Consider the following 142,545-nt stretch of genomic DNA (forward strand, 5'->3'; position numbering starts at 1 on the left):
CCCTCCTCTGCCGAGTTGGTCCCTGCCCCCTCTCGCGAGACTGGCCGCCGGGTCCGCTCTCGCGCACATGGCCCGGCGAGAGGGCGCCTCCCCTGCGCGCGCGCCTGCGCGCTCTGTGCCCCCTCCCTCCCCCTTTTCGGCCCAGCGCGCCGCCTTGCCTGTTCGTGCGCCGCGCGTGTGAGGCGAGCGGGAAGGCCGCGCAGCCCCCCATGCAGGAGACCCAGGAGAGCCCGGCGGCCGCCGAGACCCCCGCCGCTCTGCCCGCCCAGGACGAGGGGCCCGGAGGAGGAGGAGGGGAGCCCGGCGGCGGCGGAGGAGGAGAAAGAGGCGGCGGCAGCAGCGGCGGCGACTCGGAGGCCGAGCTGCCGGACGGGCCTTCCGCGGAGGAGCCTGAGGGGAGGAAGGAGCCGGAGCCCGAAAAAGGCGGCGGCGAGGAGAAGGAGGAGGCGGAGGAGGAGAAGCCGCGAAGCAGCAGCAGCAGCAGCGCCGGCGAGGAAGAGAAGGCCGCTGGAGAGCGTCGGGAGCAGCCGCAACCGTCTCCCCCTCCGGCCGCTGCGCCGCCTTCGCCGCCTCAGGAGCCGCCCGAGGTTGCCGCTGTAGCCGCCGCCGCCGAGGAGCCGCCGGAGCGGGAGAAATCCCCCGAAGCCCCTGCCTCTGCCCCGGCCGAAGGGGGTTCCGAGAAGCCCGAGGGGGACCAGGAGGGATCCGAAGGCGGCGAGGCGAAGAAAGAGGAGCAGCAAGAGGAGGCCGAGGAGGAAAAGGCCGAGAAGCCCAGCAAGGAGGAGGAGGAGGAGGAGGAGGGAAGCGGCAAGGAGGAAGAGGAGGATGAGGGCATATCGTTCAGCGACCCCGAGGACTTCGTGGACGACATCGACGAGGAAGGTGGGTGGGCCGGAGGAGGAGGAGGGAGAGGCCTGGCGGCGGCCTCTTCCGCCTCTTCCTTGACACGTGTTTGTAAGCCGCCTGGAGGGTGGGGTAGAAATAAATATTGCTTTTATTGTTATATGTAATTTTGTATGCAGCCTTTTCCCCCAGAGAAGAACTCGAAGAAGCTGACAGGTAATATGTGGACATTTGTGGGGGTGGGGGAGAGAGCCTCGTGATCCTTAAAAGAAAGGGGGGGAGGGTCGGTGTGGCCATTTGGGAAGGGGTGGCAGCGCCTCTGCTTTGCTTGCAGAAGGTCCCCTGGAAGGGCCGGTTACACCCCACTACCTGAAATGGTGGAGACGGTGTCATGGGTCAGTCTAGGCCAGTATTCTTCAACCTGGGGGAGGGGATCCCCAGATGTTGGGACTAAGGCTGCCATCATCCTTGACCACAGATGTGAGTTGGCTGAGGCTGACAGCCACCAAAGCTTCAAGGGCACCTGAAGATCCTGTGTTGAAGAATACTGGTGCAGAGTAGTGCCTCTCAAGCTGTGGGATGTGGTGGTTTGGCACCACCCCCAGCGTGCCAGGGAGCAGCACCTTCACTGTAGTGAAGTTGACAAGGTCCGGGACCAGTCCATGGACTACCAGCGCTGGTGTAGACAATAGTGAGCAAGATGACTTAGTGGCCTGGCCATAAGACAAGCTTCCAGCATAGTCCTTCTGAGATAGAACAGTTAAAAGTGGGGAGGGGGTCTCACTTGGCCATCTTGTTGGCCTACTCCAGCTCCCATCAAACAAAGGGTTTAGAGAGCCAGTGTGGCATAGTGGTTATAGAGTGTTGGACTAGGGCCTGGGAGGCCATGAAGCTTTACACAGGTCTCAGGGCTTTGGGGGAATTAAATGGGGAGAACTGTGTATTCCAACTCCCATCATCCCTGACTGCTGGCCCTTCTCATTGGGGATAATGAGAGTCATAGTCCAACATCATTTGGGGAACGATTGTGGAGAAAGGCTGTTCTAGAATGTCCTGGTCTAGCAGACTGAAGAATATGCAAGGCACTTTAGTGGATTGGACAGTTTCTCAACTGTGTTGAGTCAGATGTATCTGTAAATCTCACAACAGGGCACTAGCCCTCTCCTGTGTCTTGTCTCCAGATTGTGGTGCAAAGATATATTGCCCCATTACATGCAGGGCTTTGTGTTCGGTATGTGTCAGGATAGCATGAGAAGGCCATTGTGCCCGGGTCTTGCTTGGCTTCCTGGAAGTATCTGTTTGGCATCTGTGGGAACAGAATGCTGTACTAGATGGGACTTTGGTCTGATCCAGCAGGGCACTTCTAGTATTCTTATGATTCCTAGCAACTGTAGTTTTTAGCGATGCACTATCTCTGATGCAAAACAGACAGTATCTAGCCCCTGTTTACATGGAGTACATTATCTGTTATCTCCAGGTAGGGCTGGGAGAGACATCTGCCTGTAACCCTGGAGATCTGTTGTCTGGTGATGGATAGATCTTATTTAGCTAGATTATAAGGCAGCTTCTTAGTTTATCTGCTTTAGACAGTTTGCCATATGTGTAATGTTGTCTTAACAGGTGAGTTTGCCTGTTCTAAGTCTCACTGGCATTGATAGAATCTATAAAGAGATTTCCAATCTTAAAACTCTCAAATGCTTGTGGTGTTTAAAATATGCTGTTTCTTTATTTTGAATCTCACAGAAGTACCATTTGAGATGATTTACAATGTTTAAAATTTTATAAAAACATAAAATAACCAAGCAAGGAGGTGGGATCAGCAGTTGAAATGAAGTATAGAAATATTATCTGCCGCGTACAAGAGACTGTAAATAAAATTGTCTTTAACTGACTAAAAACAGGAGACAAAGTGTTTGATTATCTACCTGCAGCTGCCGAGGAGGACTGCCTGGTTATCACAATGAAATATGCTTCTACTCTAGGGAGGACATCGAGAAGGGCATTTGTCCCTGACACTTTTTAAAAATAAAGTGAAAAGTAGGTTTCAAAAAGCCATTTTAAATTGGAAGTCTATAGCATGTAAGTGCAGAATAAAATATTTTAGTGATATCTAGTTTTAAGCCATGATTGTATAAATCATCAGTATGTTAGAATACCGTATTTACTTGAGTCTAATGTGTCAGCGAATCTAATGCACACCTCAATTTTCAGAACCTTGAAACCAAAAAAAAAATAAAAAATTTGCAAGCAAATGTAAATGTGCCATCGAATCTAATGCACACCTTGATTTTTACAACATAATTTGGCCAAAAAAGTGAGCAGTAGATTTGAGTAAATAAGGTATTTTGTTGGTTGTTTTGTGCATTCAGCAGCCCTGATAGTAAATACTGTGTTAGAGGCTAATGCTTTATAAGTGAATTTCTTTTATTGTAAAGAGAAAGATTGTGATAGGGGCATACAAATTTATAGACTAAAGGATGAAGACTTGCACTTGTCTTGATTTGCTGTGTGATTAGAGCAAAGGCTTCTTTGAACCCATGGAAAACTTGTTAAACTGCTATAATTAAAGGGTTTGTAGCATCTTTATAATTATAAATAAAGCCATGTTCGATGTTCAAAGCGTTCAGTTTGGAGAAAGACTGGATGTGCCAGGTTACTTTCTTAGATTTTTGTAGTGGTGTGGAAGGATAGCAACCATCATTTGTAATAGCATCATTCTGCCCCAGTAGATTTCCCCCCCATCAGAATATAGAGAACTGAGTCTGCAAGCTCCATAAAATGTGGATAGTGGAAGAAAAACAGCTTAGCGCTGTGGTGGCTGCTTGTCCTGGTTTAAGTGGCAGACTTCAAGGAGAGAGGCAGCCACTGGGAAGAATAGCTTGCCCCTAGATGGTCTACAGATGAGGGACTGTTCTTCTAAGCAAATCCTTGTTATACAAAAGGCAGTGAGAATGAGCTCTTGACGCAGCAAAGTAGAGAATGAATTTTAGAAAAGCATGTAACAAATTACTTTGTTTACTCAGTATGTTTTTTTTTAAAAAAAGATATTTATTGAGGTTTTACAAAGACATAGGTTTGCAAAATAAAAAAGGTCATATCAAGAGAAAAAGTTACAAAAAAGAGAACATAGAAAAATGCATAAAAAAGAAAAAAGAAGAATAAAAATACAAAAGACAAATAACTAAAAAAGAATTAAAAACAAATCAGTTCTTTTTAACTTTAGACTCATTAACTTATTTCCTTGGCCTCCTCACACCTCCCCTTTTTGTATTCCCATTTGAATAATCAAATCAGCAAATCCTTACCCTCTTTCATTTATGTTTACTCAGTATGTTTCTAGCAGCAGGATAGCTTGGTTGGTTAGAGCATGATGGTGATAATGCCAAGGTTGAAGGTTCAGTCAGCTGCATATTGCTGCATTGCAGGGAGTTGGGCTAGAAGGGTCCTCCAGGTCACTTCCAACTCTACAATTCTGTGATCCTTATGCTAAAAGGTCTATTAGTTTCTATAGTTTAAATACAGAAGACTGATTCCAATATGGAGTTTGCGCTTCTGCTTTCAGCCTTTACCAAACACATGGCTAACCAAACCTAGAATATCCCAATTAGTTTACTTTTATCCTGCAAATAAATTGTGGGCTTTGCTGTCTCTCTCATTCACATACTTATCTTTTCCACAGAATTACTTGGAGATATTCTGCAAGAACGTCCACAGGAGGCTGATGGAATTGATTCAGTGATTGTGGTGGATAATGTTCCTCAGGTTGGACCAGACCGACTCGAGAAACTGAAGAATGTTATCCACAAGATTTTCTCAAAGTTTGGAAAAATTACCAATGAGTTTTACCCAGAAGCTGATGGGCAGACTAAAGGGTGAGTGGCTGTCTTTTTTAGCTGTCATTGCTAGCCAGCCTAAAAACTAATTGACCAATCCTTCCCTCTCCAATGAGGTGCCCCCCCACCTTTCCAGCAGGAAAGGGAAGGTAGGGAGACTACTAGCTTGGCCACTACATGGTGGATGGTGCCCTGAATGCCAGCATGGCCAGATCTTGAAAAGCTGCCTCTGCCTAGCAGCAGGCAAGAAAACTTGTCACTAGCTTTTCCTGTGAGAAAAGGAAGGTATGCTTTCTTGGGTAGGTGAGTTACACCTGGTGCTGTGCTATCAAGCAGGCAAGCAGCCTTTAGCCAAGGAGCCTGTGGGGATTGCCACACAATTGTTAGGACACCCCAGCATACCTCAGCAGCTTCAAATTTGAAAGGAAGCCTGGTTGGTCACTTGTCATACTTACCAGAGGTTATTGATGCAGTCACCACAGTGAACATGGTGGCTGAAAATGAAAATGTCAGATCCTCTATGACAGGCATCTCCAACTCCCAAGAGACTGTGATCTACTCCCAGTATAAAAAAAAACTGGCAGTGATCTACCCATTGTCATTGGAGGGGGGAGGAGCGTGGGTGGGTTGCCCAGAGTTGTGGAGCTTTTTTTAGGAGGGAAGTACCCAGAGTTGTGGAGCTTTTTGGGGGGAGGATTGCGCTGAGTTTTTTAGCTTTTCCCACTTTTTGTACATGATAAGGATCCTGCAACCTACCAGGATCAGCCGGGAATCTACCGGGGTAGATCACGATCTACTGGTTGGACATCCCTGCTCTATGATTATGGGTTTTTGGTGAGATATGGGACTGAACTTGCAACTTACAAGAACTCTAGCAGAATGAATCGCAGACCCTAGCAAGTTTTGCCAACAGTGGGCACATGCTATGAATTATTTCTCAGGGGCGAAACTAGGTTTTATTACACCCGGGTCACCCAGTTTGGCACCCCCCACGCACATTTGTGTACATGCACACAAACACAGGTGCCCCCTCTGGAGGCTTCACCTAGGGCAAACAACCCAGCTAGTGCCCCCCCCCAAGCTACGGCACTGCATTACCCATGGACAGATAATACTTTTCAAAATTAAGCTATGGGGAGTTGCCTGATAAAAGTAAGTTCTCTGTTAAATTAAATGAACATTTCGTAGAATAAGTTTTGTAAATTAAGTACTGACATTATCAAGTAGAGGAGGGAGGTTAAGATTAGCCAGGGCCTGCAGGGTGGTTTCACTCCTCCAAGTGAACCACCAGCAGGTACAAAATCTGCCTGTCGCTAGTCGCCAGATCAAGAGTAACAGAGAGCTTGCTTCCTTTTTGTTCTCATATCTAGTGCATTGAAATTCCTGGCATTCAGAATCATCTACCAGCCCTTTCCCCCTCATTCATTTTCCCTTTTGTGTCTCCCCTCTTGCCAGATGGCACATTATATGCTAATGTGGCAAACATATGGAGCCATAGCTCTATTTTTCAGCTGTTGCCATTGTCTCTGAGACAATGCAAATTGGAAAAAAAATGCACCTTGATCCTGCCCTTAAAATGGTGTAGGCCACGCATGAGGGATTCTTGCACAGAGATAATTCTGAGGGCAGCAGCTGCAGGCCCAACTTTCACTCATTGCACAGTGTCACATAGCATTTGGCACAATTATATAAACAAGCCTGAAATATGACTTTGGGGAAACAGTTGGTGTTGAATTCCGTTGAGTTGAAGTGTGGCTGATGTCACTGTTGAGGTTTGCTGAATCCAGAGCATTGAACCATTCATTTCATGTATCACCTCTTTGGGCAATTTCAAATTAAGTTGTCAGCAATAACTAACTAGATGTTTTACTGCAGGTATATTTTCCTGGAATACATGTCTCCAACTCATGCTTCAGATGCCATTAAAAATGCAGATGGCTACAAGCTAGACAAGCAGCACACTTTCAGGGTCAACCTTTTCACTGACTTTGACAAGTGAGTATCGCCATTTCTTAAAAGCAGAAAAGATTGACTGTTTGAAATACAAAGAAGTATAACTGACTGAATCGCATTTTCAGATACATGACAATCAGTGATGAGTGGGAAATTCCAGAAAAGCAGCCATTTAAAGACCTGGTGAGTTTTCAGATGCATGTATCGACTTTAAAGATCACTGTGTCCATCAAGAGGCAATACTGAGTTTGTACCTGCGCAGGCTTGGAATCCCTCCAGTGTGGGTCATGAATTTCTAATACTGTAGGTTGTTAAAGAATACTCCCACAGCTCAGCTTGAAATGTGAATGATACACTGTGGCAGGCAATCAGATACTTATTAAAATCTGAGCACCCGTGTTCTTTTTAAAAAATAAGTATTTGTATATATGACTGCAAGATGCAAAATAATCTTGCCTGTAAAAATGTTAAATGTTTGCAAACTGTTGTCAATGATCCTGATATAACATTTGCCTGTGTTACAGTGAACGTCTGCAGTTTTATGTCTTTCAACAAATGCAGATGAAATATGGAAATACGATGGCTTTGGCTTTCACTGTTGTGTCTTGGAACTGTGGGAAGTTCACAAAGCCCATCTAGGTGTGTCAATTCAGATCTGGATGTTCTCCAAATTTCACAAATTCAGTATAATACTCAGGAAATGTTGTGTCCAGCAAGTTGAACTTTTATATTAGCTTTTCCATAGTTATTAACCCTGTCTCAAATAAAGACCAAATAGTATTTTTTTATAGGTCCTATCTTCTTAAACTGTTTTCCTTTTGACTTTTCCAGGGGAATTTGCGCTACTGGTTGGAGGACCCAGATTGTAGAGATCAGTACAGTGTGATCTTTGAATCTGGAGACAGAACCTCTATTTACTGGAATGATGTTAAGGATCCTGTCACAATTGAGGAGAGAGCTGTGAGTGTCCCTAGGAAGTATCTCTTTACTGAGAGCAGTTTTTTGTGCAGTGTCTGTAAAAAGAAAATAAAATATATAATGTGACTAAACATTCAGTTAGCATATGATTCAATGAACGTAATAGCTATTCAATACATTAGTGAATCACATCAGTTACATGGCTACCAGTTGACCATATTCACATATGGGATTTCTGTTTTTAGAATGCTGAGGGCCACAAATAAATTTAGAGGTCGATTGAAGTTAGATGTCATGCACCAGAGTAAGGGATTAATCCTAGATAAGTTTTTATGCATCAATATGCAAATGAAATATGCTTCAAATGGTTATGCTATGCACTTTTCCCCTTGTAGCGATGGACAGAAACCTATGTACGCTGGTCTCCAAAGGGTACCTATCTGGCTACATTCCATATGAGGGGCATTGCTTTGTGGGGTGGAGAGAAATTCAAGCAGATTCAGAAGTTCAGCCACCAGGGGGTGCAACTCATTGACTTCTCACCTTGCGAAAGGTAGTGTATGAAATTAGTTGGTGGTGTTACTGTGGGAATCGGGTGTATAAAATATATTGCCTGTTACAGTTACGCATTCTATTTATTGATTTACCTATTGGGGGCTGTTATACTACATTTCAACCATATTCCTGGCATGGTTTTCAAGATAGAATAAAACAACGTACAACTACAAACAAAACACTAAACTAAAACTTAAAGGATCATGGAAGTAGTACAAAACATTGCCTGAAATGAAAAGAGCATAAAGTACGTATCAGGCTAACCACTCTGGGAAGAACATTTCACAGTTGAAGCAACACCTCCAAGAAGACCCTCAGGTGACAGGCACAGCCAAAGGAGACTCTGTACAGGATATGTTAATGTATGAGTAGATTGCATTAGATCTGTTTGTTGTTGTTTGCACTTGTAGCTCAGTTTTCAAGAGGTCTTTTCATTCAGGACCAGTCAGGTCTGAGCAGTTTCCATAGCCCCTTGGTGGAAACATTGGCTAAATTTATTAATATGTTTCTAGACTTTAAGCAAGCAGAATTTGCAGGGTATGAAATATCAAACTGCAGCTATTTTTTCTTGTTGTGAATGTTCTCATACTCATACTTTCTTGGCATAGCTTGTGTGAAATAGTTTGGAAAAAAAGTTCTTGAGTGAGGGCCCCCTGTCTCACAGGATGCTTCCTCACTCGGCCTCCTAGCACAGAAGGGAAGGTGTTATGGCTCACCCTTGCCTTCTACCTCTTTTCTACATACATTCCTGGCTCCTGGAGAGGCAGTGACTCTTCAAGGCCTTTTGCTCCCAATTCTCTCTCTTTCTCTCTCTGTCTGTCTGTATTTGTCTGTTTTTCTTTCTAGCTAGTAACTAGGTCTTGTATATAGCATGATGCAAAACAGTTCTGCCATTTAGAGAGTGCAACTCTTGTTCTAATGAGAATGTGGTCTAGAAGCAGCTTCCTAGACCTATCATAGTTGATAGTGTAGTGCAGAGCTTTCCAAACTGTGTGTTGTGTGAATGCTCCCCACTCTCCTCCTGGGGCTGGAAAGGGGTTAGTTTAACCTCCAGTTTGCTAGGAAAAGTGAATTACTGTGTTGCAAAATGATGCATTTCCAAAAAGTATGTCGCCAACATGAAAAGTTTGGAAAGATCAGGTGTACCCCCACCCCAAACTCTCGGTTGCCTCTTCAGTTCCTTGAACTAGCTAAGACTTCCTGCCTTTTGTTGGCTTTGAGGTGAGAACATAATTGGTCACAGACATTTGTGTTGTGGTTTGTGTTGAATCTCTCACATTTGTTTGCTAAAGGGTTGAAGCTGTTGGGAATGTTATATTTGAAGCCTTTGTGCTACAAACCACTGTCATACCACATATGATTAATGCATAAACCCTAAGAGGGGGAAACAGGATGTTAGATGCTGATGTTTTTGAGGGCTCTGCCATTCACTCACTTATTTGTCTTTCTACTGCCTGCTTTTCTGCAGTCCAAGGAACTCTAAATAGTTGTTATGAAACTGACCAGTGTTTTGTTACTTTAATTCTGGAATTTGGCAAAGTTGAGTACTGCTTCAGTGACAAGGCCCTGGCAACCAGAATACAGTATCTTGGGTGCACCATGTAAAACACAAAATCTGCATTTTAATGGAAAAAACCTGCTTCATTCTTCACCATACATCAAGATGTGCTCGCTGTCTTACAAGACTTTTGCTAAGCCTTGCAGTTTTGAATGTATGCTTTCCCCCTGTGAAGTTGTATTCCTGGGAACAGAAACTAAGAAAGATAAAACATGCCCCTCTAATGAATTTCAAAGCAACTCAAATGTTTAAACTTGATATAAGATCACAGCTTTTATGTTTGTATAATTGATCTATTCTTCTTTGTGAAGGTACCTGGTCACCTTCAGCCCTCTAATGGACACCCAGGATGACCCTCAAGCGATCATTATCTGGGATACCCTAACTGGACAGAAGAAGCGCGGATTCCACTGTGAAAGCTCAGCCCACTGGCCCATTTTTAAGTAGGTTGGGCAGATGATTAACAAATTGCTTTTTAAAAAAAACCATGCTTTTGTTATGGGAAAGAGAAACATATCTGATTTCTTGAAATTCTTTGCTTAGGTGGAGTCATGATGGTAAATTCTTTGCTCGGATGACATCTGACACTCTTAGCATCTATGAAACACCTGTAAGTCTCCCTTACTTTCTGATGTAATACAGTGGTGCCCCGCAAGACGAATGCCTCGCAAGACGGAAAACCCGCTAGACGAAAGGGTTTTCCGTTTTGGAGGTGCTTCGCAAAACGAATTTCCTATGGGCTTGCTTCGCAAGATGAAAATGTCTTGCGAGTTCCTGCAGGGTTTTTTCCCTATCCCCCCCCCTTTTCCCAAGCCGCTTAACAGCTGATCGCTATGCCGCTTATCAGCTGATCCGCTAAGCCGCTTAACAGCTGAGCCGCTAAGCCGCTAATAGCGCTAAGCCGCTTATCAGCTGATCCGCTAAGCCGCTAAACCGCTTATCAGCTGAGCCGCTAAGCCGCTAATGGGCTTGCTTCACAAGACGAAAAAACCGCAAGACGAAGAGACTCGCGGAACGGATTCTTTTCGTCTTGCGAGGCACCACTGTATGATAGATTCTGTAACATGCCTATTCGCAGTCAAAATGTGCCAAAAGGTATCCTGCTAATAAGAATATAAACTTAGTGGGCAATGTGCAAGCATGCATCCCATACCCATTCTGACTGCAGTGTTTGCACGTCGCCCACTAATGCAACTTAAAAGATGTTGCTAGTTTGGCTTCAAATGTTGGACATAGATTGCATTTTCTTTCTCACACAAAACCTCCAGAAACCACCACAATTACTTGTGGGACAGCCTTCTTGTAGCTGTCCGTTAAGCTTTTTGAAATACTGTTTGTTCATAGTATTCTTTCCCCAACAAAAGTGAGGAAAAGGCGTATTGGCCCTTTTATGTCCAATAAAGTCCATTTAGGGTTTTTGTTTTTTTACATGTCTTAAGTATTAAAGTGATTCCCCATTTCTGTTTCTTGTGCTTGTGTTTATGTTAAGATGTTATTTTCTTCTTCGTTGATTGTTATGTTTATAGTTTCACAATGTTTTTATGCTTTGTTTTACATCACATTGGGGGCTCTCTTAGGCAGAGAAGTCGACTGTAAACTTTAACATAAATGTTATAAACTTAAATTGAGATAGATAGGTGTGTACTAGAATCATTTTGACTTTATGTTCTCTCTTTCTAGTCAATGGGTCTGTTGGACAAGAAAAGTTTAAAAATCAATGGGATCAAGTGAGTATTTTTCTTTAGATCTTACTCTCCTTGCTGCTACTGCTGCTATTGTTATTTTTACCTTCGATATATAATTGTCCTCCTCACAGTGGCTCCCTCTCCTTTTCCAAAGTGTGAGAAGTAGATTTCATTTGGCTCATGTGATGTATGGGTTTTTTATTAAAAAAATGTGCCTTAAACTACTAAATGGTTGCATGTTCTGTTTACCATCCCTCAGAGACTTCTCCTGGTCTCCAGGTGGCAACATAATTGCTTTTTGGGTGCCTGAAGACAAAGATATACCAGCAAGGGTGACGTTGATGCAGCTGCCCTCCAGACAGGAAATCAGAGTGCGGAATCTCTTCAATGTGGTGGACTGCAAGCTACATTGGCAAAAGAATGGGGATTATCTCTGTGTGAAAGTAGACAGGACCCCCAAAGGCACACAGGTACGTGGCTCCGAAGCTTCTTTACAGAACTGTTAAACTCGCTGATTTTGAAATCCCAACTTTTATATTATCAAAGCTAAGAGAACACTTGAAAGCCTTTTCTGTTTTTGATTGAAGCATTCTTGCTCAAAGAGTGGCTGGGGAAACCCAGCCAGATGGTCTGGGTGTAAATAATAATAATTTGTTATTGTTGTTGTTGTTATTATTATTATTATTATTATTATTATTATTATTATTATTATTCCTCCACCTGCAGCAGCTTCATGGTGCCTGATCTTCTCACATATAAGTTGCATGGTTTGTGTTTCTGTCTATTCCCTCCTTTCTGTTTGCACTCTGTGTAAGCCCCATTGCTCTTTAACTACGGACTGCCAGTTCCTGCACTGGGCGAAAGCTTTTTAATGAACTCTTAGCACACGTTTGCTGCAGAACTGCAAGGATTACCAGAGAACATATTAAAGAATCCAAGAATTTTATTCTAAATATAGGTAGTTCACATGCTGCTATAAAACCTCCTGAATAGAAAATGACTCATGTTTACAATTACAGGGGTTGAGATTAAAATGAAGCTATCCCATCAGGCATGGACCTGTTTTCCACACAGTCTCCTGTGTGTCCCCACCCCCCTCCTGAGTGCAAATAGTTCCATTCTTCAGAGTTGATGTCATGTATGCCTGGAGATGGCTGTATCTTACTCTGACTAGTTTACTCCATAATAGCCTTGTCTAATATGTACTTCAGTTGAATACTTTGCAGTTCAGCCTTGTAGAAGAGAATAAATAACAGTGTCTGGAAGCCTAGCCTTGTTTTGGTTCTTCTTTGCTGCAAGAGACTTGTGGCTCCTTAAAGACTAATTCTAAAGTGCTGCAAGACACTTCATATTAAATAACAGTAGTGCATCTTGCTCTAAGTTATGAGATTTTAGGCACCCTAAACACTCAGATCCAAACAGCAGCAGGCCAGCTACTTCTGCTTTGTATTAAATGCACATCATCTCAAGTCTCTACCTGAGTAGATGACATGCCCACATCACCTTTTTTCTCCCCCCCCCCCCTGCAGGGTGTAGTGACCAACTTCGAAATCTTCCGCATGAGAGAGAAGCAGGTTCCTGTTGATGTGGTAGAAATGAAAGGTAAAGGACACATTTCAGCTTCAGCGCTCTATGCACTACTTTTTGTCCTTCAGTGTATATCTAATTTAGAGTTTATAGCATATGAAATATAACAGAAGTGAAACACCACATAATGTGGACACATTTCAGCTTCAGCGCTCTATGCACTACTTTTTGTCCTTCAGTGTATATCTAATTTAGAGTTTATAGCATATGAAATATAACAGAAGTGAAACACCACATAATGTAGCCACCAGGGTGCTGAAATGTATTCTTCCAATGCTACTCTCTGGACTCAGTCCTGAAGCTAGGATCAGAACCACTGTTCTAGGATCAGAACCACAGTGCCTGCAGTTCCCTTTTCCTGGAGCCAGTCCAGGAGACTACCATGGCTGATGGCATCAAATGCCTACAAGAAATCAAGAAGGAGCAGCAAGGTCACACTGCCCCACCACAGCCCTCTTCACCACCTTTTCCCAAAGGGGGTATTTGCAAGTGGTTGGTAGTTGTTCCAATCCGAAGGGTCCAGAACCAGTTTCCTTACGAGCAGCCACACCACCACCTCTTTCAATGCAGCAGGGACCATCCCCTAATGCAGTGAAGCTTTAACCACACTCTGGACCTAACCAGTCAGCCCTCCTGAACTAGATTTGATAAGCAAGAGTGACTACAGTAGAGAGGAAATGGGGTGGTGCACATTGCCTCCAGCAGCTTGCCACATCAGCTGGTTGCATAAGGTGAAACTGATCCCACAAAACACCCCCGATAATGACACTATGTACTTCAAGCAGAGCTGCAACAGGTGCGGAGTCAAGATCACTCCAAAGTTGAGGCCATTCTCAAATGTGTAGCCAGTTGGTCATGATGGGTCTTAGAAAGTTCTAGAGGTCCCTCCACTCTAGGGGATGCAATGCAAGACTGCACTGCCACATGGTAGGCACAGTTATTTGTTCTTACTGGTGTAGGGTTGGCTTCAGAGCGAGATTTGCACCATCTGCGTTCCAGTCTTCCTCCGGCCTGTTTCACAGTCCAACATTCTTCAGAGTACCAAGGAGCTGTTCAGGCTCTACAACACCAGAGAGGATGCTCATGAGCAGGCATAGGCAAACTCGGCCCTCCAGAGCTTTGGGACTACAGTTCCCATCATCCCTGACCACCGGTCCTGTTAGCTAGGGATGATGGGAGTTGTAGCCCCAAAACATCTGGAGGGCCAAGTTTGCCCATGCCTGCTCATGAGTGATCATGGCAGCTTTGCATTTCATATCACCATTTTATAGGTAGGCAGGATCACCAGCTTTCTCCACTGGAAAATCCCCCAGAGCATTGAGAAACACATCTGGTTCCATCAGTCTAGAGGGTGGGCCATCCACATGGCCCTCCTGCAGTGAGGACCTGCCACCGCCAGTCAAAACTTAACCTGATAATGGTCTGACCATCACAAGGAAGTGCATTGCATTCCCCCTATTTTCAGTCCATCCCTCATATCACTTGGGGTAAAGATCACATCAAGAGTGTGCCCTGACTGGTGTGTTGGACCAAAGACCATCTGAAAAAGACCCATGGTTGTCATGGAGTCTGAATTCTCGAGCTGGCCCAAGAGCAGCCTCCACATGGATATTGAACTCACCAATGATTATCATTTTAGGGTCCTCCAAAAATATCCCAGAGACTACCTCGGCCAGCCTGATCAGGAATGCTGGGCAGCAGCATTTTGAATGTCTAGGAGACCCGCGTGAATTAGAAGCCTTTTTAGAGAGGATCTGGCTAATTTTACTAGTTTAATGTAGGTCTTTCTCTCTTGCAGAAAGCATCATAGCATTTGCTTGGGAGCCAAATGGAAGCAAGTTTGCTGTGTTGCATGGAGAGCCGCCACGAATATCCTGTTCTTTCTACCATGTGAAAAACAATGGGAAAATAGAGCTCATTAGTAAGTAGAATGCAAGAGGCTGTGCATGGGCTTGGGGTTTGAGGATCTCTGTGTGTGTTGTTACAATCTATTTTAAAATTCATCGAGAATCATTTGAACTTCTTTTTGGCCAAATACCTTTGTCTTGCAAGACCTCTTGGATTTCTCAACTATTGAAACTTGGCCAATGCAGCACTTGGTCATTTTTGTGACTGCAAATCTGCTGTAAAAGCATTGATTCTAAGTAAGGCTTCTTATATGAATGAGATTGTGTATCCTAGTTATTCCTGGTCTTGTCAACACTCAGGAGGCAGCATTAACGGGGGCATGAAGATTTTGATTACTTTGTTTTGTAATGCTAAATTCTTTATTACAAAGGCATAATATCAACCTTATAAAGCAAGGATATTCGTCTCATGTATTTAAATCTTATTTCAGAAATGTTTGACAAGCAGCAGGCAAACACGATATTCTGGAGTCCTCAAGGGCAATTTGTGGTGTTGGCTGGTCTCAGAAGGTGAGTACTGTTTCTTGGCAAGCATATCTTGAGTAACAAGCTTTTTTTAAAAAAAAATGGTTCTTGACTTAAAACAGGTTCCTTGGAAGGTGCCATCTTGGTCCACTGGAGCAAAAACCACACAGAGCTGTTTTATTTGGGATGGTTCTGTAGAGTTTTATTTCACCCTACAGAGTAAAAGTGATCAGCAGGTTAGTTTACCTTAATATAAAGGAAACTTTATATATCCCAGACAAAGGACTTTATGAAGACTGTTTCAAATCCAACTTCTCAGCTTTTAGATGATGCCGCCTGACTCATACCCAGATTTCAAAGAAATGTTTGTTTGATTGCTTCACAGGCTTAAAAGTTGCCTGCATGTAATATATAAAATATTCTAATTATTTTTCTATGCAGCATGAATGGTGCCTTAGCTTTCGTTGATACATCTGACTGCACCATGATGAACATTGCTGAGCACTACACAGCCTCAGATGTTGAATGGGACCCCACAGGCCGCTATTTGGTGACTTCTGTTTCTTGGTGGAGTCACAAGGTATTATCAATACTTCCCCACCCCTTACCCTTCTCCATCTTGAGCCTTTTAACAGTTCTATTTATTTTAGCTTGGATACCTTTGATTCATAAATATCATCATTAAGAGCATTGCTCATTATTTCTTCTTGTCATTCTCATGCCTCGGTAGGCCCAGTGCATTGGTTCTGCTCTTAACTGTAGAAGAGGCTTGGGTAAAGGGGAGGAGATAATTGTGGGGCTTCCATTGTGTACTCAACTACTTAATGTGTGCTGCTCAAACAGTGAGATACCTTAATTACTTTGGTGCCTGGCTTTCTGTGTTGGTACCTTGTTTATATGTAATTCAGATCTTTATAGTAAACATTTGCCGTATACAAGTTAAGGCATCAGTTGATGGTCCTTAGAAATCCTTTCACAACATCATGGAAGGGAATTTGAATGCTTTCAGCTTTTTAGGGCTAGAAAGTGAGTGGCTGGGTGTGAAGAATGCTGCACCATGTGACACAACTTCACTGAACTGTCTTTCTAGGTGGACAATGCCTATTGGCTGTGGACTTTCCAGGGTCGCCTCCTACAGAAGAATAATAAAGACCGATTCTGCCAGTTACTTTGGAGACCCAGGCCACCTACGTTGCTCACCCAGGATCAAATAAAGGTATGGTGTCCTTTACGGTGGGAGGTTTGGTGTAACTTTTTGGGTTGATATTAAGAGAAGGAAGCTCAGTATTAGGAAAACAGCTCTAATGCTTCAACAGACAACAGTTGAAGCTCACCACAAGCTGGGGATAAGGAAGAGACATAGGTCAGCATTAGATCAGATACTTTATGTGTGTCTAATCTCAAGTTCAATCCCTGACATCTCCAGTTAAATGTTCAGGTGGTAGGTGATGAGAAAAAATCTCTGAGATCCTGGAGAGCTGCTGCCAGTCAAAGTAGTCAGTATTGCACTACATGGATCAGTGGCTTAACCTAGCAGCTTGCCATGTCCACAAACCACTCCCCCAGTTCAATTTGCAATTGCCTCCAGCAAGCCCAGCTGAGTTATCCCTTTCCCACTGAACTCGACCTCATTCCCCTGATTACATTGGGAGGATGACATTTGTTGATCCAGCCCCATGCTGATTCCTGGTGTGCTGCCTACAGCTCTTGGGAAGTGTACTTTTCCCAATTTACCAACATTAAGTAGTCTTGGGGAAATGTATTGCTCATCTGCTGTTGTCTGGGTTGCTGCACGTTAGCTGCTGGAGAAGGGATACTTGCTCCCAGAGCAGCTTACAAGTAGGTGGCTTGGGGGAGGGGATTTGGAGGTGTTTAGGGAGCTGAATTATCCAAGCCAGAGAAAGACTTGGGGCCATAATGCTCTCTTGCTATTCATGGAAGGCTTTGCAAATCACCAAGGAGGCCAGTTTCTCCCCCATACTCTGCAGTAGTAAAATATTGGGTTGTAGTCAACTACCTTTTACTCAGACCCATTGAAAAGAATAAACTTATATTAGTTATGTTCATTAGTTTCATTGAGTAAAACTAAGTGGAATACCACTGTAGAACTAAGCATGTCTGATGGATTGCTGTAGTATCCTGTGCACAGTATTCAAAAGGCATGTATTTGACATCCTGCTTAGTCCACTTTTTCTTCTCAAAATATGCTGGGGCTATATGAAATGGCAGATTTTGCTCAATATAACATAAAATCATTTTAAAATACAATATGTAACACTTGTTTCCTGAAACAGCAAATCAAGAAAGATCTGAAGAGATACTCCAAAATATTTGAACAGAAAGATCGTCTGAGCCAGTCTAAAGCCTCAAAGGTAAGCTACCTTTTGATCTCTTGGTGCTTTGGTTTTGAGTCCAGACACCTATTTCTGGCAGGAACGTTGTACAATAAGGGAGTGCTGGGGCAGGAAGGTTGGAGCACACTGCAATATTGGAGCAGGGAAGTCAGTAAATGAGAACTCTTAATTCTTCTTCTGGAGAATATGGAAGTTTTAGCAGTATTCAGTGTGGGGAAATGTCTGTAAATGCCTTTTCCTCCTTGTGGCATCATATGGCCCAGATCTTGCTGCAATGAATTTTGCAAAGTGAAGCAGTCTGTTTGCACTAGTGAAAGGTATTTTGTCACCCCAGTCCTTCCCATATTTACATGGAAATAAGTCTCTTTGGTAATTTTAAGACAGCATGTTTGGGATCGAAGCCTTGGAAAGTCCAGCTTCTCTCCCCATCTTGATTACTCCTGGGGAGGTTTCTAGCTGCATTTTGATTGAAGGTTTAATAGCAACCTCTTGTTTTCTGTAGGAACTGGTAGATAGAAGGCGAACAATGATGGAGGAGTTCAAAAAATACCGCAAGATGGCACAAGAGCTGTACATGGAGCAAAGGAATGAGCGGTTGGAGCTCCGCGGAGGTGAGTTGGCTTTCCAAGCATTCCTTGTCTTCGGCTGCAATCCTGTGCGTGCTTACCGGAGAGTAAGCTGCAGTGAACTCAGCAGCCACATGAAGACAAGTCTCTGTTAGGGGAAAATAGTGGCAAAACTGTTACTGAAATAGTGTTGGGCTTACCTTAACAAAATAAATGATAAGCAAAGAAGTTGATATGTGGCAGAACTAGTTGGTTTGAGATGGCAGCTGTAGCTCTGTTCTAACACAGCTAAGATTCTGTTTCATTATTTAGCCAGCATAATGCTGCCTTGAAATCATCCAGGTCTAATACTTTTTCTCTCTTCACAGGAGTGGACACAGATGAGCTGGACAGCAACGTGGATGACTGGGAGGAGGAAACTGTTGAATTTTTTATCAATGAAGAAATTATTACAGTTGCAGAGCCAGAGTAGTCCGGAAGCCGTGGTAAAACCAGCCACATTGTGTACTTGGGGTGGTAGGGAGGGGAAGCTCTGTTGAAATCCTGGAGATTGAGAGTTACCACCTTCTCCTTCCTTTGCAGCACCACCATATCTCGTACTGAGGAGGGATTTGTTCATTTCCAGAAGGTCTACACAACTTTGGACTTTTTTAAAATCCATATTCTCTCTCTGGACGGTGAATGCGCAGGATTCGTTCATTCTGACACATTGTAGTGCCTTCTAGTCCCCACTGCCTACTGTGGGGTTCACTCGAAAGGCACTGCTTTTAAATTTTTATCCTTTATTGGGGGAGGGTTTAGTTTAATTTTGAAAAAATCTACCACCAGTATTTGCTGCTTGACACTCCAGCAGTGCTGCTCACAGCTGAGCAACTTGGAACTGTGGCCCTTACAACGGCAGCCTTGGCGCAACTTTCAGTGTCTTGCCACAAACTCGTGATGCTTCTGTTTGCTGAAGACTGTTCCTGTGCCCAAACCGCACAGGTGGAAGTTGGTTCCATGTTGGGGAAGATCACTGAAAAAACTGTACTTCATACTATGTGCTTTAATTTGCGGAAGCAGCACTACAGTGGGCTCTACCCTCCTCCATTCAGATTGTGACAGGAGCTCTCCCAGGTTGAACATTGGAAATAAAGCAAACCTATATGCTTAATAAAGAGGGCTGTGTTATATGAAGCTTTCTCACTTTGAAACTCATTCATGTGACGTTTGCCTGTAGCAAGTAACATCTTGCTATCTGCAAACTGAATTTACATTCATTTGATTTTATATGCTTCCTCCATGCCCGACCACCAATAAGTGAGTTACAGATACATATTCTCAAGGTACATGGTCTCTGCAGCAACAAAATCAGATGCATTGGGGGTTTTATTTGCTAACAGCTTGAGTTATAAAAAAACACCCAAAAACAAAAGTGCCGTTTGAGTGTTAGACCAATGTAGGGGGCCATTTGTTGCCTACTTTGAAGAGGAAGGCAAAGCTGTACCTAAGAGCTGCTAAGCTCAGCTCCATCTGAGCATCATTGTCGTCATTTTATTTGTATGCCGCCTTTCCACCGTTAAAACAGTGCTCAAGGCGGCTTACAATACGAAAAGATTTACATAGTTACAAACATAGCAAAGTAGTCATAAGAATAAATAAAACACATCAAAAATTACATAACCAAACTGAACAATTTCCACATAAAGATGCAAAAAATTATCAGTAGCAGCAAAAACTCCCGACAGAACTCCCAAAATACCCCAGCAGGAGCAGCAGTTCTTGTGAAGCCTGTCAGGCCCCATCCTGGGCCAGGTAGAGAGAGGCAGGAACAGGCTCTCAGACTCCCAGCAGGTCAGAGCACAGTGCATTGTAATAGTAAATGGAAAAGAGGAACTCTTGGGGGAGCATCTTCCATTGGAAACTAAAAGGTGGTTGACCTCCAATATATCAAACACATTGTGGCATTATAATAGGTAATGATTATAGAATTCCTTCTGCTGCACGAATAGCTTTGAAGTTAGTGGCAGTGCAGTAATCTTGGCACTGATCTACATATTTCAAGAAAGGTAAATGGATAGTACAGCATTCCTGTGTCTGCACTTGTCTACATCAAGATATATTTCAGGGAGCAGGGTGACATTAAAGCATGCCATTCCTTTGTCTGCACTCCAGAGAAGGTAGAACATTTTGCTTACAAATTGGGATTACTCAGAGACATTAAAAATCCGCTAGTGCAACAATGCCAAGCAGGTTTGTTAAGCTTTTGAATAGCTTTATGGAGGACTGACTTCCATGGAAGAAATAAGGTTGTAAATGACGTAAGAGGTGACCCGAAGTCATCTCTTTCCCCCACCCCACCCAAAATCTGGTTGCTTTTAATGGTACACATTGCCACCTCCTAAATGAGCTGCCTAACTTGACAAAAACATGCAGGAACTCAAGGCCCCAATTTACTCCTATGATGTGATTTGGGAGAAGTAATAACCTTAGTTTCCCATTTTGCTTTCTGAGCACCAGTTTTATATACTCAAGACTTCTGACTAAGCATATTTGTCACCAGTGGATTAGGGGGGAAATGACACATTCTGATGTAAACTTAGTGTTCCATGAAGTCGCATTCTTCTAATTGAACCTTTTTGCATAGGGTGGTTGTGACAAGGATAAAAATAGGGCCACGTACAGGTCTATCACCCTGAATTCAAATGGAAGAATGGAATGCAATTGTGAATCACAATCTCTGCCGGCTGCTGCTTCTCTCTGCGGCAGCTGTGTGCACCTTCTGTTTCTACTCCCTCCACTCCATTGATGTCACCACCTGCTACCCGTGGGGAAATGGTAGCTTTTTCACCTGGCAGCCCTAAGCTGTGCCAAGCCAGCAGAGCGACTGCCTTTGTGAGTTGCTCTGAGTGAGTCTCTTTGGTTGACGCGATGGGTATCTCATCACCCAGATCGCCCAGTCCTGCAGAGAGGAGGGTTGCCAGGGGCTCTGCTACTGCTACAAACACCCCCAGCTCAGCTACCATGAAGGATTTGAGGGCAGAGGAGCAGTTGGTGGTGAGTCTTGGCAGAAACAGCAGCTTTTGCAGCTCGTCGGCCCCTTTAGATCTCTCTCTTTTTAAAAAAAGATCGGAATTGAAGAAGTTTCCTTATACTGAGTCAGACGTAATTTGTCGTTTAGTCGTGTCCGACTCTTCGTGCCCCATGGACCAGAGCACACCAGGCACTTCTGTCTTCCACTGCCTCCTGCAGTTTGGTCAAACTTCTGCTGGTAACTTCGAGAACACTGTCCAACCATCTCATCCTCTATCATCCCCTTCTCCTTGTGCTCTCAATCTTTCCCAACATCAGGGTCTTTTCCAGGGAGTCTTCTCATGAGGTGGCCAAAGTATTGGAGCCTCAGCTTCAGGATCTGTCCTTCCAGTGAGCACTCAGGGCTGATTTCCTTAAGAATGGATGTTTGATCTTCTTGCAGTCCATGGGACTCTCAAGAGTCTCCTCCAGCACCATAATTAAAAAGCATCCATTCTTTGACCTTGATGGTCCAGCTCTCACTTCCATACATCACTACTGGGAAAACCATAGCTTTAACTATACGGACCTTCGTTGGCAAGGTGATGTCCCTGCTTTTTAAATGTATGTAAATAAGTGATGTACAATTCTTTGGGTGAAAGAGAGGGAACTGATAAATCTTCGATTGGTTCGAGAGCAGACTTCTATTTGTTGCATTTATATTCCATCTTTTCTCCATAGAAGTCAAAGTGGAGTACATGGTTCTCTTTCTCCCCATTTTATCTTCACAACAACCCTGTGAGGTAGGTTAGGCTGAGAGGCTGCGACTGACCCACATTCTTAACTAGTACACCACACTGGCTCTCTCCAGCCCGGTCGGCCTTCCAGGTGTTTTGGTCTTGTAAGAAGCTGCCTTGGTCCATCTTGCTCAGTATTCCTTACACTGTCTGGCAGCAGCTCTCTAGGGACTCAAGCAAATTCCTAGCCCCACTTGGTGATTCCAGGGACTGGACCTGGGATCATCTGCAGGTATACCAAGATTCTCTACCACTGACCAACAGCTGTTCTAGAGCTCATAGGATTGGGAGATCTGCCCTGTCCCCAAACTCAAGAGATCCGTCTGCAGAGAGGACAAGCACTTCCCTTATGCTCGGGTACAGCCACACCGCTTTACATATCCCAGGGATAGTTAATACATGTGTGATCCTGTTGTTTATTAGATGCAGGTGTATGCAAACACATTTAAATAATAAATCCATTGTAAAGTACAATTTCTTATGTTGCTGGGATAGGGATGCTTGAAAGAGTCCATCAAACTCTGTTATCATTCAAGAATATTTGTTTCATACCTGAGGTATTAAAAAGAAAAATCCGAAAGGCAGTAGGATTTCCTGGTTATGTGCCATTTCATCTGAATGCCCTGGCAGTTTGAGGTATTGCACAAAGGAGCAGGGTAAACAGCCCTCAAAGAAATTCTAGCTCTCAAGGCCTCTTCTCATGAAGCAACAGCTAATCAAGGCTTGTTGTTGTGAAAATAGTTCTGTTCCCTGTGGGAACTGCGCTTGCAGCTCCAGGGCCAATCTCTGGCATATTCCCAACTTGATGACAATCCAGCTAAGAGCTAAAGTCAATTCCCTGATCTGAACATGTCCACTGTTTTTCACATTTTGTTCCCTTCCACCCCTCTGGATTTTGAAAAGTTTTATTAGATCCAATAAGGGAGAGACAAACATAGAAGTGAAGTTAAGGCCAGTCTCTGTAGTAGTGATGAATTTCTAGTGACTTCAGACAAACTTGGGTGGGTTTGCACAGTCGTTCTCTATATCCAGACTGTTTCTCTTTCAAAAATGTGGCACCACCAACCACACATATTTACACCAGCACAAAATTAGTACAGGGGGAAATTGCGCAAGAAGAGAAGAGCAAGATGCAGACCATAAAACTGGCACTGAATGTACTGCATACCACTGAAAGTGTGTAGGGTTGCCATATTTTGCTCCAGACACTATTTTCGCTGGTTAAATCCCGGACATGTGGGAAATTCTGTATGGCAACCCTAAAAGTGTGGTGCTCAAAACAGTACAGATATGCACAAGAGTGGCTTGCCATCGTGTTATTGTTTGGATATTTGTATTGCTCAAAACGCCTTACTTTGAAAAACACTCATTTTCCTGCTCCATTTTCCTTAGTATTTTACCTTCACAGAGTTGGTAATACTGCCTGGACTGTGACCATTTCACTTTAAAGGGGCTCACATGATGGAATCCTGCGCCATACAATTAAAATCTCCTTCATGCTGACGAGTCAAGGGAAAAGTTATTAGTCTGGTCTTTGCCCTGATACACTAGTTTGCTTCATGCAGGATCTCTTTTTCTTCCCAACAAGAAACTCCACTTCTAAGTAAACAAGACTGTGCAGAATTATTTATGGCTAATGCCTTTTAACACTGTATATGTGTTAAACGTGCCTCTTCAACCAGGCCTTTGGCTGATTAGGCTTCCATGGCCTTTTAAATGTGATTGTGGGAGGGGAAGTTGTTTTGGTTTTTTTGCTCTGACTATTCATTTGTGCTTTTATCCTGTATTTTTATCTTGTGAACTGCCCTGAGATCTTTGGATGATGGGTGATGTATAAATTTAACTAGTTAATAATAATATTATTATTATATGTTGATGGTGGTGATGGTAATAATAATAATAATAATAATAATAATAATAATAATAATAATAATAATATATGGTGGTGGTGATGATGCACAGTCCTCAAATTGCGGGTTTCCTTTTACTTAGTCTGCTAGCCTGAGTAACTTGACAGTTCGTGTGTTACAGGAAACCCAATTCTTGTTACTGCCTGCAGGTAGCTCTCCGGATCCGTCCCATCAACGCAGCTGAGGTGGAGGAAGGAGCAAACATTATAGCTCACAGATTAGGTGACCAGGTGAGAGAATGGGCAGGTAGCTGCGGGTTGGATGGGAGGAACCATAGCCCAGTGGCAAAGCACCCGTTTGGCATTACTTCTCCAAATAGAGATGAAATGCCCCCTGTTTGGAACACCAATGGAAACAGAATGCTGTATGTACTAGATGGGTCTTTAGCCTGATCCACCAACCTGACTCTTACGTTATTAAATAGCCCCAGATTCAACCCCTGGCATCTCCAGGTAGGGCTGGGAAGAATATTTTGCTTATTAAATTTGTATCCCACTCTTTATCCAAGAAGATCAGGGCAGCATACACAGCCACACTCCCCTCCATTTTTTTTTACCCTGTGAAGTAGGTAAAGCTAAACAGAAGTGACTGGCCCAAGGACACAAAGGCAGCTTCTTAACTGAGTTGAGATTTGAACCTGGCCCTCCCCAGTCCCAGTCCAACACTAACCATGACACTCTCTTTTAAGAACATCACATTTAGAAATGCATGCATATTTGCAAACCCAGATTGCAATTTTCTGGTTGCAGAATTTCATATGCAGGAATTCATATGCCTCCAGTAAAATCATGTTGCGTGTGTATGTGTGTTCCTCCGTTTATTAGTTATTGCATCCTTTCTCCACCCTGCCCTTCTTCCAAGATAGCAACACAAGGTAACTCACAACCCAGAATACACAATGCAAAATACAATATTACAAGATACAATAAAAGCAGCCTGAAATCAAAGATGAATCATCAGCAATAAATGATCAGCATCGTCTGCCCCAAAATCAACACCACCTAAGTCCCAGATGGTACAAAATCCAGGGAGTGGTTGTTGCAGAGTGTTCCTGTTATGTCTGTTAAATTAATTTTGGAGGAACCAATGAAAGTTCAGTGTTAGACTTTCAAACACTATTGGTCCCTCAATGCATTCACAGAATACCCCTTGAACCTTGCACACACATGCAAACATTCATACTTTTGTCTCTTTCACTGGCTACGTTCTAGGTGCAGAACACTGATTTCAGTCCGCACTAAGACTAGCAGGCATGCATTGCTGCTGGTTGCCACCAGCCATCAAAAACCATTGAAGAAACGTCTTCTACCCACTGGTGCCCATTGAGACATACATATAGCTGTTAACTCTGCAAAGGATTAGCGACAAGACCAACATCCTAACACAGTACTGATATTCAGAGCCAGTGTGGTGTACCAGTTAGAGTGTTGCACTAGGATGTGGGAGTTCAAATCATCCACTCAGCCATGACTTAGGGCTAGTCGCTGCCTCACAGCCTAATCTTCCTCTCAGGGTTGTTTTGGGGATTAAATGAGGAGTGGGGAAACCAAGTATGCCATCTTGGCTCTTTGGAGAAAAAGTGGGATATAAATGAAATGAATAAATAATTTGGTGGCTGCTGTCTTGTTTCTTCCCATGTTTTCATCGCTGCTTGGCATCTGTGCTCTAATTTGTTTCTGTTTTAGAAGGGCATATAGTTTCTAATCTATTGCAAACAATTCCCTAATTGTGCATTTATCCAAGTTGCTGCCAAACTTTCTCTGGAGCATTGGGGCAAATGGTTCCTTGAAGCAGTCCCTTGAGGCTGAATGTGGCTTCTCCTGATGTTTTTTCAGCAGAGAGAAAGGAATATATTTTTCCTTCAGCGTTGTTCCGGCATACAAGTGGGGAAAATTTACTCCCAGAAGAATCCAGAGAAACTAGGCCCGATCTTTAACTTTCCATTTAAGAAATCAAACTTCTATTTTCAACTATGCATGGGACCAAGGTCACGTTCACACCATGCATTTTAAAGACGTCAAGAGTCATGGCTCCCTTCAAAGAATCCTGATATTATTATTATTTTATTCCTTATACCCCACCCATCTGAGTTTCCCCAGCTACTCTGAGCAGCTCACAACAAAATATTAAAAACATGATAAGACATCATACATTAAAACTTCCCTAAACAGGGCTGCCTTTAGATGTCTTCTAAAAGTCAGAGAGTTGTTTATTTCCTTGACATCTGGTGGGAGGGCATTCCACAGGGCGGGTGCCACTACCAAGAAGGCCCTCTGCCTGGTTCCCTATAACCGCACTTCTTGCAGCGAGGGACCCACCAGAAGGCCCTCGGCGCTGGACCTCAGTGTCCGAGCTGGACGATGGGGGTGGAGACGCTCCTTCAGGTGTACTGGGCCGAGGCCATTTGTAAAGGGTGTGTGGAAAGTTGTTAGGAGGTCCCTAACTGAATTATTAAGAATCTGGGAAGCGAGGGTCAGTCTGGATGATATTATGTGTCCCTTCCACACCTGTGGTCCTCTGTATGTGTGGCAGAATCCATAAGAGGAAACCCAACAAACCAGTTCCTTTGTAAATGGAATTTGGCTGGCCTGTGATTTACATGTCTAAAAATCTTGCCGCAGAGACAAATGTGTGGGCCTTTTCTTACCTGGCCGGATGCCACATCACCCATAGCCCAAGTTGGGGTTGCTGTCTGAGTGAGCGGGCTAAAAGCTGGAGAGACAAAGACATGTTTGCTCTGTCTTGGAATTCCCTGTAAACTTAATGGGATGGGGAGGCGAGATCAGTTGCAGTGTTAATGCTGTGAGCCCCCCTCCATCCTATGCTCAGGTTGTATATATATAAAACCATATATCCTAAAGGCACTGCAGTCTCCTGTGACCTTCATTCAAAGGAAACCGAATCCCTGAGAATGGGGTTGCTTGTAGTATTATAATTCCAAGCACCCTTGCTTAAAGCATTTAATCCTTCACAAATTGCATTATGAAGACACTGAGATAGGGTTCTTTGAAGCATTTTTTACATCAGGCCTTCATCTCTTGATCTTCCCCCAAAACCCCTTTTTTACTTTGTTTTCAACAGTACCCAATAGCTAAGAGTAAGCCCTGACAAGGAGCCTGTGTGTTCCACCCCCTGAAAGCTGACTAAATGTGCAGCTATATAAATTAGCATGTGCAACTTTTGTGTCATGGCTCTGCACCCCAATTCTTCTAAGCAGTGCTCTAGCTTTTGAGATTTTGCAACCATTTCTTACCTCTTTAAGACAAGGTGTCCATTCTAAAGGGGTTCACAATGCATACTTCTTTCATGGAAACATTTTGAACCCAGTACCAAGCTATTAATTCCACCCAAGCGTATTAGGCACTTAAACTGGAAACGTGGTAAATGGCTGTGATTGTTCAGGCAAGCTATTGCTTTTTGCCAGTCTTCACCAACTTGATGTCCTTGATAAGTTTTGCATAGCACCTCCTATCAGATTGGTGAAGATGGCTTTTCATAAACATTAATAGGCATATGGCAACAAAAGGGGATGGTTCTACACTGGAGACTTCTCCTGTGTCCGGCCCTATCCTGGGAGCACCAGATTCAGTGCTTGGAGTTAACAGCTGGTTTGGCTCTAAACTGGCACCATCACTATACTTGCCCAAACTCAAGGTGTGAATCCATTTCTCTATAACAGATGGTGGTTTTGATGGATCCAATGGAAGACCCAGATGACGTTTTGCGAGCTAACAGGTCCCGGGAGAAGGCATTCATCTTTGACATGGTGTTTTGCCACAGGGCAACCCAGGTAAAATTAGATTTTCCACCCGTCTCTTAAGCAACCTGGATGCCATAGGCAGGGCCGGGACAAAGGCGTTTTGCCACCGAAGGCAGAGGGCAAGGTGTAAAATCTGATTAAGACCTTTAGAGGCCCAGAGCACTGAAATGATTATGGGGGGCGGGGACCGTATGTACTGTAATTCAAAGCAAAATGCCCAACGGTCAAATGAAATTTTGTTTTTGGAAATGGCACAAAACTTACATGTGTGCTGAAACATACATGCACATATGTGATGTGCAACACATGCCAGGAATCCAATCTACATTAGTGGGACACTCCCCCCCCCCCGGTTTAAGCAGGTATAAGTAATAGAAAGGGAACAGAGAAGTTGGGGAGGAGTGTGGAGAGCAGTGTAAGGAAATCTAACAAACCTCTGATCCCTCCCAAGATGACTCCATTGATGCTTTTGTTTGAAATATCAATTGCCCAATTATTTTTAATAACAATAAAAAACCTTTGTGCATATGTGTTCCTGTTTCGCTGGTGTCCTGAGCACGTGCCTAGTCTGCCTGCTGGGTAATCCTGCACTGTGTCTATTGATCTAAAACAAATCTGTGCTACTTCAGCAGTTACCCTTTGGAACTCCCTGCCTCTTGATATCAGGCAGATTCCTTCACTGCATTATTTTTGGAGCCTGATAAAAAACATTCTTGTTTAGACAAAACAAGCCAAAGGATTAAAAATGCTGATGTGAATTTTAACCTGCTTTAGTTAAACTTTTTGTATGTTTTATAATATTTTGGTATTTTTTGCTTGATGTTATTGTTTTAAGTTTTTGTGAATGAACCTGAGGGTTGTTGTCCCCCCCCCCCGACAACCAAGCAGTGTATAAATTTTAAGAAACAATAAACAAGCAAACAAGCAAACAAACGTGTTAGCAGCATTGCAGGAAGTTGGACTAGAAGACCCTCACAATTCTATGTTTCTGTGAAATAGCTTTTTGAATTCTAATTTTGAAACAGAGAGATATTTGTGGGGAAGGATCTCTCTACCTCCATCTCCCTTGTACATTTGCTCTGAGCAGTTTCACTTAGGAAGACATGATCTGTTTGTATTCATCCTGACTCTTCTGTCTAACTCACTGGGGACGGCATTACCAAATTCTAAGCCCGAAGCAGAGTTGAGAGCTGGAGATCTCCTTGGGGAATGAATGAGGTCATATTTTCCTTGCCTGTTCATTCTACAGGTTTGTTCTACAGATGTATGTGCTGATCTGAAGCTTGCCCTGTTAGGCCAGGTTGAGTAATTTCGTATCCACGCCCCCTTCCTAGGGCTATGGGGAGCAGGTGTGAGGGCTCTGACAGGGTCCTAGAATCTTCCTCCCATCTTGCTACCCACTTGGTATTCTGGTTTTACTGGACTCCAGTTCCCAGCACACAGAATGATGGGAGTTGGAGTCCATCATCATCCTAAGATCCACAGATTCCCCACTTCTGCATGAAGCTCGATCTGAAAGTTTGATCTGCTGCTCCTTATTGTTCCTAGGAGGAGGTGTACCTGTCCACAACAAAAAATCTCGTCGAAGGAGTCATTTCTGGCTACAACACTACCATTTTTGCATATGGCCCCACAGGTAAAGTGGAGGATGAGATACGCAATGTTGGTGTCAGAGGTGGGCATGGTTGGGCAATGGCTTGAAGATTGCAAGGTATTCTTCCATTCCCCATTCAATCATAACCCTGGATGACCTCCAGCTGTTATATGGGAAGATTCTAAAGGAAGTTTGAGAGGAGAATTAATACAGAAAGCCTCTCATCTGAAAAAAAACCTAAGAACTAACCAAACAGCTGATTTAGAACAAGAGCACGGAAGAGTTTGTTCCCTCAGACTACGCAGAAAATTGGAAATGATAAGAAAACAATGACTATCATAAATTGTGCTCAGGTGGAAAGAATATTTGAAATATTAAAAACAATGATATTTCATAAAAGGCAACAAACCTGATATACTGTTAGCAGCACAAATGAGAACAACAAGAAGGTATGTGGTTAAAAACACTCAAGCCGGAGTGTGGCACAATCAGAAGTGTAACACTCAAAACTGAGCATGTTTGGCTTCCGAAAAAAGTTGGCAAACCGGAGCATTTACAGTACTTCCAGGTTTGCAGTGTTTGGGTTCCAAGTTGTTTGAGTACCAAGGTACCTCTGTACTGTAATACTGTTATGACAGGGTGCAGCAAAAGGGCAGCAAACAAAATCACCATGGAAGACGAGGTGGGAAGTCGACCAAAAAATAAAAAAAATAAAAAAATAAAAAATTAGGTATTGGAGTGTATATGTGGAAATTTTTCCTTTTTCTTGAAATTTAATAAAATATATATATTTTTAAATGTTAGGGACTCATTTTGAGGAGTTGATTGGGAGTGGATTGAGCCTCTCAGTTTCTGGGCTGCATCAAAGACTTGCAAGTTTGGGAATTAGAGTCATTTCCAAAATGTTTGACTTTCTTACACACACCCCCTTGTGTTTTTAACCAGGTGCTGGGAAAACCTACACTATGCTGGGGACTGATTCTGAACCCGGCATTTATATCCGCACTCTCAACGACCTCTTCAGAGCTATAGAAGCCACCAGTGGGGACATGGATTATTCCGTCTGCATGTCGTACCTGGAGGTGAGATGGCTGGGCTGTGAGCCATCAGAGGGGGATCTGAGGCAGAAGGGGCTCCAAGTTGACTTCTCAGGGTGGAGGCGTCTGCTGGCAAATGAGGGGCTGTGGCTCATCTGCCCCACTTGCAGAAGGTCCCAGGGTCCACCCCCAGCATCTCAAGAGATTCCTGCATGAAATCTAGGAGAAAGGCTACCAGTCAGTGTAGACCAGGCTTCCTCAACCTCGGCCCTCCAGATGTTTTGAGACTACAGTTCCCATAATCACTGACCACTGGTCCTGCTAGCTAGGGATCATGGGAGTTGTAGGCCAAAACATCTGGAGGACCGAGGTTGAGGAAGCCTGGCTTAGACAATACAGTCATACCTCGGGTTGTGAACGCTGCGGGTTGCGGGTTTTCGGGTTGCGGACTGCGCTGAGCCTGGAAGTACCGGAATGGGTTAATTCTGGGCTTCGGTGCTTGCACATGCGCAGAAGCGCAAAATGACATCATGCGTGTGCGCAGACGCGGCACTGCAGGTTGTGAATGCTGCGGGTTGCGAACGTGCCTCCCGCATGGATCACGTTCGCAACCCGAAGTATGACTGTACAGTGGTACCTCGGGTTACATATGCTTCAGGTTACATACGCTTCAGGTTACACACTCTGCTAACCCAGAAATAGTGCTTCAGGTTGAGAACTTTGCTTCAGGATAAAAACAGAAATCGGGTTCTGGTGGCGCGGTAGCAGCAGGAGGCCCCATTAGCTAAAGTGGTGCTTCAGGTTAAGAACAGTTTCAGGATAAGAATGGACCTCCGGAACGAATTAAGTACTTAACCTGAGGTACCACTGTACTGAGCTAGATGAGGCAGTGGTCTGACTCAGTATAAGCTTCCTATGTTCTAAGTGGCATCACTTATGGATGGAAAATACAAATGGTCTCCAGCCCTTCTCAGCGACACCACCAGGGGTGCATTGCAGGTCACCTCTGTGCCCACTTAGGCTGCAAGTGGGGACCCCCAGCTGCCTCGTGCAGTGAGCCCCCAAGGCTACAGGACTGGAGAGACTCCCTCCCCAGGCAGGCTGGCCATTGGAACCGGTCTCTCTGCCCTAAACCCATCTCTCTCCTTTGTTGCCCTTCCTTTCCCTTTTCAAAGATTTATAATGAAGTCATCCGAGACCTTCTGAACCCGTCTTCGGGATTTCTCGAGCTGAGAGAGGACTCCAAGGGGAGCATTCAGATTGCCGGGATAACAGAAGTCTCCACCACTAATGCACAGGAGGTAAATTTGACTGGCCTTCAGTGGGGGAGGGAAGAATGCTAGAGCTGCAATTCCCAGAGTAGTTGAAGAAGAAGAAGAGTTTGGATTTGATATCCCGCTTTATCACTACCCAAAGGAGTCTCAAAGCGGCTCACAATCTCCTTTCCCTTCCTCCCCCACAACAAACACTGTGAGGTGAGTGAGGCTGAGAGACTTCAGAGAAGTGTAACTAGCCCAAGGTCACCCAGCAGCTGCATGTGGAGGAGCGGGGAAGCGAACCCGGTTCACCAGATTATGAGTCCACCGCTCTTAACTACTACACCACACTGAACAATCAATCCCTCTCCACAGGGAATTCTGGGAATTGTAGCCCAGGGTGGGTGGCGGAATAGGAATCTCCTAAGAACTACAAGCCCCCCCACTTTCTTTCCAAATTTGGCTCACTCCAAAAAACATAGTCGCACAAGTTCCTGACCTGATCCATGGCTGATCCTGGCCCTCCGTCTCCCCGCTTGTATGACTTTTGCTAGATCATGCAGCTGTTGACGAAAGGGAACAAGGAACGGACTCAGGAGCCTACGGCAGCGAACAAGACCTCTTCGCGTTCCCACGCGGTCCTTCAAGTGCTGGTGAAGCAGACGAGTCGGGTGAAGGACATCAACGAGGAAGTGAGGGTGGGAAGGCTTTTCATGGTGGACCTGGCCGGATCAGAAAGAGCAGCTCAGGTGACCTTGACTATTCCCTCCTCTACCTTGTAATAAACAAAAACCTGCCCTTATTCCCTTATAGAGCCCTTTGCAGGTTTTCCATCAATTGGAGGCCAACCAGAGAATATTGAGAAGCAAAGCAGCTAGAAAGCCTGATCTTTATTGAACTGTTGCAACAGGGTGCCCCCTTCACACGCAGGAGAAGGAGGAGGACCCAGAACCCAGGTGTGCCCGCCCTTATATAGACATTTTAAATTGCCAGCCCTGGAATCCAAGCCCCACCCCCAGAAACATCATCCATCCATCCATCCATCCATCCATCACAGAAGGGGTATAGCTCAAGACCCCCCTCCAGACACATCATACCTACATCACAGAAAGGGCGGTCTACAACAGAAATCTGAGTGCGTTGTTTACCTCCTGTCTGGCAGGTTACCTGTTAATGCTTACTTGACTGGATACCCTGGGGAGCCTGGCCAGTCTTTTGTAATTATAAATACTTTGTTCCTGAGCCAAGTCACAGGCTCACCCTATTCATACACAGACATACCCTTCAGACAGGATTTGTGAATGAAAAGACAATGGGGAGGCTTTTCCATTTCCCTTGACCTTGCAGAGAAATCATTTGGTCAGTTTGGGAGTCAAAATGGTTTCCGGACTGTTTTCCTGTGCTGCTTCAGACATGTGGTTCATATATTTATGTACGTGTTTGCTTGGTACATTTATGAACATTTATTATATATATAAGACCTTAAATTTCTTATTTCAACCTCCCCCCCCATCTGTTCACCTCCCAGCTGCAATGACTCTGCTTCTGGCCTGGAAGTCATTGAAATATAGGGTTGGAAGGGACCCCGAGGCTCGTCTAGTCTAACTCCCCTAAAAGGCAGAACTCTTTTGCCCAACTTGGGGCTCGAACTCACTACCTTGAGATTAAGAGTCTTGTGCTCTGCCGGCTGAGCTATCTGAAAATCCCTTCTTTTCTCCATTGAAAACAATTGACCCGCTGCATCCTTCACAGACACAGAACCGGGGCAAGCGAATGAAGGAGGGGGCCCATATCAACCGGTCGCTGCTTGCCTTGGGAAACTGCGTCAATGCGCTGAGTGAAAAGGGGGCCAGTCGGAACCAGTACGTCAATTTCCGAGACAGCAAACTCACCCGTTTGCTGAAGGTACTGCCGCTTTCCTGCTTGGGGGAATTAGAAAGTCCGTTCTCAAACTTCTTTCTCTGGGCCAGGCTTTTGGAATAAAAATCTGCTTGCACCATGCCAAATTTTCTATTGGTAAAAAATACACTGGAGAACGAAAAGCAGTGCTTTATTTAGAACAAAGATCACAACTACTTTATAACATGGTAAGGGGACATCTAGAAAGTATAAAACAATGCAGCTGCATAAGAACACGAATCATTCCCCAAATATAATTATAAACAAGCCTGTTACATAGGTACCTGAAGTATGTGTACAGGCTCACCGAGAGCTTGCTTTTGCTGTGTGATCTCATTTATGTTAGGTCTGATTTGAGACAAACAAACTCTGGTCTCCTCATCAACACAAAGAAGCTTTTCTCTTTCCCGATGTTTCATATTTGTCAGAAAAGATATTTTGAATATCTCTTGAGTATTCTGCAAATAACAAAAAGAATTGGATACTGTACTGCACTTAAATGTTTCTTTGATTGTCCTTGAATCTCCCCACCACAGTCGCCATCCTCTCCTGCCACACCCTTTGAGAGCCACTGGCATAATGAATCCAGGCCACGGAGGCATCTCACAAGTCCCGCAGATCCCTAGTCTCTTGTGACAGAGCGTTCCACCAAGTCGGGGCCAGTACTGAAAAGGCCCTGGCCCTAGTTGAGACCAATCTAACCACCTTGTGACTTGGGACCTCCAAAATGTTGTCATTTGTGGACCCTAAGGTCCTCCGCAAGGCATACCAGGAATACTTCAGGAATGTAGCAGATTATTGCTTATATATGAGAGTCTTTAATAGCACTGCTTTCAGAGGGCTGAGCTTGGCCAGCCATTACTAGCCAGCTATAAATGGAAATGTCACCCATTTAGGACTCGCTGGGAGGTAACAGCAGGACGGTGATGATTGCTCACGTCAGCCCGGCCAGCACCTCCTTTGAAGAATCTCGGACCACCTTAATCTACGCTTATCGAGCAAAAAACATCAAAACTAGGGTAAGGCGCTCTGTTCTGCTTCCTGCTTTTAAAAACTTAGGAAGTTTAGGAAGCTCCTGCAGCTAATCAGAAGCCGCGCCTTGGTTTTCGAACAGTTCCAGGAGTCGAACGGACTCCCAGAACGCATTGTCAACCAAGGTACAACTGTACTTGATTTTCAGTAGAAGTGATAACTCTTCATTCGCAGCTGCTGTTTGCATCAGGTAGTATTTTAAAGACCTACATTGGTTCCCAGTACGTTTACGAGCACAAGTCAAAGTGTTGGTGTTGACCTTTAAAGCCCTAAACGGCCTCGGCCCAGTAGACCTGAAGGAGTGTCTCCACCCCCATCATCCAGCCTGGACGCTGAGTCCAGTGCCAAGGGCCTTCTGGTGGTTCCCTCGTTGTGAGAAGTGAGGCTACAGGGAACCAGGCAGAGAGCCTTCTTGGTAGTGGCGCCCGCCCTGTGGAACACCCTCCCATCAGATGTCAAAGAGATAAACAACTGTCTGACATTTAGAAGACATCTGAAGGCAGCCCTGTTCAGGGAAGTTTTTAATGTGTGACATTTTAATGTATTTTTAATCCTTGTTGGGAGCCGCCCAGAGTGGCTGGGGAGGCCCAGCCAGATGGGCAGGGTACAAATAATAAATTGTTGTTGTTGTTGTTGTTAAAACTGGATGCATCACCAGGTGTTCTCTGCCCCGGCAGGTGAAGCGCAACCTCCTCAACGTCTCATACCACATTGCACAATACACCAGCATCATTTCAGACCTGCGCCGGCAGATCGAATGCTTGAAGGCAAAGCTGGAAAATCAAGAGAGGGAGAAGCGCCTTCTCAGTCCTGCGGTCAAAGATGTCCAAGGCACAGGAGATGGAGGTGGTTGGGTGGTCCTCTTCACTGTCTTGCTCCGTCCAGTAGGGCTTGCTTCTAGGACGCCCAGAATGGCACCCTAAGCCTGGGGTGGAGAAAACTGTGGCACTCCAGATGTTATCAGACTCCACCTCCCATCAGTACCAGGCAGCAATGGTCAGGAATGATGAGAGTTGTACGTCCAACATGGATGGGTTGCGGCAAGTTCCCTCATGCCCTTGGCTCTTTCACTGGTCCTACAGATTGTTGTTGGATTTCAGCTCCCAGCAGCCCTAGACCATGTGGCCAGTGATCAAACCAAACATTTATTGTGATGTTCAATGACCAGCATTTTGTGACAATAATTTTATTAATTTTTAATTATAATCCAATAATAGCCTCATTATAACAATACCAATTTATAATGCAATCAATAATATCAATTATTCAAATACCAAATTACAGTGGTACCTCGGGTTATATACGCTTCAGGTTACATATGCTTCAGGTTACAGACTCCGCTAACCCAGAAATAGTGCTTCAGGTTAAGAACTTTGCTTCAGGATGAGAGCAGAAATCGTGCTCTGGCAGCGCAGCAGCAGCAGGAGGCCCCATTAGCTAAAGTGGTGCTTCAGGTTAAGAACAATTTCAGGTTAAGAACGGACCTCCGGAACGAATTAAGTACTTAACCCGAGGTACCACTGTATATAATTTAGATAAGGTGGGGCCCCACATACTAGAATTGATGATTTGATTATTATTTTTATTTCTGTGTTCCAAAATCTTCATGATTTCAGTTACATTCCAGTCATCATAATAATCCCTTATACAACAGCTGCAATATTTAAAACTTCTATTCGTGTTAAAACTACGGGTGAGGCAATGACCAGGATTAAGCAAAGAATAAGAAGCAGATGTGTCTATAATATGGAAAAATAATAATAAAACAAAACAACTAAATGTAGCAGTGAATCATAGAATTGTAGAATTGGAAGGAACCCAAAGGATCATCTTGTCCAAGCCCCTACAAGGCAGGAATCCCAGCTAATGAGTGAAATAAAACAGGCACCATTTTTTAAAAAAAGTTGTAGTCCTGTCAAGAAATCCAAAGAGAGAAATTCCATGATTTCGGGTCCTGGCAGATTTTGCCTGCTTCAGCACAGAACATGGCCACCCTGTGAGTGACAGAGGCTCTTTGATCTGAAAGGATTAAAAGGAACATAAGACGTTTCTGATCCTCCTGGCAGATTTAGTAAGAGGGGCTTGATAAAGGTTTAGCACAGGTGTCAGTAGAAGGAGCAGTGCAGGAGGACATGGGGTCCCCACCAACCTCTCCAGAGTCTCAGGGAGAGTCTTGAGTTTGGCCAATGGCCAAGGTCCAGGAATGACAGGAGTCGTAGGGCAGCAACATCTGGAAGGCTTGCGGCTTGCTCCTTTCTGCCCTGGGCGCTAGAAGCACCCTTAAAAAAGAAAAGGGGATGGAGGCAGAGGTGGAAAAGTGCCTGTGCTCTTGTTTTCCCACAGCGGAGGCTCCCCACGACCCTGAAGAGTACAGCCGTCAGCAGATGAACAAGTTGCGGGAACAGCTGGTCGGGGCTTTCAAGGAGCAGATGGACATGAGACGCAGTCTGATGGAGCTGGAGAAGACAGACATGGAGCTGCATGTAGACACCTCCAGGCATCTGCTAATGATTGCCGAGTGAGCTGAGGGACTGATGGGCAACTGTGCTTTTTTGGCGGGGGGGGGGGTGTCCTCTGAGGTGAAAAGAACTGGGTGGTATTAACGATGCACCTAAGAAGGGTGGCTGCTTCTGCCCAGAGAGAGAGAGAGAGAGATCTGCATAAAATTGGCTGGCGCTAATTTATATGAGGGACGCGGGTGGCGCTGTGGGTAAAAGCCTCAGCGCCTAGGGCTTGCCGCTCGAAAGGTCGGCGGTTTGAATCCCCGCGGCGGGGTGCGCTCCCGTTGCTCGGTCCCAGCGCCTGCCAACCTAGCAGTTCGAAAGCACCTCCGGGTGCAAGTAGATAAATAGGGACCGCTTACTAGCAGGAAGGTAAACGGCGTTTCCGTGTGCTGCGCTGGCTCGCCAGATGCAGCTTTGTCACGCTGGCCACATGACCCGGAAGTGTCTCCGGACAGCGCTGGCCCCCGGCCTATAGAGTGAGATGGGCACACAACCCCAGAGTCTGTCAAGACTGGCCCGTACGGGCAGGGGTACCTTTACCTTTACCTTTAATTTATATGAACAGATGTAAATATAGATTTAGGTAGGTAGCTGTGTTGGTCTGACGCAGTCGAAATAAAAAAATAAAAAAATTGTCCAGTAGCACCTTAGAGCACCAGGCAGAGGGCCTTCTCGGCAGTGGCACCTGCCCACCCAGCAGATGTCAAGGCAATAAACAACTATTTTACTTTTAAAAGACAACTGTTTAGGGAAGTTTTTAATGTCTGATGCTGTATTGTTTTTAATATTCGGTGGAAGCTGCCCAGAGTGGCTGTGGAAACCCAGACAGTTTGGCGGGGTATAAATAATAAATTATTATTATTATTATTAGAGACCAACTAAGTTTGTTCTGGGTATAAGCTTTCGTGTGCATGCACACTTCTTCAGATGCATGCACACAAAAGCTTACACCCAGAACAAACCTAGTTGGTCTCTAAGGTGCTACTGGACAATTTTTTATTTATTCAGGTGCAAATATAGAAACTGTTACGACTAGCAGGCTCATGCCTGGCGTTGTTCAGGAATTCCGAGGAACCAAAAAATAATAACAATAATCAGCGCAGGTGGTTAAATTCATTGTGGTTTTGAAAGGTGCGGTCCAACGTCTTGATTCGAAATGGCACTCTGTGGTATCCAAACATGGACAAAAAAACTTGCTCCCTCATTTCAGGAACTGTCATGCAAAATGTGGTTAAGATATCGGAAGCAATTTCCAAATGCCCAGCAAACTGGGAAACAGAAAGCTTCCCTTACTATATAAAAAGGTAAAGGTACCCCTGACTGCTAGGTCCTGTTGCAGACGACTCAGGGGTTGCGGTGCTCATCTCGCTCTATAGGTCGAGGGAGCTGGCGTACAGCTTCCGGGTCATGTGGCCAGCATGACTAAGCCGCTTCTGGTGAACCAGAGCAGCGCACAGAAACGCCGTTTCCCTTCCCACCGGAGTGGTACCTACTTATCTACTTGCACTTTGACGTGCTTTCGAACTGCTAGGTGGGCAGGAGCAGGGACCGAGCAACGGGAGCTCACCCCGTCGTGGGGATTTGAACCGTTGACTGTCTGATTGGCAAGTCCTAGGCTCTGTGGTTTAACCCACAGTGCCACCCGCATCCCATCAATACCCGTTCCTTAATACATAGAAGGTAATAATTTGATGGAAATAGTTTCAAGGTTAGTGGGCAAGGCTGGGAATTGGTGAGCGGCGTGCTTGCTCACCTTTGCTTCCCAGGTGCTCACTATGGAAGGGCAGCGTCAGGGCTCCTGCTTGAAACAGGCACTATTTTTGGCCCATCAAAGGATTCAATTAATCCGCAAGGCCCTTTCCCCTAGACCACACACATCAGCTGAAGTCACTGGCGACATCAGCTAGTGGGTAGGGGGACAGGGTTTAATCCTGCACTGGCTACGTGATCCTGTTTTCAAGCAAGGAACAAGATTACACAGTGAAGGCAGCAAGATTTAATCCCTGGCTCCCAAAGTGCAAATCCCTGCTGCTACCACCTTGTCTTTATAACAGCACTTCCAGGGGTTGTGAAAGTTCTTGGGTGACCACTAGAGGGCACTGTGGCCTCTGATAAAGGAGGCTGCCCAATTACTCGGAGTCTTGATAATAATCATGCCAGGAGAAAAATTTATTTACTTATTTAAACTTCTAATGCACTGCTTGATCTTTTTTTAAAACAACAACAACAAACAAACAAACAAACAAACAAACAAACAAACCTGAAAGCAGTTTACAAAGACAATAAAACAATAACATTATTAATAAAAGCGATTGAAAACAACTATTTTTAAACAATTTTTAAAAATTTAAATTACCAATAAGCTCAAAAATGGATTAAAACACACACCAACATGTCTGAGCTGGCTTGTCTAAAGAAAAATGTTATTTTTTTCTGGCAAGCACCAAAAAGAGTGCCTCCTGAGGTCAACAGGCAGGGAGTTCCAAAGTTACGTGCTGCTGCCACACTTAAAGATTGATTCCTTACAAATGCAGAACTGGTGTTTTGTAGCTCCCGTAACTGTGCCGGTTCCACAGATGGAAGTGTTCAGGGGGGCAGATATGGGGCAATGCGATCCCGCAGGTAAACTGGTCCCAGGTTGTTCAGAGTTTTATACACTAATAGGCCTTGCCAAGGTGTAAACGACCTTAATCTACCTGTCCTTTGTTTGTAGCTGGGAACAAGAAAAGGCCCACCAGACTGACAGGTATCCCAGCAAGCAGCAGGTGGGCTCGAAAGAGGAGGAAGCCATGGAGGAGGCGGAGCGAGAAGAAGATTCGCCAGAGCCTCACGAAGTCGTGGTAGCCAAGGAGGAGATCAGCATGTTCTTATCTGAGCAGCGGAAAACAGCTGTCTTGAAGGTAACGCACTGCATCCCTCTGTGAAAGCTGTGTTGTTGTTGTCTTGTGATGGACCAATCCTGATGTTGAAAAACAAGATTATTATATATATATATATATATATATATATATATATATATATATATATACACACACACACACACACACATACACACACACACACACACACACACACACACACACACACACACATGCATGTCTGGAAATGAGCTTTTTAATTAGGGATTCTCCTGGAACCTCACTGTGCTAGAGTCCACACTTAGACCGTGGAAGTTCTGCTTTGACAGATATGATGTCCCGCTCCTCGTTTAATTCGCACAACAACCCTGTGAGGTAAACTGAGCTGAGAGAAAGCGCATGCCTGGCCCAAGGTCACCCAGCGAGCTTCATGACCAAGTGGGGATTTGAATCCTGATTTCTCCCAGGTCCCAGTCCTGCTCTCTAGACACTACGCAGCTGAATGTTGGGAGATTCGGGACAGGTGCTTCATAACCCTTTTACATGTGTTTTGGGAGGGGGGGTGTTACTGGGTTGCTTTTGTTTTTCTTACATATTTTCTGTTTTTTGTGTGTGTGTATATATAGTGATTTTGTGTTGTGAACTGCCCTGAGATCGGCAGGTATGAGACAGGATGCAAATTTTAATAATAACAATAATAATAATAATTGTGGTAGTAATGATGATGCTGATGCTGGCTGAGGTTTCGTTTAGTTGCTAATTAGAGGGTCAGAGTATTGCTTTGCTTCTTGAGTATTCTTAATGTTGTTTGCTATTATTTATACGGCTAGTATGTTCTTTTTAATTGGGTAAAATCTCAGCGCCTAGGGCTTGCCGATCGTCAGGTCGGCGGTTCGAATCCCCGTGGCGGGGTGCGCTCCCGCTGCTCGGTCCCAGCGCCTGCCCACCTAGCAGTTCGAAAGCACCCCCGGGTGCAAGTAGATAAATAGGGACCGCTTACTAGCGGGAAGGTAAACGGCGTTTCCGTGTGCTGCGCTGGCTCGCCAGATTCAGCTTGTCACGCTGGCCACGTGACCCGGAAGTGTCTTCGGACAGCGCTGGCCCCCGGCCTCTTAAGCGAGATGGGCGCGCAACCTCAGAGTCGGACACGACTGGCCCGTACGGGCAGGGGTACCTTTACCTTTTTATGTTCTTTTTGTTTTTCCATAAATGCCATATTGTATGAAATATCAATGTATTATATGACACCCCCCCTTTTCCCCTTAGTATTATATACAGTATTGTATATTTTTCTTTGCTGTAAGTCACTTGGAGGTCTTCTGGTCACAAGTGACTAATAAGTTTAATCAAAATTACTAGTACTACTAATAAGAAAATAAATGGGTCGCTGGCCTGATCCTGCAGGCTCTTCTTATGTGGGCTTATTTAGGAGCCTGACTCATGGTGTGGGGGGGTCACCTCTCCCCTTCCTTTCTTTTTCTTTTAAAAAATATTTATTAGTTTTTTAACATAACATTTTCAACAATTTTTAAACATACTGTTATATCTTATACAATTTTTTGACTTCCAGCAATGACATCTGAAAATTTTCCAATCTTTTCCCTTAATATACATTTCTTACTTTCACTAATTACATTTAATTTTTTTTTAAAATAAATTTTTATTGATTTTCCAACACATATTAAATAACAATACAAAACAAAACAAAAACAAACACACATATAAACATGTATAGTTTCTTAACCTTCTTTTCCTTAAACCTTCTTTCAGCGACTTCCCCATACCTGCTTTTTCTGCATCCTTGTTTTAAAATTTTTCCAGCAACCTCTAATTTTATTTACTTATGACACTTCCTTTAAATCCTTATTCCCATGTCCAATTGTTTATCGCTGCAATTCTATTTTGCATTACTCAAAACATTTTAGCACTCATTAATTTTACAACAATTTTTAAGGTAAACTTTAAATTTCTTCCAGTCTTCTTCCACCGTCTCTTTCCCATGGTCTCGGATTCTGCCAGTCATCTCAGCCAATCCCATGTAGTCAATCACCTTCGTCTGCCATTCTTCCAGTGTGGGTAGTTCTTGTGTCTTCCAGTACTTTGCTAAAAGTACTCTTGCTGCTGTTGTCGCATACATAAAAAACATCCTATCTTTCTTTGACACCAATTGGCCTACCATGCCCAAGAGAAAGGCCTCTGGTTTCTTCGCAAAAGTGCATTTAAGCACCTTTTTCATTTCATTATAGATCCTTTCCCAGAAAGCCTTAATCTTTGGGCACGTCCACCAAAGGTGATAAAAAGTACCTTCAGTTTCATTACATTTCCAACATTTATTATTGGGCAAATGGTAAATTTTTGCAAGCTTGACTGGGGTCATGTACCACCTATAAATCATTTTCATAATATTCTCTCTTAAGGCATTACATGCCGTAAACTTTATACCGGTGGTCCATAACTGTTCCCAGTCTGCAAACATAATGTCATGTCCAATGTCCTGTGCCCATTTAATCATAGCTGATTTAACCATCTCATCCTGTGTATTCCATTTCAACAGCAAGTTATACATTCTTGACAAATTCTTAGTACTGGGTTCCAAAAGCTCTGTTTCTAGTTTCGACCTTTCCACCTGAAAGCCAATTTTCCTGTCCTGTTTAAAAACTTCGTTTGTCTGGTAATAATGGAGCCAATCTCTTACTTTGAACTTCAATTTCTCATAACTTTGCAATTTAACTTTTCCCTCCTCATACTCTATAATTTCCCAATATTTCGGCCATTTAGATTCCATGTTTAATTTTTTCACTTCCTTAGCTTCCATCGGTGACAACCACCTGGGTGTTTTGTTTTCCAGCAAGTCTTTATATCTAATCCATACATTATATAGGGCTTTTCTAACAATATGATTTTTGAAACCTTGGTGGATCTTAACCTTGTCATACCATATATATGCATGCCAGCCAAATCTATTATTAAACCCTTCCAAGTCCAAAATGTCTGTATTTTCAAGAAGCAGCCAGTTTTTCAGCCAGCAAAAAGCCGCTGATTCATAGTACAATTTTAAGTCCGGCAGGGCAAACCCCCCTCTTTCTTTTGCGTCAGTTAGTATCTTAAATTTTATTCTGGGCTTTTTGCCCTGCCAGACAAATCTAGATATATCTTTTTGCCACCTCTTGAAACAATCCATTTTGTCCACAATCTGCAATGTTTGAAACAAAAATAACATTCTCGGCAAAACATTCATCTTAATAACAGCAATTCGGCCTAACAAGGAAAGTCTCAAACTTGACCATATTTCTAAATCTTTTTTCACTTCTGCCCAACATTTCTCATAATTATCTTTAAATAGATTCACATTCTTAGATGTCAGATTTATCCCCAGGTATTTCACCTTCTTTGCTATCAATAAACCAGTATCATTCTGGAACTTCTCTCTTTCTGCACTTGTTAAATTTTTATCCAATACTTTCGTTTTCTGTTTGTTCAGCTTAAAGCCTGCTACTTGACCAAATACTTGTATTAACTCTAAAACTCTTCTCGTACTAGTGTCTGGCTCTTGTAAGGTTAAAACTAGATCATCTGCAAATGCTCTCAGTTTGTACTGTTTAGCTCCGACCTGAACCCCTTTAACCAGCTGGTCCCCTCTAATCATGTTTAATAAAACCTCCAGGACTGATATAAAAAGCAGTGGGGATATTGGGCATCCCTGTCGTGTCCCTTTTTCAATAGCAAATTCTTCTGTAACCACATTATTTACAATCAATTTTGCTTTTTGTTCAGAGTAAATCGCACTTATACCATTCTCAAAACCCTGGCCTACCCCCATCCCTTGGAGATTCTTTTTCATAAAACTCCAAGAAATATTGTCAAAGGCTTTCTCCGCGTCCACAAATATCAATACTGCCTTAGTGTTAATATTAACTTCCAGTAACTCCATAATGTCTATTATATTTCTCACATTCTCTGATAAATGTCTTCCTGGAAGAAAGCCCGCTTGGTCTTTATGAATCTCCCCCACCAAAACTCTTTTCAATCTTTTTGCTAAAATGTCTGCAAAAATTTTGTAATCCACATTGAGTAATGATATAGGGCGGTAGTTCTTGACCTGGTTCTTCTCAGTCTCTGACTTTGGTATAAGTGTGATATAAGCTTCTTTCCACGATTCAGGTGCCTTTTTCCCCTCTAAAATTTCATTACAAACCTCCTTCAACGGTTGTATAAGCCATTCTTTCAGAGCTTTGTAGTATCTGGAGGTTAATCCATCAGGTCCTGGAGATTTTCCCAATTGCATACTTTGAATGGCTCCCTCAATTTCTTGATCAGTGATCTTCTGGTTTAAAATCGCTTTACTTTGTTCAGAAATTTTTTGTAATCCATATTTTTTAAGAAATTCTTCTATTTCTTTTTCGTTCACTGGCCCTTGTGCATAAAGTCTCTTGAAGTAACTCTGAAAACAGTTTCTAATCTCATTTGGTTTATAAATGTTCTTTCCTTCCACTTCTAGGTTTGTAACTGTATTCTGTTTTTGTCTCTTCTTCAATTGCCATGCCAGGAGTTTCCCACATTTATCAGCCGATTCAAATGACTTTTGTCTCATTTGTTTTATTTTCCATTCTATCTCTTGGTTCATCAAGTCCATATATTGTCTCTGGTAGAACTTAATTTCTCTCAAAATTTCATGTGACTTTGGTTTAGATCTCAATTTCTTTTCCCCTTCTTTTATCTTTTCCAAGATCTTAGCCTTCTTCTCATTATGTCTCTTCCTTTTTATAGAGTTCTGTTGTATTAAAAATCCTCGCATGACGGCTTTACTTGCGTCCCAAATTACTCTTTTTTCCACTTGTGTTCTCAGATTTATTTCAAAGTAGTCCTTCAATGCCTTCTGGGCCTTTTTATACACCTCTTCATCTCTAAATAGGGAGTCATTCATCCTCCATCTAAAGGATCCAGCTGTTGTTGTGTTCATTTCCATCTTTACGGCGTTATGGTCGGAGCAAGTCTTTGGGCAGATTTCCACTTTCTTTATCTTAGATGCCATTCCACTAGTTACCCAAATTTGGTCAATTCGAGTCCAGGTCATTTTTGCCTCAGAAAAGAAAGTTCCCTCTCTCTCAAGAGGATTCCTTGTTCTCACTAATTACATTTAAATCTCATAACTAATGTCTCTCTTCTTTGCAATACTTCATATATTTCAAAACTTCTTGTAGTCCTACTAGCGTAATTTGTTGATTACAGTTGCGCTTCAAACAGTTCTTATATTTCTTCCAATCATCTGTAAGTCTCTGGTCCCGCAGGTTTCGAATCCTTCCTGTCATTTTATCCAATTCTGCGTAGTCCATTAATTTCTTCTGCCATTCTTCTTTCCTCGGCGCCTCTCCCCTTCCTAACTTAGGCAGACCTGGAGCAGCGCCTGGCAAATGCCAAAAAGAAGGTTTTGCAGATGGAGAAGCTGCTGCCTGAGCAAATCACCAGTGAGGACCAGAGGGAAGTCCTGAGGCTCCTTTGCAAAGCCCACGAGCTGGAAGTCGGGAAGACAGAGCTGCAGGCCAACGCCTTGCGCAAGGAGACCCTCCTGTGCCAGAAGGACTTGGTCATCCACAGCCACCAGCAGCACAGGCGCCTCTGCCAAGAGATAATCCAGCAGCAGCAGCAGCTGATAAGGGGTGAGTGGGCGGGGCCAGAGGCCAAAGTGGGCGGGGCCCTTACCTGTTGGACCAGATTCCAGGCACACCCAAGACAGAGGTTTCTAGGAAGGATCACACGAGGAGGAGGCACTTCCCTAGCCCTGGTCTCTGTTGTGTTTTACACAGGTTGTGGGCAATCCTGGGGTGCCATAGAACCACGGAACTGGAGAGTTGGCAGGGACCCCTAGTGGCATCTAGTCCAACCCTCTGCAGTTCAGGAATCTCAATTAAAGCATCCCTGACAGGTGGCCCTCCAACCTCTGGGTGTTTTAACAAACTTATTTGATAAAAATAATGGATTACTCAATATAATTACTGAAAATAATTACTGAATATTTACAGATAAATTGTAAACAGATAAGATCATTGGCAGGTTCATTGTAATAACCTGAAGTTTTATAAGAGTTTCAAAGTAGATAAATAAATCAGCAAATTAAGTGAATTTGGATATGCAGAAGATATTAAAAATAAATTTTAGGAATTGCAGAAAGAGGGGGAAGGAAGTCGAGTTTTGAAATGTTAAAATGATTTTAAAATTAATGAAAGCATAAGCAAAATTTTTTAAAGAAAGAAAGAAAGAAAGAAAGAAAGAAAATGTTGCCAATAGACCATTTGTGATACCTCATTTGTCTGCAGTATTAAGCCTCCACTCTGGAAGGACCCAATGGGATATTTGTTGCTATCTTACATTGATTGCCCATCTTTCTTCCACGCTGGTGCCCATGTGGTCCCCACCCAAGGGCTCTTCGCCCTCAGCAGAGGAGGACAGCTGTTTGCCACCTGAGGAACGGATCCCTTCTGTGAGAATGTTTCCCTCTTAACCAAACAAGCATCTTCCGTGAGGCTGCCCTTCAGATTTGGAGATGGCTGTCGCATCACCTCTCCGTCTTCCCTTCTCCAGGCTGTACAAACTCAGCTCCACGCAACCCATCTCCTTTTGTGCCCTCACCTGTGTAAGCTCCCTTCCTTTTCTCCAGACCACAACATCCCTGTTCCAGAGCCCTTGGGAAAACTGTACCAGCTGCATATCCGTGAGTTGGAGGAAGGGACCCTGGGCCGGCTTCTGGCACTTCACTCCCTGATGTCTGGAGCGCCCCAGGTGAGGCAGAACTATCCTCCCTTTTACAGAGACTTAGGAAGTTGCCCTCAACAGGGACAGGACCATCGGTCCATCTGGCTTAGTACTGTATGCACTGACTGGCAGCAGCTCTCCAGGCGTTCAGGCAGGAGGCTCCCCCAGCCCCAAACTGAAAATGCCAAGGGATTGAACCTGAGTCTTCCTGTGTGCAAAGCAGAAAATCTGCCATTGAGCGATGGTCCTTCCCCATACCTCACTGTTCTCTAGGGAGGAAGGGAAAACAAAACACAACTTGGGGCCAGGCGAAGGGCATGCAAAGGTAGGGCATGCTGGATTTCCCAGCTTTCAAATTCCAAAAATGAGGGGTGCTAAAAACTTGTAGCATGAATTGGGAACTCAGAAGATATTCTGATTAAATTACTTTTGCTTGGTAAGTAAAATGTGTGTAACATTGCATTAAAATGATTGCCACGTATGGTCATACCTTCGAAGTTGAACGGAATCTGTTCCAAAAGTCCATTCGGCTTCCAAAATGTTTGAAAACCAAAGTGCGGCTTCTGATTGTCTGCAGGAACCTCCTGCAGGCAATCAGAAGCCGTGGAAGCCCCGCCGGACATTCAGCTTCCAAAAATAGTTAGCAAACCAGAACAGTCACTTCCAGGTTTGCAATATTTGGGAGCCAAAACGTTCGAGAACTAAGCTGCTCAAAAACCAAGGTACGACTGTACTGTCAGTTATATTGTTTATTCATTTATTATTATTTAGCATTGCCTGACATTATCAGAAGGTGAAATTAAAATCCTTTGGTTTTCCGAAAGCAGTTTCTGTGCTTCTTCATGAAAAATAGACTTACCAAGCTAAATGTTGCCCATTCACAAGAACAACAGCAGATCAGATTTGAATTCTTTACACCCAAGAGCATATTTTTAAGACCCCCTACTGAAGAAATTTTCAAAAAAGTTCCACTCCTGAAATGACATGCCCTAGTACATGGATATCTAACAGGTCGAGTGGTTGAGCACTGGTTGTTAGAAGTCGATCGTGGGGTAATTTTTGTCTGTGTCATTGCCCCCCCCTAAAAAATGGCTGACAATTTCATCCTTCCTAAGAAAAGCTCAACAACTTTGACCTGAACCCCCCCCCAAAAGGTAGACAATAATGTCTTCCCTCCTTATAAAAAGCTCAGAAACTTCTTTGACCTGCCCTACCATGGGTAGATCACTGCCAGTTCTTCATTCTGTGAGTAGATCACAGTCTCCCTGCCCCAGTGTGAAGGATCAGCCTGGACCAGCCTTCTGACAGCTGCATGCCATTGGGGGGTGTGGCTGCCCCTTTTCCTGTCTGTCTATCTGATGATCAGCGATTTGCCACTTTATCAGGCTGCCAGCCTGGGTTGAGACGTTTCGCCCCTGGGCCTATGCCAGCACATTGTCTATTTTATTCCCCCCTCTTTTTGCTGCTAAAATAGGGTGGGCTCTTAGAGAACCAGGGGGGGGGGAATGCTCAGAGTGGTTTGGGTTTAGCCCTTCCTGTTCTAGGACATAGCTACAGTTGCCAGGGAAAGTGTCTGAAGAAGCAAACAACAAGATTTTTTATATTTCATTTTACAGCGTATATAAAACAGAGAGGGGTTATAACAACAGGTGAAAATTAAAAGATAAAAGACGGAACTATGGAATAGGCAGATGTGGAATGAGTACAACTGCACAAAATAACAAAAGACGGAAGCAGCTATCCACTCAGCTAAAATCTGTGATGGGAAGGTAGTCAAATCTAGAGTGCACAACCACTGGGTGATAGAGATTTCTCCCTCTTGTCTTCTTTCCCTGATAGGATGGCTCTGCTCACGATAAGGTTCAGCCACTGGAACTAAACAAAGAAGAGAACCAAAAAGGATTGCTGGAGCGCAAGAAAGATTTTGTTTGGGGGTCAAAATTTGAGTTACCCCCAATTGTTGTGGAATCGGACAGGTACTTGCATTCTTTACAAAGCCCTCTCTGGTCCTCCCCCACTGCACTCTTGCAGTCAAACACCTCCCTCTGGGAAGGGCTTTGTGGCTCTTCTAACACAATGGCCCTCGCAGAAATGGCCAATTCCCTGTTTTACATCTGATTTTGCCTGGGCTCATCCAGTGTTGTCTGCTTAATGAGTCAGAGAGTTGGGTTTCCTGGCCGTCCATCTCTCCCTCTCTCTTCTCTCGATGTTTTTAGTGACAGCTACAGATCGTCTAAAAACACCCCGGCCAAAAGGAGCCATGACTGGAGCCACACCCCTGCTTTGGCCGACTCGCTAAGAACTCCTGTTCGCCAACAGGTCAGTTGGTCAACATCATCCTTTCCCTTTCATAGCACTGACAACAACCCTCTGGGAGGTTAGACTGCAAGAGAACATTGGGCAACCTGTCAGGCTCTGGGCAGCCAGCATTGCCAAGCTTCTAGTCCCTGGGGCGCAACAAAGAGAGAGGGCTGTTGTCATCAGGTCCTGCTTCTAGGTTTCCACAATGGCTGCTTGCTGTCAAATAGCCATATTTCATTTAACCCCCTTTTTTTTAAACAGGGAATCTTCACAACATGTAACTGGATAGTCGGTCAGTAGAGCATGAGACTTAATTTCAGGATCATAGGTTTGAGTCCCACATGGGGGCAATATTCTTGCATTGCATGGAGTTGGAATACATAACCCTTGTAGTCTTTTCCAACTCTACAATTCTCCGTTTAGCAAAATATTTCCCTCTTCTTTTCCCCCTGTTCAGTTTCTCTTTTTTCTGCTTCCCCTCGAAAATTCAACATTGACTATATTTTTTAACTCAATGGAACACCTGTGCACTTTCTCCAGGGATAGAGGATCCATCCCACTGATATTCTGGTTGGAATACGGCCGTCATGGATTACTTAGCCACTTCTGCATCAGGCGTGGGGAGCCTGTGGCTGTACAGAGGTTGCAAACTCAAACTCCCATCTGCCCCAGCCATCATGGCCAATGGTCCAAGATGGTGGGACTTGGAGTTCAGGAGCATGTGGGTGGAGAGTGACATAGAACATTGTTCTAAATTGTGCTCCAGCTATTTTATTTCCTTCCCTGTTGTCCGTCTCTTTTCTTTAGGGATCAGATGTGGTGCTTTTGTATCCTTCTCTCTCTGCCCCAGTTGCTGCAGGGCAGTCATGAGCAGGAGGGCTGAGGATGGAGGTGAACCGTTAACACATAAACATTTGGGTCTGGGGGATAGAGGCAGTTCCGTTCTAGAAATGGATGCTATTCTACTTCCTGCCAAAAGCTCAGCAGCATCGTCTGGCTCCTGCCAAATCATGCCAGACTTGGTGGGTCTTTGATCTGATGCAGTGGCCAAACTCTCCCATGTTGTTATGCTTCAGGGCTCAAGGGGAGCAGGTGTATGGTCCAAAACAGACAAGGCTGAAGCCTCAGAGAAGCACGGTCAAAGCCCAACAGGGGTCAAGACCCAAGGAAACAGGACCTTAGTCAAAGTCCTCACACCAGAGACAAGTTGCTTGGGATGAGGAGCAAGCCCTGAAGCTAAGCCTTTTTATAGGGCCTAGTGGGCAGGGATTGGCCCTGGAAGGTCAGCTGACCAGGTGCTTAGGCAGGGTGGTACTGCAGCCTAGATGGCACTGTTGAGGCACTGAGCTTAGTGTTGCAGCGGAACTGCCTTTTGCACTGAAATATTTGCTAAGTAATAAACACAGAGAGAGCAAATGCTGAGTGTTGCTTGCCTTGGTTTCTAGAAGGTGACCTCAGGCATCCCTTTGCGAAAGGTGGCTTCCAAGCTACAGACCCCTCCTTCCCGTGACTCCGGTTGCAAAAAGTCCGACGAGGACATCTCCAGCAGCTCTCTGAGCCAGGAAGCTTTGAGGGAGATTGCCGAGGGCACCAGACGGATTGCTCTGATTGCTGCCCGTCGCCGTTCCCGAGCTCAGGACAGAGACCCCAGTGGGGAGGTCTCTTCCGTCCATGGTTTTGAGGAAGGGACTCTGGAGCTGCACCCCAGCTCCCCTCCGGGGCACCTCTTGAAGGATACGGAGAGCGTCCACGGCCTCAGCATGGAGCCCCAGAGAGAAAAACGGCCACAGCACAAGGCTCAGAAGGAGCAGCTCTTGGAATGGAAAGCTGGGAAGAAGAGATCACGCTCCCTTGACCCTACCTCCCCCAGGGTACGTCTGCTTTGGGGGGAAATGGGCGTATTCGCAGGTCCATTCAGTAGAAAAATGAGGCAAAGGGGGAGAGCAGTAGCTGAATGGTGTCTGCTAGGGATCGTTCCAGTTGCTGTGTACTCTGCACCGCTACAGCAGCCACCAGCATTTTGCTTCAAACAGGCACAATTCTGCGCCATGGAAAGCAAGATTCCGCAACATGCATAAATTACGCAATGAAGCACATGCACGTGCTTCCAATTCGTTGCGCAGGTCTTTTCTTGCTGTTGTTGTTACTCTTTTGAACCAATTCTTCTACAGTTGTTTATAATTATTATTCCATAATAATAATAATAATAATTTAATAATAATAATAATAATAATAATAATAATAATAATAATAATAATATATTTATACCCCGCCCATCTGGCTGGGTTTCCCCAGCCACTCTGGGTGGCTTCCAACAAAACACTAAAATACAATAATCTATTAAACATTAAAAGCTTCCCTAAACAGGGCTGCCTTTAGATGTCTTCTAAATCCGTTCCGGAAGTCCGTTCGACTTCCAAAACATTTGGAAACCAAAGCATGGCTTCTGATTGGCTGCAGGAAGCTCCTGCAGCCAATTGGAAGCCCCGTCATATGTTTGGCTCCCAAAAGTAGTTCGCAAACCAGAATAGTCACTTCTGGGTTTGCGGCGTTTGGGAGCCAAAACGCTCGAGAACTAAGCTGTTAGAAAACCAAGGTATGACTGTATTAACAAGGGTAAAGGACAAGGAACTCTACTGTTTAAATCGCAGAGTAGGGAACTCACGGTCTGCTTAGGCTGCTGCAGATTCTGCAGATGTTTTGCATTTCAAGTTTTAAACGCCTGCTGAAAGCATTTCTGTTCTGCCAGGCCTGTGCAGGCAATTAAGAAGACATCCTTCCACAATGGTACTTGATTTTTTCTAACTTTTTAACATGTTCTTGCTGTAAGGCTTTATGTATTTTTGTTGTCATCTGCCGTGATTTTTTTATGCAATAGTAAAGGTAAAGGTAAAGGACCCCTGACAGTTAAGTCCAGTCGCAGACGACTCTGGGGTTGTGGCGCTCATCTTGCTTTACAGGCCGAGGGAGCCGGCATTTGTCCGCAGTCAGTTTTTCTGGGTCATGTGGCCAGCATGACTAAGCCGCTTCTGGCGAAATCAGAGCAGTGCACAGAAATGCTAGTGGTCTATAAATATTTTTTATATATAAATAAAGAAATATGTGGAGGGCCACAGGTTCCACAGCCCTGACTTAACAGCTCAACGGCAGAACAAATGTCTGACAGGCTGAAGGAGCCATATTCAGTCCTAGTTTTTTGTTTTTAAAAAGATCACGTTGCTGGTGTTGGAAAAGCCCCCTGCCTGAGATACAACTTTCTCCCCGCCCCACCACCTCCTTGTCCTGTCCTGCAGGCTCCCCAAGTAAAGCACCGGGTTCCCTCCAGCCATGCAGGTGATGGACCAGACATTCAGCTGCCCAAAATCAAGTCCCCAGATGTCGTCATGAGCAGCCTTCCCCACATCCTTCCAGCTGCCACAAAAATCAAATTCTCTGTTGGCCAAGAAACAGGTAAACCGTCACCCAATGGGTCTCTTGGCGTTGGTCTAAGGCAGCAGGTCTACTCAGAAGTAAACCCCAATAGATTTGATGAAGCTACTCTCAAATTGGTATAGAGCGTCCCCCTCCCCACAATACACACACACACATACACACAAAATAGGCAAGCCTCATTTCTCAGCCTAACCCACCTCACGGGGTCATAAGGAAAAAATGGGGAGTGAGGAGAACCATACTTGCCACCTTGAGCCTCCTTGGAGGAAAGATACGATATAACATAGTAATAAATGAGTGATGGGTGCTTTCGTTTCCTCATATACTCTCCCTCCTCTTCCCGTTCCTCTCCAGAAGAAAACCCCTTGCAGATTCTGGCTATCAGCAGCGCAGCCCCCAGCACCATCCAGCAGAGCAACGCAGGTCAAATGCGAGGTCAGATTCTCCAGAAGCGGGTCAAAGGTCAGTATGGGGGACTATGAATGGGCAGGGCATAAAACTCCAAACTGCACAAACCATCAGCATCAGGATCCAAAGGTCTGGAACCTTTTCCCCTTCCACCTAATTAGTATGTAGGATTGCCTTGCCTCCTTCAGGAGGGAGTTCCCTTAATAGGGTGCCACCACAGAGAATGCCCTGCCTTGCTTTCTAGGCAGACCATCAGCAGGAACTCTCAGGCAGAACCTAGGGCTTGGGGTGGTTGGTACTGGGGAAAGAAGCCATAGCTGAGCAGCCTCTGGTTCAGGATCAGGAGATTTCTCCCAATAGCCATCTGCTTTTGCACCCAGGGCCTGCAGAGAACACCAGTGGGCAGAAAAAGCAGCAGCAGCAGCAGCAAGTCCCCAACTCCAGGAACCCAGCAAAGACAAAATAAAGGCTAATGGAAGATGGGAGAAGGCTCCTCTCTTGCCACCCAGATGCAGACGGGTTCTACTCGGCATAAGATGCATTTAAGATATTGGGATTTGTGGATGATGAGAATGAATTTTTAGATTATTGCCCACAGATCATCTTGTAGCATTGGGCTTTCACTTAAACTGTCTTCATCGTGGTTTACATTTCGCATCAGCTTTGGTTTTTTGTAAACCGCTCTGCTATATTATGTGTGCCGTCTATAAATTTCGCAATATGATAAATAAACACAATCAGGACATGGAGCACATTCGAGCACACGTGCAAAAGTGCATTTTTTTTTAAAAAAAACATATTTTATTAGGATTTTCATAGCAGAACATTAACAAAAGCAAAAAATCCCTCCATATTCACACCATAGCTGTCCACTTTCAGATCTGAAAATAAGGGATCAGCAGCCTCACCTGTCCTGGGGACAGTCTACGGGATATCTAACAATCTGGGATAGCAGCGGGAAGCAGTGCTGGAATAAGGGAATTTCCTGCAAAAAGGGGGAGGTTGACAGCTATGATTCACACTGCCCGGCATATTCACACTCCACCTGCTTCCTTCCCTAGTCTTGGCCACTTATTTTTATTTTTGCAGTCAAATATGTCTATTTACACACAGTTCTGGTGATACATCCTGCAAACATTCCCCAAACCAGCAGGCTTTTAATGCACTGCTCTGGTTCGCTGGTTGCAGCTGTCAGGCCTGAAACATGCGCACCTCCTCCTGCAACACAAGAAGGGAATCTCCTCTGCTCTCTTGCTTGCTTGTTTTCGGGAGGCATGTCAGTGAACGGGGAGAGAGGAAGCCAGCCGTGAGGGAAAACAACCTCGATTCAGTTAGGAAGTCTCTGAAGCATGAAAGAGATGTGGAGGAATTACAGAAGACGATTTGAGCTCTCCCAGGAGGCAGGAGGGAGGTGGGCGGGGGGGGGGGAGAGAACTTTTTGGAGCTCTGCAGGATGAAGAGAGGACTCAGCCAACAAGGCCTAACAGAAGAGCCCTTCATCCCCCATGGCCGGAGTCCAAGCGGCTTGGACCGATGATGGGTTTACATCATGCAGCCTGCGCCCCTGTCAAAACATTTTCACAAAGGCTTAGATCATTTTCACAAAGGCTTAGATCATGGTGGTGAAGGGAGAGGAGGAACTCTGATGTGCAGGAGATAAGCGGTGGGTGCCTGGAGAAGAGGAGGGTGTTTTTGCATTGTTGCGTGATACCCCAATCTCTCTCTTTTTTATTGTTCACTCTAGCACACCAAAAAGAAAAAAACAACAACAAATATCCATAAACACAAAACAAAAAGAACATCAAAACATCAACTAATCATCTCAAAACCTTCAAGTAAAAATGGTTTTTTTTCTATAGACCCAACTTCCCACCTACTCCTTACTTCAATTTCACATCAGTTGTATACTGTCACGACATAACAAGTTAAATAAAAGTTTAATCATCTTTAGTCTATCTTAAATTTTACATCATACTTAGAACTGCTACTGAAATTATTCGAATGCTGTGATGGACTTTAAACAGCTATTATTTCTCAGATAAATTTTGAAGAAAGACTTCCCATTTTGATATAAATACCTGTATTGGTTTATTTTTTCTGTCAAGCTCTCTAATTCCGCATATTCAGCCAATTTTTGCATCCATTCAAATCTTGATGGGACTTTGTCACTCTTTCAGTTTACCACAATGAGCACCCTTGCCTTTTTGGGAATGTCCAAATCTGTAATTCCCAAAAGGAAAGCTTCTGGGTTTTTTATTAAAGGATGTTTTTAAGATTTTTTCCAATTCTATATAGATATCCTCCCAGAACACCTTGATTTCTTTACACTGTGCCACCCCAGTCTCTGAGCGGTGAGAAATGTCAGAGGTGCCCACGCTTACCCAGGGTTTGGTTTCATTGGACTGAGGGTCACCGGAGACTGTGATGTCTTTAGGATATGGTGGTTTTATTTACACAACCTGGGCATAGGATGGAGGAGCTCAGAGCATTAACACCCCAACAGATCTTGCTTCCTCATTAGGTTTCTAGTCTTGTGCCCATTATAAAGCATCTTTGTGTCTGAGTCTGCAGCTTCAAGTATCAGCCCAAGACTCACACACACAACTCTCATAGACACAGCTGCTCTTCACCTCTTGTTCTCCATCCTAGGATGATGTGGCATCCAGCCATTTGAGGTGGAGAAAGCCCCGCCCATTTTCTCTGTGAACCTCTTTGGATATGTAAATGGACGTACTTAAGGGACGTACTTGGGAAATGGTTTGCCATGGTACCCTCTGGAGAAACCCCACCCTGAACATTTGTAAATCGTTTATAAATAAATCAGAGCAAGAGACAGTCAAACACGGTGGTCACAGGGTCACCCAAAAACCCAACGTTGTCTGATCCCCTCACTGCAAAACTTCTGCCAAAGTGTGGCATCAGTTTGGATTAGATAAGAAAATTATTACAAAACTTTGGCACCAGTTTTGGACAACATTGGGTTTTGGGGTGACCCTGTTTGAGTGTCTATTGCTCTGTTTCTGTGGTACTATAAAATGCGGAGTTTTCGCTACAAAATGATTACTAAACTTTGGCACCAGTTTTGAAAGGATTCCAGGTTTTGGGCTTCATAGTTAATGAAGCTGCAACATTTTTTTTAAACACACGCACATTGGATTTCTCCTAGAAAGAGTAAATGTGAATTGCACGGGGGAAGGCGGTGCTACAGGCCAGTAGTTTGCAAAGGTTTTCTACAATCAAGAGGTATAAAAAATTAAAAATGTCGCGTAAGATCCTGCCCCTCTCAATACACTCAGGCAGTGTCTTTTTCTGCAAAAAGCGTTCATCTGCTTTAATATGGAACACGCGTTGGCATCTTGATGCTGCCAGTTGCTTCATGCGGACGCTGCAAAACAACCGAGGCGACATGCACGAACAGCACCGATCCCGCAATAAACCCTCATCCTCCGGACTCGTCCGCCTCTTCCAAGCCCCTTCCTTCCTCTCCGACCCTCGATTTCCAGGCGGGGATCCTCCGGTGACGCGCGGGTTCGCCCCGTCCCCCGGTGCGCGCGATCCAAGGCCGGCGAGGCGCCCCCTGCTCGGCTGGGAGAGGCTGCGAGGCGCCTGCGCTCGCTCGCTCGGAGGCCCCCCCCGGGCCGGCCTTCTCGCGAGACGGGGCGGCGCCGGCCGAGCCGGAGGTGGAGCGGCTGCCGGGCTGGCGGGCGCGCGGTCTGGCTGGCTGGCCCAGGGAGGGAGGCAGGCAGGGAGGCGCCTCGGCGGCGGGAGGTTCCGCTGGCCCAGCGGCCCCGGGCAGGAGGTGAGATGGGCACCGGCGCTCGGGGGAGCCGGAGGCGGCGCTGGGCGCGGCGGGGCGCGCTGGTGGGGCATCCGATCCGGGCAGGCGTTGCGCGTAATGCCGGCTGGATGGAGGAGCCGCCGGGCTTTTTTCCCCCGGGGTGGGGCGCGGGTGGGCTGAGCGAAAAGATGCTGCTGCCCCCCAACTTCCCCGGCCCCGAGCTCTCACCCACGTGGATGCGCGGGGCTGCCCGGCGACCGGGAGGAGGGCGCGCGCCTCCGTCCAGCCCGTGCGCAACGGGGCAGGAGGCGCACGTCAGCCGGCCGGGCTCCGCGGGACGGGCCCGGCTCCCCGTCCCCAAAGGGCTGCCGAAGGTCACGCCGCGCGCCAGGGGTGGCGAGGGGGGTGCTGCTTCTCCTACCCACCCCCGTCTCGCCCCCCGGGACTTGGAGAGGCTGTCCGAGTCGCGCGCCGCGATGGGGCGGGAGAGGATTTCCTCCCGCGCCGAAGCGCGTTTGCGAAAGACCCGCCAGAGTCTTCGGGATTAGGAGGAAAGACCTCCTTTTTTTAATTCGGATTTTTTTTTTATCATCGCGGCCACTTAGTTCCCGGTTGATATCTGCGCTCAAAAAGAAGACGGGGCATCATTTCTTCCCCCGCTCAGGTCGCCTTTGCAAGTTGCCAGGTAGCCGAAGAGACACCTGTGGACACACTTAGATAGCAGCCGGCGATGGGGAGGGGCAGCACCTGGCGCTGGCTTTGTGCTTTGGTTTCTGTGGACTTCGCTTCTAGTTTGCTGGTTCTAGTTTTCCTTCTGTTTTTTAATGGGAAATGCGACTGCATTGTACTGCATGAAATTAGGAGTGGTCTTTTATTATTATTACTTTAAGGCTCATAAACAGCGTCCCCCCCAGATGTTAGGTTTGGATTAAAGATATCTGGCTGTGAGCACATCATACATTTAAAGCACACAACACATCCAATTAGTGCCGGGAAACTCTAGTTTGACAAGAGTGCTGAGAATTGTAGATGTGTGAGGAGGTAAACTACAGTTCCCATGATTAGGGGCGCAGGTGTGTGATGTGTACAGGGCCTCTGACTAATTCAAAGTAGATCGGCAACATTTTATTACTTCCAGCTCTCTAACAGTGAAATTTACTCTCCATTTACTGATTCTAAGGGTCAGGCTTTTGCACCTGGCTCTGTGTAGTGAATATTGGGGTGCTTGTAGAAAGCAAAGTAGATCCCCACAAACCTGGAGTCTGCTCACCCCTGATATAAGGTAAAGGGACCCCTGACCATTAGGTCCAGTCGTGACCGACTCTGGGGTTGCAGCACTCATCTCGCTTTATTGGCTGAGGGAGCCGGCGTACAGCTTCCGGGTCATGTGGCCAGCAGGACTAAGCTGCTTCTGGCGGACCAGAGCAGTGCATGGAAACGCCGTTTACCTTCCCGCCGGAGCGGTACCTATTTATCTACTTGCACTTTGACATGCTTTCGAACTGCTAGGTTGGCAGGAGCAGGGACCAAGCAAAGGGAGCTCACCCCGTTGCGGGGATTCGAACCGCCAACCTTCTGATCGGCAAGTCCTAGGCTCTGTGGTTTAACCCACAGTGCCACCCATATTTGATTACAGTGGTACCTCGGGTGAAGTACTTAATTCGTTCCGGAGGTCCGTTCTTAACCTGAAACTGTACTTAACCTGAAGCACCACTTTAGCTAATGGGGCCTCCTGCTGCCGCTGTGCCGCCGGAGCACGATTTCTGTTCTCATCCTGAAGCAAAGTTCTTAACCTGAAGCACTATTTCTGGGATGGCAGAGGCTGTAACCTGAAGCGTATGTAACCTGAGGTACCACTGTATTATGATTATCATTCTTATTAATTACCTGTCCTTAATCCTGAGGTCACAGGGTGGGTTGCAACACCAGAACACAATAAATGATAACCCAGGTTCACTGTGACGGAGCAGCATTTCTGAGAGACGGCACAGTGGGCAGCCAGCGGGGTGGGGCGCCTCCATTCACCCCAGGGCAGCATTCCCTAATGGACAGCCTCCTGGTGGTCACATGCCAGTGGTGGGTGGGGCCAGAGGGAAACAAAATTGGGCAGGGCACAAAACCCACAGATTCCTGTGCATACATACCTCCATTGAGACAGGCAAGTTCAAGGACCTCAGCCAACCAGGTGTGGAGCAGGGCTAATGCAAGGTATGTACTGGGAAGAGTCCCGGGGGGCACATAGGAAGCCCTGGAGGGCCGCATCTGACCCCAGACCTCAGATTTCCCCAACCCTGGTGTACAGCACAGTGCTCACTGTGAAACTCTGCTTGGCTCTCGACTCATTTAATTGAACATTTATAAGCCCAACTAGCTTAGCATCTTGTTATGCTCTGTGAAGTTGGGGGCTTTTGGAAGCTAGCGGGTGTTTCCATAGAATGAGGGAGGCCTGGGAGTTTGTTCGGGGTCTTTCTAGATTAGAGCGGCTGGCTGGAGGGTTTGATTGTGGTGGGTCCCACTTTGAATTCTGTTGGGGTGGATACTTCCAACCTGTTTATGAAGTTCAGGCTTGCTGGCTGGCTCCTTGGTGCTGGTGGGGCTTGTTCTACTTGTCGGCAGTTGGTGTGTTATGGAGAAATATCCCCCTTCCCCTTTTTCTTTTTTGTTCTGGTAGGCCTAGAAATCCTTCTGTGGTTAGCAATAGCCAAAGCTGACTCAGGCATCTGCCTAGCTATCTCCTCTGAGTCGGACTGAAAATCAATGAGAACGTGAAATTAGGAGTGTTAAAATGAGAACTGGTGCGTAAGCAGTAATCCCTCTTATATGCTCAGGGGGAAACACCACTGGAGGGGGAAAGGGCTTCCCTCACTGTCGATTTGCTTCCAAGTGAGAGGTGTGGGAAACAGAGTCTAGCATCCTGCAGGGCTCCTCTATGTGTGAACTGTGTCACTTTGCAAAATCTTTACAGTTTCCCTCTCGATCTGCCATGTGGACCCTCAATAAACCAGTGCAACTCCCATGTGGCTATCAGGGACTGCATATTCTGACTCGGTGTATCTGAGCCAGTGTTAGAAACTGAGCTATAAAATCTAAGAGCCAAATGGCACCTTAAATCTAGGTTATGGCTGCCACAATGATATGCCCATTTTGTACGTGTGCAGAATTACGAAGCAAATGGTTTGTTGGGAAGTGCAGCACCCGAAGACACCCAAAGTCTTTGGGTGTTGCGCTGCCACGTGAACCAGCTGATTTGCGGGGCAGCGCAGCACCAAACGAGGCGTTTTTGGGGCTTTGCTACCCAACAGACCAGCTGAGTGGTGCAGCACTGCAGCCACACCAGACAGCCAGATGGAGATGTTAGGGGCCAAACCTGGCGACCAGACACCTCCGCTTCCTCACAAAAGGCCAGTTGCCTGTTGCAAAATGCGACTGGCGCCCAGCTAATTTCGAACACTGATGAGCAGAAACTCTGGGTGGGCAACAAGTCTGATGAGCGGCCGTAACCCTGCACTTTCTTGGAATTGGTAGTCATGCAGAGGGTGCAAAGAGATTCATTGTAGCAAAGTGGCTCAACATGGAAGGTTGCGCCATTAGCTCCAGGCTGTTGCTTCTAATGTCTAAGAAACTGATAGATGGTGGAATGATGAACATCACTCATGCCAGATGCTGCCAGGGATGTTGCATAAGAGCTTGTTGCAGGACAGTGGTTTCAAGGTGGCCAGTAAATTAACATGGTTGTATTGAACATTGTTTATTATTATTATTTTTAAAAAGCATGTACAGTCATACCTCTTGTTACGTTCGGTTCAGGTTATGTTCTTTCAGGATACGGCCTGCGGTGACCCTGAAGTAACGGAACGGGTTACTTCTGGGTTTCACTGCTCGCGCATGCGCAGACGCTCAAAATGACGTCATGCGCAGAAGTGGCGAATCGCGACATGCACAGACGCGGGTTGCGTTCTGCTCATGTTGCGAACGGGGCTCTGGAACGGATCCCGTTCGCATCCAGAGGTACCACTGTACAGTATTAGACACTGGTCACATTCACACTGTGCATTTGAAGCACTATGATACCACTTCAATTAATCAGGACTTCCCTCAAAGAATTCTGGGACTTGTAGTTTGAAAATGAGATCCTTAGATGGTCTAGCTAAGATTCCTGCATTTCAAGGGCTTGGGCTGGATGGGGTCCCTCCAAACTTCTATGATTCATAAGTTCACATTTGCATTTGCAAAAAGACTAGAGGACCCTTGGTCTGATCCAGGATCAAACAACAGACTCTGAATTTTGACTGAATTTGACTCTACGCATTTAATCTAGAATTGTAGAATTGTAAAGCTGGAAGCGACCACAAGGGCCATTTATTGTCCAACGTGGGGCTCGAACCCACACAATCCTGAGATTAAAAGTCCATTGCTCTACCAAATGAACTATTGCTTGGACATTTAACTTGTAGCTTGACTCTTTTAGTAGGGCAGGTTGTGAAACTTGGGATGGAGTGAGGTTGCTGCAGTTACTTAGGGGAAGTGAAAAGGGGGAACTTGCAGAAGTGTTTCCTCCACGCTTGCATGAAAGAGTTGTGATATGGGGTGCAGAAACCAGAAAGTTAACGCTGCTTCTGCTGGGCAGGGTACATAACAGCCCCCATATCTGGGTTGCACACACAACTTGCTTGCAGAAATGTGTTCCTATTATGACATATTCTGGAGGCAGCGATGCTTCTGAATGCCAGTTGGTCGAAACCACAGGAAGGAAGAGTTGGCCTTGGAACATCTGACTGGCCACTATGAGAACAGAATGCTGGCCCTAATAAAACAACAGCAACACACAAGATACACAATAATTTAAAATATTGTACAGTCATACCTCATGTTACGTTCTTTCAGGTTACGTCCCGCAGCGACCCAGAAGTACCGGAAAGGGTTACTTCCGGGTTTTGCCGCATGCACAGAAGCACAAAATGACATCACACGCATGCGCAGAAGTGGCGAATCGCAACCCGCATGTGCGCAGACACGCCGCTGCTGGTTGCACTCTTTTCATGTTGCGAACGGGCCTCTGGAACAGATCCCGTTCGGAACCAGAGGTACCACTGTGCTCTTATTACAGTATATTGGATTTCAGCTGTGAGCTGCATTAGAAGTCACTGTCCGACTGAAACGTGAGATAAAGAAAGATAAATCTGTACCTATAACTGTCTTCTTAGCCAAGTAAGATTGTCTTCTATAAACACAGTTTTAACAGTGAGTGTGTAAGTGACTGTGGAGGCCAATTCTGGATCCACATGTCCTTCCACAGTGGGGACATAGGTTTCCGGGCAGGAGTTGATCCCAGTGAAGGTTTGCCAAGTGTGCCTTCCTCTTAGCACATTTCTCCCTTTCATCCTGAGCCCATGACACCTTTGGTAAAGGCTCCAAGTGGAGCGCTCGCAGGCCAGTGTTTCTCAATTCAAGTTGTTTATACTACAGTGTCCGGCTGAAAGGTGAGATAAAGAAAGAAGTAGTAAATCTGTACCTATAACTGTAAAGCAGTCGGTGCCCTTGAGATATTATTGGGACTGCAAGTTCCATCATCCTTGGCTATTGGCTGCTGGGGCTTCTGGGAGCTGAAGTCCTACAAAATTTGGAAGGCAGGCATATTGGCAGGCCTTGTCCGTAAACATAAATGCAGCCAGTGAGTACGGAGTGGAAAATTTGTATGACTGTGGAATTTTTCTGTGAAAAAATTTCCATGCGTTGTTGCCTAAAATTCATTAGTGACATAATAAATAGCAAGAATTGAAAAAGTGTTTTGCGGTCCCTTAAGGACATTCATTTTACTACTACAAAGTGCTCAGGGGTGGCATATTATGGGATGAGCTTTCATGGAGTCAACAGTTCAGTGCATGACTTGTTATCCTGTGTTACACTTGGCTGGTGAGGAATTGTAAGCTGCAAGATAAAAGGAGAATGAAATGCGGATTGTACCATCTGTGATAGCCACTAACAGTGGCAATTTTGCAAAGTGTTGGTAGTAGATAATTTGCAGAGCACTGGTGTTAATAGCACAAGCGTCCTTGCATCGATAAGCCAATAAACACAGAGAGCATAATAAAAATCCATGCTGTTGATTCAGCCCACGAGTGATAGCACCGAACCTCTTGACCAGGGGTCAGCAAACTTTTTCAGCAGGGGCCGGTCCACTGTCCCTCAGACCTTGTGGGGGGACAGACTATATTATTGGGGGGGGTGAATGAATTCCTTATCCCCCCCCAAATAACCCAGGGATGCATTTTAAATAAAAGGGCACATTCTACTCATGTAAAAACACGCTGATTCCCGGACCGTCTGCTGGCAGGATTTCGAAGGCGATTGGGCCGGATCCGGCCCCTGGGCCTTAGTTTGCCTACCCATGCTCTTGACAAATCTTAGTTCAGGTTTTAATCTCCCTTTGAAGTTCATTGGTTCAAGGATGACCACTTTAGTTATACAGTGGCCAAGGAGGTTGATGTATTCGGATTTATGGATATTGCTGGTGTCAGATTTGTGTACTCTTTTGCATATAGAGTCTGGCCTGTTTGTGATATGTCATATGAAGAAAGGAAATTAATTTCCGACTGATAGTGGAATATACACATTAGAAGGTGGGCCTGTGAATGAAACACTGATGCAATGTTGTTAAATCCACAGTAGACAGAAGAATAGATTTAGCATCTGGATCTGAACTGTTTTAAAGTTGTCTGTGACTTCTTTCATGTGACTTGAAAGCATGCAAAAGTATTTAGGCATGCTAAGATGCCTTCCATGTACATATTTGGGTTTCTGTGTCATAATATGTCTACAAATATCCCAGTAACGTCCAAGTGATTGCTTAAATAAGTTTCATTATAATGTTTTAAATCACATTTAAGTACATTTATCGACAGCCCCATCAATCATTTCTTCTGGCTAGGGAGAGAACTTTTTCAAGATTTTATCCAGCACGTAAAATTGGTATGCAGCACTTCTTAAAAGTTTTAATCCAAAAGTCTGAGTGGTGCAATGCCTTTATTGGAAGCAATTCAAATGTCACAATGTAGAGGCAGATTTTTAAGTTCAAGAGGCCCCCCTTCATCAGGCTAGAAACATGTAGAACATCTTTCTTATGTAACCAGTGTGGTGCAATGGTTGGTCTAGACAGCTGGGAGACGTGGGTTCAAATCTCCATTCAGCCTGGAAGCTAACTTGGTGACCTTGAGCGAGTCATCATTTCTCAACCATGGCTACCTTTCAGGGTTGTTGTGAAGATAAAATGGGGAGGGGGAAAACATGTATGCCTCCTTGGAAGAGTGATGGGGGTATAAATGGAAGAATAAAAACAGAAAATAAAACAGAAAAGGCAAGACAAAATAAAAAAAATTCCTTCCAGTAGCACCTTAGAGACCAACTAAGTTTGTTATTGGCATGAGCTTTCTTGTGCATGCACACGTCTTCAGATACACTGAAATAGAAGTCACCAGATCCTTATATATAGTGAGAGGGTGGGGAGGGGTATTACTCAGAAGGGTGGTGGGAATGGGTGATTGACAGCAGGTGGTGCTGTGGTCTAAACCACAGAGCCTAGGGCTTGCTGATCAGAAGGTTGGCGGTTCGAATCCCCGTGACGGGGTGAGCTCCCATCGCTCGGTCCCTGCTCCTGCCCACCTAGCAGTTCGAAAGCACGTCAAAGTGCAAGTAGATAAATAGGTACCGCTCCGGCGGGAAGGTAAACGGCGTTTCGGTGCGCTGCTCTGGTTCGCCAGAAGTGGCTTAGTCATGCTAGCCACATGACCCGGAAGCTGTCTGTGGACAAACGCCAGCTCCCTCGGCCAGTAAAGCGAGATGAGTGCCGCAACCCCAGAGTCATTCGCGACTGGACCTAAGGTCAGGGGTCCCTTTACCTTTACCTTTAAGGTGCTACTGGAAGGAATTTTTTTATTTTGTTTCGACTACGGCAGACCAACACGGCTACCTACCTGTAACTAGAAAATGCAAGGAGAGAGAAGAAGCTGAGTGTGATGTAAAAGACCGCAATCTGTAATAGTTTTGAAATGACAAGCAGAAAGGATAGGTGCAAAACAGATTCAGGTTCCAGTTGATTTATACGATTGAGGGGGGGGGGGAATCCTGGTTCAAAACTTTCCAGAAAGCCTCCACCACCAAATGCAACAAGGCTCATTTGCTCACTGGTGTTTGCACAGAGTGGGGAACAGTTTATGGTCTGTTTGTCTGTTGACAGTGGTCTGCACACCTCCTCTTTCAGCCCCTCCTCCTCAGGTTTAATGTTTTTTGCTTGGCCTCTCCTGAGTCAGTCATCACGTTCCCCCAGTGTCTTAACCAAAGTTCTTAGCCAAGAAAAACCAGATTGACTGTGCCCACTGAGCAGATTTACTTTTAGTTAGAAATTATAGGCCGATCTCACTGTTAAATAATGATTATAAATTATTTGCCAATATATTGGCAAATCGATTAAAAGCAGTACTAAAAGACATAATTCACCAAGATCAAGCTGGCTTTCTTTTTTCTTTTTTCTATTTTTTTTTCTAATTACTTTTCTTTTCCATCATTACAAACATCTCATATCAATAACATACATATCAAGCTGGCTTTCTACCTGGTCGACAGATGAAAGATAATATAAGGAATATAACAGACATAATAAGAGTATCTGGAGGCCAGGAACGAAAAGCAAGCGGCTTTGATGTTTATTGACGCAGAGAAGGCCTTTGATAATGTTTCTTGGACTTTCATGAAAAAGACAATAGAAATGATGGAGTTAGGAGAGTCATATCTTAGAGGAATTGGCTCTATATATTCTGAGCAGAATACTGTGCACTGGTCACGACACCTGGGCCCTGGGGGCTTGGAGAAAATTATAGGTAGGCCATGAGGTTTTATTGCTGTGATGGTGGGGATAGCTCAGTCAGTAGAGCATGAGGCTCAGGGTTGTGGATTGCAGGGGCTTGGACTTGATAACCCTGATGGCCCCTTCCAACTCTACAATTCTGTGATACTATGGTGCAAGTGCTCACTCAAGATACAAGAAAGATTTTCTCTCCCTTACCTAACCTGACAGTGGCCTGCAAACCTCCTCTTTCAGCCCCTCCTCAGGTTCATGTTTTTTGCTTGGCCTCTCCTGAGTCAGTCATCACGTTCCCCCAGTGTCTTCTGAGGCAAGTGAACCAAAGTTCTTAGCCAAGAAAAACCAGATTGACTGTGCCCACTGAGGAGACTCTTGAGAGTCCCATGGACTGCAAGAAGATCAAACCTCTCCATTCTTAAGGAAATCAGCCCTGAGTGCTCACCGGAAGGACAGATCCTGAAGCTGAGGCTCCAATCCTTTGGCCACCTCATGAGAAGAGAAGACTCCCTGGAAAAGACCCTGATGTTGGGAAAGATGGAGGGCACAAGAAGAAGGGGATGACAGAGGACGAGATGGTGGGACAGTGTTCTCGAAGCTACCAGCATGAGTTTGACCAAACTGTGGGAGGCAGTGGAAGACAGGAGTGCCTGGCGTGCTCTGGTCCAGGGGCTCACGAAGAGTCGGACACGACTAAACAACTCAACAACAACACCTAACGCTTGGTGTCCAATGAAGTTGAATGTTGGAAGATTCAGGATGGATAAAAGAAAACACTTCGTTGCTCAGTGCATGGTTAAACTGTGGAACTCACTTCCACAGGAGGGAGTGATGACCACCAACTTGGATGGCTTTAAAAGCAGATTAGACACATTCATGGAGGTGGAGTCTATCAATGGCTACTACTAACTGCAGGTTGCCACCGGAGGAGAGTTGCTCCTTCTCTCTGATTTCACACAGGCATTTGGTTGGCCACTGTGAGAACAGGCTGCTGGACTAGACGGGTCATTGGCCTGATCCAGAAGGTCTCTTCTGACGTTCTTGCTCTTTCATCTGTCCCTTCCAGAGTACTGGCTAAGTGTCAGCAGAGCACATTTTGTACTTTGGGGTATTAAGAGCAACGTAGGAAGCTGCCTTCTTCCAAGTCAGATCCTTGGTCCATCTAGCACAGTATTGTCTACACTGACTGGCAGCAGCTCTTCAGGGTTTCAGATGGAGAGTCTATCCCGGATGCCAGGGGGAAACTGGATGGTTCAGATTTGCAATGGGCAATTTATGGAGAAGAACAGACCTTTCAGAGGTTTTAAGCTGTGTTTAATCCTTGGTCTGGGTGGAGTAGTTGAGTGTGGGTAAGTCTGGGGCTCTGCAAAGGAATGTAGCCAACTCCATGCCTCCAGTTAAAGTATATTTATTGAAGAAGTAAGGCACATACAGAGAGAAATAGAAACTGGCAATTAAAGAAAAAACTGCACTGAACAGGAAACATAAAGTCCTTGTAAGTGCCCCTGTCGCAGAAGATCTTACAGGAGGAAGTTGGGTACTGGGAGCAAAGTTCCTGGTTTGTTTTTATTTCATGATGTGTTTTGTGTTCTCTTTTTGTATTTTTATGTTATGAACCACCCTGTGATCTTCGGATGTACTATTAATAATAATATTAATAACGATAATAATAATAGTTGCGTGAGAGGAGAAGGGAGATGCTTCTCTCTTGCAGCAACATGGAGAGCAAAAAACATGAGAAAGCTGACTTTTTATTTAACCTATGGCAATTCAAGAAGGGAGGAGTGGTGGGGAGAGAGGTAGCTGGCTCGGAAGAGAATACCCTACATGTGTCCTAGTGTAGCGTAGCGGTTAGATTGTCACAGTCAGACCTGAGTTCAAACCCCCCACTCAGCCACGAAGCTCACTGGGGTGACCTCGGAAGCCAGCCCCTGCCTCTCAGGCTACCCTACCTCTCAGGGTCGTTGTGCGGATTAAATGAGGAGGGGCAGAACCACATATGGCACCTTGAGCCCTTTTTTGGTGGGGGGGGGAGGTAATAATAATAATAATTTTATCATTTGTATCCAAGCCTAGGGCTTGCTGATCAGAAGGTCGGCTGTTCGAATCCCCACGACGGGATGAGCTCCCATTGCTCGGTCCCAGCTCCTGCCCACCTAGCAGTTCGAAAGCATGCCAAAAAAAGTGCAAGTAGATAAATAGGTACCGCTCCGGCGGGAAGGAAAACGGCATTTCCGTGTGCGGCACTGGTTCGCCAGAAGTGGCTTAGACATGCTGGCCACATGACCCGGAAGCTGTCTGCGGACAAATGCCGCAGTCATTCATTTAGGAGGAATATTATGATTTTAAAATTGCATCTTTTTTCTTTTTTGTGTATAGTAATACTTGTCGATCTATGATAATAACAATTACGAACGTACTCTGAAAACAAGAATATGTATAATTGTAAGATGTCAAGTCATGATGTAAAGATATACTTGTGAGTAATAGAGGAAAAACTAATAAAAAACAAAAAATCCACCCCCAGCCGGGGTGTGTGGGTGGGTGTGCGGAGAGGTCCTACTTGCCTCTGCCCCATCCTCCCCTTCCAGAACAGTTGTGCTACTTTAAAACGACATTTGTTTTTCGGCATTGCTCCTGGGAGTCAGCTGATGGCGCCCCTCCCTTCCCAGCAGCTGGCAAAGGCACATGTGCAGACAGGCTTGTAAAGGAGGTCTGTCAGGCGGAGGCGGCGGCTGGAAAAAGTTGCTGCTCTCTCCTTTTCGTAAGGGCTTCGCAAGGGAGCGGCTCAGTTGCGAAGGACAACGGTCAGCGCCTGCAGAGGAGGGCTGCTTGTTCCAGAGGTCTCCTCGCCCCCCCCACAACCTGCCACGTTTTCCAGAGACCGAAAAAGGTTACGTCAGCTGCCCCCCCCTTTTGCCCTGGGGAGCTGCACCATCGCTGTTTAAACGGGGCTCTCGTCTCAAAAACGTTGCGTGCCGAAAGGACCGGCAGCGAGGGCAGGAAAGGGCAAGCAAAATGGCCAAGTGGGTGGAGGGACAATCCCACCCCCCTTGGGGAATGGTTGCAGCATTTTGGGGCTTTTCTAGAGGAAAGGAGAGTCGGAGGAGTTGGAGTTTATAAAACTGTGCGTGGTACGGTATCAAAAGCTCTTCTCTTCCTCTCTCGTAACGCTCGAATTTTTCGGGCATCCATTGAAGCTGAATGCTCAAAGATCCAGGGCAGGTTTTAATAAAAGTCCATCTTCGCACCGCGCATAGGTAAACTGTGGAACTCCCTCCCACAGTTTTGACCGTGTTGACCACCAACTTGGATGGCTTTAAAAGAAGCTTTGACTTTTAGAAGACGTCTGAAGGCAGCCCTGTATAGAGAAGTTTTCAATGTTTAGCGTTTGCTGTGCTTAATGTTTTAACTTGTTGGAAGCGAACCCAGAGTGGTCAGAGCAACCCAGTTAGATGGGTCGCATATTAATAACAACAACAATATTGACATATTTGTGGGCTGTCAATGGCTAGAGGCCGTGTGTCTATATATACTCTGCCTTCGTCACTGGGAGTAGCAATGCAACTGGATGTGAGTTGCTGGGAAACACAGGAGAAGAGAGCGATTCTGTGCTCCGATCCTGTTTGAGGTTTTCCCAGGCGAAATCTGAATGTCCACTGTGAGAACAGGTTGCTGGACAAGGTGAGCCATTGGCCTGATCCAGCCAGCTCTTCTTATGCAGATTTATATACTTAATCAAACTCTTAATTGCTCTCCCATCCTTTGTCTGGCAGCACTGCATAAAGAGCCAGCAACAGTGGTCAGTGAGCTGGATTTAGGCTGGGTTCAAACTGGCTTGTTGGTCTTGTGCCAACCGCTAACTCTCAGCCCAGCCAAACCCACAGGGGGTTGTTGGTTATGATGAAGAAAGTGGCATGAACTGTGAGCTCATTCTCAACTCCTTGGAAAAAATAGAGGGGTTGTTTGTTTGCTTGTTTAAAAAAAACATGAAAATACTTTGGTTATCAAGCCAAAAAATATCTTCAGAATGGCATACGCAGAAATGGCGAAATTTACCGGAAGAATAAGAAATCAAGATGACAGACTTTTTTAAATAAAAGAATGGAAATGGTTTGTTGAATATTTACAGTTAAATTGTAAACAGAGAAGATCATTGGCAGGATTATTGTAATAACCTGCAGTTTTATAAGAGTATGTCTTTAGAGTAGATGAGTAAATGAGCAAATTAAGTTAATTTGCATATGCAGGGGATATTAAAAATAAATTTAAGAAACCACAGAGAGGGGGGGGAGGAAGGAAGTCAAGTTTTGAGATGTCAAAATGATTGTAAAATTAGTGAAATGTATAAAGTTGGAAAGTATAAATAAAATTTGAAAAACAAACAAAGTCTTCAGGGATAAAGTTTCACACCAACCCTTGTACGTTAGGAACCTGGAACACTGCTTTATTCTCAGGGTGACCCTTGATCCATTTATCCCAATATTATCTGTTCCACAGCTAATCTCCCGGGCAGAGAAGTCTTTCCTGGTTCCTCATCCTTTCTGGAGATGCCAGCGATTGAACCTGGAACCACCTGCATGCAGAACATAAAGCATTACAACGGATGCTCCTGATGAATAGAAGAAGCTGCCACATACCAGGTCAGATGATGTGTCCATTTACTTCAGTATTGCCTACTCAGACTGGCAGTGGCTCTCTAGCCTATCAGGCTGCGGCTTGAAGTTCTCTTAACTGGAAGTGGAAGTCTTGACCTTCTGTAAGCTACTCACGTGCTAAACCACTGGCCTGTGGTCCCTCCCCATTGCAGGGGTATCTGGGACATGTTCTAGGCTTGGCACTCAATACAGCCTCTGGTCTCATTTCACGTGACTCCTGAACCTGCCCTATTCTTCTGAGTTCCTTCCTTCCTGTTCATTTTCTGCAGTTTTTAAAGTGTGTCTTCCCCTCTGTCTATTGTAGTTTCAGGACAATTATTGGACGGATAGACCATAATTTATCTGATAAAAATAAACGGGTGGTTTCTTTTAAAACCTTTCCCTGGTTGTATAGCTTATAATTGCATGGTTGATAATAAAAAATAAAAAAATTCCCCACCAAGCTATCTGAGAACAAATTGGTAGACTTCTGCCAGCTATGTATATATGTTTGTGTACGTAGCACACCAAAGCCAGAAAGGCATTACTTTCACTTGCTTCTCAGACCTCTAGCTGTATTGGTCTGCTTTACTAAAATAAAACCCAGTGCACTTATTTGAGAGTAACCCCGTTAAACTCAGTGGGGCTTACTTCTGAGTAGACCGGTCTAGCATTGGGCATTCTATTCTGAACTAGCCATGGTGGAAATTGTAACAGAGAGGTCTTGGTGGGGAATTATGGCTCCTAACCCAGGACTCTGGTTTCTCTTGCTCCATCCATTGCTGGCCTTTGGCCTCTGAGTGCTTACCCCGAGGGAATGTGGCTTTTGACAGAATTAAAAGTTTCCATCCCCTGATGGAAAGTGCTACCAAACCCCTGGGGCCTCTGTCTTGTCTTGCACAAGGCAAGAATTCCCCTTAAAACAGACATTAAAAAAGCCAGACATATGCAGTTGCCGCTACCTGTTCGAAGGGAAATCGATAGTAATGGCAAATTGCTTGTCCATCGCACCTGATTGTCTCCTGGAACAGGGATGACTAACCTGTTGCCAAACCCCAGCTCCCATCGTCTCTGACCATTGGTCATGCTGGCTGGGGTTGATGGGAGCTGGAATCCAGCATCATCTTAGGAAGAACCATAGTATTGCAGGAAGGGTCCACCAGGTCATCTAGTCCACCCCTTGCAATGCAGGAATCTTTTCCCATCACAGGGCGTGAACCTATAACCCTGAGATTAAGAGTCACCGTAAGGGGCACACACTCCCTGTCCTTTGACTTTGGGCCAATCAGCATCTAAAGCAGCGGTTCTCAACCTGTGGGTCCCCAGATGTTGTTGGACTACAACTCCCATCATCCCTGAGCTCTGGCCTTGCTAGCTAGGGGCGATGGGAGTTGTGGTTCAACAACATCTGGGGACCCAATGTTGAGAAAGGCTGAATTCTAAAGCATGCTTCTCCAGGAGAAGAGCTGGAAAACCACCAGCTTTACTCATCATCATCAGCTTTTATTGCGCTAACCATAGGCCATGGCATCATTCAGATAAATAACAAAAGTTAAAACAGCAATAAGCATAAAAATAATCAGGAACCACACATACAATATAAACCACGGTCACAACTACAGTACTAAGATTGTTTGTTGTATAAAATAGAATAGCAAGAGACAGGAAGAGACTGGTCAACAGTGGAACAGACTCCCTTGGAAGATGGTGGACTCTTCTTTCTTGGAGGCTTTTAAGCAGAGGTTGGAGGGCTTTAGATGTCATGGATGCTTTAATTGAGATTCCTGCATAGCAGCGGGTTGGACTAGATGACCCCTGGGCCCCTTCCAACTCTCCAGTTCTATGATTCTATGAGAGCTTATATGCATGTAAAGAAACACCTCAATGCATTTTGCAAAAAGAATTAAGACAATAAAATTGTCAGTAAAAACAACTGCATGAAAAATTCACACAGTTATTAAATCAGTGTTAAGCTAAGAACAGATTGAAACATGATTCAGCATTTTACATATCTGGGTAGGCTTGTATTTTCTTACAAATGCGAAAGAGGTCTTTTTTGGAGCTGTCAAGTGGGCAAATATGGGTAAGACAATCTTCCATATATAGTGGTACCTCGGGTTACATACGCTTCATGTTACAGACTCCGCTAACCCAGAAACAGTACCTCGGGTTAAGAACTTTGCTTCAGGATGAGAACAGAAATCGTGCTCCGGTGGCGCGGCAGCAGCAGGAGGCCCCATTAGCTAAAGTGGTGATTCAGGTTAAGAACAGACCTCCGGAACGAATTGAGTACGTAACCAGAGGTACCACTGTATTGTATGAATTTTACTCTTCAGCTTCCTTTTTAGTGTGTGTGTGTATGTATGTACACACACACACACACACACACACACACACACACACACACACAAGATTTCCTTGGTTTACAAAAGTACATGCCTTGTCTCTTTTTTTCAGGTTGTACAGTCTTTCTTACAATTTAGTTACAATTGTTGTGAGACATTAGTGTTGAGTACAGTATAAGGCTGGGGAAGAAGAGGGGGGAAACTCTCTTAGCTTCCTTGAATCATCCTCCCATATTTCCTATTTGGGTGCTTCATTTTGAATGGCCCCTCCCCACTGCAGCTGCTCCCCTTTTCCGTTCTGTCTTTCTGACCATCTTGTGTGGAGAAGGAGACTAACCTTGTATTTGACCTTCTTACAGGTTCCCCACCGTCCTCAAACCGCCATGCTGGCTCTCAGATATTTCCAGCAGAGCTGGAGGTGAGCGCAGCATGAGTTAGCCGCTGCCGACGCCTCCGGCCAGGATGACCAAAGCACGCCTCTTCCGCCTCTCGGTGGTGCTGGGCTCCATCTTCATGATCCTGCTGATCATTGTCTACTGGGACAACGTGGGGACGGCCCACTTCTACTTGCACACGACCTTCTCCAGGCCTCACGGGGTCCTCCCCACCGTGGCCAAGGACGGAGGCCAAGACTCAATCTCGGACGTCGACGAGTTCTTGGAGAAGCTCCTGAGCTCTGACCTGAAACGCGATGTGGGTCTCGGTCAGAAGACGGAGCCACCTGCCCCACACGCCTCCGCGAGGCCCGTTGCCGGCAACTTGGAGGAGAACGTGAGGGGCTACGACTGGTCCACTCGTGACGCCGGCGCGATCTTGGACCAGGAGCAGCTGCAGGCGGAGCGGCGCCGGACGCTGAGGGAGCTGTGCGCCAACTCCAGCTTCGCCTTCCCCACCAAGGAGCGCTCCTTTGACGACATCCCCAACTACGAGCTGAACCACCTCATCGTGGACGACCGACACGGCGTCATCTACTGCTACGTCCCCAAAGTGGCCTGCACCAACTGGAAGCGGGTGATGATCGTGCTGAGCGAGAGCCTGATGGACCAGGGCGTGCCGTACGCAGACCCCTTGGACATCCCCCGCGAGCACGTCCACAACACCAGCACCCACTTCACCTTCAACAAGTTCTGGCGCCGCTACGGCAAGTTCTCCCGCCACCTCATGAAGATCAAGCTGAAGAAGTACACCAAGTTCCTCTTCGTCCGAGACCCTTTCGTGAGGCTCATCTCGGCCTTCCGCAGCAAGTTTGAGCTGGAGAACGAGGAGTTCTACCGCCGGTTTGCCATCCCAATGCTGAAACTTTACTCCAACCACACCAGCCTGCCGACCTCGGTGAGCGATGCCTTCGAGGCGGGCCTCAGGGTCTCCTTCTCGGACTTCATCCAGTACCTCCTGGACCCCCGGACTGAGAAGCTGGCCCCGTTCAACGAGCATTGGAGGCAGGTGTACCGCCTCTGCCACCCGTGCCAGATCGAGTACGACTTTGTGGGCAAGCTGGAGACTTTGGATGAGGACGCAGCTCACCTGCTGCAGCTTCTGAAGGTGGAACACCTTCTTCGCTTCCCTCCCAGCTACCGGAACAGGACAGCCAGCAGCTGGGAGGACGACTGGTTTGCCAAAATCCCCGTGGCCTGGAGGCGGCAGCTGTACAAGCTGTACGAAGCAGACTTCGTCCTTTTCGGTTACCCCAAGCCAGAAAGCTTGCTTCAGAACTGAGCAAGGCAGAACGGAGGGAAAGAGAGCATTTGAAATACCAAAAGATCTCCTCTTCTTTTTCCAGAGCCCTTCTGTTGACATAACACAAGTGCAACTTTTTTCTATAGTCTTTTTAAAAAAACAAAACAAAACCACCCCATTGCTCGGACGCATGAAATCTCCCATTGCAGGAAGAGTTTCCCCTTCCTCTCGTTCCAATTCATTTTATGAAATGTACCTTTTTTTTTTTGTTTTTCTGTTAGGATATAAGTTTGTCCACTCCACCAGCTGTATTCTTTCAGGTGCTTTTTATTAATGCATTTTTTTAATTAAAAGAGAGCACGAGAAAGAGAGAATATTAATATATTAAAATATTTAATACAAATCGTTGTGGAGTAGGGGAATAAAGGGGTGCACCATCTTTCGTTGCAACTGTTCAGTTGTGAGTGTCCGCTGGAATTTTTCTAGCTGGGGAAGGCAGCAAAGTCAAACACTGTAAGTGTGTTTAGGGGAGTAGGCTAGCATCTCACAATACTTTTTGAAAAGAATAATGCAGGTACATTTTGCCTCGTATCGGGTTCTACAAACACTAGAAACTTCTCTCTCCTTAAATGAATCTTTATTGCTAAAAGCTATAAGACGTCCCAATTGGTCCCAATGCGTAGGATACAAATAATTGATTTAAAAGCGAACAGCAGCAGCAGCAAAGCAAACATATAAAAATGCAAAAATCACTCTTGCATAAGTTAAGCACTCCACATCGCACACTCCCCCTTATGATACTTGTATTGGTGCCTAGCTCTCAACTTACTTGCAGCCAAGGCAAATTGTGCAACCCGTGCAGTCATAAATGCATTATTGCCAGCCAGCAAAATAGAGATTTGCTCAAGGGGAATTTTTGTCTAGAAGATGTATATAAAGGGCATCGTAACAAATAGTGTTGAATGTCCTCCATGTTTCCCGACTCACAGATCCAGAGTCTTTGGTACACAGGGGTGTTATTGACGCTTCCTGTTAGATATGCGGAGGGCATGCACTGAAAACTCAAAGCTGTAAATGATTTTCTAAGAGGTGTATTCTCTCTCCTTCTTAATGAAAGCTGGAAAGGGGGGGGTTATGGTTCGTCTGGAGTGGGTGGGACACCTCTCCCTTCACCCCATAAGAATGTAAGAAGAGCCTGTTATATCTGGTCAGTGGTCCCAGCAGTCCAGCATCCTGTTCTCACAGTGGAAGACCAAATAATGCCTGTGGGGAACCAGCAAGCGGCACCTGAACTCAAGAGCCCTCTCTCCTCCCATGGCATCCAGCAACTGGTACCCATTCCCGCAGACATAATAATAATAATAATAATAATAATAATAATAATAATAATAATAATAATTTATTATTTATAACCCGCCCATCTGGCTGGGCTTTCCCAGCCACTCTGCAGCTTCCCAAAAAAATATTAAAATACTCTAGTACATCAAACATTTAAAGCTTCCCCAAAGAGGGCTGCCTTCAGATGTCTTCTAAAAGTCTGGTAGTTGTTGTTCTCTTTGACATCTGGTGGGAGGGCGTTCCACAGGGAGGGTGCCACTACCGAGAAGGCCCTCTGCCTGATTCCATGTAACTTGGCTTCTCGCAGTGAGGGAACCGCCAGAAGGCCCTTGGTGCTGGACCTCAGTGTCTGGGCTGAATGATGGGGGTGGAGACGCTCCTTCAGGTATACTGGACCAAGGCCGTTTAGGTCTTTAAAGGTCAGCACCAACACTTTGAATTGGGCTCGGAAACATACTGAGAGCCAATGTAGGTCTTTTAAGACCGGTGTTATGTGGTCTCGGCGGCCGCTCCTAGTCACCAGTCTAGCTGCCGCGTTCTGGATTAGTTGTAGTTTCCGGGTCACCTTCAAAGGTAGCCCCACGTAGAGTGCATTACAGTAGTCCAAGCAGGAGATAACCAGAACATACACCATTCTGGTGAGGCAGTCCGCAGGCAGATAGGGTCTCAGCCTGCGTACCAGATGGAGCTGGTGAACAGCTGCCCTGGACACAGATTTGACCTGTGCCTCCATGGACAGCTGTGAGTCCAAAATGGCTCCCAGGCTGCGCACCTGGTCCTTCGGGGCACAGTTACCCCATTCAGGACTAAGGAATCCTCCACACCTGCCTGCCTCCTGTCCCCCTGTCAGGATTCAACCTCAATCTGTTAGCCGCCATCCAACCTCCAACTGCCTCCAGGCACTCACACAGGACCTTCACCGCCATCCATGATGCCCAGCTTGGTGGGGCACTGTAGATATGCCTGAGTTTTGTAAAGATGGATAGAGCAAAAGGGCCAGTTTTCAAATTGATGCTTGGCCAGCTGCAGCAATCTACTAAAGGGTGTAAAACAGCCTTTCTCAACCTGTGGGTCCCCAGATGTTGAACTACAACTCCCATCACCCCTAGCTAGCAAGGCCAGAGCTCAGGGATGATGGGGGTTGTAGTCCAACATCTGGGTACCCACAGGTTGAGAACCGCTGGTATAGAACAACAACAACAATATAATTTATTACTTATACCCTGCCCATCTGGCCGGGTCTCCCCAGCCACTCTGGGCGGCTCCCAACAAAATACTAAAAAGACAATAAAACATCAAACATTACAAACTTCCCTAAACAGGGCTGCCTTCAGATGTCTTCTAAAAGTCAGATAGTTGGTGGGTAGGCATTCCACAGGGCGGGCACCACCACCGAGAAGGCCCTCTGCCTGGTTTGCTGTAGCTTCACTTCTCGCAGAGAGGGAGCCGCCAGAAGGCCCTCGGAGCTGGGCCTCAGGGTCTGGGCAGAACAATGGGGGATGGAGATGCTTCTTTAGGTATCCTGGGCCAAGGCCGTTTACCAGGGTCAAGGGAACCTGTTCTTAAGCTGCAAAGGGCTTTATATGTTAGTGCCAACAACTCCCTGAACTTGGCCTGGTAGCAAATCAGATGTAGAGAGGCTGGTATAATTTAGGCACTCCACACATGTTTAAAGCAGCTCTGTTTGTTTTCCATTTTCCAAAGATGATCCCTGTGGCAATGTCATGCTGCCCTCTTAAACCTGTGGCTCCCGCCCCTTCTCTCTCGCTGCACCAAGCAGTTCATGCAGCAGCACAACACATTTAATTCATTCCTGCTCATCCTTCTGCAGGAGCCCAGAGTGGCAATACACTTCAGGGCAGCAAAGAACTTGGAACAGGGCAATTGCGGTGAGAGTGGTACTTCCATTTTCCCTGCAAAAGCACCACATGGTGCAAAGCGACGCTCTGGACAGCAGCTGAGTTGCTGAAATGCTAAGGACAAGAAGTGTCCCCTCTTCTAAATGCAATATCTCAGTCTGTGCCTAAATGCCCTTGTGGTGCACTCATTACCCATGATGCAACGCTGCCAGCTGAAAACCTTCTCTTGTTATATAGCTTTGCTGCCAAAATCTCAGAATCACAGCCAGGGGAAACATGAGCAAAACAAGGGCCTTGGAAGATTTCAGCACAGAAAGAAAAACAAACAAGGCTCGCTTTGTCAGAAGGGGAGTCTGAACGCATCAGAACAAATAAATGTGAATAAAATAAAATAAATTCGCAATTATTTTTATTTTTAAAGAGCCCTTTCTGTCAAAAAATGTATTGGGAACATCACTTAAGAGGGCCAAGTGATGTAATATGGCCACTGGACAGAACTGGCTTCAGACTAATCTCCAATCTGCAATATGGAGAGTTCATGTTTCCTTGAATTATGAGTTCATTGTTATTTCGTGTGCAGAAGAAAGTGTTGGAGGTGGAAGGAAGGGGTGTGGATGTTTCAGTACTTGGTTTGGCATTGCATGTTGTGTTAACTTAAAACAACATTGGGGTGCTCATCAACTTTGCAGATGGCATCTCCCCTTTGTATCCTCATGAAGAAGAAGAAGAGAAGAGTTTGGATTTGATATCCCGCCTTTCACTCCCCTTCAGGAGTCTCAAAGCGGCTCACATTCTCCTTTCCCTCCCTCCCCCACAACAAACACTCTGTGAGGTGAGTGGGGCTGAGAGACTTCAGAGAAGTGTGACTGGCCCAAGATCACCCAGCAGCTGCAGGTGGAGGAGTGGGGAAGCGAACCCGGTTCTTCAGATTACGAGACTACTGCTCTTAACCACTACACCACACTGGCTCTCACTGGCTATACCACACTGGCTCACAGTCCTGTGAGGTTGGTTAGGCTGAGGGTGAGTGTCTGGTGCAAGGTCACCCAGGGAGTTTCATGGCTAAGTGGGGGTTTGACCCTTGGTCTCTGAGGCTATAGTCTAACACTGCATGAGCGGCACTGTGGTCTAAACCACTGAGCCTCTTGGGTTTGCTGATCATAAGGTGGGCGGTTTGAATCCCCGTGACTGAGTGAGCTCCCGTTGCGTGGTCCCAGCTGCCGCCAACCTAGCAGTTCGAAAGCACACCAGTGCAAGTAGATAAATAGGTACCGCTCTGGTGGGAAGGTAAATGACGTTTCTGTGCACTCTGGTGTTCCGTTGCTCCAGAAGCAGTTTAGTCATGTTGGCCACATGACCCAGAAATCTGTCTGTGGACAAACGCTGGCACCCTGGGCCTGAAAGCAAAATGAGTGCCACAACACCATAGTTGCCTTTGACAGGATGTAACCATCCAGGAGTCCTTTACCTTTTACCTTTCTAACACTAAACAAATCAATAAATTGATAAGAGGACCATACACTCATGAAAACCTCAGCAGAGCCCATTTGGGACTCCTTTCAAAGCTACAACAACCCTTCTAGGGCAGATGGGGCTCGTCCGCCTGGGAAGGTAGCCCATGAAGGACAACTCTGACCCTTAGACAGTTGGATGGTGCCTTGTACACCTCCTTCCGGCAACTCCTGCAGCCAATCTGGTGCCAAACATCTTGCTCTGCTTTCCTTTGGACCACATCAGTGAGGCAGAGAGGAGGGTCTTGTCATCTGGGCAGCCCAGGACCTCCAGACACACAGCCCAGGCTCACACCCCGGAGAGGTCACTTTGGTGCTGCTAGCACAGCAGTTTTACTTCACCCCTGGATGTACACTCGATTGTCTCTTGAGACAAATGCCAACAAAAACAATGGGGGGAAGGAAGGTGGGCGGGTCCCATCCAACTATTAAGCTGAAGCACTGTCATTCCACTTTAGACAGTCATGGCTTCCCTCAGAGAGTCCTGGGAACTGTAGTTTGTAAAGGGTGCTGAGAGGAGTCGAGGCCTCTCAGTTCCTGGAGTTACCCGGGAAGAGGGATTGATGGTTGAACCCCTCTGGGAATTATAGTTCTGCAAGAGGGATACGGGGCTCCTACGGTTTCTCAGGGACGCAGGTGGCGCTGTGGGTTAAACCACAGAGCCTAGGGCTTGTTGATCAGAAGGTCCACGGTTTGAATCCCCGCGACGGAGTGAGCTCCCTTTGTTCGGTCCCAGCTCCTGCCAACCTAGCAGTTCAAAAGCACATCAAAGTGCAAGTAGATAAATAGGTATTGCTCCGACGGGAAGGTAAACGGCATTTCCGTGTGCTGCTCTGGTTTGCCAGAAGCGGCTTAGTCATGCTGGCCACATGACCTGGAAAAACTGTCTGCGGACAAACATCGGCTCCCTTGGCCAGTAAAGCGAGATGAGCGCTGCAACACCAGAGTCGTCCACGACTGGACCTAATGGTCAGGGGGTACCTTTACCTTTTCCTTTTTAACGTTTCTCAGCACCTTTTAAACTACCCTTCCCATAATTGTTTCTGGGAAAACCATGACTGTTGAAGTCAGGGGTCAGCAAACTAAGGCCCATAGGCTGGAAGTGTCCTGCGGGGGTTGTTTGACTGGCCCACGAGCCGCCCCTGAATTGAGTTGTCCGCTTGTGTGCTGCGCTAAACTGGTGCAGCGCGGCACGGGGACTCGCTTCCGCAGTGCCGGAAATCGCGTCTGCACAGGTACTGAAAATTGCAGGCGCAGGCGCAGACGCCAAAAATCACGGGCATGCACTCACATGCGCACACGATCCGGCCCGGGGAGCGATCTCCATGGCACCGATCCAGCCCAGGCAAGATAAACCTTGCTGACCCCTGGTTAAAGTGATAGGATCCTGCTTTAAATGAGATACAGTCATGCACAACGCCACCAGGTAAGATTTAGTAGGGTTGTGGTGCTCGTTCTGAATGGCAGGTGGCGCCATAGGCCAACATAAGGAAAGTCCTGGGCTGCTGAAGAATTCTCATAAGCGTTTCAACAAGGAAGTCATTGTGGTGTCCTTTGTGTGGTTTCCCAAAGGGCTTTGACATCTTATTGCCTCTGCTCCACCAGGCCTGAATAGGCATTATCCCTGGGGAAGTGAGGGGGAAGCTTGCAACAGTTCCAGAAGATCAGTCCTTGTAGAAACCGCATTCTGGGAAAGGCTGAAACAGATCTTTAAACCCACACCATAAGAGCCTGTGGGATGAGGCCAATGGCCCACCTAGTCCAGCATCCTGTTTTCTCGGCCAACCAGATGCCTGTTGGAAACCTGCAACCAGGATTTGAGCACAAGAGTATTGCTGGCCCTGTGGTTCCCAGCGACAGGTATACAGAAGCATCTCTGCCTCCAACCAGTCATCAATAGCCACCTCCTCCACCTCTTGAAGATTGTTATCAGTGTTGCCAGAAGGCAATTGAGAGCCAAACTGCATATGGGCTTAGAACTGGGAATATCTGTTTCTCTCCAGATGTTGCTGCTGAACCCTGCCAAGTATGGATGGGATGATGAGAGTGGCACAGTGGTACCTCGGGTTAAGAACTTAATTTGTTCCGGAGGTCTGTTCTTAACCTGAAACTGTTCTTAACCTGAAGCACCACTTTAGCTAATGAGGCCTCCCGCTGCCGCTGCACGATTTCTGTTCTCATCCTGAAGCAAAGTTCTCAACCCGAGGTACTATTTCTGGGTTAGCGGAGTCTGTAACCTGAAGCGTCTGTAACCCGAGGTACCACTGTACTCCATTGGCATCTGAAGGGCATCAGGTTCCTTATCTCTGATTTAAATGTAGCCCAGCAAGACCAGATTGAAGGCCCATGTAGCTGTGCACCCAGCATTCTCCTGCTGAATAGTTCTACCCATGCACTATTATTCTGTGGTACACTGTTCCTGGACAAGGGGGCTCCACTTTGCAAAGCTGCCTAAGAGCCATTAATGACCTCATTCGTGAATTTGCCTAATCCTGCTTTAAAACCACCGAAGTCTGCAGGTTCTTGTATTTATTCCCCCGCCCCGTGCAACTCTACGTTACAAAGATGTCTGCAAGTGTGACCTGAAGGCTGGCAACATCAACCTCACCTGTGGGAACCCCTTGCAGAGGACCGCAGAGTCTGGAGACAGCCATTCAGGCTGTGCATTCATAGCAGTGACCAGAGGAGGACTGACCGCTGGGAGGAGCGCAGAGAGAAGAATTGCTGTGCAGCAAAATTGGACGCTTTCCTCTGCCCCAGCTGCAACAAAACATGTCTCTCCCATATCGGTCTCTACAGCCACAGCAGGCGCTGTAACTCTCCAACAGTTTGACTTCACTCCTAATACGGAACTCCTCCATTGTCTCCTGAGACAGACGGATGCCAACAGCCCACATACACCTTCAGGTGTGAAAGCAAATTGGGATGAGGGCGAGGCTGACCCTGGCTTTCCCATGCACATAGCATTTGGTGATCCCCACTAACCTTAACCAGCTAAGCAGTTGGAGACTCTGTTGCTAATCCCAGGTCCCCATAGCACGTGTGTTTGTCTAATCTTTTTATCATATTTACATTCCCCCCTCCCTTTCCTCATGGAATAAAACACTGTAAAGATAAACAGCACGAGGAAGAATCTACAGGTGGGCAAACAGAGGCGCACCTGTTAGCACAGGTCTCTGTTTGGAAATGTTTTACCACTGTGTTTGCATTGTTCTGCAGTTGCGGCCAGGTCATTTGTCTCCACAAGAGTCTCAGTCACTGGTATCTTTTCTGTAACAACAGCACCAACTAAACGAAAGAGAGGAGGGGTAGAGATGAATGAGATACAATGTAATAATAATAATAATAATAATAATTATTAATACCCCGCCGCCCATCTGGCTGAGTTTCCCCAGCCACTCTGGGCGGCTCCCAATCGAGTGTTAAAAACAATACAGCATTAAATATTAAATATTAAAAACTTCCCTAAACAGCGCTGCCTTCAGATGTCTTTTAAACATTAGATAGCTGCTTATTTCCTTCACATCTGAATTGATGGCGTTCCACAGGGTGGATGCCACTACTGAGAAGGCCCTCTGCCTGGTTCCCTGTAACTTCACTTCTCGCAATGAGGGAACCTCCAGAAGGCCCTCGGCGCTGGATCTCAGTGTCCGGGCTGAACAATGGGGATGGAGACACTCCTTCAGGTATACAAGATATTGTGTGTCAGGGCTGCTGATTGGGGTACAGGGGTATACATGTATCAGGCCCCATGTCAGTCTCTTGTTGTTGTTTAGTTGTTTAGTCGTGTCCGACTCTTCATGACCCCGTGGACCAGAGCACACCAGGCACTTCTGTCTTCCACTGCCTCCCGCAGTTTGGTCAAACTTATGCTGGTAGCATCGAGAACACTGTCCCACCATCTCATCCTCTGTCGTCCCCTTCTCCTTGCGCCCTCCATCTTTCCCAACATCAGGGTCTTTTCCAGGGAGTCTTCTCTTCTCATGCGGTGGCCAAAGTATTGGAGCCTCAGCTTCAGGATCTGTCCTTCCAGTGAGAACTCAGGGCTGATTTCTTTCAGAATGAATAGGTTTGCTCTTCTTGCAATCCATGGGACTCCCAAGAGTCTCCTCCAGCACCAGAATTCAAAAGCATCCATTCTTCGGCCTTCTTTACGGTCCAGCTCTCACTTCCATACATCACTAGTGGGAAAACCATAGCTTTTACTATACGGACCTTTGTTGGCAAGGTGATGTCTCTGCTTTTTAAGATGCTGTCTAGGTTTGTCATTGCTTTTCTCCCAAGAAGCAGGCATCTTTAGCTTTCTTTAAAATAAAATAAAAAAGTAATTCCATTGGACATTTCTAAAATAAATTATGAAACAAAATGTGCTGATAACTCTAAAGCTTTGTCACTCAGGCAGCAGCATTTTCTAGGGATGCTTAATCACTAAGCTCCCAGGAGGAGAATACTGGGATGGTTTGTTTCTCAAACTCGGGTCCCCAGCTGTTGTTGGACTACAACTCCCATCAACCCTGGCCACTGGTTCTGCTAGCTAAGGATGATGGGAGTTGTAGTCCAACAACAGCTGGGGACCCGAGTTTGAGGAACACTGGAGCCCTTTCACAACTGCCCTGTGAGGTTCGCTAGGCTGACAGTTGGCAATTCAGACACCAAATTTGTGAAACTTTTCTTGTTGTTGATCAAGGTCAGCATAGGCTTTGTGTGTTTGTTTTGATATTTTGCTGTAAAGGCCAGGGCTACGAAATCTTGCAGTTAAAGCAAGGAGGCTGCTTTTCCAGCTGCTCTTACATGATCTGTTAATGGTATAAGAAGAGCCTGCTTCTTATATATATCTAACCCAGCATCCTGTTCTCACAGTGGCCAGCCCTTGAAAAGTCAGTAAGCAGGACGGGGGCATAATAGCAATTTCCCTTCCTACAGTTTCCAAGAACTAGTATTCAGAAGCATACTACCAGGCAGAGGGCCTTCTTGGCATTGGCACCCTCCCATCAGACGTCAAAGAGATAAAGAACTACACAACTTTTAGAAGACATATGAAGGCAGCGCTGTATTGGGAAGTTTATAATGTCTGGTGCTTTACTATGTTTTTATACGTGCTGTAAGCTGCCCAGAGTGGCTGGGGAAACCCAGCCAGGTGGGTGGGGTATAAATCAATGTTGTTATTATCATCATTGCCTCCAGCTGTGGAGGAGAGCATAGCCACAGTTTCTAGTAGCCATTGATACTAGACTTTCTCCTCCATGGATTTGTTTAATCTTCTTTAGCTCAGTCGGTAGAGCATGAGACTCTTAATTTCACGGGTTCGAGCCCCATGACAGGCAAAAAGGTTCCTGCCCCAACAGGGGGTTGGACTAGATGACCCTTGCAGCTCGTTCCAACTCTATACAGTGGTACCTCGGGTTAAGTACTTAATTAGTTCTGGAGGTCCGTTCTTAACCTGAAACTGTTCTTAACCTGAAGCACCACTTTAGCTAATAGGGCCTCCTGCTACCGCCGCGCCGCCAGAGCACAATTTCTGTTCTCATCCTGAAGCAAAGTTCTTAACCCAAGGTAATATTTCTGGGTTAGCAGAGTCTGTAACCTGAAGTGTATGTAACCTGAGGTACCACTGTAATTGTACGATTCTTTTAAAGCCATTCAAATTGGTGGTCATCCCTGCCTCCCATCAGATTGTGTTCCATAGTTTAAGTTAACTGTGTGACGTGTGACATATATTGCTTTTGTACCCAGGAGCTCAAGCATGTGTTTGATTTCCTCTCCTCCTGCCTTCTGTTATTTGCAACAGCCCTGTGAGGTAGGCTAGGCTAAGTTAGTATGTGTACATCAGTACCAGTTATTTCCAATAGATTGCAGCGGGTGGGCTGTACCCAGCTCAGGATTTCCTGTTTGCATCCCTGCTGAGTGTTTGCAAAGAGGATCTGTGACTTTTCAGGCCTATAGTTAACTTGTAATTATTATATTCTGAAGATGGTTCATCCTTTGCGGGTTTCAGATCTGTCAGTCTTTCCAGTCACTGCACTGTCATTAGAGACTGTCCCGTAATCTTGTAGATTAAGGATTCGTGTGAGAAGAAGGGAAAGAAAGCAAATCCTTAACCGCCGGGCATGCCACTTAAATATTGTGCCCCCGGAGGTAGTATTTAGGCATCCTAATGGTGGTAGAAACAGGGGGGGGGGGCAATTCAGCTTGCCCAGAAAAGCAGCTAGAAAATATCATCAAATAAACAAATACATAGCTTTTGGGAGAATGAACCTCGCTGCAGCAACCCATCTAATTTTACTATTTTTCTCTCTGTCTAATTTTTGTCTCTTAAGACAGCGACAGCAATGCACGAGCAAATTCAGTTTTAGGGGTCCTTGCATTTAAGGACCCCATACAAATTTGCTTGTGGGTTGCAATTTGTGGCCATCGAAAAGCAGTGTTGCATAGTGGTTAGAATGTTGGGCTAGGGCTGAAGAAACTCGGGTTTCAAATCCCTGCTGGGCTCTTGAAGCTTGCAAAGAAGGATGCAGGTCTGCACAGAATTTGCATGTCCTAATTTGTTTTATTTAGACACAAAGTTAGAAAGAACAACTATGATTTGAATAGAAATGCAGTGCATCCCATCATAGTCAGGAGGACTGTGACCAGGGGCTTTCTATGGCTGCTCACTGTTGAGGGTTCTTTATCTTTAGGTTGGCCTGGACCAGGAAGCACTACAAACAGAGGACTATCTTCCATAAATCAGGGTTACATGCACACCACACATTTTTTTTATTAAGTTTTACAATTTAAATTTCTCTGGCTCTTTGTAAATATAATAGTACTGCTTACATTACAATATCTTAACTTCGTAGTCTTTTATCTACATATATTCTCATTAATATCATTTCATATCATTATCATATAATTTATCTTTTTCTTAATTGTCTTCAGAACATTGTTCTGTATCTTATATCTTCTTTTTTAGTGATTGTAAGTGTTTAATCAAACCCTGCCAGTGAATTCATTTCTTTACAATATTTCTGCGCATACAACATGTCTAGTTCCCAATCTTTTTTGAAGACTCTATTGTCTCTGCTTCTTAGTCTTCCTGTCAGTTTTGCCATTTCTGCGTATTCCATCATTTTGGCTTGCCAGCCCTCCTTCGTTGGTATTTTATCGTCTTTCCATCTTTGGGCTAATAGAATCCTGGCCGCAGCCAAGGCATACATAAATAAGTTCTTCAACTCCTTTGGCAAAGCTTGTCCTATAATACCTAATAAAAAGGCTTCTGGGTTGTTGTTTTTACAAAAGTTATTTTAAACATTTTTTTTCATCTCATTATAAATCATACCCCAATAATTTTTAATAAATTTACAATTCCACCACATGTGATAAAATCCTGCACACCACACATTTAAAGCACTCTTGTGCCATTTGAACATTCCTCCCCATAGAACTGTGGGAAATATAGCTTGATAAGGGTGCTGAAAATTCAGAGAGCACCAATCCTCAGCACCCAGAATAAACTGCAGTTCCCAGGGTTATATGGGACAGGACTCTTAAAGTAGTATAAGAGTGCTTTAAATATATGTGACGACAGCAGTGAGGATACTACTGGCGCAGAGATGGAAAGAAAGTTCTGATGAAGATGATGGACTACGCCGAAATGGCAAAACTGACTGGGAAAATGAGAAACTAGGAAGAGAATAATTTTAAGAAGGAATGGGGAAAATTATAATATATTTAAGAGAACATGGTAAACAACTAAAAACCCTTTGGCAGGATCTGAGTAATGCTTGTAAAGTACGAAAAACTATGGAGAAATGGTTTATTATTCTTTTAACAAATTAGAAAAAATAAGATAAACAGTGGGGGGGGGGATATTACAATGGTGTCCATGGAAGGGCAGAGGGAAGTGAAAGGATTCAGAGAATCCTAAATGAAGAGGTGAATGATGTGTTTGAATTTAAGTGTGTTATGTAAAACTTAATAAAAATATATTTCAAAAAAATAAAATAAATAAAAATAAATGTGTGGTGTTGGTGTAACGCAAAGCAAAAGGCCACCCTAGTAAGCATAACCGTTTTAACACCAATACAAGTTTGACACAAATTCCTTGAGCTCCTCTGCCAGTCTCTAATTCATGCATAATCCGTCTTCACCCCCCTCCCTGCCTGCCAGGAAAAGAGGTATATACTCTAATGCTGTTTACCTACAAAGGAGCCTTCCGTCCCTGGCTGTTGACACAGTGACCTCAGGGCCAACAGAACCACCTGGGAAAGTGGCTGCAGGTGAAAACCCCTCTGTCAACACCCATCGCTCCTTTTCTCCCTCCTGCCCCCCCCTCCCGGGAACAGGGATGTGCAAGTCAAAGACCAGGATATCATCGGAGGGTTTCAGGTTTTGTCTCGAAAGGTTGGTCCTCGCCTGGAGCGTAACAGCCCTGGCACCGGCTAAGATACACATCACGCTGTTGATTGTGTTGGTGGAACATGAGAACGCCAGGAGATGGACAAAGGTCCATCTGGTGTGAAGTCTTGCTTCTCACGGGGCTGACTGGATGCCTCTGGGAATCCTGCAAACAGGGTTTGGAGGTCCAGACCCACGTCCATGGGTAATGAGGTTTTTTTTTTGGGGGGGGAGACACATCTGGAACAGTTCACAGAATTGGATTGAGATTTATTTCTTACAGTTGAAATGGGTTGAAGAGGGCTTCCTGCCAGGTTTAATGCACTGGAGCGTCACCTCTGGAGCTCTGGGTTCAAATCCCGACATCACTCAGGAAATGAGCTTTGAAGGATTTATGTTCGGTTCCAGGGAGTGATGGGACACACATTTAAGAAGCATCCCACATGGTGTGATTGGCAGGCAGTCTGCTTGGCCTGGTTGGAGTTCAGGGAGGGATGGAAGATGGGATGGGGGCGAAGGAGCGAAACAGAAGGTGGGGAAGCAGAAGGAGAGAAAGCTTTCTGGCTGGACGAAACAGCTGGATGGCCTACAGAACCGTGAAGGCGATTCTTCCACACATATGTCTGGGAAATTTAAAGCAGAAGAGCTTTCCAAAGACCACCCGACGCGCAAGCCGGTTTGTGCGTTTGTCGCCAACCTAAATTTTTGCCGCCGCGTTTCCAGGGATGACGTGCTTCAGATGAGCACCATCGCAGATCATTGTTGGCAACGGCTTTGAGGGAGAAAGCTTCTCACATGCTAGGCACGTGGCTAACAGCACAATCCGAACCCTGTCTGAGCAGAAGGAAGTCCCACTGCATTCAAAGAAAGTCCTATTGCATTCGTAAGCAGCCTTAATTGAGAGCCAGTGTGGTGTAGTGGTTAAGAGCGATAGACTTGTAATCTGGTGAACCGGGTTTGCTTCCCCGCCCCTCCACATGCAGCTGCTGGGCGACCTTGGACTAGTCACACTTCTCTGAAGTCTCTCAGCCCCACTCACCTCACAGAGTGTTTGTTGTGGGGGAGGAAGGGAAAGGAGAATGTTGGCCGCTTTGAGACTCCTTCGGGTAGTGATAAAGTGGGATATCAAATCCAAACTCTTCTTCTTCTTCTTCTTTTTCTTCTACTCCCTGGTATGTGGGTTTAGGGCTGCAGCTGCACATCTTCTTGTGGAACTCCCTGCCTGTTGAGCAACTGCTTGGTTAGACAGCAGGCTAAAGCATTTAAAGAAGAAAAAAAGGGAGGAAGACTCTTGAAGTTCTTCAACAGCCTTCCTTAGTCTGGTTTCTCCCAGTTGGTTTGGAGTTGTGGTCCAAAATGTCTGGAGGACACTAAGTTAGAGAAAGCAGCTCTTAACTTAAAGATGGATCCCTCACAATATTCAGTTCAGTTCCAATTCTCTGCTCCCTCTAAAGAGCAGGCAGAGGCCTTTATCTCCCAACAGGACCAGGAGATAAACTGGCAGGCCACTTACAATCTCATGTCTGGCCAGACGCAGACTACAGAGGGTTGTCCACCCTGGCTCTTGTGCATCCATTCAGGAGAGCCAACTTGGTCCTGGGGCCATGGCCCTGGCACCGAAATTTGTGGGTGTCCAGCCCCTTCATGGGAATTTTGTGGGTGCCTGAGCACCCAGGTCCCCAGAGAGTTGGCACCTATGCGCCCATTAGATTGGCTTTTAACTCTCTCTAATTACTGATGCGATTTCATTTTCGTTTATGTAATTTTCAGCTTCCTGGAGGGCTCCCCAGTGCCAAATCGGGGGTGAAAGACAAGCATCAGCCCCATGAATGCGTTTTCTGTATGCCAAAAGTTCAGGAACATCCTTGGATGCTAGTAAGGACACTCTGTTCTTCTTAGTCATGCCAGGAAACTTTTAATTCGTTGCTGGGTCACTCCCAAAGATGTCTGAAAGGAACGGTCAACAAGTGGCTTCCTTGGGAGCTGGCTGGCATCTTCACCACCACACTGGGATTCTCAAACAGAGGCTCTCCATATTCCAGTGAAGATCTGGAAATTCTTCTTTTTTTTAAGACAGTGTAGGGTGAGGGAAAAGAGAAATCAATAATAATAATAATAAATACATTGTTCATTATGCATTTGAGTTTCAGATGTGCTAGTTTCCCCCTAACCTCACAAAAAGGCTGCAAAGAACTGGCTTTGCAAATATTGAACTCTGCAAATATTAATGGATTTCGCATGCCTGGTGTCCTGACTCTTTTTATTTTTGCAGGGAGGGCTGTTGCTTAGATTTCTGTTTTACAGGAAGCTTTCCATGTCCTCGTTCAACCTTCCCAGCATCGGCCACAAGAATGTGGGTTCAGAAGCAGGCACAAGGGATGAGGGGGGGTGGGGTGGGATATCTCCCCAGCGTGAGAGATGGCCTCTTCCTCTCCAAGCTATCATTATCTGTGATAGTGAAATTCATCTGTTGGTATTGAATACCATTCATTGGTTGTCATGTTCCTTTGCTCAAAAAGGGCTAATGCTCAGTTCCCTTTTTTGTAATTAATTTTTTATTGGGATTTTTAACATAACAGAATTAAAATCAGCAAACTGTTAAAAAAAAAAGAAAATACAGCAAACCATAGCATTGTAGTTGCACTGAGTAATGCAGAACACGATAAGTGCCTGGGAACAATCCTGAAAGCATTCTATAAAGGAACCATCAATTAAGCTGCATTAAAAGAATGAACTGAAGTCAAGCTGGCGGTAAAATGGATGCACCATTCAGATTTATATCAGAAACAAACTGCAATGGCACTGCTTAATTTTTTTTCTCCCCTGGCTGGGCTACATCCCTGAGTCAATTCATCATTCATAGCTGGTTGCCCGATCTGAGCAAACAAATTTTTTACCAAAAGACCCTTCAGAAGCTTCCAATGACACCCAGTTTCTAGATGGGCTCCAAGCAGTCATGTAATGATCAGATCTCGGTGGGTCAAAGAATGTCTGTCGAAACAGAGAAGAGATAACAAGGGGTCTGGTTGCTGTGTGATTTGACTAACATGGGTAAATACAGTGGTACCTCAGTTTAAGAACAGCCCTGTTTAGGAACAATTCAGTTTACAAACTACACAAAACCAGAAGCAGTGTCTTGGTTTGTGAACTTTACCTCGGTCTAAGAATGGAATCCGAACAGTGGAAGGGCACCAACAGCAGGAGACCTGATTAGGGAAAGCGCACCTCAGTTTAAGAACGGTTTCAGTTTAAGAACAGACTTCTGGAACGGATTAAGTTCGTAAACCGAGGTACCACTGAACTGTCTCCCCAAAAATCTGGTACAGGCCCACCACAAGTGGAAATGGGTGCCCTTAATCTGCCAACGATATGGTAAGAGACTCCAATTAATATAATCAGGAGGAGGCTAATGCCAATCTCCTTTTGGGACTGGAGGCCGAGATTTTGGCCCAGAAACCCAAGGATGTAGATTAACTTGCCTGGGATTTTTCTTCTTCCCTTCCTTCATGCTTGGCTGCCAGCCAGATTTGTCTGGGAGCCCAATATATCTAACTAACTATCTATAGACACATCCTGGATCCTGTTGACAGGTAACCCGTTGCCAGCAGTTCAAGGCATGTTTGGTTTCCAAAGGTTTAGGCCAAGCTAAATATCTGACCATGTTTCCCCTTCCAAGGATTTTTAGCCTCACTGTTGCCACACCCTCCCAGCTCCATTAGCTGTGCTGGGCACCTGGGCGCCTTGCGAATGCATGATGTCATGGGAGCCAGGGTGGTGTTGTGGTTAGTCAGGCTAGGGCCTGGGAGACCAGGGTTCAAATCCCCACTCAGCCATGAAGATCACTGGGTGACTTTGGAGTCAGTCACAGCCTAACAGGGTTGTTGTGTAGATTAAATGAGAGGAGAACCATACACATCACCTCAAGCTCTTGGGAGGAAAAAGTGGTTATAATAGGACTTGAAGGACCAGGTGCACAGCCTGGGAGTCATTTTGGACTCACAGCTGTCCATGGAGGCGCAGGTTAATTCTGTGTCCAGGGCAGCTGTCTACCAGCTCCATCTGGTACACAGGCTGAGACCCTCCCTGCCTGCTGTCTGTCTCGCCAGAGTGGTGCATGCTCTGGTTATCTCCCACTTGGACTACTCCAACGAACTCTACAAGGGGCTACCTTTGAAGGTGACCTGGAAACTGCAATTAATCCAGAATGCGGCAGCTAGACTGGTGACTGGGAGTGGCTGCCAGGACCACATAACACCGGTTCTGAGAGATCTGCATTGGCTCCCAGTATGTTTCCGAGCACAATTCAAAGTGTTGGTGCTGACCTTTAAAGCCCTAAACGGCCTCGGTCCTGTATACCTGAAGGAGCGTCTCCACCCCCATCGTTCATCCCGGACACTGAAGGCCAGCTCTGAGGGACTTCTGGTGGTTGCCTCCCTGCAAGAAGTGAAGTTACAGGGAACCAGGCAGAAGGCCTTCTCAGTAGTGGCACCCTAACCCTCCCATCAGATGTCAAGGAAATAAGCAGCTATCTTATCTTTAAAAGACATCTGAAGGCAGCCCTGTTTAGGGAAGTTTTTAATATTTAATGCTGTATTGTTTTTAACACTCGATTGGGAGCCACTCAGAGTGGCTGGGGAAACTCAGCCAGATGGATGGGGTATAAATAAATTATTATTATTATTATTATTATTATTATTATTATTATTATTATTAGGATAGGTCATTCACTAGAATGTGAGACTCTTAATCTCAGGGGTTGTGGGTTCGAGTCCCACGTTTGGTGAAAGATTCCATCATTGCAGAGGGTTGGACTAGATGATCCTTGTGGCCCCTTCCAATGCTATGATTCTATGACATGTGATCAGTAAATCAATAAATGAATGTCTTTCCGGAAGCATATTAACTAGATCTCTCAGGCTTTCATAACGGTGACTTCGTCCTGGAAGCAATTTGACAGATAAAATGATTGACATTATTTAAGGGGAGGGAAAGTATAATAATAATAATAATAATAATAATAATCTTTCCTGCCATGCTGGGCCAGTACATCAACATTACAGAGAGACATTTTGAACCAATGCATCTTTGGGTCTCACATTCCCCCGCCCCCACTCTTTTCTCATGTGAATGCTATTGATTCCCAGAGGTTTTTTGAGCTAGTCTCCCAGGTTACCATTTAATCTGCATCACTGTGGGGGCCGAGCCGCCTGTCAGCTAGAGATGTCATGTGTCATCCAGCTGCGTCTGTCTAGGTCTGGCTTGTACACCCCTCTCCTGAGTCCCATCTCCGGGGGAGCTTTGGCCAGCTAACAAGGCGTGACCATCTTCAGGGTGGACGTGAGACAAGCGAATCTTGACATACCACCATCCTTGACATTCTGCAAGGTGGGCGCTTAGGGTTAATTGAGATCAGTATTTTTGGAGGGGCAAGAGGGGAGCCAAAAAAATCCAGGGTTAGCTGCTCTCTTGTACCATAAAGAAGGCTGATCACCGAAGAATGGATGCCTTTGAATTCTGGTGCTGGAGGAGACTCTTGAGAGTCCCATGCACTGCAAGAAGATCAAACCTCTCCATTCTGAAGGAAATCAGCCCTGAGTGCTCACTGGAAGGACAGATCATGAAGCTGAGGCTCCAGTACTTTGGCCACCTCATGAGAAGAGAAGACTCCCTGGAAAAGACCCTGATGTTGGGAAAGATGGAGGGCACAAGGAGAAGGGGACAACAGAGGATGAGATGGTTGGATAGTGTTCTTGAAGCTACCAGCATGAGTTTGACCAAACTGCAGGAGGCAGTGGAAGACAGGAGTGCCTGGCGTGCTCTGGTCCATGGGGTCACAAAGAGTTGGACATGACTAAACGACTAAACAACAACAACAAAGCTGCACTCTTCTCCAACTGCAACAGTCCCATTTCAGATCGACAACCTATTTTGAAGGTGGATATTCACACAGTGTTCTCCAAATAGTTGTATAGACATCCAGTAATCTTGTTAAGTGCAACCCCAGACTCTGAACAACAAGAGACTCTGCAGTTGCACACAGCTTGGTTTCCTTGGAAGGCAGGCCAATGGAGATGATGGCGCATTTGGGATATATGGTTTTATTTATACACAGATAAAACCGTAACCTGGTGAAGTGGATTATTTTAGAAATGGTGTGTTGTTGTTTTTTTAGGATAAACATCAACATAGAAAGCTCACAGTGGTACTCTTCTTACACCACAAGACGGGGCTGCCTTGACTGACCTTCCTGCTGATTTATCTGCAGGCATCCCTGGATTTATGAAGAGCAGCCAGCGTGACTTCCAAAGTAATGAGTTTTGCAGATGGCGGAGCTTCTCTCAGGTTGCAGTCCTGTGGGAGCGGGCGGCGCAGAGAGTCCCTGCTCTGTTTATAAACAGAGGCAGGGTGATTAAGATAAGAAAAGGGCTGGTAATTAAATTAAAGCCAAGGAAGTTGTCAGAGATGGGCTTAAAGGCTTCTCCAGTTATCCCAGCCTTTAAAGCCATCAAACAGGAGAATTCCAGTATTGCTACTGGGCCTGGAGAGAGAGGTGGCGGGGTTTGAATTTCATGGCAATGACTTAATTTGCTCTTCTGGTTTCATCTGGGCAAACAGAGACCAATTACAATAGACTGGGTCAAGAAGAAAGGGCTGAAGAGGCCAGATTCTATAATGGGGTATCTAGGTAAAAAAAGGTAATGGACCCCTGGATGGTTAAGTCCAGTCAAAGGCGACTATGGGGTTGCGGCACTCATCTCACTTTCAGGCCGAGGGTGCCGGCGTTTGTCCACAGACAGCTTTCCGGGTCATGTGGCCAGCAGGCCTAAACTGCTTCTGGCGCAACGGGACACCGTGATGGAAACCAGAGCTCACGGAAATGCTGTTTACTTTCCCGCCGCAGTGGTACCTATTTATCTTTAGTGGTACCTCAGGTTAAGAACTTAATTCATTCTGGAGGTCCGTTCTTAACCTGAAACTGTTCTTAACCTGAAGCACCACTTTAGCTAATGGGGCCTCCTGCTGCCGCTGCACCGCCACCGCACAATTTCTGTTCTCATCCTGAAGCAAAGTTCTTAACCCGAGGTACTATTTCTGGGTTAGTGGAGTCTGTAACCTGAAGCATCTGTAACCTGAGGCACCACTGTACTTGCACTTTTTTGGCGTGCTTTTGAACTGCTAGGTTGGCAGGAGCTGGGACAGAGCAACAGGAACTCACCCCGTCATGTAGATTCGAACCGCCAACCTTCTGATCAGCAAACCCAAGGGGCTCACTGATTTAGACCGCAGCGCCACCCGCATCCTGCAATGGGGTATCTAGGGTCTACCTACGAAACACATAGGCTGGTCCCTGTGTTGGTCTGGGAGAGTTTGTGAGAATGGAACACACCAAGGATGTGTGTGGAATGTTTGCAGTTCATAAGCACCCCCCCAAAAAACAGTAAATGTGCAAAGTTACAGGCTACTTACAGGTCAAGTTAGAGCTCTAGCAGAGACTGGAACATCCCTTGCTTCTCTAGAGCATTGGGCAGCATGGATGGGCAAATCTTCCCATGGAGACTCAGCATGGCATAGTGGCTAGAGTGTCAGACTAGCACATGGGAAAACAGGGTTCAAATCCCCACTTAGCCATGAAGCTCATTGGGTGACCTTGGACCAGTCACAGTCTTTCAGCCTCACTTGCCTCACAGGGTTGTTGTGGGGGTTAAATGAGGGGGGCCCGAGGGCTGAGAACCACCTCCAGCACCTTGAGTTCTTTGGAGGAAAAGGTGGGATATAAATGCAACAAACAAACAAAAATAGAGTGCTGGAGGTAAAGGTAAAGGGACCCCTGACCATTAGGTCCAGTCGTGACCGACTCTGGGGTTGCGGCGCTCATCTCGCTTTACTGGCCGAGGGAGCCGGCGTACAGCTTCCGGGTCATGTGGCCAGCATGACTAAGCCGCTTCTGGCGAACCAGAGCAGCGCATGGAAACGCCGTTTACCTTCCCACCGGAGCGGTACCTATTTATCTACTTGCACTTTGACGTGCTTTCGAACTGCTAGGTGGGCAGGAGCTGGGACTGAGCAATGGGAGCTCACCCCGTCACGGGGATTCGAACTGCCGACCTTCTGATCAGCAAGTCCTAGACTCTGTGGTTTAACCCACAGCGCCACCCACGTCCCAGAGTGCTGGAGACTAGGGTCTAAATCTGGAGACTAAATCCCCATTTTGCAGTGAACCTTGCTGGGTGACCTTGGGGGCCAGTCTTCTCTCAGCCTGACCTCCCTCGCAGGGTTGCTGTGAGAATTAAATGAGGAGGGGGAGAACCATGTCCACCACCTTTAGCATTGGGAGAAGAATGAGTAATAAAGCTTTGCTTCTCTCCGTTTCTGTTTTCTCCTTCTTAAACCCAGTTCTCCTCCTTGCCACATCAGCCTGTGAAGTCCCAAAATGTGCAAATTTATTCTATTGTGCACATTCTGTCTGTGGCTGTCCTTAATACACACATTTTCACGAGCAACCTTTCCTAATATAAGGCATTTTGCACATTATTTTTGTCCATTACTTGCATTTCACACCCATCTCCCCAAATCTACGCTTCTTTGCAGACACTTTTCTGCATTAGAGAAATGCTTTGTGATGTCCAGAAACATGGAGAATTCTGCAAGATCTTTGCCGTGTTTTGTCTGTGCATTGTTTTGGAAAGCCCTAATCAGGTTAGCTCGCTTTAACAGGAGAACAGAACCAAATTTCTTCCCTGTCCCTTTATTAGCCAGGCAAGTGACTGAAGACAAGAGCTTCTGTTTCTTGGCCGGAGGATGAGGGAGGATTATATGTACTCTCCCCCCCCCCTTTCCCTTCATGCATAACTCTCCAATTAGCGTCCCCTCTCCTTTTTCTCTTCTTCAAAGCTTCCAGAGCCATTAATCTGCTTTGGGGCATTAGTGCTGGGCCTAAGCATCATAAGATCATTTCTCCTTTCACCTTCCCACCGGGTCCCACACGCTCTAATAGTTTTTCAGTCTTTTGTCATGCATGCAAAATGCTCAACAGGCCTTTGGGTGCTGCTGAACCCCATCCACTTGGGCTCTGCTCCTTTGAGGTTTAGTGGAGGGCGACCCCAAAGGGATGGGGTGGGGAGTGAGAAGATTGCAAAGGCAGGATTCATTGCTAGGTAAGAGGGCATCATCCACTTGTAGGGCTGAGAGCTTGCCTCCCCCAGAGATGCTTCTGGAGAGAGAGAAATGATACCAGGCAATACTAGCAGCCTTCCCTAGATCTCCAGAACAGCAAATGGTCATGCATGATGGGAATTGTAGTCCAAAACATCCGTAGGGCACTAGGCTGGAGGAGACTGGTCTACCCTGACTGGCAGGGTCTCAAGCAATGAAGGGTTTCTCCCATAATTGTTGATTGGCGTCCGTCTTTCTCGGAGGTGTGTGGCTTTGGATGGATGCAGGACCTGCTGTTGTTGGGGCTGCTAATCAGACCTTTTTATTGTCCCAGGTGCTAATAAGAGCTAATAAGAGCCTGTAGACAGGAGATCCAATATACTTTTGTTTATTCAATTGAACAAAGCGCACAAACATCTCCAAAGAAAAGGAAGGAAAACATTCATTTTTCCCTCTCTCCTCCTTTCTTCCGTCTGCTTTCCGATTGGTTAAGACTTACAGCTTATAGATTTCCCAGAACACCCATTGGCATGTGAAGGAGGGGAGCACACACATCGCATGTGCATTTAGATTAGCCTTAGCCCCGCCCTGGGTGTGTCTTCTAATACTCATGATGCCCTAATAGGCTCCAGAACATGTGCAGAGTCCCCAAAGTAGCACCTGCTATTTTTTTTTGTTATCTTGGATTGTAAATCTTTCACTCTACAGGCCTTGAGCAATAAAATGCCTCCTTAACACATTCCAAGCAAGAGCTGATAAGAGGTAATTAAGGAGTCCCTAACAAATAGACAAAGGAAGAGATTCAACTTCAAAAGACCAGGTTGATGGACTGCAAACTACCTTTCTTTAGCATAACACTTGATAGGTTCTCCAGCAGGGAAACAGAGACAGCAAGCACAATTTTGTACATTTGGTTATTTTATATAAAAACAGGATCACTAATCATTCCTGACCCCACACTTTGGCTGTAGAAACCGATATGGGAGAAATATGTTTTGTTGCAGCTGGGGCAGGTGAAGGCATCTGGTTTGCTATGGATGCACAACCTGACTGTCTCTCTCCACCTGCAAGGGATTCCCACAGATGGAGTTGATGTTACCAGTCTTCATGTCATGTTTGCAAACATCTCTGTAATACAGAGTTGGTATGCCAACAGGCCTGGTGCTTGAAGCCAGAACACTTCCTTGGGTATCCTGCCATTTTCCACTCTCTGGACATGACCAAGCCAGTGTAGACATCGCATAGTAGCATAAAAAACATAAGAATAGCCCTGCTAATGTTGGCACACACGTTATTCCCAAGCACTGGAATAAAATTTGGGAACTGCGACCCTTAAATTCTGTTTCCAGTTTTCTAAGGGAAAACTCCATAAGATTATTATGCAGATGGTACTGCACTCCTTTGCAAAAGTCAAAAATGTTTTCTTCTATATCACCTAATAAAATTGGTTGCAATAAACGTGGTACATATTATCATTTATGGTGGGAATGCAATATTTTTCGAATTTACGTGCGACAGAAATGATAAATAAAGAAACTAGTGTATGGTGTCCAAAATGAATGTTGCTGAATATTTTTGATGATACCATTGTAGATATACTGTCAACAGAATTGGCCTTATATATGATCTTGGCAGCAGGACTAGTAACTGCAACTCAGTGGAAAACAGTGCAAAAATCTAACACTGAATAATTGGTATCTCTCACTCTGGAATATAGCTATAATGGAGAAAATCATGTACAATTTGAGATTTTGACAAGGACTAGAACCTCCAGGTACTTCTTATATGATTTTTGACATATACAACAGAACCATCATTTTCAAGACTCTTATCACAAGCCTGGGAAATCTGGAACTATGGCTTGATGATCTGAGAAAGTTGATCATCTTTACTTGGACTGCTATTTTAACTCATGTGCAAATACTGACAAACTGGAACGTGTCCAGAGGAGGGCAACCAAAATGGTCAAAGGCCTGGAAACGATGCCTTATGAGGAATGGCTAAGGGAGCTGGGTATGTTTAGCCTGGAGAAAAGGAGGTTAAGGGGTGATATGATAGCCATGTTCAAATATATAAAAGGATGTCACATAGAGGAGGGAGAAAGGTTGTTTTCTGCTGCTCCAGAGAAGCGGACACGGAGCAATGGATCCAAACTACAAGAAAGAAGATTCCACCTAAACATTAGGAAGAACTTTCTGACAGTAAGAGCTGTTCGACAGTGGAATTTGCTGCCAAGGAGTGTGGTGGAGTCTCCTTCTTTGGAGGTCTTTAAGCAGAGGCTTGACAACCATATGTCAGGAGTGCTCTGATGGTGTTTCCTGATTGGCAGGGGGTTGGACTCGATGGCCCTTGTGGTCTCTTCCAACTCTATGATTCTATGATTCTACTAATTCTACGTGCCTGTCTTATAGTATTGTTGTTCACCTTTTAGCTTGTTTCTGTTGTCATAACTGTTCTCTCGTTATAAAATGGAATACAGACATCCCAGCTAGTAAGCCCTGATATTCTCCAGGCACTGGGAACCATCACTGTGAACCCAGATCACCTGAGCCACGTGAAATCCTTCCTGCAAGGTGATGCCAATTTCCTTACAGAACCTGACCATCCGCCGCCAGGATATTGGATGGTCTCGACTGCCTGGCCAGGATCCAGAGAACCAGCCAGTTCCCAAGAACTCAAAAAAGACCGGCAACCACCCCTGCTTTGAATGAAACAACTGAGCTCAGCAAGGAGCTCAAACCATTAATTCTATGAATGAGCTTCAGGAACTCCTTAAGGTCCAAACTAGGAAAATCTCCATTCCCTCCTGTTGCCCCAGAAACCAGGCGGAAGAGAGATGCCTTTTTCTCCTCTGCTTTGAGTTCAGCCTCCTCGGTGGGCACTTTTGCCTGCTGGGAAAGAGTCCAGTTTTTCTTTCTTTCTTTCTTAAAAGGAGGAGGAGGAGGAGGATGGGGGAAGGACTCTTCCTGGAAAGATTTCTAGATTTCAAAGCTGCCTGGCACGATCGGAGGTGGCTCCGTGGGACTCTGGCAGCTTTGTAATTTGAAACAGTGGGATTAGCGTGGCCCAGCCAGCGGCTCTGGTTATTCAAAAGAGGGCTGGAGAGACAAGCCAGCATTCCAAGAACCTCCTCCGTCCAGACCAGGAGGAGGAACTGGGACAAAGGGCCAAGGCGACAAAGCTCTTGGGAGAAACTCCAAGCACACTTTCTACTTGCGGAATAAGTTCCCTTGGATACAGTTTCTATTCCAGCTCCACAGTTCTGATTTAGGGCGGCCAGATCTCCCGCTTTCTAAAAGGCACTCCTCTATTTGAAGGAGGCGTCAGGGGACAGCCATCTGTTCAAAAGAGTTATAGAACCATAGAATTGTAGAGTTGGAAGGGAGCCGAGGGTCATCTACTCCAACCCATGCAATGCAGGAATCAAAGGTAAATCCACCAATCTGAAGTAGTTTAATAAACCAATGAAGGTTGTTTTTTTTAAAAAAAAGGTAAAGGATCCCTGCACAGTTAAATCCAGTCAAAGGCAACTATGGGGTTGTGGTGCTCATCTTGCTTCAGGCCGAGGGAGCCGGCGTTTGTCCAGACAGCTTTCCTGGGTCATGTGGCCGGCAGGACTAAACCGCTTCTGGCACAACGGAACACTGTGACGGAAACCAGAGCGCACAGAAACGCCGTTTACCTTCCCACCGCAGTGGTACCTATTTATCTACTTGCACTGGTGTGCTTTCAAACTGCTAGGTAGGCAGGAGCAGGGACTGAGCAACGGGAGCTCACCCCGTTGTGGGGATTCGAACCGCCGACCTTCTGATCGGCAAGTCCTAGGCTCAGTGGTTTAGACCACAGCACTACCCGCGTCCCCATCATGTGTTAGTCTTCCACAAAAGTGGAGAGTGTGTTCCCAAGGTTTGATTCCAAAATGCAATTCCGAAGTGGGCCCAACCACATGGTTATGATGAATGAGTTGACTCACCCAGATTTCCTTCCTCTCCTTGGGGGCTTTAGGCTGGTGCAGCCAGTCTTGCTGGGAGAAGAGTGGGAAGAATACAGCTAGGTTAGAAAAGGTCCAGAAAGGGGCAGCCAAAATGATGAAGGGGACAGAGAGACTCCCCCAGGATGAAAGGCTGCAGCATTTGGGACTTTTCAGTTAGAGAAAAGGCAAGTAAGAGGTAACTCAATGGAAGTTTATAAAAGTAGGTATGGCATGGAGAAAGTGGATAGAGGGAAGTTTTTCTCCCTCTCTCCTAACACCAGAACGAATGAATTTTATTCTTTCAGTCACAGACCAGTTCCAGCCCACATACAATATCAAGGAAGTCATAAAACACGATAGGGATACATTTGAATTTGCAATTAGGTATAACAGGGACAATACAGATATAGCAACAGTTAAAGAATATATAAATTAAAACTTAGTCACTAACATATAACCTAAAATTATCATTTAAGGCCTTAATCATTATGATAGCACAGCTTGTAACACCAGAACTCATGGATAGCCAATGAGGTCGGATGCTGGAAGATTCAGGACACAAAGAGAAGTACCATATTTTTCGCTCCATAAGATGCACCTTTTCCCTTCTAAAAAGTAAGTGGAAGTGTGTGTGCGTCTTATGGAGCAAATGGCGCTGTGCAGAGAGCGAGAGCTGCGCAGCGCCCCTTCAGCAAAACGGGAGGAGGAACGGAGCCCCTTCCGTTCCTCCTCCTGCTTCCCAGGAGGGGCGCTTCGCTGAAGGGGCGCTGCGCAGCTCTCCCTCTCTGTGCAGTGCCTCTCCTCGTCCTCATTCGACGCCTGCACACCGTACAGGACTCTCCTTGCATACAGCACGTGGTTAAACTGTGGAACTTCCACAGGATGGACACCAACTTCAGAAGAGGACTGGGCAAATTCATGGAGGAGAAGGCTTTCAATGGCTATTAGCCATGACGGCTCTGCTCTGCCTCCCTGCTCAGAGGCAGAAATACTTCTGAGTCCCAGGTGCTGGAAGCCACGGGAGGAGAGAGGGGCTCTTGTGCTCAAATCCCGCTTGCTGGCTCCCCACAGGCATCAGTTTGGCCACTGTGAGAACAGGGATCTGGACTAGGTGGGCCATTGGTCTGATCCAGCAGGCTCCTCTTACATTTGTTATGTTCCTAGGTCAAAAGAGGAGACTGATTTGCATAAAATTTGCATCTATATGCAAATTTAGAATGGCTGTACTTTAAGTAGAAATACAAAACATCTCATTCTACAGGTGACCAGGTGCTCAGTAATGACAGGCAACTTTGGGACTCTCACTGACCCCTTCCCTTCATAGGCTTATACATGGGACACAGGTGGCGCTGTGGTTTAAACCACTGAGCCACTTGGGCTTGCCAATCAGAAGGTTGGCGGTTCAAATCCCCGCAACAGAGTGAGCTCCTGTTGCTCTGTCCCAGCGTCCCGGAAGCTGTACGCTGGCTCCCTCGGCCAGTAAAGCGAGATGAGTGCCACAACCCCAGAGCCGGTCATGACTGGGCCTAATGGTCAGGGGTCCCTTTACCTTTAACACATGGTGCTCAGGGATAGGTACAGCCTTCCTTCTCAGAACCATAGCATGAAAAGGAGTTGGAAGGGACCCCACAGGTCATCTAGTCCACCCCCTCCAATGCAGGAATCTCAACTAAAGCATCCATGACAGATGGCCATCCAACCTCTGTTTAAAAACCTCCACGGAAGGAGAGTCCACAACCTCCCGAGGGAATTAAAACAGCTCTTACCATACTATAGGCTGAGTGAGCCAGCGTTCGTCCGCAGACAGTCATGTGGCCAGCATGACTAAGCCGCTTCTGGTGGACCAGAGCAGCACATGGAAACGCCATTTACCTTCCCGCCAGAGTGGTACCTATTTATCTACTTGCACTTTGACATGCTTTCAAACTGCTAGGTTGGCAGGAGCAGGGACTCAGCAACGGGAGCTCACCCCGTCACGGGGATTTGAACCGCCAACCTTCTGATCGGCAAGCCCTAGGCTCTGTGGTGTAGACCACAGTACCACCCATGTCCCTGAGCTCAGGTTGCACACAAATGTAGATGAAACCATATGTCCTAACGGCACCACCATCTCCTCTGACCTTTGCGTCAAGGAAACTGAACCTGGGAAAGGGCTTGGAACCCCTGGAATCTCTTGCCGCTTGGAGATTCGGGCACAGGAGCAGTCTGTGCTGTGACATTTTGTAGGCCCAACTTGTGATTCCTCTAAAACCAGTCGGGCAACACGCCAGGGAGTGAGGTGGTACCTCACTGACGTTCTCTAGGAAAAGGTCGCCCTTGCCTCATCCCGCAACAGCTTGCCAGAAGTTCTCTCACCGCTGCTTGTTTTGATGAAGGCACCTCTCCCACGCCCAACTGCAATGACTGAATCCTAGGGGCCAGACTAGACACGTTTGGTGGCTCAAAAGAGATTTGGGGCTTGGGCCTCGTAGGGCAATGGCCACCCCGCTGGCCAGATCCACACCCAGTTTATGCTAGGCCTCTCTGTCCCCTGGGTTGGATCGAGGGCTCTGGGCATCCAGGATGAATGCCGATGTCCCCAGCCCACACTTCCAAGGTCACCGTGACTGTTTCCCCTCTCCTTAGGACACAACAGAAGAGCTTTTCAATAACACTTCCTTTGAAAAATAATCCATCTTGCTCTGTTTTTGGAAACTGTGCTGCGTACAGAACAGGAAGAAGTTAATTACTGTCCAGGGGTGTGTGGGCGTGTGTTCCAAAATGTTTGAAATGTTTAATTTTCTTGAAAGAGAAAAGGGCTCTGATCTCTGTTAGATTCCCTCCGTGTTTACACAGAGGGTTTCTATTAACAAAGTCAACAGCCCAGGCTGCTGATGGGCTGGGCCCCTGTCTCTTCTTTTCCTCCAAACAGGAACCTTTCCCAAGGGAGGTGTGTGATGCTATTGTGCAAAAGCTCCCCTCCGCCCTGAAGCCAGGCAAGGAACTGCAGTTGCTTCAGCAACCAGGTTTAAGGTGGAAGGAGCACAGAGTTAAACGGCGGAACTCACTTCCACAGGACCCAGTGATGGCCACGAACTCAGATGGCTTTAGAAGAGGACTGGGCAAATTCATGGAGAAGGCTATCAATTGCGTGGCAAGACCCTCAATAGGATAAATAAATAACCCCCCAATAGGATAAATAAATTCACATGGACACGGATATTTTGTTTAAGGTTTTTGGGCAAAAATTTGGCCACAACTTTATTGATTACAGGAATGAGAGTGGTATTGGCTTAGGCATTGGCAAGACTATATCTGACTCCTGCCACCTTTGCAGAAAGTCTGTAAGGGTAAACCACCCAAAGGGAAATTACTTTGGGGGAACCCGCCTGCATCTCCCCTGGTGTTCCCAGAGGCCTGACATGGCCCTAGCCCCTCCAGCGGACAAGATCCAGGCGCCGGATTCCTTTAACGGAATATCCTTGAAACTGGAGGGGCAGGCGATGGCCAAGCTCTCCTTCCCCATTCACCATAAGCCAATGCCTAACCGCCAAACCTTACAAAGTTGTGACGATTGCTAAGAGGTAGGCAAAAACCAAGTGGCCTGTGCCAATCTGCCAAATGGAAAAAAAATCCTACCCGGCCCCCGACTCAAGCCGGGCAACCGACCAAAGTCCAAAGCAAAGCCAAAGGATCTAAATGAAAGGGAGGGTGGGCGGGTGTTCAGCAGCACGAAGCAGGAGCCTGGCACACGTCACGCTGCCGCTTTCATACTTTCCCCCACCATCACCCCATGACATTATTGGGCAATAGCCCTGGGTGATTGTGGTGCCACCCTGGCATGAGCGAAAGCTTCACCCATGCCAGGGTGGGGGGGAACCAGGTTGAGAGCCTGGCTGCAACCAGGACCATCTATTAAGATGATCCCATTAACTACTATCTGCAATGTCTGTGCTCTGCCACCGTGGCTGGAAGCTGTGTTGCTTCTGAACACCAATCCCTGGGGAATCACAGGCGGGAAGAGTGTTCCTTAGTGGCATTCATATGTGTTTTTGTCCATTGTTATAAAATGTCGTAATCGTCTGTTGGCTGCAAATAAAGAAAGGGTGGACGTTCTACTGTTGATAAAATAGTGCACCTCTGAGCACGCACAGAGTGCTTCTTGACGACTGCTGAATGGCCACAACAAGGCAAACACAAGACGGAACTAGAAAGGGCCTAGGATGGCCATTTATCCATCACTGAAAAGGACACAGTTTTGCATAAAATTTGAATGTCCTGTTTTGCATGTTTGAATGCAGATTTAGAAGTGATGGCTATCATTCTCACCCGTCTGCGGGAGACTGCATGAGCAGGTGATTGACAGACTTGCTCAGTCTGCTGTTCAGGGGCTCACTGCAGACGGGCATCTTCAAGCTCTTCCTTCTTTGTCGTCAACAGAGCCGTCTTTCCCATAGGGCTTAGTGGTGCATCGCGCCAGGGTGCCAGCCTCTCAGGGGCGCCCCAGCAAGTGGGAGAGCTGTGCAGCTTTGCCAGCATCTTCCCCTTTCCCTGCACACCCGCCAGCTGTGCACGCCAGCCATAAGGCTGGCAGGCATGCAACTTCCCTCCCAAGCTTCTGCGGGGATCGCTCTCCTCCCGAGGAGGCTTGGGAGGGGTGCAACTTCACTCCCAAGCCTCTGCGGGGATCGCTGTCCTGCAGCGGCATGGGGGAGAGTTGCACCCCCCCATGGCTGGCAGTGTGCAGCTACGGCCACCCCAACACTATCCGTGGTAATTTGGGGGTGCTGGGCAGATACTTGTACCCTGGCGCCACATCTGCTAAAGACGGCCCTGGTCTTCAGACTAGACTGGGCTTGGACATCCCTTCCAAAAATAACTCTCCTGTGTAAAGTGGGACACGTGGCCCCTGTTGGATCTGTGGACCAGGACCTACCTGCAGCTGTGCAAGGAGGGCAGGGACCAGGACCCTGGACAGGCGGGCAGCATTGGCAGCTAGGCATGCACTACTTGCCAAGGCAGCTGTATAAAGCCTGCTTGCCCTGGGGGGTAATTCCAAAGGGCAAGCAGGCAAGCAGAGGTTATTCCAAAGGGATTCACACCAAAGGAGCTGCCTCAGGTGGCAGATGCTTGGATGTTAGAGGACTGTTTCGTTTCAAACTACTGCAAGTCAGAAAACCACCGTTTGAAATGCTTTCTTACAGAAAAAAAAATCCCAATATTGGTATAAAACCAGGAGAACAGAACCTTTTCCCCTTACAAGCTAGGTGTTGTTGTTGTTTCAATTTGCATGGAGTATTGATATGGGGAACGAACCAAACTGGCACATGCACCCCCTGCACTCTGAAGTGGCGCGATCCGATTTACCACCTCGTTCTGTTGCATGTGGACACTAGACCTGATACAAAATATGCAAACTGCTGGGGCGTTTTTGTTGCAGGGTTGAAGGTATGGAAAGGGCTGCAGCCCAAGGGTACAACACCTGCTTTGCATTGCAAAACATCCCAGGAATCTCCAGTTAGGGCTGGGAGAGACCGAAGCACAAAACCTCAGAGAGCCACTGCCAGTCCGTGCAGGCAATACTAGGGTTACCAGACCTCCATGTCTGAGCTGAAGCCTCCAGGTTTGCCTGGCCCTCTGTGGGTGGCAAATGGACACCTTGAATCTCCAGGTGGGCGAGAGAACCTTTAATAACAATAAAAATTATTAAGAATTTTTATGTGTGTGCGGCTTGCAAGCTTCATAGAATCGTAGAGTTGGAAGGGACAATTAGTGTCATCTAGTCCAAATCCTTGCACCGCAGAAATCTTTTTGCCCAACATGGGGCAAGTTATGGCAGAGACACTCCAAGGGAGTCTCCCCTCCTTCATTTCCCTCTCCCAATTAACCTCCGTCTCCAGGGCTCACATCCATGACCTCACCAGGGAACACCCCCAGGTCTCAGGTTTGGCCCCTGAAATCTCAGGCTCTGAGATGCTTCCAGACCTGGAAACTCTAATGCTGAGCTAAGTGGCTAGCCAACGGACTTACTTCCAAAGGCCTGTTGGCATCTGAAGGCAGCCCTGTTTCAGGAAGCTTTTAATGTTTAACAGACCGCTGTATTTTAATACTTTGTTGGAAGCCACCCAGGGTGGCTGGGGAGACCCAGCCAGATGGGTGGGGTATAAATAATAAAGTATTATTATTATTATTATTATTATTATTATTATTATTATTATTTCTGAAGGGGTTCAGAATAGCTTAGGTCTGCCCCATGGGGTCATGAAAGCACACAGTGTGTGTCTCTCTGGGGTGTTGCCAGCCACTGTGCGGGTGGTTTGTGGCATGAATCCTGGGCGGCGTTTGGTTGGCAAGGTTTGCAGAAGCCTTATCTCCCCCTCGGTGCCCTATTGTGGGGAGAGATTGATTCCTTCCGCTGCTCCTTTTCCTCCTGGAGCGGCTCCGAGAGGATGATGGACTCTGTTCAATTTCCTTGATGAAAAAGAGGGCAGTGAGGATGCCCTCCGCCGTAAGCATATCCCCCGCTTGGCCTTTTGAAAAATTATGGTTATGATTATTACTGTTATTAGAAGGAAGTTGTGGATAACAGGACATGCCCTGCAGCCGTGCGGCTGCCTCTGCGCCAGAGCTAAGTGACGCCTTGTGCTTCCTCAGGCCCTGCATGGTATTTGTGTGTCTGTGATGGGGAGGGAATGGGATGGAGGAGAAACGGGGCAGTGGAACAGGGCCTGGTTTCTATTCTCCATTCACAATCCTGCCTTGAGCTGGTCAAGCATCCTCAGCCATCTGCCCCATGTGTTGGGTACCTAACAGATGCCAGGTCACTAGCACAAGGCCAGTCTAAGGCATTTTGCTGCCCGAGGCAAAGGATGAGGCGGTGCCCACCTCTCCATTCAGGAGTTGGCTGCACTGGTTGTTGACTCTTATTTGAACACTCACAACAAGGCAGCATGCTATGTTGTACCTGAGGCAGCAGCCTCACTAATGCAAGGCATGTAACCTCTGCACACCTTGCTGCCACCCTCAGCCTCTGCTGCCCAAGGCAGCTGCCTAATGGAAGGGCCGGCGCTGCACCAGCAAGACAGCTGCCTCAGGCAGCAGATTCTAGGGAACAGGCAGAAGTAAGTACGGTGGAACCTCATTTTTCGAACGCTTCAGAAGTTGAACACTTCAGCTTTCGGACACCGACAACCCAGAAGTGAATGCTTCCATTTTCAAATGCGCCTCAGAAGTCAAATTCTCAATTTTTTCAATGGATTTTGCCGACCGGCAATTGCGGCTTGGTTGTCGAATGTTTCGGAAGTCAAACGGTCTTCCGGGATGGATTACGTTCGAGAACTGAGGTTCCACTGTAGTGTACCGTATTTTTCGCTCCATAAGACGCACCTGACCATAAGACGCACCTAATTTTTAGAGGGGGGGGTGCAAGAAAAAAAATATTCTTTAAAGGGAGCGTTGAGCAGAGCCTGTGTGCATCCCAGGTTCTGCTCAGCGCTCCCTTTCACGCGCCGCGAGGAGCGTGTGTGCGGCGCTTGCAGGCTTTTCCCTGATGGGCTGCCCTTCTCCCTCCTCGGGGAAAAGTCCCCAAGAGCCACACACACGCTCGGCTCGGCTCTTGGGGGCTTTTTTGGGAGGTGGGGGAAGGGACAGAGGGGCTAAGCCAGAAGCTAGAACAGCAAGAGGGAGCGCTGCACAGCGATCCCTCTCACTGTTCTGGCTTCTGGGATAGCCTGCATTCACTCCATAATACGCACACACATTTCCCCTTACTTTTTAGGAGGGGAAAAGTGCGTCTTATAGAGCAAAAAATACGGTAGATAAGTGACTGCGTCAAGTAGCCATCTTTGCAACCCCTAACACAGCAGTTTATCCCATTTCCCCGACATTTCCCTGACGACACATCCGCACTTTTGCTGGATCTGTATTTTGATCGTATTGTGTACTGATTAATTCCCCCACGTCCAAGAACTTTTCTCCTTGTTCTGCAGCTGTGCCTTGTGAAAACCCGATCTTAGCCACCGGATCGAAGCTCGGTTAAGCAAAATCTCTCTTTGGGTTTTCTGCACGTCAAATAAGATCCGGTTCAGCGGTTAAGATCAAATTTTTGCAAGACCCAGCTGCAGAACAACGGGAAAAGCTCTTGGACCTGGGAGAATTAATCAAAATATGAGTCAAGCAGAAGTGTGGATGAACTCTTACTGTTAATTTCCATGTTGTATTTGAGCTGTCACATGGCATAAAAGCCACTTCTATAAATGCACTGGAATATAGTGCAAATGTTGTGCTCGTTTCTGTGTTCTTTTCTTCCAGAAAAAAAATAAACAGCTTGCAAGTAACACAGAAACAAGCACCATAGGTAAAGGTAAAGGGACCCCTGACCATTAGGTCCAGTTATGGCCGACTCTGGGGTTGCGGCACTCATCTTGCTTTATTGGCCGAGGGAGCCGGCGTACAGCTTCCGGGTCATGTGGCCAGCATGACTAAGCCACTTCTGGCGAACCAGAGCAGCGCATGGAAACGCCATTTACTTTCCCACCTATTTATCTACTTGCACTGTGACGTGCTTTCGAACTGCTAAGTTGGCAGGAGCAGGGACCGAGCAACGGGAGCTCACCCCGTTGTGGGGATTTGAACCGCCGACCTTCTGATCGGCAAGCCCTAGGCTCTGTGGTTTAACCCACAGCGCCACCCGCGTCCCATCTAAACAAGCACCATAGTTGTGCTAAATTCTGCTGTATTTATGGAAGTGTCTTTGATGGCAATGTCCAGACAAGCAAGAGTGGGGGGCAGAGAAAGACCTGTGGGGTGTGTGGATGGAGGAGAGTCCTAGGGGCCGCTTCAAGAGGACTGAAGGGCCACATTTGGCCTGCAGGCCTGGGGTTTCCCACTCCTGGTTTCTGAGAGTTAGGTGGGGGGATTAATTTTGTGTTTGGCCAGAGAAGAGGTGTGCTTGAAAAACTGAACAGCTCATGAGATGAAGAATTCCTTCATGTCTCTAAACCATTCTTCTATCAGGGTGAAACTGGGACTCTTCATTCAAATCCTTTACACTCACCCAGGGCAAGTAGGAGTTTGTTTGTGTGGGGACACAAGCAAAATAAAATCTAGGCAGATCAGGACTTCTTATTTAGGCAGCTGGGGCAGCAGTTATTGTTTTTAATTTGCTGCTTGATGGATTGCCTATTGGAGCAGCTCCAGAGTGACTCTATTTTTAAAGTATGTCTCCCACCCCCAGAGATGACTCCCGATCAACTTGGGAAGATCTATATTTGTAATATTTCTCTCCCTCTCTCCCTCTCTGTCACTTCTTATCTCTCCACTGGGAAAATTGTTGGCTGCTACGTCAGCCAAATATGTGCGCTTTTTCTCTCTCGGCATCTTAGAAAACATGAGCTAAAGTTTCCTCTCCTCTCGTCTCTCCCCCCCTCTCTCTCTTTCTGTCTCTCTCTCATATTTTGTGTTTTCTGATCATAAGCATTTTCTTTTCCTTTCCTTTTTGCAAATTCTTTTCCCGGCTATTGTTCAAAAAAAGTTGAGGCTCCGATATCTTGAAATGTAAACGTCTTCGACATGAATATTGGATGAGGCACGTGAATGAATAATATTTGCAAGTCAAATATATTGCAGAAGCCCGTCTCCCCACACGCTGCCCCTCTGCAGTCCCCCACTTGGGTGGGTTTGTGGTGGAGGACAGAGCACATTCCCTGCTTGCACTTTCAATCCTTAGTACCTCTGGCTAACAGGATTCCAGGCTCCAGGTGATGGGAAAGACCCCCTTTGGCCCTGCCTGAGATCTCTGCATGCCAGGAGTCATCCAGGATACCAGCAAAGGCACTAGACCCATTGGGGACAAACGCTGTGGCCTTGGCAGCACTGATGCATCAGACGGCAGCAGAGGGAGGAAGGAAAGGGATGCACAGCCACTCCATCAGTTTACCTGAGAAACCAGCAACATTTGGCTCTCAGAAGAAGAAAAGTGTCAGGGACTGGCTGGGCGCTGAGACATTTGCTACTTCTCCTCTGCAGTCTGCTAGTTGGGCGGGAGAAGTGTTCTCCTTCTCTTCCTCTTCACAGCACTGAGCAGGGTCCAGTAGGTACCTGGGGACCTGTTATGTACTGAGTTGAATAGGATCCAAAATGCAGCAGTCTGATTGGTCCTAGAACAATAGGATTCAGAATGCAGCAGTCTGATTTGTCCTTGTACACTAGGACCCAGAATGTAGCAGTCTGATTGGTCCACAGGAGCCACCCAATCCAGCTCCAGGTGGAAGTGAATCCGCAACCTGATTGGCCTACAGGAGAGTCCCGGAATTAGCCAATCACGTGGGGCCCATTGTGTAAATAATGTATATAAAGCAGACATTCTGGGGGAACTTCCATTCCTCCTCACCTCTATGAGCTGAATAGAGAGCATGAAATCCACTCTCGACTCCGAGTATATTTCAGGACCACATCAGGACTTCTCATGTGGAAACGCTGTCTTCCCTCCAGCAATCCAGTTTTGCTGCAGGGTGCATTTCGCACAGTCTGGAAAGTTCATCACTGCTGTTCAAGTGCAACACACTTCACGATGCAAACATGCCTTCACAGCGCCGGTCGCCTACTCTTTGCTTGGGATGAAAGCCCCGATTTGTTCGGCAGGACTCACTAAGGGCTCATCCAGACTTCCGCTTTCCCCGACACTTTCCCCTGGGGAAACCTGATCTTTAGTGCTCAATCGGAACAAACAGCCATTTGGGTTTGATGTTTGCCCTGATTTAAAGCTGAAGAGGGGGTTTTCACTAGAAAAGGAGTGGGGCAGGAGGAAAACCACTCAAACCCATGCCTAGAAAGCATGGGTCAAGCAGAAAACTGCTCAGATCCATGCTTTCTAGTCAAGTGGTACAAGTGGAAGTATGTAAGAGCCCTAAATGAGCATGAAAACAATTGCAGCTGCAACATTCATCATTAAAATTATTTGCATCCCACTTAATATGCAGAATCCCTATGTGGTTTCCATAAAACACAGGGAGAGTATTAGATATAAAAATGCATATAGGATGTTTAAAACAAAACAAAAAACCCCAAAGAAATATATCGGTAGAAACAGAGAAGCCACCAGTAAAACATTCAGTTAAATATCGATCAACAATAAAAACAGAAGCTCATATAAGGTTCATCACACTCTTCTGTTTCAACGGGCGCTTTTGAGCTTTAAAATGTGGTTGAGTGTGTGTTGTACACACACACACACACACACACACACACACACACACCCACCCCTGGGCCAAGGTGACCTTTCTGTGGTCAAGTAGCAGGAAAACGGCAGCAACACAACACCAGGCTCCCGGCAGGCGGTGTCACGTGTGGGGTGCCAAGCAGGAAAAGGGTGTTTCCTAGTCCTGAAAGCTTGTCCAGAACTGCAGCAGAGGAAGGAAGAGGATGGGGAGAGGAAGGGCACGGCACAGCACCCACCTTGGGGTAGGACAGGGTTGCTGGCGCCCTCCTAGCGCTGACCCCGCCGGTGCCGAGGGCAGACTGGCGAAAGGAGGCTCCTGGCACGACCTGCTGCTTGGCAAAGGATACGTCTCTCCTTCTGCCTTCCGACCTGCCTGTGTAGTGAGGGAGAGAAGGATCCTGGCAAAGAACAGGATGGTGAATATAGAGGCAGGGACCAGAAGAAAAGCGTTTGGGGCTTTCTAGCTCAGAGAAAAGGTGAGCAAGTGATGTCATGCTAGGAATTTATATAATTATGCACAGCACAGAGACAATGGGTAGAGGAACGTTGTTTTTCCCCTACCCCTTTTGCAACATCCAATGCAGCTGAACATTGAAGATTCAGAGGGGATAAAAGATAGGACTTCTTCACATAGCACATAAACTATGGAACTCACACCCACAAGACGCAATGATGGGCACCAATTGCGTAGCTTTAAAAGAGAATTAGGCAAATTCATGGAGAGAGATATTGATGGCTACTAGCAACCATGGCTATGCTCTGCCTCCAGAAGCAGCCAATGTTTCTGAATACCAGTTTCTGGAAACCACAGGAGGGAAGAGGGAGCTTGGGTTTGAGTCCTGCTTGTGGGTTTCCCCTTGGGCTGGCCACTGTGAGAACAGGATGCTGGACTAGGTGGACCACTGGCCTTATCCAGCCCCAGGCTCGTCTTACGTTCTGCCTTCTGACTGGTCTGCAGCCACAACAGTGACAAAGAGATGGACGACACAGCGAGAAAGGTGGAATCCACACACATATATAAAAAAAACCCCTGTGAACTTTTATAAAAAAGTGTTTTGAAAAATACATTGGATTTGTCATAGCTCTCTGTTGTCATCTACTGTCACCTTTGTATATTGCACTTAACAACACATTTAAAACGTTTTGCTTGCAGCTGTATAGCTGAGTCAACAGAGGCGGGGACCAGTCAGAATGGGACTATCCCTCATCAACAGGGACAGTTTCCACATGCACGCATGGTTTATATAGGTCCCAGGTCGAGCTTCTGCTTGGTTGCCCATGAATTTGTCCTGGATATATTGGCTATAGATCCAATATCTGGTGCATACCCAGACTCCCAGGTCATGGATCAACCGCATGTTTTCTTCTGGTTAAAATGGATTTCTCCCAGCAGCATATTAGGGAGAGGCTGGAATGTCTTCTGCAGGATAATGTGCTAAAGTTTGGCAGAGCAAAGGGCCTTGGGTTTCTCCTTTGCTCTGATGGCAACAGAAATATTGCATGCATTCGTGGGGCTGTCCCTTGTCAGTGCTGGAAAGCAACAGGGCTGAAGATGTGTTGCGCCACCCCGCCCCACGATGCCTGTGATTTCATAAATTCTGTCTCTGCTCCAGAAAAATCATTAGCTGCAGGAGCTCAGAAAGAGAAATACCTTCTTCCGAGGTTTTCTCAAGCATGGCTGTCTTAACAAGAGCAATATGCTGGCCAAACATTTATCACAACTCGGATATTGTTTTGTCATGCACTAAGAATGATATCCAGCTGTCTCCAAATGCATCAGTGAGGATCAAAGCTCATTTGGAGTAAAAACACACCAGTATTTTGTAAAGAAAAGAAAAGAAAAGGATAGATACGGGTTAGATATGGATTAAGGCGAATGTTGATTCTGTACCTCTTCCCAAACCAGCTGCACACTAGATGAGGTATAAGCGAGTGTGTTTGCACAGCCATGGACAAAAGCCTGCTCCTTGATCTCAGGAACCTTCCTGCAAAATTGTTATGTACTGAAGTTCTCACCCTGGGCCAGCAGGGGGATACTGTAGATAGTTATGCAAATGAAGGATCGAAAGTGACGTTCAGTGATTGGATAGTTTTTATGCAAATGAAGGATCGAAAGTGACGTTCAGTGATTGGATAGTTTTTATGCAAATGAAGGATTGAAAGTGACATTCAGTGATTGGATAGTTTTAGAAAGTTGCTACAGTAACGTTGTACTGGAGCTCTATATAAGCAGGCTGACTGAGCCCTTCAGTCAGTTCTGTTCTGGCCTCTGAATAAACAAGAGCTGTTTGAAAAATCGCTGTGTCGTCTGATATGTTCACCCACAACTTAACAAAAATATTGTTTTGATTGCTTTAATTTAGTCTGTTCCATCCCACCTTAGGATCTCATACCGAAGAAGTTCCAGTAAAACATGAGCCAAATACTCTCCTTCCTTGGAGGTTTTTAAGTAGAACTTGAATGGCCATTTATACCCCGCCCTCCCCGGCCAGAGCCGGGCTCAGGGTGGCTAACACCAATAAAATCACAGTAAAAACATAATGTGGGGGGGGGGGGGAACCAATTTAAAATACAGGTTAAAATGCAATTTAAAATGCAGTCTCGTTTTAAAAGTAGCCGATAGATCAAGACCATAAGGGGAGGGAAACATAAGGGTCAGACTGAGTCCAAACCAAAGGCCAGGTGGAACAGCTGTGTCTTGCAGGCCCTGCGGAAAGATGTCAAGTCCCGCAGGGCCCTGGTCTCTTTTAACAGAGTGTTCCACCAAGTTGGGGCCAGTACTGAAAAGGCCCTGGCCCTAGTTGAGACCAATCTAACCACCTTGCGACCTGGGACCTCCAAAATGGTGTCATTTGTGGACCCTAAGGTCCTCCGCAGGGCATACTCTTGGGGGTCCCTTACACTTCTATGATTCCATGAAAGTGCTGTTTTCCACAAAACACTGTTAGTGCATTAATGTTTCGTTTTTTAATGCATTTTTAGATTTTTGCTTTACATGTGCTTTTACGATTGTGTGTCGCTTTGATACATTTTTATGGTAAGCAACCAAAAAAATGTAAGATTGTCGCGGCATCAGAGCAATAGACCTTCTTCAGCAAAGTGGCAGAGAGGCTGCAACTGCAAGCGGCCGGGAGACGGCAACTGTGATTGCATGCACACTCCTGCTCTAAGAATAGCTCCGGCAAATATTTATACTTTTGCCTGTCCTAGCGCTCAATGGACGGCCAGGCATGGTGCTGGGTTTTTAAATAGAAAGGTTTGACCGGACGGTGGCTTGTGAGAACTAGGGGAAAGGCTAATGGGAAACAGAAATTTGAGTCCTGCTCACATTTGAGGCTAGGCATAGGCAAAATAAAAACACAAGCTGTCAGATGAACTTCGCCGTCAACCTGTCATGCAAGGCGGCAAGAAAAGAAGGAGAAAGGTTTGTGCAGCTCAGTGGGAGAGAATCTGCTCTGCATGCACAAGGTTCTGGGTTCAATTCCTGGCGTCTCCAAGTAGAGCTGGGTCTGCCTGAAGCCCTGGAGAGGGGCTGCCAGAACCAGGTGCTTTAAATGTGTTGGGTGTGGGTGATGCCCAGCAACCCTTTTGAGATTTGGGCTGGAATAGGCATGGTCTTACTTAATCAGGGTGTAAGCCAGAGCCTAGGACTTGTCAATCAGAAGGTTGGCGGTTCGAATCCCCGCGACAGGGTGAGCTCCCGTTGCTCGGTCCCTGCTCCTGCCCACCTAGCAGTTCGAAAGCACGTCAAAGTGCAAGTAGATAAATAGGTACCGCTCTGGCGGGAAGGTAAACAGCGTTTCCATGCGCTGCTCTGGTTCGCCAGAAGCGGCTTAGTCATGCTGGCCACATGACCCGGAAGCTGTACACTGGCTCCCTCGGCCAGTAAAGCGAGATGAGCGCCGCAACCCCAGAGTCGGTCACAACTGGACCTAATGGTCAGGGGTCCCTTTACCTTTACTAAGCCAGGTATGGGGAACCTCTGGCCCTCCTGATTCTGGCCTAGCCAGAATGAACAGAATGAATGTGATTCTGGCCTAGCCAGAATGAACAGAGGTCAGAGATGGGCAGGATGTGCAGTCCAGCAACATCTGGCGAGCGGCGGATTGGGGAAGGCTGAAACAGACAACATTAGGCTGGCCCGGGGTTTCCCAAACTTGGCTCTCCAGTTGTTTCTGGACTACAACTCCCATCATCCCTAGCTAGCAGGACCAGTGGTCAGGGATGATGGGGACTGTAGTCCAAAAACAGCTGGAGACCCAGGTTTGGGAAAACCTGGGCTGGAGCAATGGAGGCTGGGCCTTGGGGCACATGGGGCACTGACCCACCAGCCTCAGGGCTGATCCTTTGGCCCTGATCTTTCCAGGCAGAGCTTTAACGTTCCGTGTTGCGAGTGGTGGCGGGATTTCCCGCCCAGTGAAAACCCGCTCTTTAAAGCTGAATCAGAGCAAATGTCAATTTTAGTTTTCTGCAGACCGACATTTGCTTTAAAGCTTGGAATGTTTTGCAGGGAAAGCTCTGGAGCAAAACCATGGATGTTTGGGCACAGAGCTTTGCACTGCAGACTGTGCCTGGAAAGAGCAGAGGACAGGTAAGTGTGGATAAGCCCTCCGTTCGCTCTTGGCCATTCCATATGCCTGCCTTTTTTCTTACAATCAGCCCAGGGCGTATCCTTGGCTGTCCGCTCCCTCCTCCTCCTCCTTAGTCTTAGTGTTGACCCTGTAGAAGTGAGCAGGGAGGGCAATGGGGACAAAACTAGAATTAGTCAGCTCTGCTATTGGCTAGGGCGCCACCTACTGTCCGACTCCCTGCCTTCTGCCCTACCAGTTCCAGTGGCCACCAACCATTGGCTCTGGAGCCACCTGTTGCTGGGCCCCACCGGTCTTCTGCCCCACCAATGCCAAGGGGCACTGCTAGGCTAGTCTCAACATGGGGGATTGGTGGCCCCCCAGACGTTGTCCCAACTCCAATTCACCTCTGGGCATGTGGCCAATGGTCGGGCATGATGATGAGGCCCAGAGTCCAGCGACAACCCTTTTGTCAGCCAACCCAACAGAGGTCCGGCTTGGGCCTACATTTTTTGGGAAGCGAAGACTTCACAGATGCAACTGAATCCAGACCTTGCGAAGCATCTGACGGAGGAAGCTTTTTGCCTCTCTCTGACTTAACATCTCCGCTGAGGAAACCTGGGTCCCACCCTTGCAGCTCAAACCGAGCAACGCTCACACATGTGGCGATGAGTGAACGAGAGGCTGAGTGGTGGGCGTCTGAAGAGAAAAGGGCTTCCTTTGTTGGGTTTTGGAAGGAACAGCTCCCCAAGCTCTTCATTTATGGGGCTCTAGCCTTCCTCCGTCCCCCCCCCTTTCTTCAACGGGTTGCTCAAAGCAAGGCCTCCTGTGAATGAAATAATTTCGCCCATCCCATCCTCCCATCCTCAGCACCACCTGCTCTCCGAAAAGCCCCAGTCCAAACAGAAAAAAGCAACACACACAGTCTTTTTGTGGTATGTTGCCCCCCCCAGCCTCATTCCTTTGCTTCTTATAAAACTCCCCCTTGAATGAGGGCAAGGTGAGGGGGGCTGTTCCTCCCCCCTCCAACCCTCTGCCTTTTACCCAGTTCTGTAAAGAAATGTTAAAGTGTGTCTGAGGACAATGCCATGTCCCTTTCGCCACCTACCAGCTGCCGCTGGCACAAAAGACGAGCGAAGGGCGGGGTGGGGGTCCGTCCCCCACGCAAAGGGGCGCTTGGTGACCTGAAAGGGAAACCCTTAGAAAGGGGCAGAATAAATATCCCCTCCTTTCGCCCTCCCCCTTAACAAGAGGGGAGAGAATCAAATGGTTTTGTTAAGCTGGAAGGGGGGTGTTCCCGGCACCGGTTAACACGGCTCCTTCTTCATCCGTGTCCTGACGTCAGGAATTTAACTCACTTCTCATCTTGTCTTTCTTTCCCTGGGCAGAAAATTGAATTAGTCTCAAGCAAGTGGCTTCCTAAGGGGGCGAAGAGAAAGTGGGGAAGGAGGCAGAAATAAAGGGAAGAAATCAGCTTCCGTTCACTAGCGGAGAGTGGGGTTTTGCTTATGGTGGGTTGAAGAAGCAAAAGATGAATTGCAGGGATAAAGGAATAGATCCTCCCTCCCTCCCTCCCTCCCTTCCTTCTTTTTCCTCTTTTACATGTCCACTCACTGATCTCAATTAACTCAGCCTGACGCATGAAGCTGCGTACCTTCACTGTACCTTCAAAGCACATTCAAAGCCATTATTTCCCTCAAAGAATTCTGGGCACTGTAGTTCCAATTCGCAGCAGCCTTTAACAAACCAAAGCACCCAGAATTCTTTGAGGAGAGAAATGTGCTTCGAACGTACTCAGCAGTGCCCATGCAGTCTAATAAAGGAAAGCCACCCCATTGGTTTGCCTCTGCAAATTATGGAAGAACAGGAGCCCACTGAGGGAAGAAGGAATGGAAAGATTCCTGCACCTGGAAAGCCTGGCCACAGTAGTTAGTTGCATTGGTTACTTCAAGGCCGGATTACTGCAGTATGTTCTATGTGGGGCTTCCCTTGTGCTTGATCCAGAAGCTGCAGTTAATGCAGAATGCTGCAGCACAATTGCTGAAAGGGGTGAGGTCTTGTCACCATATGACACTTGTGCTCAGAGACCTATCATGCAATCATAGAATTAGAATTGTAGAGTTGGAAGGTACCCAAAGGTCATCTAGTCCAATCCCCTGCAGTGCAGGGAATCTCAACTAAAGCATCCATGACAGGTGGCCATCCAACCTCTGCTTTCTGAGGTTGTCTGTTGAACAGCTCTTACCACCAGCAAGCCCTTCCTGATGTTCAGTTGGAATCTCCTTTCTTGTAACTGGAGTCCAATAAATGTTTGTGCTTAAAGTGCCAACAGACTCCTCCTTGGTTGCCCAGAAGTTGCCACTCACCTTCCATCACCACCCAACGATGCCTGGGAGATACCTGAGCAGAGCAGGAAGCCATCAAAGCTGGGAAATTCATCCTAAACAAGGTTCCTTCCCCTGTAAAACCAGATAAACATTTGTTGTTCCCTTGCAACAGTTTCCAGCCTTCTTCAAGCAACCGCACTGCCTGGGAAGGCTCCCAAGGGCCAGATAAAGAGCCCTGGAGGGCCACATCCAGCCCCTGGGCCTGAGCTTCCCCTTCCTGGTGTGGACAACTCTGAACTGGATGGACCACTTCCCTGACTGAGCATAAAACACACTGCTATGTTCCTGTGAGCCAGTGTGGTGTAGTGGTTCAGAGCGGTGGACTCGTAATCTGGTGAACCGGGTTTGCTTCCCAATTCCTCCACATGCAGCTGCTGGGTGACCTTGGGCCAGTCATACTTCTCTGAAGTTTCTCAGCCTCACTCACGTCACAGAGTGTTTGCTGTGTGTGTGGGGGGGGGAAGGAGATTGTGAACCGCTTTGAGACTCCTTAAAGGTAAAGGGACCCCTGACCATTAGGTCCAGTCATGGCCAACCCTGAGGTTGTGGCGCTCATCTTGCTTTATTGGCAGAGGGAGCTGGCGTACAGCTTCCGGGTCACGTGGCCAGTATGACTAAGCCGCTTCTGGTGAACCAGAGCAGCGCACGGAAACGCCGTTTACCTTCCCGCCAGAGCGGTACCTATTTATCTACTTGCACTTTGACGTGCTTTCGAACTGCTAGGTGGGCAGGAGCAGAGACCGAGCAACGGGAGCTCAGCCCGTCACAGGGATTCGAACTGTCTACCTTCTGATCAGGAAGTCCTAGGCTCTGTGGTTTAACCCACAGCGCCACCCGCGTCCCTTGAGACTCCTTAGGGTAGTGATAAAGCGGGATATCAAATCCAAACTCCTCCTCTTCTTCTATGATGGGACAGATCAGTCCATTTGCAGCGATGCTCACCAATATCTAGGCTGTTCTTATTATAGATCTCTCCCACACATCATGGTGGGTGGGAGGCACAAGTTGCGTTTCCCACCTCGGGTGCCAAAACTCCTTGAGCCTGCCCAGCTGTCACCGGCCAACCTGGTTGTGGGAACCGGCCTTCGGTCGCAGGGCGACCCCGGTGAGAACGAGAGAGCCCCACGTCCAGGGAAGCCAGCCACCTGCGGGAATGGCTGCCTCCCAAGAAAGGACTCACGGTGGGAAGCGGGTTTTTCCTGCACATTAATCGGCAGCGATGCCATTGGAGCTGCTCCAGATGGGACAGGCAGGGGCTCTACGGTCCAATTCTGCACACCTGGACGTATTAGATAAGCCGTTCGTCCTCTCAACAAAGCCAGAGGGGGTGGCGGGGGGGGGAACGATGTGCAGTCGCTTTCCCGGCCGAGGCACGGCACCAGCGAGAGCAGCTGTTCTGTATTTGGCTTTTACAAAAGGAGGAGGAGGAGGAAAAGAAGAATATGTTTCTCATTCTCCCCGAAAGATGCTGGAATTGGGGAGAGGGAGGCTGCTCTGGCTCGGCTGCTGGAGGAGTGCCATTGTTCCGAGGCGCACCACACGGACGGTGACACTGGATACTTCCTCCCCAAAGCTGTAAACACAAGCAGGCCTCTGTGGCTGCAGGTTTGGCCTTTCCCACAACAGACAATGAGGAGACAGGGGCCTGGAGGAGCCTCGGAGGAGCCCCACATCTGCTTCCGCCGGAGTGCAGCCAGCTAGGAGGAGGAAAGAGCGGGAAGAAAGGAAGGCAGTGGCGGGGAAGGGAGGGGGAAATGGGGGTGAAGACGAGCCCAAGGCGGAACGTGAGCTCAGGGGGTTAACGTGGCAAAGTGAGAGTGAAAATGTGTGTTTTGTATGTGTACAGTAATCCCTTGGTTCTCAAACCTAATCCATTCGACTCCTGGAACCGTTTGAAAACCAAGGCGTGGCTTCCGATTTGCTGCAGGAACTTCCAGCACTCAAGCGGAAGCTGTGTCGGATGTTCAGCTTTTGAAAAATGTTTGCAAACCAGGACACTTACTTCCGGGTTTGTGGCATTCGGGAGCTGATTTGTTCGGCAACTGAGCCATTCGAGAACTAAAGTACAGTCATACCTCGGGTTACAGCCGCTTCAGGTTGTGTTTTTTCAGGTTATGGACCGCCGAATTCTGGAAGTAACGGAACGGGTTACTTCCGGGTTTCAGGGGTCACGCATGCAGAGAGGCGCTAAATCGCGCTTTGCGCATGCGCAGATGCACTGAATTGCAACCCGCGCATGCACAGACACGGGTTGCGAATGCTGCGGGTTGCGAACGTGTATGCCACATGGATCACGTTCACAACCCGAGCATCCACTGTATTACTGTACTCGTAAATGGGTGTTGCTAGGCTCTTAAGTGAACATTAAGGCACATTGACACAAATTTGTGTGCATATAGGTGCAAATGTTGGTCTCTCTGAGCAAATTAAGGCCACATTCACACTGTGAGCTTGAAACTCTTTGGTGCCACTATAAACAGTCATGGCTTTCCCCAAAGAATTCTGGGAGCTGTAGTTTGTTAAGGGAATTGTTATTCTCACCACGGAGCTGGGAAGAGAGATTCATTGTGAAACCACTCTGGGAATCATCGGGGAATAGGGGTCAGTGCCTTTAATGAAGCTGCAGCTCCCAGAATTCTTGGGGGAAGCCATGACCAAGTGGTATCATGGTGCTTTAAAGGTATTGTGCAAATGTGGCCTGGCCCTCATCACACAGCATGTATAGACACTCCAGAGAGGCGTTTTCTGAGAGGCGTAAAAGAAAAAGAGAGAAAAAGAGGTGTTCTCATCGCTCTCCGCAATGGAATTAAGTGCCTTCATTCCAATCCTGTGTACATCCTCAGCATGTAGCTCTTTGAACCATGACTCTGGGGCTGGGTGGGGAGGCGAGAAGGAAAATGAGGTCACTCAAGCCGGTGTCCAAACCACCAGCCCCTTGGAAGCCAGAGGGCTCTGAAGGAGGCTGCTTTGCATAACCCTAGCACAATTTCCCAGGCCAGACGAGAGAGAGTCTCCCTTGCCTGGGGAAGTGTGGATCCATGAGCTAGACTCAGAAATATGCTCTGCTAACACAGCAAGGCTGGGGAATGTATGAGCCAAGCCCATGGCGCAGGACCAGCGCGTCCCCAGGTCTTTGTCTTCTCTTCGAAAGCGGTGACTGATGGCTGTGAGTTGGGTCGCTGCAGCTGCCATCTGCTCTCGCTGCAACCTGGGGGTCCTGAATCCCGGGAGACCTGTGTCGAGGAATGCAAGCTGCACTGATGCACATCCCATCTGTTGCCTCCTCCCCAAAATTCCCCCAGCGCTGCACCGAGGAGGAGAGTTCACCCCTCTCTGGCTTCAGAGCAAGCCATTGCAGATGCAAAGCAGAGAGACCCTGACAATCTTCCAGACCGGTGCTTTTCCGCGGGTGAATTCTGCAGCGTGTCGTTGACTCAATGGCAATGCATTAATGGTGGACTAACCGGCGGTGGCGGGTGGCGCTGTGGGTAAAACCTCAGTGCCTATGACTTGCCGATCGTATGGTCGGTGGTTCGAATCCCCGCGGCGGGGTGAGCTCCCATCTTTCGGTCCCAGCTCCTGCCCACCTAGCAGTTCGAAAGCACACCTAAGTGCAAGTAGATAAATAGGTACCGCTGTATAGCGGGAAGGTAAACGGCGTTTCCGTGTGCTGTGCTGGTGCCGGCTCGCCAGAGCAACTTCGTCACGCTGGCCACGTGACCCGGAAGTGTCTCCGGACAGCGCTGGCCCCCGGCCTCTTAAGTGAGATGGGCGCACAACCCTAGAGTCGGACACGACTGGCCCGTACAGGCAGGGGTACCTTTACCTTTAACCAGCGGTCCACACATCGCTCTACTTTATTGCTTTCACTGGCTCATCAGCCTCTTCTGCTAGATTCCAAACAGGCCTGGAAGGGAATTAGGCTACCAGCCAACTAACTCCCCCAAATTGATAACAATATAGACATCTCATGCCTTCCATTTCCGGACTGTCTTTCTCCTCCACCTCCCACCCTAAAGAGCCCTTGTGGTTTCGCACTTTGCAGTAAGGACTTGGTGGGACACAGTTACAGGTTTCTAGCCTTGCCCTCACATAAGACGCCCTCTCAGCTGCCGCTGACACAATAATTCTCTTTGCGCAGCGCAACAGCCAATATAGTGCTATTAAAGATCAGTTTGCTTGTGGCTTTTTTGTGAATATACCGTATTTTTCCCTCTATTACATGCAGATTTTTTCTCCTAAAAAGTAAGGGGAAATGTCTGTGCGTGTTATTGAGCGAATGTGTGGTCCCTGGAGCTGACATGCCCGAGTGAAGGCAAAAATCAGGCAAATATCAAATCGTCCGGAGAAGGGAGGAAAAGAGGAAGCTGCTGCTTTCCTGCATTCTGCCTCAGGGTCTTACTGCCCACCCGCTTCTGTTTCCTTACTGTGTTTGCTCAAACGGAACAAAGAGCAGAGAAAACCCCTCCCCTCCAGGCAAGCAGAGTGGAAAGCAGCAGAGCGTCCTTCTAATTCCTCTCCGTGCGTCTGGGACTCGAAGGCAACATGCAGGTTGGGGGGGGGGGAGAGAGAGAGCTGGCTGGCTTGTTGGGGGGGGGGACTTTTGCCTTCCTTTCCTCCCTCCGGTAAAACCCCTCTCCTGCATTCTTAGCCAGCTGCTTCTCTGCACACCCCTCTCCTTGTCGCTTCTATGTTTTTCCTTCCCTCCCTACTTAAAACGTGGTTCCAATCACGGATCCACATGGATCCTCAGGATCTTTGCATTGAGTCACCCCAAATTCACCATCAGATCACATAGCAATGATCTGATGCAAAAACAGGGCTGCAATGGTGCAAAAACATGGTTACAAAGCACGGATCCACGTGGATCCTCAGGATCTTTGCATTGGGTCACCCCAAATTCACCATCAGATCACATAGCATGTCCATGGCTACAGCCTGCACCAAAAAAATCACACACCCACTGTTGCCTGGGGCTGCAATGGTACAAAAACATGGTTACAAAGCATGGATCCACATGGATCCTCAGGATCTTTGCATTGGGTCACCCCAAATTCACCATCAGATCACATAGCATGTCCATGGCTACAGCCTGCACCAAAAAAATCACGCACCCACTGTTGCCTGGGGCTGCAATGGTGCAAAAACGTGGTTACAAAGCACGGATCCACATGGATCCTCAGGATCTTTGCATTGGGTCACCCCAAATTCACCATCAGATCACATAGCATGTCCATGGCTACAGCCTGCACCAAAAAAATCACGCACCCACTGTTGCCTGGGGCTGCAATGGTACAAAAACGTGGTTACAAAGCATGGATCCACATGGATCCTCAGGATCTTTGCATTGGGCTACCCCAAACTCACCGTCAAATCACATGTCTGTGGCCGCAGCATGAAGCACAAAAATGATACATCCACTGTTTCATTCAGAATTTTTTTTCTTGTTTTCCTCCTCTAAAAACGATGTGCGTGTTATGGTCAGGTGCGTGTTATCGAGCGAAAAATACGGTAATTTATGATGCTGCATTTAGGGGAAATGTGTAGCTTGACGGTGTGTCCATTATCCTGGACCAGAATAGCACCCTAATTCTAAAGGCTTCCCATTTATTGTGCATTCATCACCCCACATGCCAGGACATGGGCAGGATCCCTACAGACTGTTGGGTTGTTGTTTTTGCAGTATGTGTTCTGCAGCTTCTCACTAATGCAATGGATGCATTCTTTTATTTATTTATTATTTCATAACATTTATACAGGGCTTGATTGTAAAGAACCTTAAAGCATTAGGGATGGATTTATCCTGGACTATCTAAATATCATTCTTGATTAGTTGTTGTGTGATGCTTCCCGGTGTTATTGCGTTATTCTGTCTAGAGGGGCACTCCTGTGTTATTACACACCAAAAGCAGGGCAGAAAAGATGATGCCCTAAGCTTGGACCATAAAGGGGTTAAGACCACAGAGTAAGATTCCTAGACTCAACTAGGTCACACCTTCTCTTATCCAGTGAGGATAAGAGAAGGTGTGTAACTCTTTCAGTTACATGGCAGAGACATAGGTGGGGGGAGAGAGTGAGAGAGGGTGGTGGGGGAACAGGACAAGAAGGCTTTGTAACCTAGCTGAGTCTAGGAATCTAACTCTGTGGTCTTAACCCCTTCATGTACTAACTAGCACTCATGCATAGTTATGTTTGACTGCAATCTCCCACAATCACTGCCTCCTGTGGGAGTGAGTTCCATGTTTTATGCACCACAAGAGGAAGGACATTTGTTTTTCTGTCCTGAATCTTCCAGCTTTCAGCCCTACTCTCTTTCTTCGCACCATGCATAATTTTATAAATGTCTATCATGTCATCTCTTACTTGATTTTTCTCTAAACTGAAAAGTCCCAAATGCTAGAACCTTTCCTCAAAGGTAAGTTACCAGTTCCTATCTAGTTGGAACTTTCCAAGGTCTTTCCCAGTTTGATACTGGAGAGCTTTTCAGTTAAGAGATGCTGCAGGTGTGCTGCATTCAAAAATAATTTATTATTTATACCCTGCCCATCTGGCTGGGCTTCCCCAGCCACTCTGGGCGGCTTCCAACAAAATATTAAAATACCATAATGCATCAAACATTAAAAGCTTCCCTAAAGAGGGCTGCCTTCAAATGTCTTCTAAAAGTCTGGTAGTTGTTGTTCTCTTTGACATCTGATCGGAGGGTGTTCCACAGGGCGGGCGCCACTACCGAGAAAGCCCTCTGCCTGGTTCCCTGTAACTTGGCTTCTCGCAGTGAGGGAACCACCAGAAGGCCCTCGGCGCTGGACCTCAGTGTCCGGACAGAACGATGGGGGTGGAGATGCTCCTTCAGATATACTGGATCTTTCTTTCCTCTGTTGCTGTGTACTAAGACAAACGTTGCTGCAACCTTGTGTTAAGGACCTTTCCTGCACTTCTGCATGGAGCCTGACACCAGCAGCCAAAGTTCATCAGACCAGGCAGTGGGGATTGAACCCAGGAGCTTCTGAACACAGAACATTTGCTGTACCTCTGAGCTATGACCTTGTCCATTAAAGATGTAGAGTTGCTTGGGCCAGAGAACAGCTGTTGGGAGTGAGGTTTTCCCATTCTCCCAAGCCAGCCTAAGCTGAAAGCAGTCAGCACAATCCCAAATGCAGCATCGTCAATGATTAACTCACTCCTCTGGGATAATATCTCCATCTCTGCAGCCTAATCTCTCTCCCAATTACCCTCTTCTGTTTGCACAAGTGCCCACTCAGCAACAGATGTTTTATTTGAGTAACCTCACAAAAGGGCAGGTTGTGTGTGTGGTGGTGGTGGGGTTTTGCTGGCTTTTTACAAGCACTGAGCAACTGGCTAGCATCTCTGCTCAGTCGAACTCTCCTGGCTCAGGAGTGGCTCCCATCGCACAGCAAAAGAACATGGCACATGCTCCACAGAGATGATGGCTGAAGTTCTGGGGATGTTTTAGGGACAAATGAGAAAGCAAGCAGGGAGCCAGGCCTGGGGCAGGGGCAGGGGTAAGGTGGGGGGCAGCTGGAACAGAATAGAAGGGGACAAGGGAGCTCCCAGAGACTGGTGGAGGAAACAAAGCAGAGCAGGTTGTGATTTCAGGGAGCTGAAGCTACCAGAGCATTGCTAGATACTTAAAGCCCTGACACATGTCTACATATAATTTTCAGCTTGCATTTATTTCATCTGATTTTAAACTATTAGGACTTTCAGATCAGAAGGTCGGCGGTTCGAATCCCTGCGATGGGGTGAGCTCCCGTTGCTCGGTCCCTGCTCCTGCCAACCTAGCAGTTCGAAAGCACATCCAGTGCAAGTAGATAAATAGGTACCGCTCTGGCGGGAAGGTAAACAGAGTTTCTGTTTGCTGCTCTGGTTCGCCAGAAGCGGCTTAGTCATGCTGGCCACACGACCTGGAAGCTGTACGCCGGCTCCCTTGGCCAATAAAGCGAGATGAGCACCGCAACCCCAGAGTCGGTCACAACTGGACCTAATGGTCAGGGGTCCCTTTACCTTTACCTGTGTTGCTCCTAGAGAGCATGCAATGCCAGGTCAGTGTGTGGACTGCACTGAGCAAAGCTCTTATCCAAGCTCCTAGTTTCAAAAACCATTTCAATATATACTTCTTACATTAAGAACATATCAGATATTCAACTGATCTGAACGGGTGCTACGCTCGATCTTAGACGGAAGGCTGAGAAGCGACGTGCATTGAATGGTTTTGACTTCCACGAAAATGTGTGCATAGGATTGCAACTTCAGCTTTGTTGGACTCTGTCTTAAATTTCTACATTAGCTGCCTAAACATTTATTTAAAGAGAAAGGTATATAAAATCCTATGAGTTTGGGGAGAGTTAGTCTGGATGATGTACTAAGTGGAATGCATGAGAGAAAGCTTGCTCAAACTGTCCCTTTGACTAGACAATGGCTTTGGCTGACTAGTTAAGCACCACAATTAGCATAACCAAAGAAATTGCTCTGTGGCACAGGACAAATGGGTAGACCTTCCCTTCCCTCCCTAGCTGCTAGGTAAAAGTAAAGGACCCCTGGACAGTTAAGTCCAGTCAAAGGCCACTATGTGATGTGGTGCTTGTGGTAGGAGGACATACGGTAAGTCACTGTAGTGTGTGAGCTGAGCTGGAAGCAGGCTGGAAGCTGGAAACACAGAGATATGCTTGCTCTGTGCTGGATCCAAAACTGCGACTAATAGAGAAGCAAGAACTTTGGGTGTGTTGGTGCTGTGAGCCCTTCCAATTTATGCTCAGTTTCTATATATGCGTAACTAAAACCGTGTATGCTATTATTTTTATCTATCTATCTATCTATCTATCATCTATCTATCTATCATCTATCTATCTATCTATCTATCTATCTATCTATCTATCTATCTATCTATATCTATCATCTATCATCTATCTATCTTTCATCTATCTTTCTATCTATCATCTATATCTATCTATCTATCATCTATCTATCATCTATCTATCTATCTATCTATCATCTATCTATCATCTATCTATCTATCATCTATCTATCATCTATCTATCTATCTATCTATCTATCTATCTATCATCTATCTATCTATCTATCTATCTATCTATCTATCATCTATCTATCTATCTATCTATCATCTATCTATCTATCTATCTATCTATCTATCTATCTATCTATCTATCATCTATCTATCATCTATCTATCTATCTATCTATCTATCATCTATCTATCTATCTGTCTATCTATCATATCTATCTATCTATCTATCTATCTATCTATCTATCTATCTATCTATCTATCATCTATCTATCTATCTGTCTATCTATCATATCTATCTATCTATCTATCTATCTATCTATCATCTATCTATCTATCTATCTATCTATCTATCTATCTATCTATCTATCATCTATCTATATCTCAATTTTTTTGTTTTACAATTTAAAATGCTCATTTAAACATCCTTAAAATGTCAGTGATTTCCCTTCTTCTCTTTCCATGGTTCACTTTGCATATCATAAATCGCTGCATATTTTACAAAAACTAAACCATTCAGTATTCCAATATTACATCCATAAAAACTTATTTACAGTGTTGAATTTATCTTAATGCTGCCAACATTTTCAAGTGTACACAGTTCCACCCCCCCCCACGTATTCAATAAAGGTTTTCCAATCTTCTCTAAGCCTATGTTCTTCTTGTTCTCTTATTCTATATGTTATGTCTGCAAGCTGTGCATATTCTGTGAACTTAAGTTGCCATTCTTCTTGAGTTGGGACCACGCTCATTTTCCATAAAACCATGTATCCTAAAGACATCACAGTTTGTTGACCTTCACGCCAAGGAAACAGAACACTGGGAAAGTTTGAATGTGAGTGCTCAGAGATTGGGATGGTGTGTAAACTAGATCTATATAGCTACATATGAACCCCAAACTTACTTACCAAGGGGCTGGGCGGGCGAACTGTGCAGAAGCCTCTAAACCAGGGGTCAGCAAAGTTTTTCAGCAGGGGGCTGGTCCACTGTCCCTCAGACCTTGTGGGGGGCCAGTCTATATTTTTTGGGGAAAACGAACAAATTCCTATGCCCCACAAAATAACCCAGAGATGCAATTTAAATAAAAGGACACATTCTACTCATGTAAAAAGATGCTGATTCCCAGACCATCCGCAGGCCAGATTGAGAAGGCGATTGGGCTGGATCCGGCCCCCAGGCCTCCGTTTGCCTACCCATGCTCTAAACAACCACCCCTCCATCTCTCTTGGCAGCCTTGCACATGCAATGCGCGACTTCTCACCCCTTCTAACATTCAGCTTGAAGGTTGGCCTCAGCCTTGGCGTGACAGCTGATCCGACTGGAAGAGGTGTCAAAAGGGGAGATGTCAAAGGGTTGCGCAAAACATACACATGTGCGTCAGCGAGACACAACGGCCCTGTATGCTGCGAAAGGGCCCGGCGGTGTCGTTGAGCGTCTCTTTTCTCTGCACCACTTCAATAGCTGCTCAGTGTTTCCCCACTGGAATGTCATCCAGCGAGCAGATGGCAAAACACATTCGCTGGGCCGGGAAGGGTTGCCAAACCGGAGGAAGGTTACGAGGGGGAGAATGAGGGAAAGGGGAAGGAAGATGCAAATAAATATCCCTCCAGATGTTCGTATGAGACTCGGGAGGGAGGGAGGGAGGGAGAGAGATCAGGAGCATCAGTGAAGACACAGGCTGGCTTTTGAACGTTGCTTGTTTGGAAGAAGTTTTTCCTGTGCAGAGGGCATGCTCACTGCCATCTCTCGGGATTGTGTTTGTGCGCCTTGGTGATGGATGGCATTTCCTTCCAATGCTTAGATCTGGAGGGATCTGATAATCGGCCTCAGCACAACAATCCCTGCTTGTCCTCTTCATTTCCCTCTGAGCCGTTTTGCTGGCTTGGGAAGAAACACGCCGTTACCCTGCAGATGCGTTTGACTCCCACAGGTCCCAACCAGAATGGCTGGAGAGGACAGAAGTGGCAGCCCAAAACACCTGGACAGCAACAGGTTGGCTGCTGCAGGATTAGCAGAATGAAGGAAGTCACTTCTCCCCTGGAGAAAAGGCAAGAGGTGACATGATGCACATTTATAAAATTGTATGTGGCACGGAGAAAGTGAAGAGGGGAAAGTTTTCCTCCTCTCACAGCACTAGACATCACAGACATCTAAAAAAGCTGAATGTTGGCAGTTCAGAACAGATAAAATAAAGTACCTCTTCGCGCAGCACATAGTGATACTGTTAAGTTGTGGCTGAACATATCAGGCGACACAGCGATTCTTCAGACAGCTCTTGTTTATTCACAGGCCAGAACTGAACTGAACTGAAGGGTTCAGTCAACCTGCTTATATAGAGCTCAACTACAAAGCAACAGTAACAACTTTCTGTAACTATCCAATCACTGAACATCACTTTCCATTCCTTATTTGCATATGCGGACCTGAGTGAAAACTATCTACAGTATCCCCCTGCTGGCCCAGGGTGAGAATTTCAGTACAGATACTAGCATGGGGCTCTGGCGGTAGAGCATGAGGCCCTTAAACTCAGAGTCGTGGGTTTGAGCCCCACGTTGGGCAAAATATTCCTGCATTGCAGGGAGTTGAGCTAGATAACCCTCATGGTCCCTTCCACCGCTATGATTCTATGATTCTGTAGTCTGGCACGCTAACCACCATGCTGGCATCATGCAACGTGTAAGCTTCTTTTGATGCTACCTGGCACCTTTGAGCAGCTGTTTGTTCCTCCTTGTCCCTGGCTGTGGGCTTGTGTGGTAGCAGGGACTGAATCTGGGAAGCCACTCACCATTACGAATGCCGCATAATGCAAAACATTCCCTGCTAAGCTATGCAGAATTGAACCCTCTGCTCACCAGCTGAGGATTCGATCCTGCCGGCTGCAGAGATCTGCATGTTCTCCTGCCCGTCAGCTCATGTCACCCGACATGGAGGTGAGCAAAATCCGTTCTGCGCTCCTTCTGAAAGTGTGTTGTGGCTGCGGCCGGTCTGCGTCACGCCGAGGGGCATTCTGAAGCATCCCAGGGGCATCTGGATCTCCAGGATCTGATTTCTTTCCGCAGGGCCTGTAAAACAGAGTTGTTCCGCCTGGCCTTTGGCTTGGAATCAACTTGATCCCCTTCCCCTCTTTCCTTTTTCCTTCTGTAATGGAACTCCTTCTGTGATGGGGACTTCCCTGGCTTTTTTCTGGCCCACGTAGGACCAGTCTGGATAGTTGGCCTTGGTGAAGATTTGACGTTTTCATCCCCCAAAATTTTTTGATTTGAGTTTCTACTGAAATGAGGCTGCATTTTAATGTTGTACGTAATCTTGTTTTCAAGTTGTATTTTAATCAATTGTTTTTACCTGGTGTTAGCCGCCCTGAGCCCGGTCTTGGCTGGGGAGGGCAGGGTATAAATATATTATTATTATTATTATTATTATTATTATTATTATTATTATCCTGGAGGCAGCAAGGCTTCAATGCATATTTCTCCCTCCCCTACAGGATTAAGGGAGGTATATTGGGTTTATTTCTTTAAACTCAGATTAAAGCTTGCGAGTTTGAGCAAACACTCTGGGCCTCTGCCAAGCTCTTGTTTATGAAGATGAACATTCCAGCACCCGTTGTCAAGCGGGAGCCCCGGGGAGGCTGCGGGTGCTGTTGGGGGCTGGGACTGGGAGGGAGCCAACCTTCTCTGCGCAAGCAGCTGGGTGCCTCCTTTCCGCAAAATGCCAGGACTCTGGAGGTGGGGCTTTGATGGCGGGATGTTCATCCCCTGCGGCTGCCGGTGTCTGACAAAGACTGACAAGCAGAGGCTGGTCTACAGAGCTAGCGTTGTCTGAAACCTAAACACTGGCTTGCTCTCTTCTCGGCAAAGAGGCACTCCAGGGCCGGGCGGCTCTTCGTTCTGTCTCGACAGCCTCCTTTCGCCAGCTACAGTGCCAAATCTCCCACTTCACCTTTGACAGGGGTTGTCAAAGAGCCCTCCAGCCCGGGAAATTCCCGGGCTGCTGCTTTGCCTGGAGGGAAGCGCTCCTTATTGGTGCAAGAGAGCCAGTGTGGTGGAGGAGAGGCAGTGCGGCGTAGTGGTTAGAGTGCCTAGCCCAGACCCTCCAAGTGTCCCTATTTTCCAGTATGATAAGAATTTTAAGGTCTTAGATATGTAATAAATGTTCATAAATGTACCAAGCAAACACGTACATAAACATATAAACCACATGTCTGAAACCCCCACAGAAAAAAAGTCCTGAACAAATTGACCTCAATTATTTCTCTGCAAGGTCAAAGTGGGAAACCTCCCCATTGTTTTTTCCTCCACAAATCCTGTCTTAAGGGCACATTTAAGATGTGAATAGGGTGCGAGCCTGTGACCTGGCTCAAAACCTAAGTATTTATCATTACAAAAGACTGACCAGGCTCCCCAGGCAATCCAATCAAGTGACTATCAAACAGGTAACCTGTCAGACAAGATAAACAAGTCACTCAGATTTCTGCTGTAGACCTCCTTTTCTGTGATGTAGATCTGGGGGGTGGTCTTAGGTTACACCCCTTCTGTGATGTATGTATGATGTATGGAGGGGTGGTCTTGAGCTCCAGGGCAGGGAATTTTAAATGTCTATATAAGGCCTTGCGCTCCATTGTTCTGGGTTCCTCCTCCCTCCTGCGTGTGGTGAGTGAGGATCCTGTCGCAACAGTTCAATAAAGACCAGGATTACTAGCTGCTTTGCTTCTCAATATTCTCTGGTTGGCCTCTGTTATTATCTCTTACCAATAAGGAACCCATGTAAGGACTCTATATGAGCTCTTGGATACCCCATAAAGGAAAAAAGGGCAGATTTTTGTTTTCAACACCAGGGACACCCCTGATTTACAGAAGCCATCCCAGTTTCTGATTTGATCCCGGAATGTCCCCATTTTCCTTAGGACGTCCCTATTTTCATCAGAGAAATGTTGGATGGTACGGAGCTATCTGACCCCCGAGTTGTCTGAAAGCAATCCTGTATAGGGAAGTTTTTAAAAATGTTTTATTATGTTTTTATATATGTTGGAAGTTGCCCAGAGTAGCTGGGGCCAACCCAGTAAGATGTGTGGGGTATAAATAGTAAAATTATCATTATGGAATGGGGCGTCCCTATTTTCATTGGAGAAATGTTGGCGGGACCTGGGAGACCAGGGTTCGAATCCTCACTTGGCCATGGTGAAGGTCACATGGTGAAGTGACCTTGGGCAACTCTCCCTCTCAGCCTAACCTACCTAGATGGGTTCTTTTTGGGTTTAAATGAGGGTGGGGGGGGGGGGGAAGAAACATGCATGTCACCTTGAGTTCCTTGGAGAAAAAGAGGGATATAAATACAAGAAATGCAATGAATAAATGCAATGTATACAGTAAATGAATGAATGATCCTAGAGATAAAAATATGTTTGCCTTTACCTGCAGTTGAATGGTTGGTACATTTATGAACATTTATTTTATATCTAAGACTTTAAATTTTTTATCACACAGTGTAGGACTATATCCTTATCCAAGCAGTGAGAGGTTTTGCAGTGGTGGGGGCTGGAGGCGCAGCACTGCCAGGATTCAGCTTTCCTTTTGGAGAAGAGAACATGTATGGTGCCTTCTGTAGCATTTAATGCGGGGGTCAGCAAACTTTTTCAGCAGGGGGCTGGTCCACTGTCCTCCAAACCTTGTGGGGGGCTGTACTATATTTGGGGGGGGGGAAGAATGAATCCCTATGCCCCACAAGTAACCCAGAGCTGCATTTTAAATAAAAGCACACATTCTACTCATGTAAAAACACCAGGCAGGCCCCACAAATAACCCAGAGATTCATTTTAAATAAAAGGACATTCTACTCATGTAAAAACACGCTGTTTACTGGACCGTCCGTGGGCTGGATTTAGAAGGCGATTGGGCTGGATTCGGCCCTTGGGCCTTAGGTTGCCTTCCCATGATTTAATGCCTATTAATTAAATCTACAAGTGGCGAGTAGCAGCACCAGCTCCCTGGGAAGGGGCGCTGCTCAGTGGTAGAGCATAATATTAGAAATGTACTGAACATTATAGAGTATCTGGAAGTGAATTGACGGTATGGGATTGGCAGAAATGACTGGCAGAATCCGTGACCAGGGAGAAGAGTCGGCAGAAGAAGATTGGAAAAAATTTAAGGAGTGTGGTGGAGTCTCCTTCTTTGGAGGTCTTTAAGCAGAGGCTTGACAACCATATGTCAGGAGTGCTCTGATGGTGTTTCCTGCTTGGCAGGGGGTTGGACTCGATGGCCCTTGTGGTCTCTTCCAACTCTATGATTCTATGATTCTATGATTCTAAGGACTATTTACAGAAATATTGTAAAATTAAGGAATGTTGAATGATGCTGGATTGAAATTAAGTGGTTTCTAGCTGTAATGGTATAAAGGAATATGAAAAAATGGTTCTTTGTAAGTAAAAATTTAAGGTTATAATAACCTAAGATGTTGGATAGAAAATAAGGTGTTTTTATAAGCTGTAATGCTTTGAGATAAGGATTTGCTGAACAACTAATTTGAATTTGACTACAAGAAGGGGAGGTATGAGGAGGTCAGAGAAATATGTTATTGAAAATTAAGTATTGTGAACTATATGTGTTTTTAATTTTTTTTTGTTTGTATAAAAATTGAAAATTTTAATAAATATCTTTTTAAAAAAAATAGAGTATCTGGAAGTGAGAAATGAGAAAAAAACAGCATTAATGTTCATAGATGCGGAGAAAGCATTTGATAACATTTCTTGGAGCTTTATTAAGAAGGTGATGGAGGAGATGGGATTTGGAGAAAATTTTAATAGGGGAATGCAAGCTGTTTACTCAGACCAAAATGCAAAAATAATCATAAATCGGGTGGTAACGGATAAGTGTAGTATACAAAAAGGAACTAGACAAGGATGCCCCTTGTCACCATTGTTGTTTGTTCTGGTACTGGAAGTCTTGACAAGAAAGATAAGACAAGATAGAGAAGTAGTAGGAATCAGAAGGCCCCGGGTTCGAGCCTCAGCCCTGAAGAGCATCTGCTTGTCTGCATCTGACTCACTGCAAGCCAGATTCCGGTGTTCCTTTTTTTTTTATAAGATATTTATTAAGATTTTTTATAATATTACAATAAAATAAAGAAAGAAAAAACAGAATAACAAAAATACAGAATAAAGAAACTTTTTAAGAAAAAAAACACACATAAATTTTCAGTTACTTATTTTCTTTTAACTTGTTTCCCGGACCTCCTCATACCTCCCTTTTTTGTATTCCACCCCAAATTGTTAGTTCAGCAAATCCTTACCATTATATTATTACCTATTTATAATCCTTTTTTCATATTCTCTTAAAGCATTAGAGCTGGGAACCACTTAATTTCAATCCAACATCATTCTAACACTCATTAATTTTACAATACTTCTGTAGATAATCTTTAAATTTCTTCCAATCTTCTTCCACCGACTCTTCTCCCTGGTCTCAGATTCTGCCAGTCATTTCTGCCAATCCCATATAGTCCATCACCTTCATCTGCCATTCTTCCAAAGTGGGTAGTTCTTGTGTCTTCCAATACTTTGCAATAAGTGTTCTTGCTGCTGTTGTAGCATACATAAAAAACGTTCTATCCTTCTTTGGCACCAATTGGCCGACAATGCCCAGAAGGAAGGCCTCTGGTTTCTTCAGAAAGGTATATTTAAATACCTTTTTCATTTCATTGTAGATCATTTCCCAGAAAGCCTTGATTCTTGGGCACGTCCACCAAAGGTGAAAGAATGTACCTTCAGTTTCTTTACATTTCCAACATTTATTGTCGGGCAAATGATATATTTTTGCAAGCTTGACTGGGGTCATGTACCACCTGTATATCATTTTCATAATATTCTCTCTTAAGGCATTACATGCCGTGAATTTCATACCTGTGGTCCACAACTGTTCCCAGTCAGCAAACATAATGTTATGCCCAACATCTTGTGCCCATTTAATCATAGCAGATTTCACCGTTTCATCCTGAGTATTCCATTTCAACAGCAAGTTATACATCTTTGACAAAATCTTAGTTTTGGGTTCTAACAGTTCTGTTTCTAATTTTGATTTTTCCACCTGGAAGCCAATTTTCTTGTCCAAATTATATGCCTCCATTATCTGATAATAATGAAGCCAATCTCGCACTTTGTTTTTTAGTTTAGATTCTGGTGTTCCTAAGGAGTGAGCCGATCCGCTGTGCTGCATCACTTCCCAGAGAGAGGTGCTTGCTCTCCCGGGTGCTTACAGCTCACAGCTCATGTTTCTTTCTGCTGCTCTTCCAAAAACACAGATTCTCCCTTAGCTGGGGGAGGAAAGGATGAGTCACCTTTCCCAAATGGGGTTCAGGTTCCAAGGCCTGTCTCTATACATCCCAACATCCTGAGCTGTTAACAAGCAAAGGAAGTTTCTGCTATCGTGTTGCCCGTTCTGCAGAGGATGGTCCTCTGTCTGCAGGGCTGCCTGATCAAAATGAGAGCTTTTCCATCCGATGCAAGTTGCAGGCATGGAGTGGAACTTGCAAACTGCATTGAGACCAAAGGAAGGGGGTGCAAAGAGTTGGAGCCCCCCCATCATGCTAAGGTCCCAATCTGGATTGTAGCTCCAGTGTTGACGATTTGTCGAACCTCTTTCCCTTCCCCTACGAAAAGAAAACCCAACCCCACAGTTAAAGGCACATCTATGTAAAAACAGCAGTCATGAAATTAAAAGATGCCTGCTTCTTGGGAGAAAAACCCAGACAACATCTTAAAAAGCAGAGACATCACCTTGCCAACAAAGGTCCGTATAGTCAAAACTATGGTTTTCCCAGTAGTGATGTATGGAAGTGAAAGCTGGACCATCAAGAAGGCTGATTGCCGAAGAATTGATGCTTTTGAATTATGGTGCTGGAGGAGACTCTTGAGAGTCCCATGGACTGCAAGAAGATCAAACCGATCCATTCTGAAGGAAATCAGCCCTGAGTGCTCACTGGAAGGACGGATCCTGAAGCTGAGGCTTCAATACTTTGGCCACCTCATGAGAAGAGAAGACTCCCTGGAAAAGACCCTGATGTTGGGAAAGATGGAGGACACAAGGAGAAGGGGACGACAGAGGACGAGATGGTTGGACAGTGTTCTCGAAGCTACCAGCATGAGTTTGACCAAACTGCAGGAGGCAGTGGAAGACAGGAGTGCCTGGCGTGCTCTGGTCCAGGGGGTCACGAAGAGTCGGACACGACTAAATGACTAAACAACAACATGTAAAAACAGAAGGGCATAAGAAGAACTTGCTGGATCGTGGCAATGGCCCACCGAATCAAACATCCTGTTCTCACAGCAGCCAACCAGATGTTTGTGGGAAACAAGCAAAGCAGGATTCGATCTCTAGAGCCTTCTCTTTTCCTGTGCCTTCCAGAAACTGGCATTCAGAAGCATTGTTGCCTCTAGTCATGGTGGCCGAATGCAGTGTTACCTCGGGTTACATACGCTTCAGTGTTACCTCGGGTTACATACGAATGCAGTGTTACCTCGGGTTACTCCACTAACCCAGAAATATTACCTCGGGTTAAGAACTTTGCTTCAGGATGAGAACAGAAATCATGCTCCAGCAGCGCAGCGGCAGTAGGAGGCCCCATTAGCTAAAGTGGTGCTTCAGGTTAAGAACAGTTTCAGGTTAAGAACGGACCTCCAGAACGAATTAAGTACTTAACCTGAGGTACCACTGTAGTAGCCAAGGATAGTCTTCTCCTCTGTGAATTTGTCTTACCCCATGGGCATAGATGTTGTGAAGTGCCAACATGCAGGGCTCTCTTACTGTGTTTATGCTGAAGTAGGATGCAAACAGGGCCAGGTAACTGTGAAAAAAATAAAATGCTAGGACTGGTTAATCAAGTCACTCGAAATAAAATTTCTCCATCTAATTTTTGTTCTGCCCTACACACACCCCTGAAAGCTGCAGATTGATTAAGCGGAAGATTAGAGGATCAGATGGAATGTGCCGGGAGAGAAGGGAGGGAGCTGTAAGCAGCTGCAGTTGCTGGGCTGGCAAACATTTCCAGATGCATTTTGGAGCCCTCGTTTTAAGTTAACCTGCCTGTTTTAACGTGTCCGTATTCCTCACTCGGGAGAGGTGCTATAAAGTCAGAAGCTGAGCCAACCAGCATTTGCCATAGGAGGCACTTTCACTGTATTGGCTGAAGCTCATTTTAAATCTTGCAGCAGAAGGCAGGTTTAAATTTAACCAGAACAGCCACCCACCCGGGAGATGAGTGGAACCCTGAATTCTGTTCTGCACTGTGCACTTTAAAGCACCTGCAAATTGGGCCAGGCAACATGCTCTCGGCTCCCTGGAAATCCAGGAGAAGCGGGAGCAGCTGACCTGCTCTTCCTTGCGCGCATTTTTGCACTCCCGTTCAGCAGGTGCCTTCCTGGAAGGGGGGAGAGGCAAGAGGTCACCGCAAGAGACTCACATTGTCAGCGCTCAGCTTTCCTGAGGGAACTCAAACAACGCTGAACCCCAGGCCGGGTTGCCCCCACCCGATGCCAGACGCCATTGTTTCCAGCACCTCCTAATTGGAGCAGCTGCCAGCTGTACCCTCAGTGGGGGCAGCGGGGGGGAGAAGAAGGTCAGGAGGACAATAGGCAGAGGGTAGAAATATGCATAGAATGATTGTGCTGTTGGCTGGACAGACCAAGGAATTATACTGCGATCATCTCTCAGCCAAGGAATTATATTGCTGTCCATCTCTCAGCCCTTCAAGGCCTTGTATGGAATCATTTTCCCAGGTCCCGTGAAGGAATCTGTTGAGGTGGGGGAACAGGTCCTCTGTCCGTCCGTCTGTCTGTCTGTCTATTTGTCTGTCTGTCCGTTCATCCATCCATCCATTTACAATTTCAAAATGCTGTTAGCGGATCATGCCACTAGACCTCATGAACGTAGGTTGGTTGCTTGCCTCGTACACTGTCAGTCCCACTGCCACAGCCCCTAGAAGAAGCAAAGATCATCCGTGTCAAAGCAATGATTCTTCAACATCAACTTCGTTGGACTGGTCATGTTGTGCGGATGCCTGATGATCGTTCTCCAAAGCAACTACAGTGGTACCTCAGGTTACATACGCTTCAGGTTACATACGCTTCAGGTTACAGACTCCCACTAACCCAAAAATAGTGCTTCAGGTTAAGAACTTTGCTTCAGAATGAGAACAGAAATCATGCTCTGGCGGTGCGGCGGCAGCAGGAGGCCCTATTAGCTAAAGTGGTGCTTCAGGTTAAGAACAGTTTCAAGTTAAGAACGGACCTCTGGAATGAATTAAGTACTTAACCCGAGGTACCACTGTACTCTATTCTGAACTTAAAAATGGAAAGCGTAATGCTGGTGGTCAACAAAAGAGGTTTAAAGACTGTCTCGGCAAATTTTTAAAAATGTAGTATAAACACCAACAATTGGGAAACGCTTGCCTGCGAGTGCTCCAATTGGAGAACAGCCTTTCCCAAAGGTGTCATGGGCTTTGAAGAGCTCAAACTCAGGTCGCAAGGGAGAAAGGTGCTAAGAGGAATGCATGTTTGGCAAATCCACACCGTGATCAACTCCCGCCCGGAAACCAATGTCCCCACTGTGGAAGGACGTGTGGATCCAGAATTGGCCTCTGCAGTCACTTACGGACTCATTGTTAACACTGTGTTTATGGAAGACAATCTTACTCGGCTACGAGGGATCGCTAGAGAAGAAGAAGAATATGCAAGTGGACTGGTTCCATCTGGTTCCAACGTTTAAGGGATAAATAGATTTAATGCCTGCTTTCTCATCACCTGGCAGACAGCAGTGGATGCACAGAAAAGATAGCATACCGGCAGCTGGGAAGCTTTCCCATGCTCTTTCTCCACAGCCTCCTTTACGTCCTCTCCATCCCCTTTGCATCTGGCCTGGAGGATTCATTGCTGTTTAGCCAGCCCTTCCCCCCAACCTGCTGCTACTGCACTCACAAGCCTGGGAACCCTGTAAATCTCCTCCTGAGCAGATGGCTCTAGGTTCTGTCCATGTGGCAATATGGAGAAGGGAGCAGTGGGCAGGCCGCTTATCCAGCTTCCTGGCTGTGGGATATTTATTGCAATCGAGGGGTGCATAAATCGTGCAAAATGAATTGGGAAAGAAAACATGGGAGGCAGGAATCTAGCAAGCCCAATTTAAGAGTGGAAAAATGAGAAACAGGAATTAGCAAGAACGTGCGGCTTTTTTGAATTAAAGTTGCTTTTGTTCTAATAAAGCTGATGCTTTAAAAAAATATTTGAGCTGTCAAGTACAAATATTGGCAATTATCTTTTTGGAACATTGTCGGGGGGATGGCAGGTGTGACCTCAGAAAGATGGGATATGGAAGGAAATACAATTGATTTTATGTTGTCGTAAGTTTAGTTTGGTATAGTTAGTTGGTTTGTACTTTTTTCATTTATGTACATTGTCCTGTGACAGTAAAATGAAGGATGGTATATAATTATACCATATAAATATTCCTGTTGATGTTGTTGTTACCCCACCCATCTGACTAGGTTGTCCCAGCCTCTCTGGGTGACTTCCAACATAATAAAAGCACAGTAAAACATCACACATTAAAAACTTCCCGAAACAGGGCTGCCTTCGGATGTCTTTGGGAAGTTGTATTAGTTGTTTATCTATTTGACATCTGAAGGGGAGGAATGAATGAAATTTACTGATCTGTCCACTGCTATTGGTAGGTCTCTGGGTGATTTTCAGTATATCACAGCAAGAGTTTCTTACTAACAATAGGAACAAACATACGAAATTATCCACCTCAATCAGGCTGCTAAAATGAGGAAAGCTAACCGGGCATTTGGGTGGAAGAATGGTAAGTGTGCTTGATTCAGCTCCTGCGGCTGAAAAGAAATTCCTCAGCTCAGTATTTGCATCCTATTCTAAAACTATGTTTTTTTCACCTAGCCGTGGCTGGCAGATCTTGGGGGGTCTACCAGAAAGCAACATCTGACAAACCTGCCCAACCCAATTTTGGATGCTCCCCGCTTCACTCCACTGTGCGACGTTTCAGATTTCATTTCCCCTCATCTGTGTGGGTGCCCTCCTGCTGCTATTGCTGTCCCACACTTTCTCCTCCCTAAATTTGGAGATTCCCTGTGCTTTGAAGATCCGAATAGGAGAGCTACATCAGTTGCATCAGGAATCTCCAGATCTGAGAGGAGAAAGTACAGTGGTACCTCGAATTACAGACGCTTCAGGTTACATACGCTTCAAGTTACAGACTCCACTAACCCAGAAATAGTACCTTGGGTGAAGAACTTTGCTTCAGGATGAGAACAGAAATCGTGCAGCGGCAGCATGGCGGCAGCGGGAGCCCCCATTAGCTAAAGTGGTCTTCAGGTTGAGAACACTTTCAGGTTAAAAACGGACCTCCGGAACGAATTAAGTACTTAACCCGAGGTACCGCTGTATGGGGCAGGAGTAGCTGGAGGAAAACACCCCAAGGAGGAAGTGGAATTGAAGATGTTCATAGGTGTTATATGCTGACAAGTCCTCACTCCTTTAAGCAATCGTGTTGCAGCAGCCTCTGGCTCAAGCATAAGGGAAGCCCCACATAGAAAGCATTGCAGTAATCTAATCTTGAAGTAACCATTGCATTAGCTACTGTGGCCAGGCTTTCCTGGTCCAGGAATCTTTGCATTCCTTCTTCCATCTCATTTCTCCACCTCAGCCAAAGCCTCACTTTCCAAGTACTTGCAGTGGCTTCTGGTGAGATGTCAGGGAACTCTCATGAGATCTCACTGGAAGCCGCTGCTACAGACCCTCCAAGTGTCCCTATTTTCCAGGGACAGTCCCAGATTCACAGAAGCCATCCCTGTTTCTGATTTGATCCTGGAATGTCCTGTTTTTCCTTAGGACGTCCCTATTTTCATTGGAGAAATGTTGGAGCTTATGTTGCTATGTGACCCTGGCAGCAGCAGGGGCAGGTGAAACACTGGGGGAGGGGGCTGTCCCACAGGATTCTGCCACCCAAGGCATCGGCTTTGGTATGCCTCATGCATGAACTGGCCCTGCCTTCTTCTCGGCTCATTTAGTCCTGCTCAGAGAGGTTTTCTCTGGGAGCTGCTGCCTCTTTGCCCCAGATTACTCAGGCATCTCTGACTCATCTCACTGCTTATCGCATGCAACCCTTTCTGTTGCGGCTAACCAGCCTCGCGAATTACTAACGCTTTGTCTGGAAATGCCTGTGGGTCATGTCGCCTTGCTTGCATGCGTGGATGAGGGCATGGAGAAGAAGATCTAGTGCCAAGAGGGATGCTTCAGAAAGCAAAGGAAAGAAAGAAAGAAAGAAAGAAAGAAAGAAAGAAAGAAAGAAAGAAAGAAAGAAAGAGGAGGCTTCCATTCTTTTGCATCATGAGCTGAACCTGGTTCTCCTTGCTCTGATGCCCGAAAACCTTGATGGTGTAGGGAAAGATGGAAGAAATGCTGTCACTTCCTGCAGGATTGGTGCAGAGCTCCAGGTTTTGGAGGGGCTTTAGCAAGATGCCCTTTGTGGATCAGTCTAGCTCTGGGGTCCCTAACGCAACACCCATGGGCACTGTGGTACCCTCAGTTGCTGCACATGATGAAGGACCCCTGCCCATCTCAATATTTTTACCTGAGTGTTTTAGCTGTTTAGCCTGCTTTTTATGGTCTGTGTCCCCCGCTCCCCACCGAGAATAGCATTTCACTTGCTTTTGAGGGTATGTGTGTGTTTCTGAATGTCATGTCACCAGTTTTTCTTTGGCGAAATGGATATTTTGTGGTGACCATGACGGTTCCTTACATTTCCAGGTGTGTCCCTGGGCCCAAAGAGGTTACCTCCTGGCTGCAGAAATTCCAAGCTCAGCCCTTTTTTGGACTGGAATGCCTTTCGATTCATGCAGAAATGAGATGGTCGAATACATGAAACTGCTTTGCATACAGGGTCATGCCACTGGCGCATCCAAGCCAGTACTGTCTACTCCAGGGATGGGCAGCCTCTAACCCTCCTGATGATAATGGACTCCAACTCCCATCATCCCCAGCCACTGAGCATGCTAACTGGGGCTGATGGGAGTTGGAGTCAGGCAACTTCTGTAAGGCCACAGC

General features: G+C 46.2%; 3 protein-coding genes and 1 non-coding gene across 8 annotated transcripts in view; 3 read left to right on the top strand and 1 right to left on the bottom strand.

The window, feature by feature from the left end:
• EIF3B (eukaryotic translation initiation factor 3 subunit B) overlaps positions 1-19,400 on the top strand; it is a 19,424-nt gene extending 24 nt beyond the window's left edge. The window contains exons 1-19 of the mRNA XM_053364521.1: positions 1-882; positions 4,523-4,715; positions 6,552-6,671; positions 6,755-6,812; positions 7,461-7,589; positions 7,943-8,100; positions 9,972-10,103; positions 10,204-10,270; positions 11,341-11,387; positions 11,605-11,815; positions 12,875-12,947; positions 14,731-14,853; positions 15,271-15,349; positions 15,746-15,884; positions 16,395-16,520; positions 17,599-17,676; positions 18,161-18,269; positions 18,593-18,709; positions 18,807-19,400. The exon at positions 1-882 is cut by the window's left edge and continues 24 nt beyond it. Of these exons, the coding sequence (XP_053220496.1) occupies positions 210-882; positions 4,523-4,715; positions 6,552-6,671; positions 6,755-6,812; positions 7,461-7,589; positions 7,943-8,100; positions 9,972-10,103; positions 10,204-10,270; positions 11,341-11,387; positions 11,605-11,815; positions 12,875-12,947; positions 14,731-14,853; positions 15,271-15,349; positions 15,746-15,884; positions 16,395-16,520; positions 17,599-17,676; positions 18,161-18,269; positions 18,593-18,696 (2,619 nt within the window). The 5' untranslated portion in view covers positions 1-209 and the 3' untranslated portion in view covers positions 18,697-18,709; positions 18,807-19,400. The remainder of the gene's footprint in view (positions 883-4,522; positions 4,716-6,551; positions 6,672-6,754; positions 6,813-7,460; positions 7,590-7,942; positions 8,101-9,971; positions 10,104-10,203; positions 10,271-11,340; positions 11,388-11,604; positions 11,816-12,874; positions 12,948-14,730; positions 14,854-15,270; positions 15,350-15,745; positions 15,885-16,394; positions 16,521-17,598; positions 17,677-18,160; positions 18,270-18,592; positions 18,710-18,806) is intronic.
• Positions 19,401-29,020: 9,620 nt separating this feature from the next.
• LOC128401963 (kinesin-like protein KIF19) lies at positions 29,021-53,512 on the top strand. The gene is made up of 18 exons (XM_053365642.1): positions 29,021-29,086; positions 29,231-29,357; positions 30,222-30,358; positions 31,489-31,614; positions 32,124-32,318; positions 33,322-33,474; positions 34,365-34,487; positions 35,178-35,346; positions 36,844-37,018; positions 39,718-39,904; positions 45,249-45,519; positions 46,518-46,639; positions 48,452-48,588; positions 48,829-48,931; positions 50,359-50,784; positions 52,207-52,363; positions 52,700-52,807; positions 53,134-53,512. The coding sequence occupies exons 1-18, from the start codon at positions 29,021-29,023 to the stop codon at positions 53,217-53,219; spliced, it is 2,868 nt and encodes a 955-aa protein (XP_053221617.1). The 3' UTR covers positions 53,220-53,512.
• Positions 53,513-56,415: 2,903 nt separating this feature from the next.
• CHST12 (carbohydrate sulfotransferase 12) lies at positions 56,416-74,447 on the top strand. 5 transcript variants are annotated; one of them, XR_008327491.1, is made up of 3 exons: positions 56,416-56,552; positions 69,886-70,028; positions 72,163-72,356. XR_008327491.1 is itself a non-coding variant. In XM_053364918.1 (3 exons), the coding sequence occupies exon 3, from the start codon at positions 72,830-72,832 to the stop codon at positions 74,081-74,083; it is 1,254 nt and encodes a 417-aa protein (XP_053220893.1). In that variant the 5' UTR covers positions 56,418-56,552; positions 69,886-70,028; positions 72,727-72,829; the 3' UTR covers positions 74,084-74,447. The 5 variants fall into 5 exon arrangements, 4 of the variants coding, with proteins under 4 accessions (XP_053220893.1, XP_053220895.1, XP_053220896.1 ...); XM_053364918.1 differs by lacking the exon at positions 72,163-72,356 and adding an exon at positions 72,727-74,447 and having other exon boundaries at positions 56,418-56,552; XM_053364920.1 differs by lacking the exons at positions 56,416-56,552; positions 72,163-72,356 and adding exons at positions 56,978-57,216; positions 72,727-74,447.
• A 51,982-nt stretch (positions 74,448-126,429) lies between these two features.
• Positions 126,430-126,621, bottom strand: LOC128402228 (U2 spliceosomal RNA). The gene has a single exon (XR_008327627.1). It is a non-coding gene; the product is annotated as a U2 spliceosomal RNA (small nuclear RNA).
• Between the last annotated feature and the right edge of the window lie 15,924 nt (positions 126,622-142,545).

The sequence above is a fragment of the Podarcis raffonei genome, chromosome 14 (genome assembly GCF_027172205.1).
Source record: "Podarcis raffonei isolate rPodRaf1 chromosome 14, rPodRaf1.pri, whole genome shotgun sequence".
NCBI lineage: Eukaryota > Metazoa > Chordata > Lepidosauria > Squamata > Lacertidae > Podarcis > Podarcis raffonei.

What these genes read in the sequence shown, in the direction of transcription:
- LOC128401963 (XM_053365642.1), top strand. Translation starts at nt 29,021, where the DNA reads ATGGGGAGCAGGTGTGAGGGCTCTGACAGGGTCCTAGAATCTTCCTCC. An exon ending in ACGCAATGTTGGTGTCAGAG is followed by an intron (nt 29,358 to 30,221) that starts GTGGGCATGGTT and finishes GTTTTTAACCAG; the next exon opens with GTGCTGGGAAAACCTACACT. An exon ending in GGAAAACAGCTGTCTTGAAG is followed by an intron (nt 39,905 to 45,248) that starts GTAACGCACTGC and finishes TTCCTAACTTAG; the next exon opens with GCAGACCTGGAGCAGCGCCT.
- CHST12 (XM_053364918.1), top strand. Translation starts at nt 72,830, where the DNA reads ATGACCAAAGCACGCCTCTTCCGCCTCTCGGTGGTGCTGGGCTCCATC.